The sequence below is a fragment of the Vanessa cardui genome, chromosome 15 (assembly GCF_905220365.1).
Source record: "Vanessa cardui chromosome 15, ilVanCard2.1, whole genome shotgun sequence".
Classification (NCBI taxonomy): domain Eukaryota; kingdom Metazoa; phylum Arthropoda; class Insecta; order Lepidoptera; family Nymphalidae; genus Vanessa; species Vanessa cardui.
Genome location: NC_061137.1, coordinates 2,447,379 through 2,591,557, shown reverse-complemented (window position 1 = coordinate 2,591,557; position 144,179 = coordinate 2,447,379). Strand labels below are relative to the sequence as shown.

Below are 144,179 nucleotides of genomic sequence, written 5' to 3'. Positions count from 1 at the left end.
GGACTTCCACTGTACGAAGATCTTTGTCCAATATCAGCTACTTTATCATTCGATATTGTATCTCGTAAATAAATGTACTCTTTGGCTCAGAGTTTTGATTGTTTGTGTCGAATGTAGTTTAAACGTTCGTTCTTGACCATAGGGAACATGTAACAATGAATTGTAAAACAGTTGACGACACTTCAGAATATGGTTAGATTGATTATCTTTAATCATTCTACGACACGCAAAAAAAATCCATACAACTAACTCTTCGATGTCACAGAGCCTGTCGTGAGAATATTTTCATACAGTCGGAGATGATATCCATCTTCTGCTTGCATAAACATAATTGGATAATCGTAATAATTGTCATAAGATTGATGTGTTTCAGCGACACCTTGATTGTTTTTGTGTCGCTTAGTGATAACAATACCTCGTTTTGTAATTTCTGTACGAACAACTACAGCTGTGACTTCAGGAGCTACGGCAGCATTAAAACAACTTTCGTGTTCTGCATTCAATGGCATTCTATCTGCATTGATAATGACTTTGAATCATTTGTCACAATCACCTTCTAAAGCAGTTTTAAAATCTTTAACTAAACATTTATTTTCATAAAGCATAATCCTAAATTTAGCGATGATTTCTCGATTAGTTGTGGTACTGATCATGCATCGAAGATCAATCTTTTTCTACGTTGTCCATGGAATAAATGTCCAGAAACTGGAGATTTTATTTAGATACTGGAAGAAGTGAACCAATCATATGATACACTTTAAACTTAGACGCGAAATTATTGTAATGCACAGTATTTGTTGCTCCAAATGATGTTATTTCAAAGCAAGAATTGTAATTTCTAATATTCAGAAGGAAAAATTTAGACTCCTCAGTAGTTCCCGTAACGTAGATAAGAAGAAGTTCTGGTGGTTCAACCAGTTGTGGTAAATACATTTTGCCAGTGGAGTAGCACTAAGCAGTTTATTTTAAACATCATAGCGTCACAATATGGGCATACTATATTCATTGAACCAATGATCACATCGGGATTTATTGAGATTGGTTCTAGTTTTTGACTTAGTCTATTTTAATCGTTGATCATCCAGTCGTTGGGCTCGCTCGTCAGGTTTTTCAGTATCTCTTAAGGAAGATGCTTTTTCGAAGATCTGAACTTGATCATTACGTTGACTAACTGTTTTGGCAACTCTCAAAGTAGAAATTCGGATTCTATTTTTTTATAAACGTATTTCTTGTTGGTGTGTTGTTTCCGTAGCTCTTTTAAATGACGCTGCGCATATATTGTGGTTGTTCCGATATTTTGTTTCTTCAATGGCATGGTGGTTTCTATTTATATAAATTATTTGATTCAATGATGATCAATGATTTGCATTTTTTGTTTCATATTTTATCAACCGACTTCAAAAAGGAGGAGGTTATCAATTCGTCTGTATTTTTTTTTTTTTTTTTTTTTTTATGTTTGTTACCTCATAACTTTTTACTGGGTGGACCGATTTTGATAATTTTTTTTTTGTTTGAAAGGTAGTGCTTCCCGTGGGGTCCCATTTTTTTTAATTTTTTTTCCGATGATGGTATCCGTATGAAAACGACATAAGTCTTAAATTTGCATTATGTATATGCGCGACAAATAGGTGAATAACTGAAAATCACGTTAACCAATTTGGATAATTCTTTTTTTATTATAAAATATATACTTCAACGGTAATTTGGTGAAAGTTTGGTAAGGTTCTGAGCACAGGATCCATGACAAAGTAGCGGAACGGAAGGGAGCGGAACAATTCTGAGGAGCGCGTTAGCGATATTCAGTCGAATCTTTTATTTATAGGTTATTTGGATATTTGAGTCACCTTCCGTAATGTGGTTATGTTTATGTAATTATCATAGTCGAATATTATAATCAACTAGCTACCCACCCCGGCTTCGCATGGGTGCAATACTGATACTAAATATACTACAGAATTTGTTTATTTACGACATCACATCGCAAACTTCTAAAATTATCAGTGTTTCTTTACTATATTGTTCATGTATTATATACACAAACATTCCTCTTGAATCACACTATCTTTCAAAAAAAATCGTATCAAAATCCGTTGCATAGATTTAAAGATAAAGGGACAGAGAAAGCGACTTTGTTTTATACTATGTAGTGATGGAACTCCTATAAGGCTCACAGTTAGGGTGCGATATGGTGCAGAATTTCTCACTATCTTTAATCAATTTTGTATATGTGATGTGATGTCATATGATGTACGAAATATAGTTGGTCTTTTTCAAAGTTTTTTTGCTGAGTTCGATTACAGCTCTTTCGAGGGATCCTTGTGGTTTACGCCGCATGACGTATTAAATCCGCATTTTCGAAAGTCTATTTTTGCTTTATTCGCAAGTTTCCTTTGAAATTGTCCTCGAAGTAATTTCTGACTCATATAAACGAAACGCTTAATCTATCCATATTAAAAAAAAATAGTTAGTCAACATCAGTTTCACTTAAAATCAAAAAATAAATAAAATTTTAACAAAAAGAAAAACCGACTTCAAACAAAACACTATATTAAAACAAATAAAAATGCACTAAAAAATAATAAAAATAATTGCATATTTTACATATTTTTTAGAGTCCTCCTAGGTAAAATGAAATGAAAAATATTAGACCACTTAAAAGTCGATTTACGATTATATAATGTAGTTATAATTATTGTTATATTTGGAGTCGGTGTCAGCCAATAAAACCCTACAGTATATCTATCAAAGACAATACGAGAATACTTTAACAAATATGTTTTTTACAAATTACCTTTTACACAATAATATACTGGATCAATCAAGGGGCTCGTATCGCTTCTTTCTTTTGATTGTTGGGGCAAGGGCACCGTAGCTGACACCGGCTCCAAATATACCAATAATTATAACTACATTATATAATCGTAAATCGACTTTTAAGTAGTCTAATATTTTTCATTTCATTTTACCTAGGAGGACTCTAAAAAATATGTAAAATATGCAATTATTTTTATTATTTTTTAGTGCATTTTTATTTGTTTTAATATAGTGTTTTGTTTGAAGTCGGTTTTTCTTTTTGTTAAAATTTTATTTATATTTTATACTTATCGGTTGATCGGCATAGAAATGCAACGTGATACTCGTAAGGGCCATCTGTTGGTTATTTTTAATGATACGGATGAAATAATCACTTTCTCCGTGAAAAATTACACGCGAAATAATAATGGTTGAACGGTGCAGATATATTTATATCTCAGCGCTACCTGGTGGCGAGTTACATCAATGGGGATAGCATAATATCTTTATCCATTTAATCTTAATGATCGATCAAATAGTTTCGATGACACACATACAAAAACATTCACTTTTATATATAGATATCCTATCATTTGCGCAAGCACATGTTTTTCCTGTATACCAATTTTTATAAAGATCGGTGCATCTGTTCTCGAGTTATAGCAGAACATACGTCTGTATGTTGACAGACAAAAATGTCAAAAATGGTAAAAATTATGTCAGTCAATCAAAAAAGAATACTTATGACGAATTACGACAAATATAAGTGTACAGACAGGTGTTTCTGTACCGATTTCTATACTTCTTTATTATGGAATAGTTAATACTGTAAACTTTTTAAATTTGGGATGATTGACAGTGTTATAAACACAGGAATAGACAAATATAATCAGAAAGCTTCGAACTACTAAGCTATTGTGAGTGACACGTGTTATTGTGAGTCAACCATAAAAGATAGACAAAGGCTGCCATGGGATATTTTTTACTTAATTTTAAGGAGTACATTTCCGTAATACACAATTTCTATGTAGCTTTAACCATTAAGGTTTTACACGCGACGAAAGCTTAAAATATGGAGTAACTTCTCCATTTCCCTTCACTGCTCTGCTCCTATTGACTGTAGCGTGATGAAAAGTATTCTATAACCAGCTCAGGAGTATGAAAAATAATTGTACCAAGTTTCGTTAAAATCCGTCGAGTAGTTTTTGTTTCAATAACGGTTATACGGACAGACAGACAGACAGACAAAAATTTTACTGATTGCATTTTTGCCATCAGTATCGACCCCTTTTCAACCTCTGATAGTTATTTTGGAAAAATATTTAATGTACAGAATTGACCTCCCTACAGATTTATTATAAGTATAGATTAGTCATACTAGTAAATGGTAAATACAGGAATGGTAAATATTTAATGGTGAAAAAAAATGAATTAATTTTAAATGAAATAATATACAGACATTAAGATTATTTATCGATAAATTATTCGCACGATATCCCTCAAAATATTAACATGCTATTTAATATTGAAAATGAATTAATAATATTGATGATACATACAATCTTTTGAAAAGCGCACATATACGACTAAAATAAATGGTAATATAAAAATGTTTTTAGCGATTTAAAGTAAAAAAACAGAAATATTTATTAAGATGTAAGAAAAAAATATTAAAGGAATATGAATGATTTCGTTGACCCAAATCGGTAACTAGGTGAGTGACTGGCGGTCATATAAGTCATTAATCACATTTTTACCCCTTCGTTTCCCACAAATCCTTAAAAAGCCTTTACTACAGATGACACTTGAAATCTTGGAATAACATTTAATTTTCCTATTTATTTCCATTCCTTATTTTTTTACCCGACCGATAAATATACTCCATTATTTATACGCAACGTTAACAGATTTTTTATCATAACATGATACAAAGCACTATGTTCCTGAATTTTAAATCTGTAATATCTTAGAAAATATTGATTGAAATTACCTACAATGCACAATGTATTTAAGGTACTTAACTGGATAAGGATTAATGTATTATGCGATTTTATGCAATTCGCTTTGTAAATATATTTATCGTAAAACTAAGGGATAAAAACGGTTATTGTTGGTTATCCCTAAGAGAAAGACATACATATACCATCAATATATTCTTGAAGACATTTTTAAGGTGTAAAATACTGTAGTATATTGCTCTGATCTATCTCGTAGGATTCAGATAGCGTTTCCATATATACATACCATATACATGTAATCCATACAAAACCTTTTTTTTCAATCACTCTATCTATTAAAAAAAGTATCAACATCCATTGCGTAGTTTCAAAAGATCTATACATACAAAGGGACAGACAAAAAGCGGATGATAGATGAAAGAAATAAATACAAAAACCCGTAATATTATTCCAATTATATTTGTGTGTGTAAAATAATAACGTTGAAATCACGAACACAATGTAAAAGGTGTGATAAAAAATAAATTGAAATGTATTAAGTTTCTGCAACACATGATTTTACGATTTTGTGATTTGTTAAACTTATATTGAGCGTGTTTTATCCAGTGAGATTGAAAAATATATCTGCCTATTGTAGAATCAAAGAAGTTTAAGTAATATTAGGTTTAAACTAATAGCTATTATTATTGAAATGTGATGCGCAATAGAACATTTTAAAATATAAGTAATAATAGTACATAAATAACAGTATATAAATTTCCTACTCATGGGCTCTCCCTTTGATAGAAAGGTTAGGAGCATGTTCCTCAAAGCTGCTTCAATGCTGGTTAGTGGATCCATTTGTGATAGAATTTCGGTTAAATCAGACACACACAGGTTTTCTCACGCGTTGTAACCATTGAGCTATCATGGCTTCAAAAAAAGTAGCTGTTCTATATTGAACAAAGATTTTTGAATTTGCATTTTGTATGTTTTATAAGAAAAAAAAACAAAATCAAAATAATTTAATTAATATAATTTAATTTATTTAATTATGTGAAGCTACCAGCGGTTCGGAAAGTAGATTATACCGAGAAAAACCAGCGATAACATTTAAAAAATACAAAGTCGTGTTAGTTAAATATAATTATTTAAATTAATATATCCTGCTTGGAAGTCAACAGGTACTAACTCTACGCTTTTTATCATCTATAAAATCTTGTATCGAATAATATGCTTTTTCTACCAATGTATTTTTTCCAAATGATTTCAATTTACAAAACGGCAAAGTTAAAAATGTCTGCGGAATTTTATTATAGAAATGTAAATAATGCAATAATACTTAACTTAGCTATGAATAAAACTATAATAATTACTTTATTCTTAAAACGTTTGTATCAGTTAATCTGTAGTCACAAACATCCATAGTTCATTTGAATGGACATTGCTCATTGAAACAGAACTGAGATCCCTTATATTTTTAGAAAAAAGTGACCCTATAAATATACCATAGTGGAAGACATCACAGATTGAAATTGTATCGAAAATATTATACAACCGGCAAGATAAAAAAAAGGAGGCAACATTACAAATATATATTTTCAATAATATTCTTGAAGATATATATACATTTTCTATTGATAGTATTCTATTTGCCATATGTATTGATCGGTTTATTAATCACTACCATTAAAAAATTAAGATTAAATCAATAAATAAATCTATATCTATCTAAATAAAGGAATATATTACAAATTTGTGTGCTACTCCTGCGGTCGTGATCAATCAATATTGTAGTCAAAAACGCTGGAAACATCCGGCATTCCTGAATAGAGTATTGGCGCAACAACAACGGATTTACGTGCTGTCTGAGGGTCGGATATCTGACATAATATAATAATAAGCATTTATTGACATACAGATATGGATCCATCCATAAGAGATTGACATACAATGAGAAAAGCAGAAATTGAACGCACTCACGGAATCCACAGCCTAGATCTAAATATAGAAACGTATAGTACGACACAACTTAGTTGTAGCATCGGTAAACACAATAAAACCGATTACTGCCGAAAAAAAGCTCCTTATCGCGCCATTTGACGCGATTTGTCGCTATAGATTCTCAGATCAACTAAAAATAAATCTTGTGCATTTTTCGGCGTAAAGTGGTAGCTATGCTACCGCGTTTATTCCGGTAAATGAGAGTTCCGGAATATTGTAAAATTACCCCAGGAGAGTACCATCAGCAACAGCGGTGGGGAATCCCTGTCTGGGCATCCATGCTCAGGACGTACACCACCTGATGGGGGGGTCAATTTTGGCTCGCCATTGTTCGAGGCAAGAGGAGCAGGCATCATAAGGCAACTCCTACCACCCACATATTACAAGTTATTACGTTTGTGTAAAGATTGTTTTCACTTAAAAAAATAATATTGATAATAATTTTGGGATAGCGTACTTAATTTGGATGTGATTGGTTTTACGAATTTTGCCGTAGCTAAATTTGAGTTGTGTCGTACTATACATAGAAACGATAATCATTCTTTTATTCACAGTACAACAAGGTAACATAATTTTATGTACATCATCACGTGATGTAAAGATGAACCAAGTGAGGACTAAATCAGAGTAATGACAAGTCAGGAAATTGGGGAAATAAGATCCAAGGAACGCGATTACGGGCACCTCGATCCGTGTTTCAGAATTCCATTCCGTAATTCTAAATCGAATAAGATATTGAGACGGCGTTTTGTCCTGATTTTGTTATCGCACATTTTCGTCACATGCGTGTACTCGGATGTGATGAAGTATATAAAAAAGGTATGTATGACTAGATTTTATCAATCCCCAATTTCTTTATATGTTTTCTACTTGGAATCTTATAAATAGTGTCGAATTTCTTAGATTCTTTAAATATAATAAAATATGAACGTTTATTTCTGATTAATATTGTATTGTCGTCATTTAAAAAACTTTTCACTTGATTTAACATTAAAATCTATTGTTAGGAGTCAATTTTAGGTAAAATATTAGTTCACTCAGGAGTTCTTGATCACCTATTACGACTGTGTAAAATTGAGAATGCGACATATCAACGGTGCTTTTCTGTTGCTCCTGCGATTATTATTATAAATACCACAATTTGCCAAATATGGTGTTCCCATGATTGACGGCAATTATTCTTAATCAAGACAAGACATTGTTTTTGCCCTCACCCTTGTAATCCGGAAAAAAAGAGATGTAAAATAATCAAGTGCTCTTATAAATACAGCTATACAATATCTTAGCATAATATTTTTAAACAAAAGCTTTGATAATCGCAATCTATAAACTAGCTACTAGACTAACGATGCAATTACCAAAAACATAGCAAGCTTAATAAAGGGAAATTAAACTTGAATGAAACCATGACCAACATCATGTAACATTAAGCTACCAAAAATTCAAACTGATGTGAATCAGTGGACATAACATATAGTCACCGTACTTAACCCACGCGGTCCGATCCGCAGTTTTATTAAAACGTTCAACACAGAGTTCAGTATCGATAGAAAAGCAAAGAATTTAATTTAGCTGCTTAGTTTTTTTTTGTCGTGTGATATCTTGATCTCGTTTTTCATGATTCAAATGAAATTTCAAGGTCAAATTTGAAGGCAACGTTGTTATGTAACGTTTGATTGTAATGCTATCAATACAAATATGCTTAACCTCTACTACAACTTATGAGTTACACGTGTATTATTTATTGAGTGCATATAGTAATAACGTAAGATTTATATCCAGTTACATGATGTATTGATAAATTATTGAATATCGTTAAAAATAGATACTGAAAACGTTACAAATGGCTGAGAAAAGTATGATGATGGTATAATGAAAAGTATTAATTTAATATTTACCGTTAATTTTTTGTTCTATTCTAAATATTCTTAAATCTTCGCACTATAGTAATCTGTGGGGACTTTAATATGAATGACAGTTTTCACTAGCCGCGTCCACGCTTGTCCTCTTTTGTTTCGCGTATTTGTGGGGATTTAATGCTTTGTAACAGTGCTTTGCTTATATAAAATAAAAATTGGATTTAGAATATAAATTGATAATGTTTTGTCATCGCAACCTGTTACTACAAATTTGATTTTATATGTTTCTAAAGCAATAATTGCTTGAATATTAAAAACGTAGACATACATAAGTATTTAGAAATATTATAAAGAAACATTTACTTTGGTTTCTAATTTTTCAATAATTTTATTTATTGCATGCAACGTGAAATTAAACATACGTAAATCATTTAAATAATTTATTTCGAATGAGAAGATTTTAGTATATAAAATGTCTGATATTTTTTTATATGTTTTATTTAACGTATTTTCCTTTCTACGACAAGAAATTTCGAATATTTATTTTTACTAAACGACAAAAGGTTTGTGTGATATTTAAATGGAAAAAAGAGAGTTAATCTTCGTTTCCTCAAGCTCACTACGGTTGTTGGATTTGTTTCAAAGAGTAAATAATAGATAGGTCAGTTGTCGCTGTTTGTTTCTGCTTAATATGCATTCAACTATTTTTTATTTTATTATTTTATACTGAACACATTTAATTTAGCTAATTTAGCATAATAATTTAGGTGGTGTTTTGTTTTGAAATAAAAATTACGATACAAAATAATACAATATTGTTTGGAATTGGCTAATATACTTGGTGGTAGAGCTTTGTGCAAGCCCGTCTGGGTAGGTATCACACACTCATCAGTTATTCTACCGCCAAACAACAGTGTGGGTACTATTGTTGTATTCCGGTTTGAATGGTGAATGAGCCAGTGTAACTACAGGCACAAGGAACATAATATCTTAGTTACCAAGGTTAGTGGCGCATTGACGATTTAAGGAATAGTTAATATTACGTACAGCGTCATTGTCTATGGGTAATAGTGACCACTTACCATCAGGTGGCCCATATGCTCGTCCGTCAACCTATACAATAAAAAAACAAATCGCAATGCAACACATTTAAGTGTATGATGTAGAGTATAGTAACAATGTTGTACAATGCACTCGCTCGAAGCGGGTGAATAGACCGGTTGGCGAATATTTACATGTTATTGGTTCAATAAAATCTTTGGACAAAATCCTTATTTTACTCGTTGTAATGGTCAGCTAGTCTTATAAAAAGATAGAAGTTTTAGCGTAGTTTAACTTACTATATCGTTCTATTGATTGGGGTATATATATGTATATTTATTATTAAATTAATGAAATTTTATTTGTTCACGATATTGCTTCATTAATGAGAAAAATAAGGTAAAATTATTTAACTAAAAAATAAAAACCGATGATTGTGAATTCTAGCCTTTACAAATCTAATGTATCATAAAGTGAATTTGTGTATTATTTTCTTTTTGTTTTCATCATTAAAAAACACATCTTAAGAAAAATAAAGGTGAAATTTCAAACCGTTTCTTTAACAATAAAGGTTCTTAAGTCTGGTATATACAGACAACTAGTAGATGTCCGCGGCTTCGCTCGTGTTTTAGGGTGTTGATTGTTTTGTGTCAGGCAAAAAAAGCCTATGTCCTTTCATGGAGTTTAAGTTTGCTACATACCAAATTTCATCAAATTTGATTTAACGGTTTGGTCGTGAAAGAGCGACATACATACAGACAGACAGAGTTACTTCCACATTTTTAATATTAATACAGATTACTTCACTTTATTTAACGTTACAACTAGTACAGGATAATTTTATACTGACGATATCTCTATTGCAATTTATATAGGACAAAAAGTAAGCGAACTCGTCACTGGGTCGTCAGTATTTTTCACAGTTTTAAGCAATTGACCTCTTTGCCCAAACCAACAAGACACTCGGGCTAGGCAAGATATTTTAAACATAAAACTTCACGTTCCCGCAAATGGAAAACAAATGCATTATACGTCTCCCGAGGAGTTCACACAAATTGTTTAGAGGCGGTGTTTGTAGATCTCTAGACGTTCTTCAGACGTGCTGAGTGCCTACACTTTGAGCTAGAATTTTATAGTATAGTTTTTAAGAATCTGAACAATGCTTATTCAAAAGTAAAACGTGTTGGTCGCTCGGGAATGTTTTTATTAAATCGTGTTAAGTGGAAACGGGAGAATTTATTTATTTTGTTTATTCAGAACGTGACTTCATTATTTACGTATTACGTATACCTTCTCTTAAATTGGATATTTCATAATTATAAAAATCTGATTTTTTGACAGCTTACTTAAACTAAAAAAAATATTTCTGAATATATTAATAAATAAATGAAAGATAAAATATTTCTAAGATTAAAAAAAATAGCAAAAAAAGATTTTTTAAATAAAAAAGGAACGTTCATTGTGATCCAATTTTTACTCGATGTTATCTTTGTTTTGTTATTCGAGGTACAAGAATTCTTGGAGCACTTGACTGTAAGAATTTCCTTTATATTGGTATCTGAAAATGTAACAGGTAGATGTCGGTAGCTTGAACCTTTTGAAGATTACAGCACGTATGTGAATTGCTCGCCACATCAAATGTAGCAAATACAAGGAAATGTAAAATGAAAACATGAAATACAATACTTGCTACCCAAAGTGCAATTGGTTGGGACTCGAATTGAGTATGAGGTTATTTAAGAGCATTATGTCTCATAAATCAATTTGCTGACACGTGGCTTATTACGTCATAAACCCTTGGAGTGTTCAGTATATCTTGCCATGCTTTTTTATGGTATAGGTAGCAACGATTATTAGACAATGACGCTGAAAGAAATCTTGATATTTAAGGAAATAGCCCATTGTAAACTGTAAACTAAACTGTAAACTAAACGGTAAACTGGGAACTAAGATTGGATCTGTAGTTTGGGCTTACTCACCGTTCAAACCGGAACACAACAATACTGCTGTGTGTATCAGATTAGTGGGGTCAAAGCCTTACCACCAAGAAAACTTACCATAAGAAATCATTAATGTCCCTCTAACTTCATTCATTAAAAAAGTTTGTCAGATACCATTAATATTCTTTTATATGTAATGCACAACGTGGCTCTTATCTAGTTTGTGTTTTTGTCTTACGTTTAATGACCGTAAAATATATAAATAAAATTTTAACAAAAAGAAAAACCGACTTCAAACAAAACAGTATTTTAAAACAAATTAAAATGCACTAAAAAATAATAAAAATAATTGCATATTTAACATATTTTTGAGAGTCCTCCTAGGTAAAATGAAATGAAAAATATTAGACTACTTAAAAGTCGATTTACGATTATATAATGTAGTTATAATTATTGCTATATTTGGAGCCGGTGTCAGCCAAAGGCACACACTTCAACAATCAAAAGAAAGAAGCGATACGAGCCTCTTGATTGACCCAGTATAATATCGTATAAAAGGTAATTTGTAAGAAACATTTCTTAAAGTATTCTCGTATTGTTTTTTGATAGGTATAGTATAGGGTTGGCTGACACCGACTCCAAATATAGCAATAATTATAACTACATTATATAATCGTAAATCGACTTTTAAGTAGTCTAATATTTTTCATTTCATTTTACCTAGGAGGACTCTCAAAAATATGTTAAATATGCAATTATTTTTATTATTTTTTAGTGCATTTTAATTTGTTTTAAAATACTGTTTTGTTTGAAGTCGGTTTTTCTTTTTGTTAAAATTTTATTTATTTTTTAATTTTAAGTGAAGCTGATGTAGACTAACATTTTTTCTTAATATGGATAGATTAAACGTGCCGTTTATATGAATCAGAAACTACTTCAGGGACAATTTCAAAAGAAACTTTCGAATAAAGCAAAAATAGACTTTCGAAAATGCGGCTTTAATACGTCATGCGGCATAAACTACAAGGTACCACCCTCGAATGAGCTGTAATCGACCTCAGTAAAAAAACTTTGCAAAAGAGCTATTCGTATGCTATGTCGTACATCATATGACATCACATCATATACACAAAATTTGATTAAAGACAGAAAGAAATTCTGCCCCAAATCGCATCCTAACTGTAAGCCGTTTAGGAGTTCCGTCAATACATAGTATAAAACAAAGTCGCTTTTTCTGTCCCTATATCTTTAAAACTACGCAACGGATTTTGATGCGGTTCTTTTTAATAGATAGTGTGATTCAAGGGGAAGGTTTGTGTACATAATAAATGAATAATATAGTAAAGAAACACTGACAATTTTAGAAGTTTGCAATGTGATGTCGTAAATAAACAAATTCTTTAGTATATTTAGTATCAGTATTGCACCCGTGAGAAGTCGGGGCGGGTCGCTAGTTGATTATAATATTCGATTATGACAATTACATGAACATAACCACGTTCCGGAAGGTGATTCAAATATCCAAGTAACCCATAAATAAAAGAATCGACCGAGTATTGCTAACGTGCTCCTCAGAATTGTTCCGTTCCCTCCCGTTCCCTTAATTTGTCATGGATCCTGTGCTCAGAACCTTACCAAACTTTCACCAAACTACCCTTAAAGTATATCCTTTATAATAAAAAAAGAATCATCAAAATTGGTTAACGTGATTTTGAGTTATTCACCTATTTGTCGCGCATATACATAATGCAAATTTAAGACTTATGTCGTTTTCATACGGATACCATCATCGGAAAAAAATTAAAAAAAATGGGACCCCACGGGAAGCACTACCTTTCAAACAAAAAAAAAATTATCAAAATCGGTCCACACAGTAAAAAGTTATGAGGTAACAAACATAAAAAAAAAAAAAAAAAAAAAAAAAAAAAAAAACAGACGAATTGATAACCTCCTCCTTTTGGAAGTCGGTCGGTTGTTACCTCATAACTTTTCACTGGGTTGACCGATTTTGATAATTTTTTTTTGTTTGAAAGGTAGTGCTTCCCGTGGGGTCCCATTTTTTTTATTTTTTTTTCCGATGATGGTATCCATGTGAAAACGACATAAGTCTTAAATTTGCGTTATGTATATGCGCGACAAATAGGTGAATAACTGAAATTCACGTTAACCAATTTTGATAATTCTTTTTTTATTATAAAATATATACTTCAAGGGTAATTTGGTGAAAGTTTGGTAAGGTTCTGAGCACAGGATCCATGACAAAGTAACGGAACGGAAGGGAACGGAACAATTCTGAGGAGCACGTTAGCGATACTCGGTCGAATCTTTTATTTATAGGTTATTTGGATATTTGAGTCACCTTCCGTAATGTGGTTATGTTTATGTAATTATCATAGTCGAATATTATAATCAACTAGCTACCCACCCCGGCTTCGCACGGGTGCACTACTGATACTAAATATACTACAGAATTTGTTTATATACGACATCACATCGCAAACTTCTTAAATTATCAGTGTTTCTTTACTATATTGTTCATGTATTATATATACACAAACCTTCCCCATGAATCACACTATCTTTTAAAAAAAACCGCATCAAAATCCGTTGCGCAGATTTAAAGATATAGGGACAGAGAAAGCGACTTTGTTTTATTATACTATGTAGTGATGGAACTCCTATACGGCTCGCAGTAAGGGTGCGATATGGGGCAGAATTTCTTACTATCTTTAATCAAATTTTGTGTATGTGATGTGATGTCATATGATGTACGAAATATAGTTGGTCTTTTTCAAAGTTTTTTTGCTGAGTTCGATTACAGCTCTTTCGAGGGATCCTTGTAGTTTACGCCGCGTGACGTATTAAATCCGCATTTTCGAAAGTCTATTTTTGCTTTATTCGCAAGTTTCCTTTGAAATTGTCCTCGAAGTAGTTTCTGACTCATATAAACGGAATGCTTAATCTATCCATATTAAAAAAAATTAGTTAGTCAACATCAGCTTCACTTAAAATCAAAAAATAAATAAAATTTTAACAAAAAGAAAAACCGACTTCAAACAAAACACTATTTTAAAACAAATGAATATGCACGAAAAAGTAATAAAAATAATTGCGTATTCAACATATTTTTTAGAGTCTTCCTAAGTTAAATGAAATGAAAAAAATTAGACTACTTAAAAGTCGATTAACGATTATATCATGTAGTTATAATTATTGTTATATTTGGAGTCGGTGTCAGCCAATAAAACCCTACAGTATATCTATCAAAAAACAATACGAGAATACTTTAACAAATATGTTTTTTACAAATTACCTTTTACACAATAATATACTGGATCAATCAAGGGGCTCGTATCGCTTCTTTCTTTTGATTGTTGGGGCAAGGGCACCGTGGCTGACACCGGCTCCAAATATACCACTAACTATAACTACATGATATAATCGTTAATCGACTTTTAAGTAGTCTAATATTTTTCATTTCATTTAACTTAGGAAGACTCTAAAAAATATGTTGAATACGCAATTATTTTTATTACTTTTTCGTGCATATTCATTTGTTTTAAAATAGTGTTTTGTTTGAAGTCGGTTTTTCTTTTTGTTAAAATTTTATTTATTAGAGTCTTCCTAAGTTAAATGAAATGAAAAATATTAGACTACTTAAAAGTCGATTTACGATAATATCATGTAGTTATAATTATTGTTATATTTGGAGTCGGTGTCAGCCAATAAAACCCTACAGTATATCTATCAAAAAACAATACGAGAATACTTTAACAAATATGTTTTTTACAAATTACCTTTTACACAATAATAATCTTTTGATTGTTGGGACAAGGGCACCGTGGCTGACACCGGCTCCAAATATAACAATAATTATAACTACATGATATAATCGTAAATCGACTTTTAAGTAGTCTAATATTTTTCATTTCATTTAACTTAGGAAGACTCTAAAAAATATGTTGAATGCGCAATTATTTTTATTACTTTTTCGTGCATATTCATTTGTTTTAAAATAGTGTTTTGTTTGAAGTCAGTTTTTCTTTTTGTTAAAATTTTTATTTATAACAACAGCTTTTAAATAAAAAGTAAAATTATATTGGTTAATTATGTTGCCGAATAATGTATGTTGTTCTTAAAGATAAAATAATTTGTATTTTCAACGAAATAAGGTAGGGTAAAATATTTGTATAGTATAATATTTTTTGTTGACAGTACTGTAGAGAAAATTGTGTACCGTTTAAGAGCTTAAGAATTGAGCGTTCCCGCCGGAAGCAGCCTCGGAAAATGCTAGTTACATTTTTTTATTATAGTAAAAACTTTTTGAAATTAGCTGAGAGCTGAACTGAGGCTGAATGCTCAGAAACGTGCATTTTAAAAGATGATTGCGGGTTCAAACCCAGGCAAGGATCACTGAATTTTCATGTGGTCATCTTGGCGATGATGGAAACCATTGTCAGGCAACCTGCATCTTACTAATTCCAATTATATTTTGCCACATGTGAGTCCAACCCCAAATTGGAGCAGCGTGATGGAGGAGCGTGGTAGCACATTGATGATGTAAGCAATGGTAACTATTCGTTACAACGATTTTGACTATGGTTATTTATTAACCACTTATGATAGATAACACATAAGTTGGTCAATTTTTTTGATTTCAACCTATATAATAAGAAAAAGTGCACTGTTATGACTAGACATATAAATACATGATAATAATTAAATACCTACATCATGCTTAATTCTGTTATATCAAAGTCAATAAAATTATTTATTTTAGCTAGATTTGTTTTTATTAATCTATATTTTTTACATTAAGATAAATCAGAAATATTAAAGTTTGTTTTTAATAAACGAATTATGGTAAGCTTGTCGAAAATAATATTTTAATTACGTAAAAAACATTGGGATAAAATCTGTACATATAATAAAATTCCAGTATCTGTTTATAAAATTAAATAAACCGGTTCTTAAGAAGTGCATAATATGCAATCTGTATCTCTGTTTGTTCCATCCAAGCTCTAGAATGGCTGGACACATTTTGACGGACTTTCACTCGCAGATAGTTGATGTAATAAGGAATTCATAAGGCTATTAACAATCACTTTTTTATTAAATTCAAACACTCCCGAAGTCGCGGGCTTAGCGGGCTATAATAATATTATTTGAATTCAAATAAAAACTGTGTGATTAAATTGGAATGCAATAACTTAATCTAATTTAAATAAAAACCTTTTGTCTAAGTTTTTTTATGGCACAAGTTGTCGGACGAGCATATGGGCCACCTGATGGTAAGTGGTCACCATCACTCATAGACAATAAAGCTGTAAGAAATATTAACTATTCTTTACATGGTCAATGTGCCACCAACCTTCGGAACTAAGATGTTGTGTCCCTCGTGCCTGTAGTAACACTGGGTCACTCACCCTTCAAACCGGAACACAACAATACTGAGTACTGTTATTTGGCGGAAAATAACTGATGAGTAGGTGATACCTACCCAGACGGGCTTGCACAAAGCCCTACCAAAAAATAAATTACAACTAACATTATTTTAAAATATTGCAATAATTTTAATAAAATATATTCCGTCTTATACTACTTATTTGGTGGTAAGGCTTAGGACAGTGACTCATTATATATTCTACAGCTAAACAATAATAGTTACCTATATTATATTCCGGTTTGAGTGAGTGAGACAGTGTGACATTTTGGTTAACAAGGTTGGCCAAGCATGGGCGATTTAAGAATTAGTTAAAATTTCTTGTACTTTCGTGAGCTGTGATGGCCCAGTGGTTAGAAAGCCTACATCTTAACCTATGATTGCCGGTTCAAACCAATGCGAGTTCCACTGAATTTTCATGTGTTTGCAGGAAAATATCCTTAGGAAACCATTTGTCTTATTACAACTAAATTCTGCAAAATGTCAATCCACCAACCCGCATTGGAGCAGCGTGGTGGGATATACTCTTAGCCTTCTCTGCAATGGCAGAGGCGGCCTTGGAATTTATAGGTTGCACATGTTAACTTTATTGCAATGACGCGGTCGACATAATTATGACCATATCGAATCGGATGACTCTTGCTTATAAAAATTATTAAATTTGTTCCTGTTTACTAATATTGGCTATTTTTCGTTGAGACTGATAAGAATACATTAAAATGACTTAAAATAACAGTCTTAAAAAAGTAATACATGAGATTTATATGCCTTCTAAAAATCTGTCTTAAAATTCTTTTAGAATTAAACACAAAATAAAACAGATTTCGTCCACATGTCGTACGAAGATTACAATTATATAGACTATACAACTTAAATTGGTCTTGTGTGCTAGCAAATAATTGGATACGATTCTCGGTAACTCTATTACTCTCTTACCTATTTAGCATATCCTGAAGATAAAGAAATGTAATCAAAGTATAAATCAACTGGTTAACTTCTGCTTATTAGTAGCATATAAAGACAATGAAATATTTTAAATTTTAGTATGAAATGCTTAGTATTAATAAAATTGTTTTCTATAAATCGAACATCGATATTGTACATACAGCTAAAATGACCTAAGTTGGAATAGAGCTCGGATTTCGTATCTAAATTTCAACCGTAATAAACGTAACTATATGTTTGACCTTTCAAAGGATTTCGATTTCAATCCTTTAAGGTAAAACAACGGACCAGTCTAACAAGATCTCTATTCAACAAACTAATTTGCAATACAGTAGAGAAATACAAGGGAACAGAAGTTACCATGTGCCAATATACATTGGTCCATTATCGGTACATCGGTAACACCTGCCACACTATTTACTTTACGATATATCAATTTTTTGTGCGATTCAGTAGTGCTTGGCAGTTATATGTGTTACCATCGATCAAAAGAATGTATGTATATTGATGGATGACATATGATAAATCGCTAAAATAGTATTGCTCCTACTGGAAATGACAGGAATTATTGAAATGATAAAATTTCTGACATAAAAAGAAACATAGAAACTTACTGTATTTTATATGTCCAAGGACTTCGTTTATTCAAGTTATAGGATTTCGTACATTCGATGAATTAGAAACTATATAGGGTCCCCCTTCTCTGTCAGCCTGTTACAGACTATTTTGTCAAATAAGATATTGTATAAGCAGGTTGTGCACATAATGTTTGTTTGATAATGAGACTATAATTATTCTATTAAAATATAATTATAGAATAAAACACTCTTTATGAAAAATCAACTTTACTAATATTATACTGAAGGTGTAGTTTTGTTTGATTGTTAAACAAAATATTTTATGAATACGGGTGTGTTGTGACGTCATTCTGACCGATTTGGTCACGGCGGTCAATCTTATAAGAGTTCAGCCAACAATGCTGGACATGTTACAGTACACAACTGTTTGCGCAGAGAAACGTGCTCTCTCTTTTCATCAAACGTAAAATCCAATATAACCGACAAGGATGTCAATTCAACTTACTAAGGAGTATAAATTTCCAACAGCTAGACTTGCTGTTACTGTTTATCGGTCTTACCTTGGGTTTGAACCCAGGATTTTAGTATGTCTTGCCTTATAGCTGCTGGACGAGTTGTATTGATTTTTAGAAGGAAAAGGGCGACGGTATCAAGTGATTCAAAGCCTTTACCTCATTGTTTAAAAAAAATTTAAGACCTATTTATATATTACCTATTTGTTCTTTACAAAGTAAGTGTATCTAGGTTTTAAACATGTTATAATCTTAGCTGCGAAGTTACCAGTCAAATCCAACGCTTCTTTGCAACTATCAAGACTCTTAGAACTATAATAACGCTTAACTAAAAGCTATTTTCACATTGATTATCCATTCATACTTATTATATAAAACCTTCCGCTGAAATTCTTGCCAGTATTATTTGATTTTTATTCCACTGAATATAAAATAAACAAAGTTACATACGAAACGTATTTGCTTTGCACGTGTTTATTTTCATTGTAAGTTTTAGTTAGTATTTACTCTTCTGACAGCTCGCGGTTATATCTGTTTGTTTATGTCGGCTATAGGAAAGAGTTACGTCGTTTTGTCGTTTGCAAAATAATTTAAGGTAATAATATTAATATTGTATGGTATTAAACACCACAGTTATCTAATAATATCAGTTATTTCTTGAGCTCTCTTGCGTCACCAGCCGTGGGTAGTAAAGAATAGGGACATATCGTTTATATTTCTAGTTATACTCACTGACTTACCCTATTAAATAGAATACAAAGTCAATACTTTGCACATAGCAATCTATGTAGCGGTAGGTTATATAATGTATAGTACCCAATCAGAGAGACTTGCACAAAGCTCAACTACAAATTAAAAACTATGCTATTAAAAAAAATCTATTTTTTTTTGTCCGGGTATTGGCCTGTATGTCTGATCTGGCTTAACTTAAAAAATTAGATAGATCAATTTTGACGGGACTTTCACTATGGATTGCTGACGTTTCGAGAAGTAATTTAGATAACTTTTAGTTTTGGAAATTTCGATCCATAAGTGGAAACACTGACACGATACAAAGTAATATAGTTGAGAGTATTAAGATATATGAGCTTAGTTACTATACGCCCGGAACAATATCTGGTTTATTGAATGACGAACCGAAACATTTCAACGATGCCATCACAAATATGCTCTGCTTATAAAGGGTATGGAATATCCATAACCCTTACACGACTTGAATGTCCGCTATAAATACACAAAATACTTTATGTTCAAATTAGTTTCTTAGTCATATAGAGTTAAATGATAATTTACACGCTTACAGCGTTGTTAAACAAATTATGATTTTTGATACCGGGTAAAAGTAAGTATCAAACAAAGCATCATCACTACAAAGTATAAAACAAAAAGTCGCTTTCTCTGTCCCTCTCTCCCTACGTATGCTTAAATCTTTAAATGTACGCAACGGATTTTGATGCGGGTTTTTTTAATAGATAGAATGATTCGAGAGGAAAGTTTTTGTATATAGTACATGGACAATACAGTAAAGAAACATTGATGATTTTAGAAGTTTCTAATGTGATGTCGTAAATAAAGAATTCTGAATTCTGTAGTATATTTAGTATCAGTATTCCACTCGTGCGAAGCCGGGGCGGGACGCTGGTATACATTTAATGGAATAGTTCGTTATAAAATATATAGATCAGTTATTTTTAGATATCCTTCTTGATCGCTGAAATCATAGAAATCGCTGAAATTCTGTGCGGAAATGCACTTACGGAACGCTATCCACTCGAGTCCGACTGGCATTTTACTGGCTTAGTATATATGTATACTTTATACATGTATATTCTGTAAAATACGTGCATACTTAGATGGGAACATCGTATTTAACCATGGCCATTGTGAAAACGAGAAACTGTTAATTTTCTTTACAAAAAAGCCTCTTTTGAGGAAGATCTGCAATTCTGAAACGGTGTATAATATAAATTTAATATTAAATTCGAACAAGTTTACTTATTCTATAAATATATTACAATAATGCTATAATTATAAATTTTGAAAGAGCTTACAATAAATCACATTGTAATTATAATTTTTGTTCCACGACAACTAAATCTTATTACTGAGTAATAGAGTTCATAATTTAACATATTATCCAAAATCATAGCGTGTGTAATATTAACAACTTTGTTGCTTTAACCCACGAAAGCATAGGGAAAACTTTATATTATATTCTATCACAAAGTTTGTACGACACGGTTCTACAATAACTGTATACGTAGACACACGTTGTATGGAAGATTCGTTTGTTTAAGTAAAATTCTCACATTCCGAGGCTTTTAGGTGATGAGATTAGAGGACGCCTGTGTTAATATAAGAGACAGAATTAGATGTGTCTAAATGTTAAACACGACGCCATTTTGTTTATTTTGTAGATACGACGTTTCTAACATTGCCATTTCAGGTGTAATTGAATTAGATAGGGATCTATATTGCGTATATGCCAATACGTTATACTGTACCAAGATAATAATTAACATTTTGCTATTATAGATTATAATCTACAACGTACTTTGTATCAATTTTTAGATTAGATCAGCCGTTCTGGTGTGATTGAGTAGCAAGCATCTCCATAGAAACTTTAGCATTTATAATTTTCGTAAGATGATAACACCAGCGACCTGCGACCCACGGCGTTTAAAACATATATGTAGTTATATTTCAGGTTAAAATAAACGTATACAGTTTGGTGTTGATATATTTTACAGGTTCGATATCTTTGAATGAGAGTGAGATTCGAAAATATGAAACCTTAATTGCTAAAATATAATATAATATATTTTAAAAATGCATTCAGTATTAAAATAACATCTAGTTATAAAATAATATTTTATTTCTGACTACGAAATGTGGTCACACGTCTGGAAATTCCCTAGACGATTATGAATTAAAATTATGTATTACATAAAAATGTAACTTTTGTTAATGTTACGTTGGAAAGTAATCCGAGCGAAATGGTCGTGATTTCCCGTGAATGAGTGCGGTGAAACTGCTTATTTCGTGAGCCGAGGTGAAATGCGTGGTAGTTTGAACTCATAATTTTTAGGACTAGTGACTTTAAATTAAATTATTAAGCCTGTGTACGATTTACAATCTTCAATTCAATTATTTTGAAAAGGTTTTCATTGTGCTATTTATATAATATATGCTAATTTATTGAATGAAAGCGTAAAAATATTCTTATGTAAATCAAAATATATCAGTATTATTCTATATAAATACAATTTCAATATATTCGGAAATAGCTTATTTCTTCTTCATGAGCTTTGAAGGTCGTGCTTGTACTGTAATGCTTACAACGATGTGTCAACTAGCTTCTCCCACACCTGTCGTCGACTCGTCTCAAGCCAGTCGGAATATTGAGTCCCGTTTTATTTTAGTCTGGTCGAACCACTTCTAAACTTATTTTAAACAATTTTATATACAGACAAATTTCTTTACGAAGCAAAATTAAACCTGACGTCTTAGGAAGTTTCTGCAACTATTCCGCCGTTATCCCTATTATGATATGAAGGAAGGGATGTAGGCTGAAACTGTAATTTTCGAGGAGAAAATAAAGCCAACTAATTAAAACGGTGTTAAAGTTCGACCCTTGGGAGCCGTAAAAACTTCGCAGAGTTAGCTTCAGGAAATGTTTCAACTTAACTAAGATGCGAGTGACGGCGAACTGAATCGATTTAATATGTAAATTGAACATTTTAAACTTCGTTCGAATTAGTAGTGAAAGAATACCCGAAAAGTTTAGCAATGTTCGAAGCAATTGAATGTAACGACTGAAGAACTCTATAAATATATCTGATCAATTGGAAAGATGAGCACGATCATCATTTTTAGTGTATAATTGTTGACGTAAATCGAATAGAAGGGAAGAACATATTTATTAATCTCACAGATATGGATTGTAGTTCACCAAAGTTTAACAAACAATTCATAAGGATTTTATGGATGTTCGGAAACTAACTCTACTAAGTTTTCCTTATTAACGATCTCTTTGAAATAAATTCTGCTACATTAAACAAGTAAAAAATATGGTTAAAAATTGGCTACTAAGCTAAATATTAAATTTTTTAAAGTTTGATATTATTTATCTGAATTGAAGCAGTAATGCGATTAATTAATTCTATTGATTATGTGAAATTGAATTCGATCATTTTCTATAGAAATTTCAGTAACGAGTTTCAGTAATGTCAGACATGAGGCCATCCTTGCAAAATACAGTATAATTTGAGTTAATTGCATGATTAATAGTAAAAGGCTTAGAAGGGCACGCTGACAAGATACGTTACTTAAGGAGTTTTTTATGTATTCTGTTGGACAAATTTATTATTATAAATTGGACAACCTTTTATGTCCTTTAGGTACTAATAAATTCATTTATTGTTACTATTTTTAACTGATTTTAATTCAAATATGTATTTAATAGACACAATGTAGTGTTTTTTTTTTTATAAAATGTAAACTGTAATATAGCTACAAATAAACATCAAATTTTAATCGTATAATTTTTTTTAATTTACGTTTATTATATTAAACTGAGTATCTCATTTTTATTATTACATTTATGAATACAGAAAAAACATTGAGTACATGTATAAGATTTTTATTTTCGAATTTCTAGATTTTGTAGGATATTAAACTGTCTACTAATTTGAACGCAGAATTGACAGGTTATTCGTTGCTACAAAGATTGATTGCTTTTGACCTCAATAAGGCTTTGTTGGACGAGTAAAAATTGGATGAGAATAATAGTTCAATCAAGAGTTAAAGATTTTAAGCTGTAAATCTTAAAGTTACTGCAAAATAGCCAATACTGAGTTTCTTGTCAGTTTTTTTGGTTGAATCTGCTTTCGAAACCAGTGGTAGTTTTATATCTTATTCAGTACATGACGATTCTGAAGTGCTATTATAAGTTTATTTGATTACGTATTAAAACTAATAATTAAGGTTATATAGAAAAAAGTGATGAGCAAGAGCATAGAAGGAGGGAGGGGAGGAGGATGACTTAAATATACAGGGATCGAGTGTGTGAGAAGATATATAAGAGAGATAGAAGTGAATGATTATAAGAGGAATAAAAAGAAGAATAGACGGCGAAGACATACTACGTTGAAACGAAATAGATTGGGACATGGGCAGAGAAAAGATTAAAGGTTCTGTAGAATTGAGTATTGGAATTTTACATTATATAAAAAAATTTAGGTTTCAAATTAATATACTAATAACTGTAGAAATATTTTATCATATGTTTAACGAAGATACTCGTATACTAGAAGATACTAGAAGGCGCAAAGCGTTTCGTAAATAAATTAATACCTGTTCAGTTAAATTTAAATTGAGACAATTGCCGAGAAATGTGAGTATCATGTTCTTATTTAAATATATAAAGCGACCTCAATCAAGTGTGGAAATACCTCAATGAATAAAAATAAATATTCATTGCGGCGAATTGCATTCTTTTACGTTCCAAGCCACAGTTCATCGCTGTTCAACTTAATAACTCAATTCATAAAATTGACACGTGATAGAACTTATTTTTCAGTCTTGGAACCTCTGAACAAAAACTACTTTCAGATAATATCTCTCTACTGTACAGCATTTGTATTAAAATTGGAATTGTACCCTTTAAGGTCGTACCCCTTATTATCATTACAAACTAAGTTTTACCCCTTAATTTAGTCCCCTTAATTTTCTCTATATAGTTAGTAGGGTGTGGGAATATGGGTCGCTTTGAATAAATATCCTTTAACTTACGAGCTTCATGCATGAATATTATGTGCTAAATCTGTATTCTTGTTAATGTAGCATCCATAATAAATGCTTAATATACGTATAACTTATTAAATTATACAAAATATCGTAAGGTTCCGACCATTATAAGTAGTATAGTTACATAGTTAAATTGCTTCTTATAAAGAAACTACTAGTTAAGCATCGCATATTCTATTTTCAATCAATAGTGTTTAAGCAAATGATCAAGTGTAACAGGCACAAGGAACACAATAAATTAGTCCCCAAGGTTGGTGTCACATTGGAGATATAGAAATGATTAAAAATTCTTAGGCTACCAATGACAATAGACGGTGTTGACCACTTACCATCAGGTGGTCCATTTGCTCGTCCGCATACGTATTACGAAGAGCCGAGATGGAACAGTGGTTAGAAGGCGTGCATATTAACTGATTATTATTATTCCTATTAGTCTAAATTCAATTAATGGAAATAGAACTGAGAAGCACACCCACTTATTCTTAACTACCTCCTTCAAAAAGCGCTATATCTTCTATTATATAAGTTTTACGTACTTATGTCGGTTCACTGTTTTTTTTTCGAATAGGTGTTCAACAAACAACAACAAACGCCTCCCTTTTTTACGTATAAATTGAGTTATATGTTCGTTCACAGATAAAAGGAAAACAGCTTAAATAGAAAAAATCAGGTCTATTTATGGTAATATAAATACACACTTTAATCACAACATCTTAAGCAACATTTTCATAATGTGGATTTATTTTTATACTTTTATAAAATTCTATGTAATTTTGTCTGTATACCTATCAAGGTAAATTCACTGAACCAATTTTAATTAAATGTTCACATCACATAAGTAAGTAAGTAAGTGTGAATCCTAAGAAAAGTCATAGGTTTTAAACCTAACACCTTACAAACAACCTCTAAAACTTGAACGAATATGCGGGCGATTAACTAGTTGACCATAAGTATGACAATCAAGTACATACGTAACAAATTTCACAATAACTTCCATGTATAGCATTCACTAATATAATGTTTAATAGAAATTCAAATCGTTGATGTATTTGACACCGATGCATAATCCATACTTTTAGCGTTCCAAGCGCATTTCAGGACTGCATTACACGATGTCAATTTGATAATAGCGCTGGCATCAGTAATATGAATTTCCGAAGTTATGTAATATAGTTTCATGAGATGATATTTATAATTTAAAACGAATTGGCATTGATAAAATTATTTTGTTACTAGAACAAAATATTGGGTTCACAAAAAACTAAATCTGATATTTTAAGATAACATTAAGACTAAATTTTACTGATTCATTATTAAAGGAACTTATAGAAATAAGAAAAAAAAAATGCCGTAGAGTATATTCAAGCTAGTAATCCCACGCATTAGGCTTAGTCCCAAATTCCTTGAAGACTGATTTGGTGTAGTCTATGCCTAAAAAAAGAATACCGCTCTGACCCTTCCAATTATAGGTCTATAGCCATAACCTCCTTGTTTCCAAAGGTAAAAGCGTCCATTATTAACTGTCTGAGGAGAGCACCTAGAGGAACCTAAGCTGACTAGAGTCGCCAATACTCAGTTAGTGATCTCGTGAATGAAATGAGTTTTTGCAAATCAGGAACATTCACTGCTACGCATGTCTAATATTTCTCAGGATAACGAGGAAAACCGAAACAATCTTTTGTCTGAAATTAAGTTCATTAAACAACGATTCAGACCAAGGCCTAACAGGCCTCGGTCTAGTCTAGTCAATTCAACACTAAAAAGACAGAAGTTTGTGGGTTAACTGCTAAACATCCATTGCTCTTCTCGATTTTAAAAAGTGTTGAATACTTGGCTTAAATGTTTATTTCTCGTTCCATTCCGCTGATAATTGGAAGGTACTGCTTAATTGACATCGAAAAGGCTTGGAGTTTTCAGCAAGGCAAGATGATACTTCACGTCATCTCTTCGCCTAAAAGTATCACCTCTGGTTGGGTGCTTTTCAGTATCACTCTGTGCCATTTGACATATTGAGTATTTAATGCAGAATTACTCATATCATAAAAAAAAACCGACGTTTCAACAAGGAAATCGTATATACAATATAAAAGCAATAATATATTCCAAGTAGATTATTTTAAAATTAAGCTTTATTTAAAAGTAAAATTCACAAAAGAGTAAAATCCTATCGCTTTTATTATTAAAAGGTTTTATTTGTACGACAAACCCGTTTGACATTCGCTGAGCCCAAATGTTTCACTTAGCAAAATAAACAAAAGCAAAAAGAACATGGTTATATGTTATATGTTTGTCGTATCCGTTATTTTTATTAATTTGAATATGCTAATCTGATTATTACTTTATGTGTCATATAATTTCGATTTTATTGAGTAAATTGTAATTAGTCGGTGGCAGCCGATTATCAATTAAGATAGGCGATAAAGGTTCCTAATTTAGTCAGATTAGTAAATCATGATCAACTGAATGTACTGGTTTGCTTCTAAGGTCTCCCTCTCTCCCTCTCGCAATAAACTGACTACTGCCACTTTCTTCATCAACAGCCCATGTTTGTCCACTGCTGGACATAGGCCTCTCTAAATGCACGCCACTGTTGTCTTTGTTTGGCTACTCGCATCCAGCTCCTGTTAACACTTTTTTCATAACCTCATATTACTTATTACATCGTACTAATACGTCTACATCCATAATAATCTATAATAGAGCTGAGATGGCCCAATAGTTAGAACGCGTGAATCTCAACCGTTGATTGCGGGTTCAAACCCAGGCAAGCACCAATATAGATATGTGCTTAAATTGTGTTTATTATTCATCTCGTGCTCGGCGGTGAAGGAAAATATCCTGAGGAAACCTGCATGTGTCTAATTTCATCACAATTCTTCCACGTGCGCATTCCCCGCATTGGAACAGCGTGGTGGTATATGTTCTAAACCCTCTCCTTGATGGAAGAGGAGGCCTTATCCTAGCAGTGGGAAATTTACAGGCTGTTACTTTACTTTACTTTACGTCTACATCCAGAAGATAGTGTATGTTTACCACCAAAAACAAAAACTTATTAGTGCGCAAATATTTCATATTTTCAATCTTAAATATTTCATTTATTACTTTTTGTATTCAGGATGAACTCTTTGAAATCTCATCATAATTTCATAAGGTATAAAAAACGTTTTCTCATCATCATCACCCTCCCTCCCTTATACATTTTACATGGGCAGTTGGCACAGCATATCATCTTCCATACTTCTCTTTCAGATGTCATCTCACAAGTAACATTCTTTCCAGCCATATCGTCTTTCTCACAATCTATCCCTCGATTCTTTGCTCCTTCTTCTATATCCATCCACGTCCAAGCTCAAGACCTTCTTCAAAGCGTGATCCTCATTCCTCCAAATAACACGTCCATACTATAACGACCGCTTTAACATAACTTCTCGGCTATCGGTACCACTTTTATTATTTTTGTATTCCATTCGATAAATTTTATTTTCCATTGCAATATTTCTAATTTCAATCTTTGATGAAATTTATATCGTTTTATTTTATATTGCAATAGTACGAAGCCCTCTTCAAGCGAGTTCGTTTCGTATTAATCGGTTTTTGTTTTTAATTAAAACTAATGAATAACTTGCAATACTAAAAGATTATCTAAAAACCAATATTCTCAATATTTAGTTTCAGTATTTTTTTATATTACTTTAAGTTTTAACACGTTTTGGAGTTTCGAAGTGTTTCGTGCTTTGAGAAGTGAAGTGAAACTGCGGTAAATCTGTAAGTACTCCTATAAAATATGATATCTATCAATCCAGAGTGACGTCATTTGGTTTCAGCTTAAATGATATTTATTAATGAGAATAGAGGCTGTGTCTTAATTGAATGATGTAACTGATTTATTATTTTGTAATTATTATATACGGATCATCACATGTCTACGACATAAGCATTGTTAATTAATAACAAAGATACAGAACACAATATATATGAAAATAACTGACAAAGGAATCTCACCTAATACTTAATGTTGGCCCTTGTTTAAATTAAAATAATATGCGTAGTTAGCTAGCGTCGGTTTAGAAAGGCCTTGACCGAAATCCCTGAAGGATATTGACAATATTTTATAATTATGCGAAGGACAAGTTGGTGGATACTATAAAATAGATTCTAGGCTAATTTTATTATAGAGGTCTATTATGTAATAACACGGGGCAAAACTTCCCGATCCCGACTCTAAACTGGGTTTACCTATTCGTATGGATGATATGCTTTTTTTTTATTTGATAATTAGAGAAAATATTTAGTCAATTACCAGTTTTTCTCGAAGTAGTTTCCCTGTTCTTTTGGAAGAACATAGGCCATATATTATGCGTGGTACCTGACAAGCAAGCCCTAAAACTTGATCGAAGCTACTCGTAGTTGCTCACTCGTAGTAGAGAATATTTTGGATTTGATTTAAAATCTCTCATCGTGTAGTAAGTTTTTGAGTAATCCTTTGTATTAAAAATTAGTAATGATGTTCGTGTACAGGACAATAAAAAAAGATACTCCTATATTATTTTATTATGATGTAAACAAATATTTCAAATCAATAACTATCTATGTAAAATCACATCAACTTATATTTAAATACAATATTTACAAAATTTAATTTACAACAATAAACACAATATTTACATACTAATAATAAAGATATAGCAACGTGAATTATAGAGATTAAAATTTTGAAGACGTTTTTTTAATCAACATATAAATTAAACTTGTACTTTATAATAATTTTACTTACATTTATATCACATTTCTTTACAAAATCCTTATTTATATTTACAATACTTACATATATTGTGATTGAATAATTAATTATTGTTAACAAATTATACGAAATATCAATATATTAGCATGCGTAATAATATTTATGAAACATTTAACTATTATTTGGTTTAACGAAATTAATCTTTACAACTATTAATAAAATTTAATCTATCCGATTACATAAAATATCCATACTGGTTTTAAAGTTTTACCAAAACCTTGCCTTATCTAAATATATTAATATGTTAAAAATTAAAATGGATTATTATTTAATATATCAAATGATTATACAAAACCAGTCCAGATTTTTTGTAGACGAAAATACAGTAAAACTTGAAGTGAAGCGTTTTTATATATATGATTTAAAGAAGTCAAAACAATATAACTTTAGCATTCGTAAAATAAATGATTACAATGATCTATATAGACAATTTATAATGAAGTAAATTAAATGAAGGAAATAAATATTTAATCAAACAAAAGAAATATTGTTAGTAAAAGTATTGTAATTTTTTTATCAACAGATGGAATTGATGATGATTGTATCAAATTCCTATAATCCTTGGCTTCGTTTTGTGATGGATACGTGTATGTTCTATCCGTAACGCTTTTGACTTCAGCGGGGCAGGGCAGTAATTCAACGGGTATTTGTAACAGTGTCCTTTCGTTGTCTGCTCTTATTTTTTTTGGTTCGTCGATATAAATATCATCAGCCTCATCACCAATATCTTCTGGGGCATCCAAATCATTTCTTATCTTTTCAGTTTCATCTAAATTATTATTAACACCAATTCTTTCGTAATAAGTTAGATGCGAACTCAAAGCTGGATCAGCGTTAAACTTGCAAATGAAATTCTCTAAGGACATCCGCACTTTGATACTTTTAGCTTCGTGCCGGAGTTTGTGCATCCACGCCAGATGGCAGTCGCAGTCAAAATCGTTCCCTGCAACAATCGGTGCCTTAATTAATCTTTAATTGAACTAATGAAGTATTTTATCGTCTAACAGGCCTAATTGACTTTTGTATTTAAATTAAGAACGTCTCGAAAACTCTGTTAAGCAGTATACTTTTACTTAATATATTTTGTTTACAGGGGAGAAAATATTTCAAAGTAATTATATAATATCTTAGAGAATATTCACGCTTAATTTTTGTTTTAATTATTAAAATATTAATGAGACGGGATCGCCCTTATTAACTAAGAAAATGAGAAAGCGAGTTTTACGTACCTTCTAAATAAATGAAACTCTTTTGCATCTTCAAGTTGTCGTAGATTGGCCGTAAATTATCTATCGTGAATCTTTTTAATTTATTATGCCTTAAGTCTAAGGCAGATAATCCCCTGACTCCTTCAAAAAGTCCATCTGTTAATGTGACCAATTTGTTGTGACTTAAGCTCAATTTTTTCAACTGTGATAATCCGTCGAAAGTTCTTTGAGCTAATATATAAATCTCATTATAATCTAACAATAGCTCTTGCAGATTCCAGAGTTCAATGAATGTAAATGAATTAAGTACAGCTATTTTGTTTCTTCTTAAATCTAAGCGTTTTAAATTAGCGAGTCCATCGAAGCATTCCTTTTTTAAATCACTTATATTATTCCTATCAAGCTCAAGCTCCAATAAATTTACAAGATGTCGGAACGCTCCATCTTCTATGACGCTTATGTTGTTACTTGTCAGAAACAGTTTTTGCAATGCCGGCAATTCATAAAACGTATCAGTTTCAAGTTTCTTCACCCGATTCTCGTCTAACGTGAGAACAGTCAGGTTGGGTAAATTGTAAAAAGCGTGCTTACTTAGAACAACAATCTGATTTTTAGTTAATATCATTTCTTGTACTGATGTTAAATTGACGAAAGCATAGCTTTCTATTTTTAAAATGGAACTGTATTTGATGCTGAAATGTTTAAGTTTTCGCAAATATCTAAGCACCTTAGTTGGCACAAAACTCAACCCTCCATCCGCTCTAACGTTAAATGCTAACGTTTCTATATTTGACTGTGAAGTAAAGCTTGGCCATAAAGGATCTGTCTTGTCTATACCGCCGTTGAATACCCAGCATTCTGTTTTAATTGCCTCGTTTATATCCTGGCTGTTTTCGCAGTAGCAATGTACTTTGGAGTCTCGGTCGCTTATATCGCAGATGTTTGTGGTTGTTTGGACGATTTTCTCCTTTTGTTTTCTCCTGTTGGCATGTAAGGAGTCTATTGCAAATAGCAACAGTAGCAAGGCAGCGGGTACCTTTTGAGCCCGCATACCTCCTACCTGAAACAAAAGCAAAAATAAAAAGTTAAGCAAAATTATTTTAGTGACCTTCTTCGAAAATAATTACAAATGATTTTAATTGACGCCGTTATAAAATAAAATTAATGTAGTAGTGTCAAAATTTTAATTATAAATTACGTGACAAAGATCAGGAGCCAATCGAGAAATAAAATTGAAGCGAAGTAATGAAATTGAAATTGAATAATAAAATTGTAAATTCATTCTACCAAAAGTTTCGCATAATTTATTTCAATTCGTAACAAAAATATGCAAACCGAATCGTGACCAGGCCTAAAGGCCTATCACGTCCGGAATATTCAATAAGAACTTAACAGAAATTAAACAGGGCTAATGGAAGATTTTAACGAGATCTCATTAAAGCTTTTAATTGAAATACTTGACAAATTACAAAAAAAATATATTTATTCGGTGGTTTTTTTGTAACTAATTACAAGTTTGAGACTCTTTTAAGTCTAGTTTGTTTGACGACAAAGTAAATAATTAGTTCGTAATGGCGTTGATATAATAATAAGCTTAATATAAAGATGTCAGTAGACGTTCAGATTGAAAATCAAACTTAACATTATAATTATATCTCATTAATATATTACATAAGTTAAAACTTTTTAAAATATTTCAATGTCTTTTAGTGCTAGATTTGCACAGTATATTTGTCCTCAGCGTTAAAGAAATAAATAATGACAGAAATAATCAGTCAACCTGTAATATAGAGGCGTTGTGGATAAGCTACGTAACTCTTTTGTAAACTCTGCTAATGAGACTTGTGCCGCTACAATTTACAAATGGATAAAGTTGTGTACTAAGTTTTGGCACCTCGTTTTTGTCCATTTTTATCCATGATAAGTTACCGAAACTTTTTTACAAAGACCGATTGCCTGACTAGTAACTATAACAACAAGAACTTTTGACCGAAAGTTTTTTTACCTTCATGTATTTTAATAAATCAATGTTTATAACAAGAAACGATGATGTCAAAACAAATGTACAGTTACAGTAAGACCACCTTCGTCAGTTTTCGAATACATTCCTTTATCAAGTCTTAAACTCTTAGTACCTTTTGAATCTAAACATCAAATCATTGCGATATGTCATTCTCGATCGGTAACATCGCTCATACTGAGCACACGAAAATATATCTTAAGGAGAGAAACCTTGCTATACCAACAGTTAATACGCAAAACGATCTTAATCATAATTTATCAAATGTACCAACTCCATATCATGAATCGCTAAAGCAAAACACAGAACAATATGATAATTTATTGATGTCATTGGTCCTATCTGTGGACCGCATTCGCAAACCCTTGTTTTCAAAGAGAATCTCTGATAATGTCAACTTGTTAGATACAGTTTAAGTTTATCAACGGCGAAGGGTACGAATTCGTAGTGAAATACTCGTATGATGATTTATGATATTTATTGGTAAATATTTTTATATGTTTAAAATCAAATATGTAATACAGACCCTTAAATACAATACAATCGAATAAAAGTAATGTGTTGTAATTTCTTTACGAAGGAAATTAATCATTTTCTTACATATAACATAAATAAAGACATGTAGACAAAATATATATAATAAACCATAGATTACAATTTCCAATATATTATATATAAATTGATTATTATTATGGTTATAGAAATTAAAAAAACAAATGACTTACGTCTTTAAAATAATGTTTTTTTTTTCAACGAAAAAGGTATTTTTATGGACGTTATAAATTGTACATTTCTTTGAATACATAATCATGTAACGTTATTTAAACATAGAATTTCATTGTTTTAATTAATTTGTTTCGCCAATATCATTTTAGAGAACAAAAGTGATCTAAATTTAACGTGAACTTTGAGCCGAAACCCCACGTCAATCTCAAACGAAGATTGCAGAGTCAGACCCAAGCAATCAATACTCAGTTTCATGTACTTAATTTGTGCGATACAATCAAAATCAAAACCAAGATATACAAATACTTTAGAAATGTCAATATAATAATATTACAGAAAGCAGTCATTCTAAATACATGACAAATTTCCGCACAATCCTTTTGTGCGGAAATTTTTATCAAGTGATTAGGTAGTCCGTTTTTGTTTAGATAAAATCCCGCAAAAACGGAGAATAAAACCTCGTTAAAACGAGAGCATGAAAAAAACTAAATAATAATATTCTTTATTCAAGTTACCAGTGACTCATAATGTATGTACACAATATATCTTACAGACTATGTTAGTTATATTTACATTTTTTTTTTCAAATAAATATTATTATACACAAGAATCACCGCTGCACCGTCCCGTTTGCAACGGAAGAGCAACGATTCATGTATAATACTTTAATTAATTATTTTATATAACATTTATTATGTAATTTTATATATATTTATATCATTTTATTATCTTAAGTATGTATTAGTGTATACAACAAACAACAACAGCCTGTAAATTCCCACTGCTGGGCTAAAGGCCTCCTCTCCCTTTGAGGAGAAGGTTTGGAACATATTCCACCACGCTGTTCCAATGCGGGTTGGTGGAATACACATGTGGCAGAATTTCTATGAAATTTGTCACATGCAGGTTTCCTCACGATGTTTTCATTCACCGCTGAGCACAAGATGAATTATAAAGACAAATTAAGCACATGAATCAGCGGTGCTTGCCTGGGCTTGAACCCGCAATCATCGGTTAAGATGCACGCGTTCTAACCACTGGGCCATCTCGACTCGACTCGTATTAGTGTATGATAGAGATATATATTATTTATACATAATATATATGTATAAATAATATATATCTCTCTAGTATAAGTATTAGTGTGTAACTATTTGTATGTAAGTTTATGACTGCACCGCCTACGCCGATGGTTTTGGATTCTCCCTTTGATTGGGTTGTCTGGAAGAGATGGCTAAAAAGCCATAAATCCGCCCATTGTACAACACTTTTAATGTACTTCTTTTGTTTTGTTTTGTTTTTTTTTTAATTCTTGTTTTTTGTATTTTATAATTTTATGTTACTTTCTTTTTTGTTTCTGTTTGTGGTGTGCAATAAAGAATTATAAATAAAATAAAAAAAAAAGATACATTATTCTAGATATAATAACAAAATATGTAAGGAAATTACAGGGTGTTCATGAGTCTTGCTCAATTGCGACACGTATCAATCGTAAAAAGGGCTTTTTATATGTACCTATCTACTAAACGTCTAACATAACAAAGAGGGATATTTGAAGTACTATGGAACCTCTATAATTTTCGAAGTTATACTGTCATCTCGATTTATCAAGTATCAAAATTCACAATCTACTTTCTATTTTATTGATATTATTAAGAATCAAGCTTGCACTATACGAAATTTAATAAATTTCATAATTTTTTTATGACATTAGTATGATAAACCAATTAGATTTCTAAACGCTTTAGCATTCAAATTAATATTAATCTTCAGAGTATGTGATCGTCGAAGTAGCTAGAAATTAGCTAATACGCAAAGTTTCAAGTCGGACTAACGACACAGTTTTGTCCAACTCAATTCATTATACAGAATCGAGTCAATTTGCACATCAACCAACTATTTAACTTGAAAATGGCCCGTTAATTAACTCTGAAACTACCCCAGTTAAGCGAACAATCAAAAGAGAGGTTATAAGGGAACTGCCAATCAGCAGTTTGTGGTTGAAGGACAATTTCGTACCTTACAAACTTGTTATTTACTAAAAATATTTATGACATTTTGGTCGATAACTTCATCTCTCATAGCTTGCAGCATGTTAGTAATTAGTATATCATAACCAAGTTATATTCTTTTGTAAGGTTCATTTTGTATGCAGATTAAGGTATTATGATTATCAATTAGAAAGGTCTTTTTTCATTTTCTCATTTCTTACTGAGAGTTAAGATGGATCAATCGACCTTCGACTTTCTCAATTGCTTACTTAATCTTGTCTCTGCTATTCATCTGGTACTTAGCGGTAGAATACCTTTGGGTTTTTTTCAAATTTTATTATAAAACCTTTTCCGTTTCACATTGAATTTTTGTTGAAAGTTATCAAAGAATTATATAAAAAATGCAGATTACATTACAATATTTAAGTTAAATATTTTATTATTAGTTTCTCGAAGTTATGTTCGCCTATATAGAGAAACGTGATTACATACAAATGCTTTAGCTTCGTTAAAGAAAATGTACTCATAGAGAAACTACATTTCAATAACTTTCCGTCAAAGAATTTGTTGCGAATGGCGAATATTCAATATGGAGTTTTATTTGTATTTCATTTATTTTACTGCTTGGTGATATTAAATATGAGCTCTTGATATTATATATTTATCTGTTGGACAAACAGTCTTGCCTTCTATTACAAGATAATGATATCAAATACCATACCTTATCACCTCAATTCTTATCCAGTGATTTGTACAACAATAACAACAGCCTGTAAATTCCCACTGCTGGGCTCAAGGCCTCCTCTCCCTTTTGAGGAGAAGGTTTGGAACATATCCCACCACGCTGTTCCAATGCGGGTTGGTGGAACACACATGTGGCAGAATTTCTATGAAATTTGTCACATGCAGGTTTCCTCACGATGTTTTCCTTAACCGCTGAGCACGAGATGAATTATAGAGAGAAATTAAGCACATGAATCAGCGATGCTTGCCTGGGTTTGAACCCGCAATCATCGGTTAAGATGCACGCGTTCCAACCACTGGGCCAACTCGAGTCACATTTGACTCACTCGATTTGTACATATAACAGAAATGTTTTTGACAAGTGAATCTTAACAAAAGTGGGTTCAAATGTAAGTACCATTCAGGTTTTATGTACTCATTTTGCTTCAATGATTCATCTCACGGTCCGACGGTCACGGCACGTGTTGGACGTAATTCTGCTATACGTGTATCTATTAATCCACATGGAACAAAGTATACATTTTCTCCTCAACTGAAAGGTTTACTTTTTGATGAGACACATATATCTTTAGTAGACTACCTCGTATACCGTGACGGTAAACGGCTTGACACTTTCTTATGCTGTCACTCCCTCCCTCCATTTAACTCTTTGTGAGTGCGTAGCACGTATGTATATTTAATTAACTTCCTTGCGCTCACCACTAGAATACAAAGTAATATCACTCCAAATAAATATCTGTTTTCAGTAATTATAAATTGTATCAACAACCATAAATTTTGACGAGCTTCGTGGTCGAGTAAAGAGTACAGCGATTTTCATGGGTACGCCTCTCCGAGGTTCCGGTTTGATTCCCGGCCGAATCAACGAAGAAAAACTTCATCAGATTTCTATATTGTCTTGGGTCTTGGTTTTTGTGGTACCGTCGTTGCTTCTAATTTTCCATAACGCAAATGCTTTAACTACTTACTTTTGGATCAGAGTACATTACTCTGATCCAAAAGTAAGTAGTGTGATGTTGTCCGATTTTTTTTCTTATTATTATTATTATTTATAAAATTCATTCGTTTTATTTACTTTATTGACTCCATACTTGTTATTATTTGCTGAGAATCAGTAAATTGTTGCGACGTATTAAAAATAAATAATCTCTGACCCAATTTCAAGCATTCATGTTCTGTATACCGGATATTATTAGCAATTGATGGTAGTTAATCTAAAGGCAACATGATGCTGGGATTCAAGTATATTGTTCTAGTTTCAGTACACATTTAATTAGAAGCAACAACGTATCCGTAGCCTCGGAATATATCCTTAAATTTATATCATGAAACCTATCAATACGTCGTCATAGGAATCCTCTGCAATTAATCAGATTGTCACTTTATACGCGTCTATTGCATAATACGTCCATATTACGGGCAGGTTGTGCCTCGGTCGTAAAATTGTATGGTATTAAACCGGCCTAAACCCGTGCGTTCATACAAAATGCAGGGCAATAGACGCATTGCGACGCCACGCTCCTGCTCATCCGTATTAGTACGGAAGACCAGTTTGATGTTTGGGTATTTTGTACGGTTTGTTATATATCGTGGGTTAAGCCGGCGTTTGATCTCTTCGCTCGGTAAGACGTTAGGATTTTTTACACTTAAATTGTTCGTAAGAAAGATACAAATAGTACTTAGTACGTAAAAAGTCGACATGAAACGTGGAATTTTCTGTATATATGGAGCTGTTGTAATTATGTTCATGTAACGGAGATAAAATATGCCCGAATTTGCTACGTGATGTCTGTATACATTATTTTGTAATTATTAATAATAGTAATATAATGAGTGGCGCCATATCTAATTTCTATATTGTTAAAGATTAAAACAAAAAAAAAAACTTATTGTTTTATGGAGTTTTTAAAAAACAAAACTTGTCCTAATAAATAACATTTCTAGTCATTTGGTAGGTCTTATTATGCCAAGCAACAAGAACTACTAAGATTTATTGTGTTCCGGTTTGGGTGAGTGAGCCAATGTAAAGCGATACATTGGCTTAAAGGTACAAGGGATGTAACGCCTTAGTGCTCACGATCGGTAGCTCATTGGCGATGTTAATAAATAGTTAATATTTCTCACAGCGATTCTCAATGGGTGATGGTGGCCAATTACCAATAACTATATTATAAAAATATATAATAGATACAAGAAATATATTAATTCGATGATCTCCGTGGTCGAGTAGTGTGTACATCTGCTTTGGCATCGGATTCTCGGCCGAATCGATGTAGAAATATTCATTAGTTTTCTGTTGTTGTCTTGGGTCTGAGGGTTTGTGGTACCATTACTTCTGACTTCCCATAACACAAGTGCTTTAGCTACTAACAATGGGATCAAAGTAATGTATGTGATGTTGTCCAATATTTATTTATTATTTAATAAAGCCGAGATGGCCCAGTTGTTAGAACAAGTGCATCTTAACCGATGATTTCGGGTTCAAACCCAGGCAAGCACCACTATATATCACATATATATATATATATATATATATATATATATATATATATATATATATATATATATATATATATATATATATATATATGTGATTAATTTGTGTTTATAATTCATCTCGCGCTCGGCGGTGAAGGAAAACATCGTGAAGAAACTTGCATGTGTCTAATTTCTTTGAAATTCTGCCACATGTGCATTCCACCAACCCGCATTGGAACAGCATGGTGGAATATGTTCCAAGCCCTCTCCTTAATGGGAGAGGATGCCATTAGCCCAGCAATGGGAAATTTACTTTTATTTACTAATTTCAATTCACGCAAATCGCCGGTATCGTGTGTCATGAAATTACATCTAACCATCATGTACAAGTAAACATCACAATAAAAATTATCTCGAATGTTTCTAATTAAAAAATAATGAATAAACTCATACGTGAACGGAAACCAATAGCACAAAGCAATATTGAATCGTGCTGTTCAATTAAGCAGAAATAATATGTCACTCATATTTCAATTAGGCTTCGTTGCTTACGTTGAAACAATTTAACTTTATTATAAAATATATTTTGTCAGAAAAATTGCACGTCAGCGAACAAAAACTTCGATATATATATTTTAAGCTAAATTAATAACGTGAATTGTAAACCGGAAAAAAATCACAGTATAAATATTTGTGTATAAATTTAATATGTTTAAATACAAAAAAAAAAGTTCTTTATAAACAACAAAAAAAAAACACCCCTGTTATATATATTAAGAGTTATAACAAGAATTTCCCAGAAATTTTTAATAACAAATATCTAATATAAACTTCTTTATAAGATCACTCTATATATCACTCGTGAAATGTCGTAACTCCTGCTTACGGCGACACGCTATTTAGATACCTACATCCTTTAAATGTTATTGTTATTATAGTCGATATCGCATGAAATTTCTGACATTAACTCACGGCCGTTCTGCGGTAAGTTTCGAGTTTGTTGAAATTCGAGTAAATCAAATTAATTGCATGAAATTCAACGTACGCTTCATTAATATATTCAATAAATTAATACACAACGATGATAACTATAAATATTATAATTACCTTAGTGTAAGAACTGAGGCTGAATTGTTTAAATACGTGAATCTTAACGGATAGTGACGGGATGCCCGAGAAAAGTGCCTTTCACTTGTTCTTTAATTAAAACCTTTCAAAATTAATATCGCGTTTGGATACTTGCATGTGTTGGATGAAATTGTATCATGTGTGTCACAGTCAAAGTCAAAAATCTTTATTCAATAGTCGCCCGCGTTTTAGGGTGGTTATCATGGGTCAGGCAAAAAAACCTATGTCCTTTCTTAGGGTTTAAGTTTGCTTTACGTCAAATTGCATCAAATTCGCTTCAGCGGTATGATCGTGAAAGAGCGACAGGTAGACAGACAGAGATTTAATTTCACATTTATAATATTAATATAGATGGAAGTGAACACTTGTTTGTTGACAGTTAAAAATCTACAACCGGTACGGAAATTAATAACTTGGACCTGAGAAGGACCGGTGAAGGAAACTCAGCAGGATTTTTCTTTTAATTTCATTTTCACCTGTATTAATTTCATTGAGAGGAACAGTCAATATTTTATTTTTTTTTTAATTTATATATTAATGATACTTTTAGGCCCAGGTTATAGATAGGCACGAAGAGTCCCCTGCAATACTGTAGTATGCTGGAATAAACTACAAATATTATCTTCGAAAAGAATAGAAATCTAAGCAGTAGGATACCTTTCTTACATTACATGGTAGAACTTTTAAATTCTGCCTGAATAAGTACCCATCCATCTCCTAAACTACCCTTAATTAGCAAAATTTTGTTTTGATCTTTACTGATATAAAGGATATCTACACAAGTATTACAAATACAATATAATTAAAATAAAAAATTGTCGTATGAAAATAAATTTTGTAGAATTTTTTTAGAACCATTATTTTTATTTGTAACACGATACGTTTTTATTTTTGATGCTTAGCGTATAATGCCGCATCCGCCATATTGGATTCTAAATGACGTCACATAGATAATGAAAGACGGAAAGACTCTGAGACGAAGCTAACGACACCTCATTTGTAAAATATAACTTATCCCAAGGACTTCTCGGCAACCGAGTATCATACTTACTTTTATATTCTTTGTAGCCTCACTGTGATTGGATAATAAGTATATCAATAATATTTAACTTACTAAAGACTCTTGGAATTGATAATATGCAATTTTCTTTAATTTTACTTGAATATGTTGAAGAACAAGAAAATATTGTACTTTGTTATTTCATTAAGACGTTTCACATAAAACCGAACATAATTGAGTTAATCAAATGAAAAAATAAAGCAAATAAGTCACTTGATAATAAGTATTCAATATTTAAAACATATAAAAATTTTCACATCTTATTAATATTTGTAAATCAAATATGCAAAATAACACATTTAAGCTTTATCATCTTTGTCAGGCACTCTCATATTAAGCGCATGACAATATGGGTTCATGTGTGTGCAAACACCGTTGGTCTAATCACTTGTTTTTATAATCCAATCGAACTATATTGTAATATAACCGGGCTGAGTTCAGGCCCACAATTAACATTGTAAAACGTACACTTTAAGGCTATGTAATGAAAGTATTACTTGCCGAATACCAAACTCAGAAATTATTGTCATAAAAAATAAAAAAAAAAATCTGTTTTTAGGGCACAGAATGAATCAAGGTGAAGATCATAAATAAGCAAACCACTAGACCAATTGTTAGAGGAAATATTTGCCAATGATATTGGCATTAATAGCCGTAAGTTAAAAATAAGTTGAAGCGTCATTAAAAACTTCCTTACAATGTAACATTTTCAATTTTCCCTCACAGATGCACGACGTAATTTACCTCTTTCAGTTCGGTTTTATGGCATATAAAATTGAAACCACTAGGTCGTGCAAACAATAAAACCGGTTAGGTATATCCATTCTACGTAAGAAATTTAAAAAATATTGTAATTCAATATATAACTCAGATCAAATTCGATTTAAATTGTTAAAGTTTTCAAACTAAACCAATATAATATGTATTGTCAAATAAATTGTAAGTTCTGTCATAGACCTAGTCTAAATGGTTTCTGTTATGAGGATAGTTTGATTCGAAATATGAAAATGTGTGGTAACATTGTTTATCTAAATTTGTATTTGGTAAAGCAATACAATATAGAGATATTAAATAATGAAATATGTCTAAGTTGTGAGCACTTTAGACATCATTACTTACCATATATATGTTTTATATACTCAAAAGTGAAATTAATTTGTGACAAAAAATCTTATAATTAAAATATTTCCGAACGAGTCAACAAAAGGCATGAATATAATGTTACCTTTCCGGTGGTTGGGTGTAAAGAAACAATATTAGGTTATAACATTTTTAATGCCCAGTAACATAGTATTATAAACAACCAATTACTTAATTTACTACTTACTTATGTTACTTCTTATAATAACTATTATATAAAATTATGCCAGCTAGACTCAGCGTGGGTCACTTGGGATAAAAGGCAAGCTTGAAAATTCAATGGTAACTAATCCAAAATTTAAGATTGAAAATTAAGCGCCACTGACGAATAAATTAGTTGATGTGGTTTGAAAGAATACACCGTTCGCCAGACCGGTGTAAACGAAATTTATAATATAATTGAAAGGGGGTACATCACCAAAGTTTCCAGCTACACGTGGTTACCGACAACGGTTCAGGGAACAGGCCTGCCGTCCTTGGAGTTGCACCAGCTGCTATCTGGGCACACTCAACCAGGAACCTGGAGCTGTTCACTCTTAATATTTCCATTCAAGAAGTCCACGTGGTGGGTAAATCCGATTAAAAAAAAACCTCCTGTAATACGAAATATACAGGTTCAATAAGTTAAGCAAATAAGCAAACGATAAATACCTTTAACGAGAGATGTAAGCCGAATTTACCTTCTGGAGGTTCAAAGTCCTGCTTACACAAATTGACGATCTCAACTCCGGAGAACCATTTCAAAGGGTCACTGGAAACCACAATTACACATGACTACGACTTTTCGAATTGTATACCAATGCATTTAATCAAAAACAAGAATTAAAGACTTACAATTTCTTACGAGTCGGTAGACATGATATAAAGTTCTGTCAAACTTCAAAACTTCATTGTTAATATAAATTCTGAAAAGATAACTGCTATTAAAGCACTGAATACTAAACAATCATAAATTAAGAAACTCAATTATTAACACAACTCACCGATATATTCAGTATATCGAATTAGAAGTTTGGATTCGGTGTGAATCCGATAGTTCCAAAATTCAAAAAGAACGAAATCGAAAGTTCACGAACCTTTGAAAGGTTAGCGAGTGTGACCAGTATCACTACCAAAATACCCTTAATGATAAAGGAATTATATCCATAATTAAATCAAGGAAATAATTATGGAATAATTATTAAAATTAAGAAAAGTCAAAAATGAGGCAAAGTGAATTTATCATAACTAGACTCCGACACCTACATCGAAGAACTAACCTTCAAACTGGAAGACAGCTATTAAATTAATCTGAAACGATGTGAAATGACCTCTAATCAAATTCAGCAAACGAATTAGATGATTAAAATCTTATTTTAATAATTGTTTTAATGTGCCTTTAAAATAAATGTAATTTATTTTATTAATTAAAATTTTAGAAAATGCCAAGTTGAAGCGTTTTACTAGCAACACCGACATAAATTAAGTGGGAAATGGGTCAATGGCACGGAATTTAGCGAATTGACACTTTTTTGACGTTTTATATAATTATAAAAAAAAAGTTAAAATTGTGTAAATAATTTTTAATGTAACAATAAGAAAAACTTTAATTAAATATTTATATTTCATTTTGTTTCCTATTTTATCGTTAATGTTGTTTTTTTAATAAGTAAAAATTAATAACGAAATGCAAGTAGGTACTTGTGTTCTTGTAAAACAAATTGTAAATTTGACACTGCTTGGCAAATCTCCTGTCCTCTTAAAGAGATTCGGTCTTATACCACAACAATAACAGGCCACTAAGGCCTCTTCTCCCTTTGCGGAGAAGGTTTGGAGCATATACCACCACGCTGCTCCAATATGGGGTATGCTGGTTTCCTCACGATCACGTCGAACTCGAGATTAATTATAAACTCAAATTAAGCACATGAAAATCAGTGGTGCTTGCCTGGGTTTGACCTCGCATTCATCGGTTAAGGCGCATTCTAACCACTGGGCCATCTCGGCTATTCAAATACTGTACGGATGTATTAGCCGTTAAACATGAGACTAGAATTATATCAAAAAATGAATGAACACATTAAAATTCAGTGTCATTCGCTTGTTTAAGGAACTTGACCCGATTCTTGTATGTACTTCTAACATTTTATGCCTTATACGCGTATATATTATTTTCGAATTTAGTATTAAAAGTTTCTATGTGATTTGATTCCCACAAGGTTTCCCGTAAATAATTTATATTCGTATTTTATTGCGGGGAGGTCAGTAAAGTCGTATTCTTTCGTAGTTAAGGGGCAATAGCATTTTATTACAGTTTTATTTGATGCGCAGTAAACATAACGCATCTGATCCAATTCTATTAGTTTACTCTTGAGTTCATTTAAAAACGTCTTCATGTATACATAAACTACTATTTAAATATCAAACAATACGGTGAGAGCTGAAATGGCCCAGTGTTTAAACCGCGTGCGTCTTAACCGATGATTTCGGCTTCAAACACAGGAAAACACTAGTATGTATGTGCCTAATTTGTGTTTATAATTCATCTCGTGCTCGGCAGTGCAGGAAAACATTGTGAGGAAACCTGCATGTGTCAAATTTAATTGAAATTCTGCCACATGTGCAATCCACCAATCCGCATTAGAACAGCGTGGTGGAATATGTTTCAAACCATCTCCTTAATGGGGGTGGAGGCCTTAGTCAGTCAGTTAGTTTGTTAATATTATAAATGTGAAAATAACTCTGTCTGTCCGTCTAACGCTCTTTCACGACCAAACCGCTGAACTTTGATGAAATTTGGTATGAAGCAAACTTTAACATCAAGAAAGGACATAGGTTTCCTTGCGTAACACATGACAATAAAAACGCTGAAAAGTCAGTGAAGCCGCGAGCTACTATTAGTACTGTATAATATCAAGTATAATTTCAATCAATCTATATTTTTATCAGTAGTCATAGTTAATAGTGAGTGAAACTACGAGGTAAAGCGAATTCATTTTACTTTAGGCATGAAATTATTCACCGCTTACGAAAGCAAATTATTAATAAACAGTATTATTTTTTAAAGACAGCGTTTATCTCTCACAGATAACAAACTGTCAGAACATTAACCAAAAATCATTCCATTACAGATGAACGCTCTGAACGCTCATTGGCCGCTTATCACGTCATCGATTTTCACCGACCAATGGTAATTCAGATTAAGGTCAAATTAGATAATCTGACTGCGACAAACGTTTTCGAAAATGAATGATTAACTTGAAATTTTAAAAAGACTTCTTATTCTAATGTAAAGGAATACTGATAATGGGCTTTTGCAAAATTTAAGGAAAGTGACGTCACATCGAAAAAATATTACAATCGAATATATTATGTAATAGTTAGATGTAGCTGATGTATTTTTCTTGTCGAGGAAACTGTTACGCGTAGATTAGTATTATATATTTATTTTAAACAATACATTACGGATACACATATTTAATAGTAAATAAAATAAACATTAACTGTATTTAGGTTAAACATGAGATGGGCCAGTAGTTAGAACGCGTGCATCTTAACCGATGATTGTGGGTTCAAACCCAGGCAAGCACCACTATATATATGTGTGCTTAATTTGTGTTTATAATTCATATCGTGCTCGGCGGTGAAGGAAAGCATCATGGGGAAACCTGTATGTGTCTTATTTCATCGCAATTTTGCCACTTATGCATTCCAACAACCCGCATTGGAACAGCGTGGTGGAATATGTTCCAAACCCTCTCCTTAATGGAAAAGGAGGTCTTATCTCAGCAGCGGGAAATTTACAGGCTGTTACTTTACTTTACTTTTTTTTAGGTACAACAAAACTCAAATACCTATTAACATGTAAACTAATTTAAAATAAAAACGAAAATCAAATTACTTATATTAATAAATATTTTATAAAGCTGGTTTAATTATGCATGCATTTTGGAATTTATTCAAAATATGTATACCAAAAAGTGATATATTATCTAAAGTCACAACAAATATGAAATAATATTATCAACATCAAAATAATTACAAATGTAACATCTTAAATAACGACCCGATCATCGAAGTTTATGTAATATATATTTTTTCTAATGTCAAATATGTTATAGCGAGTTTATGATAAATTTCGTTTAGCTAAAGCAATAACTCCGCGATCAAGCGAGATACCTCAAATATATTGACATTCTTGGGTCGTTCTACAGGCTTGAGTCAGCCACGCTGCCCATTGTGATGATATATAAATCATTAATAAATATTATAAAATCCATACAATATAAATTCCAGTTCTAGTTCAAGAAAAAGAGAAAAGAATCTCAGAAATTTACGCTTTGTCAACATTGTGCCTTCAGAATCGGTCCCTTTGTCGGATTTAATTTTATTTTAAATAACGAACAATCTATGATTCTAAATGGAATGTCTACGGTTATAGAATAATTTAATTTTAATTGATATTTTTGTTAAGAAAAATTAAAACTTGAAATTCCAATGTAGGACCTACCGGGTACCAATCTAAGCCGTCGATCCAAACCAAGTCTACATACAAAAATTTTTTGTTTCATTATTTGTATCTACCAGTACTGGTCGAAAAAATATTTTATTTTAGATTATTTATTGAGATAACCTTAAGACTGTGACGTCACATGTGGATTTACATGGATTTGCGATTAAGAAAAAACGTTGGACAATCCTGTTACTAAATTGTAGTACAATGTTATACACAATTATAATTTATATGAATTGTATTTATTATTATTAATTATTACAAGAGAGTCGAGATAGCCCAGTGGTTAGAACGCGCGCATTTTAACCGATGATTGCGGGTTCAAACCCAGGCAAGCACCGCTGATTCATATGCTTAATTTGTCTTTATAATTCATTTCGTGCTCAGCGGTGAAGGAAAACATCGCGAGGAAACCTGCATGTGACAAATTTCATAGAAAATCTACCACATGTGTATTCCACCAACCTGCATCGAAACAACGTAGTGGGTATATGTTCCAAACCTTCTCCTCAAAGGGAGAGGAGGCCTTTAGCCCAGCAGTGGGAATTTACAGGCTGTTGTTGTTGTTGCATTACATTATCTATACTTCCATATATATTAAATATGAAAGTAACTCTGTCTGTCTGTCGCTCTTTCACGACCGAACCGTTGAATCAAATTTGTTGAAAATTAAAAAGGAATTTACTTAGTGATAGGGCTTTGTGCAAGCCCGCCTGGGTAGGTACCAGCCACTCATCAGATATTCTACCGCTAAATAACAGTACGCAGTATTGTTGTATTCCGGTTTGAAGGGTGATTGAGCCAGTGTAACTACAGGCTTGTGCCTGTAGTTACACTGGCTCAAAGTCCCTTGTGGGACATAGCATCTTAGTTCTTAAGGTTGGTGGCGCATTGACGATGTAAGGAATACTTAATATTTCTTACAACGTCATTGTCTATGGGTGATGGTGACCACTTACCATCTGGTGGTCCATATGCTCGTCCGCCAAGCTATTCCAAAACGGGCATATGCTACTTTTTGCCAAACACATGACAACCGACAAACAAAATTATAAATATAAATATGAGACAACATCACATACATTACTCTGATACCAATTTAAGTAGCTAAAGCACTTGTGTTATGGAAAATCAGAAGTAACGACGGTACCACAAACACCCAGACCCAAGACAACATAGAAAACAAATGATAATCTACATTGACTCGGCTGGGAATCGAACCCAGGACCTCAGAGTGGCGTACCCATGAAAACCGGTGTACACACCACTCGACCACGGAGGTCGTCAAATGTAAGCGAAGGTCACTAGTTGAAAATATATTTTAAAAAACATCTAGGATACGGTAGAATGTAAACTAGCGTATAAAAAATGATATTCGGTGTAAAAATTGTATTTACATTAACGATGAAATGAACAGGATATTATGTTACAAATTATTTATATTAAAAGTTTTCTTAACAAAATATTATTAAGTGCGTAAAATCTTTTCAACAATATCAGCTCATAAATGAGATAAGTAATTAAAATTGTCTGATACCCAATTTATTTAAGCAATATTAATTTCACACGAATTTAATTTCATATTAATTAAGAAAATTCTTATAGAAACGATATATATTAATATACCAGCTGTGCCCGCGACCTTGTACGTGTTTGACAATAATTGTAAAAAAAAATATTTTGGTATATGTACCGTGTATACATACATATGCATTGAGAAAAAAAGAGCTATTTTAATATCACAAACAGACATTCCAATTTTGTTATATGTATAGATAAATAAATTGCTGTTAGGTATCGGCTGAGTGGAGTTGAACCCAGCTTAATCTGTTGGTAGATAAACTGAAGAACTCTGAAGAGCAGCGAACTATTGAGATTGCTTCGGGCAGGCGACTCTATAAGTCTTTCATATGTATTGCTTTTAGTCCATATGGTACGTAGACGTTTCTTTTGTCTTTGTTTCTTTGTCCGAATAATAATAATATCTTCCAGAGAGATTCGATTTCGATAACACGGGATATAAAGTCTAATGTTGAATTAAATTGTAAAATTTTGATTATTGGACGAGGGTGACTTAAGCTTGCTTGGATGGCTAATATTGCTAACGCAACGAATGCCGGCCGGTAAAAGCAATGTATGTCACGCAAACGGATCGCCAACGTCTATAATTGTATTCCCAGTGAATTATTTGATTTAACTATTGAAAATAATTTTACGAACGCATGTAAAGCATTACAACATTGTAATCTAACGATACCAACTTTTATTTCTGGAATTAACAACAACATTCCCACGCCCTCCTGATGATTGATACAAATCCTATATTAAGAGACAAAGATGATAATGGCGCTCCAGTGCCGTTATATCAAATCAAAATAAATTTTATTCAAGTAGGCTTTTACAAGCACTTTTGAATTGTCATTTTACAATTAAATGACGCTACCACCGATTCGGAAAGTAGAAGTAGAAGAACCGGCAAAAAACTCTGTAGTTACTCTTTTTTAACATTTAAAAAATACAAAGTCATGTTAGTTAAATGCAATTATTTAAATTGATATATCTTGCTTGGAAGTCAACAGGTATTAAATCCACACCTTTTTTATCATCTATAAAATCTTATATCGAATAATATGCTTCTTCTACCAATGTATTTTTTACATAGATAAATGTAAACACAGATACACTGTGTATTCCTTCACCCACAGTAACTGGAATCTCATCATTGATAGAACAGTCATTGGAAATTCGTGGATTCTCTGATATAATTTTATCTAATGAGATAATATTGTATCAGAGTCGTATATAACTTTATAATCCATTTTACGTACGCACGGATATCTATCGTATGTAATTGATCAATTATTGTTAATATTAAGCACCACTTAATGCTCATAATGTTTCCTAATCTGAATTCCAGTTCAAAACCCTACACAATAACATATAATGTATTATATGTAATATCGTGAGTTCACTACAAAGCTCTTATATACGAAAATCGCTATTAAAGTACATATAGGATAATGTGAATTTCAATCGGAACATATAATATGTAGAAGTGGCTTCTAAAATTTTTATTTTGGAAATTGTAGAAGGTAAGTGTAAATTACTTTTTACGAATTTGTGAAAATGTCTCATTCAGTGTACACTGTTCAAACAAAAAAAACCGGGCAAGCGCGCGTTGAACTCGCGTATAGAGGGTTCCATTCCACCAGACCAACTGTCACTGATATAACAACTAATTTAGAGATTTGCAGCTGAGATGGCCCAGTAGTTAGAACGCGTGCATCTTAACGGACGATTTCGGGTTCAAACTCAGGCAAGCACCACTATATATATGTGCTTAATTTGAGTTTATAATTCATCTCGGTGGTGCAGGAAAACATCGTGAGGAAACCTGCATGTGTCTAATTTCATCGAAATTCAGCCACATGTGCATTCCACCATCCCGCATTGGAATAGCGTGGTGAAATATTTTCCCAACCCTCTCCTTAATGGGAGAGGAGGCCTTAGCCCAGCAGTGGGAAATTTACCAGGCCGTTACTTTACTACTTTACTTACAGATTTCGGATTTTCTATAGTTGTGCTACAGGATATTCCTCTTTGCCAAGTTTGGAGAAAATCGATCTTGACGGACAATGGACAACGAAGTGATATTATTAGGGTTTTTTCTTTAGTGGTACGGAGCCTTAAAACCCATGTGACTTTGATAACATGATTAAAATTAAAATCTTATAATAAGTATCAAAGAAAGATCAACATAAATATCAGTATCAGTTTTCTCGCAAGCATTTTTACATTTGTCTTGTTTTGACTAGAACATTATTTAAGTCTAATAAAATTTTAAATAAACGATTTTTAGAGTAAATTGTATTTTTAAAAGTAAATGGAGGCGTACTTGTCGAGAAGCAGTTTCAGTGGTTATTTCATATTTAAGCGGAATAAGTTTCGTTAAAATGCAATTGTTAACAAGTAAATCTTAACGATGCTTAGTAGAGATATCCTACTAACTACTAATCCTTCTCTTTTTATGCATCTCAACTGTATAATATCGAAATAAGTGAAATGATCTTTAGAAAGAATAATTGTGATGAATAATAGTTATTATTATCTTATCAATAACGAGAATGATGATGATGATGAAGAATGATTCAGAAGTATTTATCGATAAATACGAAATAACTTCAATCAAGTACATTTTTTTAGAATGTTTGTGTCCATATAGTTAAATTTAAGTCATATTTTCATCGACTTTTTTCCACTTCCATGGGTTATATATGGAGGATATATAAGGAATATTTAAGATTCATCATTCATTCGGAACATGTTGTTCAAACCAGACAGCGCCTTTTAGATCAACAATTGATGAATCGGCGGGTTTTATTCTCTCGGGTATGAATCTTTTACTAAATTTGGATGGAGCTGTACCATCATGATATAACAGGACCTTTCCAATTTTCCTTGGTTGTAGGGACTTTTTCAAACCCATTTGGTTAGTTACCACTATATTCCAATGCCAAACAGCTTTACTTTGTATTGATTTGTTTCGGTTTGAAGGATGAATGAATGAGTGTACCAAATACATAATATTTGGTTCCATAGCTGGGTGGGGCAAAAAGATGGAATGATTAAAATTTCTTAAAGTGCCAATGTCTTAATGAGAAATGGAATCATTTACACATTTGGCCATCCGCCTATCTTACTCATAAAAGAATAATAATCAAACAAATAAGTCACAATCAGCAAAGATACAATAATATAGATTCAAAAAGATGTGGCTTATTTTAGAATATTCCTATTTCGAAGTCAGTTAAAAAATTGGCAAATTCTCTAAAATAATAGTGTTTTAGTGAAACAGACGCACTGATGTAAATCCACACATGTCACTTCTAGGCTTCCTCTATTCTTAAGTTTCAATGGAGCAAGCAAGGACTACTTTAAAACGTTTCTCGTGAACGGAATTTTTATTCTAAGCACGTAGTCAATGTTGAGAGAGACATTAGTTAAATCGCTGGTGAAATTACAGACTAAAAATATATGATGCAAATGATAAAATCACGTGTGTTGTTATCCACGCTTTATCTTATTTAATAAATCCTCCATTTCATTAACATAAGAATTAATAACATTAAATGCTGATACATATAAATCTTGACCGCGTGGAATGATGGCAAGATTGCTAGCAGAATTTCCCCGTTGAATAGCAACTTCAAGTCTCTGGACAAGAAAAGACCAGCCTGCTTGTCATCAGTGCATGCAATAAGTCAGTGTTATACTTTTGGTGAAGCTTTTTGCATCACTACTTCTTAGTTATTTTCATTATTCATTAATAAATATAATGCTTAAGAATTTTGTGTTCTGCGTTTATTGGGCATGATTTTGAGTTGTATAACGTCATGATACAATCCCAAGGGAATGACAATAAACGTCAAACAATGTGATAGAATTTATAAAGCAGTCAAATTAAAGTCAATTTTGACGCTGAATTCGTAAAATAAAGCGGAGGTTATACAAAGAAATTATTTACCGTAAAAGTAAGATTCGTTACACTTCATATAACTGTTATTAAACCAGTACCAAAACGTGTGAGGAATGCCGCTCTTTCACTGTGCTTCAATAGTTTCGAAACATTTCATAAAGAATCCCTATCGAATGCAATTACAAAGTCAGGTCCTTACGCAATCAAATACGAGGCACCCCTTTTAGATTGAAGCATGAAAATTCTTCGATTTCAATTAACAATATATACGAGTTGGAATAGTAAAATATATTAAGAGTACAAAATTTGTAAGAATTTTTGAGATATATTCTGTAAAAACTTTACATGGAAAACGGTCGTTAAATGCCCGAAGTTGATACGCGATAATAGCTAAATAACTATGTCATTTAATGAAAACACGCATCAAAATAGTGTATCAACATCTATGGACTTATATATATATATTTCAATATTGAATTACGAAGTGAGATCTTACAGAATAGGCACTGTAGATCTTTACTAATGCTATATAGCTGAAGAGTTTATTCGTTTGAACGATAGTATCGTTGACGAGTGTCCGTGTTGTTAAATAATTCTTTATGCGTTTGAAGGCCCGTTTACGGGGTATGTTATAGGCGATATAGTTTCATGTTACGGCACTAAGAAGTGGAGCAAAAGCTATAAACGTCAGACAAACTGGCGAACTAAAGGCGTGTATGTAAAGTGAGAACAATGTCAGGCGACACGGATGCGGCTTTAGGTACATAATATGAATATAACTTTGATGAAATCGTGAGGCATGTACATTGTACAATATTGGACGTAATATGGATAAATTATTCGATACATTCACACACCTCAAACTCCATACATTAAATCCTAAACGTTCCAAAAATGTCGAATATCCTCATCATTATTATAACTATTTCGAATATCTTCCACTTAAAGAGCCGTTGTATAGACCAGCCAGTTTGTAAGAAATACAAATATATTATAAACGACATTTTAATATTACACCTTATTATTTCACTAGTAAAGTCTAAAATGCAATATAAGTGCCTCGATTGTACCGCACGGAGCATGTTTAACATGTGGCGAATAGGGTACCCTCGAGAGCCTTCAGAATACGTATGAACTTTGTTGCATTTTCGCCTCTATAGTTTACACAATAAGAATTACAATCTTATACTCATTCACGAGCCCCCACATACGAGTGCCTTTACATTTGAGGAAAGCGAATTCCTCGGAGAATGTAGGGAGTATTATAATTTCAAGGTGCTCGCTATTTACGTTAATGACTTGCGAAAAAGTTTTTAATGACATGTTAGCGATGTTGAAGTCACGTGCTGCTAAGGTTTGTGACGGAATATTGTGTTGCATTTCGTAAAATAATTACTTAGCACTTGTAGTGAACTTGATAAAGAATAATAATCGAAGAGGAATTAAGAAGTTATTTCATGCATGTTTAAGTTGTTTTGGAAGCCTTGTACTTTGTACAAGCCCGTCTGGTACCACAAAGTCATGAGATTTTCCACCTCTAAAGAGCAGTACTCAGTATTAATGCGTTCTGGTATGAAGAGTGAGTGAACCAGTGTCACTACAGATACAAGGGGCATAGCTTAGTTCCCAAGGTTGGTGCCACATTGGTTGTGTATGGAATATTTAATATTTCTTACAGTGAAATTGTCTATGGACGGTGGCTACCACTCACCGTCCGATGACCCATTTGCTCGTCCGCCTACCTCTATCATGAAATATATATTTCATGATGTAGGTATCAATATAATACAGGTTTCTGATTCGGTCTATCTCACCATTGAGTTTACAATTAATGTTAATTTAGTGTTTACTATTTATCACTTGGTGGTCCGTCTGGGTAGGTTCCACCCACTCATCAGTTATTCTACCGCCAAATAACAGTACTCAGTATTGTTGTGTTCCGGTCTGAAGGGTGAGTGAGCCAGTGCAACTACAGGCACAAGTGTAAGAAATTTATATGTACCCACAAATTTTTACTAAAATATTGTTATGTTCAGTGTATAAAAAGAGCTGTAAAATCATTGTTAGGCAGTCGGTCGTTATGCTGCTGGTCGTAAGGTTCGATCCGTAAGAACCGTACATGTAAAAACGCGCATATAAAGTTATTAAAATTGGTAGTTGTGAAGTGTAAGAGTGAAAACTATGTTCAATTTGTGAATTGTGTAAAACTACGTATTGTGAAATATTGTGTATTGTGAAAGTTTATTGTATTCAGTGAGTGATAATTTATTGAGAATGATTAAAAAGTGTTAAAGTGCAGTTGGTGTTTTTATTATAACCGCTACCCTTCTGAGATTATTTTACAAATCTCAGAAGTGGGATAAAACGCGGAAAAGTACTGACCGTTGTTTCACCTACGCCTAGAGAGATGGAAAGTCGGCAATCCAAGCGTTCACTACATAAACGCCGCAAGAGAAGGCGAGAAGTTGAGTATACTAGCACGTCATCGAGTTCGAGTGATCCAGTTATAGAACGACACCATCGTTCTGGACAGAGACATACTAAAGACGGATCTCGTAATGCTGGCCGCAGTCGTGGCCGCAGTCGTGGCCGCAGTCGTGGCCGCAGTCGTGGCCGCAGCCGAGACCGCAGTCACCGCCACAGTAGTAGTCGCAGCCAAGGAACCAGTCGTGGGCGCAAGCAGGGCAGCAGCCAAACGCCGCATCGTACTGATGTTCAAGGTACAGATTCTACTAATATTATTTCACGCGATAGTAATAACAGTACACAATCAGATTTAGATAAATTTATTAATACCTTAACATCGGCTATAACCGGAACTAATAATACAGATAAGTTCCAAAATACGGTAAATACAATACCAGAATTTGATCCATCATTAAAGAACCAAACGATGTCTATGTGGTTGAATAAAATAAATGAGTGTGCTTCCATTTTTGGTTGGTCCGAAAGACAAACTATTCATTTCGCTTTATCTAGACTTAGTGGTTTAGCAAAGATGTGGTACGAAAGTCTACCCTCACTTCTTTATTCTTGGTCCGACTGGCAAAATAAGTTATTAGATGCATTTCCTTGCCATGAAAACTATGGTCAACTTTTAAATGATATGCTTTTAAGGAGGGCTAGATTCGGCGATTCATTAGAGGAATATTTTTACGAAAAAAGTGTTCTTTTAAATCGATGTGGTATTAGTGGTAGAAAAGCTGTTGACTGTATTATTTTTGGTATCGATGATCGAACAATTAGAATGGGTGCAGAAGCTGCACAATATGAAGATCCCAATAAGTTATTAACGTTTTTGAAAAGTGTTAAGGTTACAAAAAGAGTAGATAAAACAATTGTTAATTATTCTAATCAAAGTACCCAAAATGTTAATAATATTAAGCGAACATTCCCTGAAAGACGATCTAACGTACATTGTTACAACTGTGGTCAAACTGGCCATTATAGCTCCAAATGTCTTCAACCTATTAAACGTTGCATTAAATGCCGTCTCATTGGTCATTTAGCTAGTGAATGCACAAAAGAAAACGCATCTAGTGAATATAAATAGTTCGAATGATGATGAAAAATACTACAAGAAAGCTTTCGTTAATGGTGTTATGGTAGAGTTGTTTGTTGATTTAGGTAGTAGAAAAACATTATTACGCGAGACCGAAGCCCGAAAAATATTGAGTACGTGGAATAAAAGTAATACTAACACTTTAGTAGGGTTCGGTAATTCGAACGTCACCCCAATAGGTAGTAGTGATGCGCAAGTCATTGTTGACGGTGTTTCTGGTATAACAGAGATTCTTATTGTACCTAATATATTTTTGCCAAAATATCCAATGTTAATTGGTCATTCGTATACTGAACAAAGTCATATTGTCATAATTAAAACTAGTGATACTTTGAAAATCATTACTAATATAAATGAAACGCACATTGAAAAATTCGATATTAAATTAAAATCTAATGTTGTTATTAATGGATTGACAATAGTTGATGTTTATTGTGAGCCAAATTATAAAGGTGAATGGTATATAGCAGGAGGTCTAAGATTAGAACCGCGTAAAGAATATTTTGTGTTAAAGGGGTTATATCCGTTTGATAGTGATAATAGTAAAATACTTATTAAATCTAAACCAAATTCAAATGTTACGTTATTACAAGGAGATACAATAGCAAGAGCATTTAAAATAAAACAAAAACCAGAGCTAAGTGAAAACGTGTTGCGTATCGAAGAAGAAAATTTATGTGAATTTGATAATACTAAAAATAATATAGAAGATAAAGATATAATTATAGACAATAGTATAGAAAAACAATATCGTGATATGTTAATAACACTGTTAAATAATTATAGAAACTGTTTCGCTTTTAATTTAAGAGAATTAGGTTGTACTAAAGATGGAGAGCTCAATATTAAATTAACCGATGATCGACCAATTGTGTATAGACCTTATCGTTTGTCGTTTGATGAAAAAAAAGTAGTTAGGAATATGATTGACGAGATGATGACAGCTGGTATAATACGTGAATCAAATTCTCAATTTGCTAGTCCAATAATTATCGTTAAAAAGAAAACTGGCGATCGGAGATTGTGTGTTGATTTTAGGGCGCTTAACCGGAAAACCGTTAAAGAACACTATCCCCTACCTCGAATCGAAGACCAGCTGGACAATTTGTCAGGTTACAAATACTTTACTACTTTAGACCATGCCTCTGGTTATTATCAGGTACCAATTTGTGAACAAAGCAAACATATAACTGCATTCGTTACGCCAGAAGGGCAATACGAGTTTAACCGGATGCCCTTTGGCCTGGCAAATGCTCCAGCTGTCTTCCAAAGGATTATAAACAAAGTCTTAAGCAAAACGAACTCGGATGTAGCCATGGCATACATGGATGATATTATTATTCCTTCAAAAACGGTTGAGGAAGGATTACATAAATTAAAAACTATTTTAGAACTATTAAAATCATCAGGCCTAACACTTAAATTATCGAAATGTAACTTTTTCATGACCACTGTAGACTTTCTAGGTTTTGAACTTTCCGAAAGCGGTATAAAGCCCGGTTCATAGAAAACCGATGCAGTAAAAAATTTTCCTCGCCCCACCTCACAACAAAATATTCGTCAGTTTTTAGGATTAGCTAACTTTTTTAGAAGATTCATTAAAAATTTTTCCATTATAGCCAGACCATTAACTCAATTGCTTAAAAAGGATAGTAAATTTATATGGACCGATGATCAAGAAAACGCTTTTGTTCAACTGAAATCTAAACTAAGTGAAAGACCAACTATGGCTTTATATGATCAGCATGCGGAAACAGAATTACATACGGATGCGTGTAAAATAGGTATTGGTGCTATCTTACTCCAACGATCTGGTTCGGGACCGTTCCGTGCCGTATCTTACTTTAGTCGTCAAACTTCCCATGATGAACAACGGTTTACGTCCTACGATCTAGAAACGCTCGCGGTTATTTGCGCTTTACAACGTTTTAGGGTTTATTTACTTGGTCTAGAGTTTAAAATTGTAACGGACTGTAATTCATTGCGAGCTACTTTTGAGAAACGTGACCTTATTCCCCGTGTCGCGAGATGGTGGAGCCAACTTCAAGAATTTAATTGTCACATTGAGTATAGAGCCGGTAACAAAATGAGTCATGCAGATGCTTTGAGTCGTAATCCCGTTAATAAAAGTAAAGATAATAATATAACGTTAGAAGATTCTGTCTTTACTATTAATTGTAATGACTGGTTAGCTACTGTTCAAAACACTGATCCAAAATTAAAACGTATTATTGATATCCTCACAGACAAACAAACTGACGAAGTAACTGACATAAAAAATAATTACCGTTATATAAATGAACATTTATATAGGAAAACCGATTCAGGGTTAAAATGGGTAGTTCCCAAAGCATCTAGATGGCGAATCGTTAAGCAGTGTCATGATGATATAGGTCATGTGGGAATAGATAAGGCCCTGGCAAAGATCTCTAGCGACTATTGGTTTCCAAAAATGAGGCCATTTGTTCAAAAATATGTGCGTTCGTGTCTAGACTGTGCCTACCATAAAGCTCCTGCGGGTAAACCAGAGGGGTTTCTAAACCCGATACCAAAAATTCCAAGCCCATTTCATACAATCCATTTGGATCATTTAGGTCCTTTCGTACGAAGCCGAAACAGAAATACCTATTTACTTGTTGTAATTGATGCATTTTCAAAATTTATATTGATAAAACCAGTTCGCGGCACTGATACAAAATATGTAATATCAGTATTAAAAGATATATTTTATACTTTTAGTGTTCCAAACAGACTAATATCAGATAGGGGTAGTAGTTTTACGAGTCTTGCATTTAAAAAATTCATGAATGAGTTAAATATTAAACATATTATGAATGCTGTGTCGACCCCCCGAGCTAACGGGCAGGTTGAGAGATACAACCGCACTATAACAGAATCATTAGCAGTTGAAAATAACAATTGTCCTGAAAATCGTTGGGATGATCATGTAGCTAAAATTCAGTGGTCTTTAAATAATACATTCAACAAAGGAATTGGACGTACACCGGCTTAAGTACTGTTTGGTTTTAAAATGGTTAGCATGTCAGATAGTCGTATTAACGGTACAATCAATGATGATCTAGAGCGCGTAGTAGAAAGCAGAGATTCTATCCGCAACGAAGTAATAAATCACATATCTAAAAACCAAAAATATCAAAAAGAACAATTTGATAAACACAGAAAGCCACCACGTACATATCAAATTGGCGATCTCGTTCGTATTTCACGTAATCAACCTTCGACGGGTCAAAGTAAAAAGCTCCTACCTAAATTTCAGGGCCCATATAAAATAACAAAAATATTTGACAACGATAGGTATGAAATCGAAAATACACCGATAACAAAAAAAAGTAAAGGTAACTATAAAGCGGTTGTTGCTGTTGATAAAATTCAGCCTTGGGTAATGTTCGATCGTCTTTCAGAGGATAGCGATAGCAATGAAAATGATAAGTCAAACGAGTCTAATAGTTCAAGTGACTCTAAATCTGATTGTGATGTTAATGATGATGTGTAAATGTTTATGTAAAAATATAATTAAGGAATTGTATGAAAATTAATGTAAGATAAGGTTAAGAACTGAATTATATATAAATAATAATTAACTTGTTTATGGTTATGAATTATAAAAAAAAGCGAATGTGTAATTTATAATTGATTAAGGATTTAAGATTAAATTGAGTCATGTTTATTTAATCAGTAAGTAGATTCGGTGGGCAGATTGCCCAAGTAGGCGGGCAGATTGCCCTAGTAGACGGGCAGATTGCCCTAGTAGACGGGCAGATTGCCCTAGTAGCCGGGCAGATTGCCCTAGTAGACGGGCAGATTGCCCTAGTAGCCGGGCAGATTGCCCTAGTAGCCGGGCAGATTGCCCTAGTAGCCGGGCGGATTGCCCTAGTAGCCGGGCAGATTGCCCTAGAAGCCGGGCAGATTGCCCTAGTAGCCGGGCAGATTGCCCTAGTAGCCGGGCAGATTGCCCTATATGTATAATAGTTGTAGTAATTATATATTAATAATTTTAGTTACGTTTGTTATGTCTTGCTGTTATTTATTTATTTATTTTTCTTCTTCTTTTCTTTCTTTTTGGAAACACGAGGTCGCGTTTCGGTGCAGGACGGCCGAACTGTAAGAAATTTATATGTACCCACAAATTTTTACTAAAATATTGTTATGTTCAGTGTATAAAAAGAGCTGTAAAATCATTGTTAGGCAGTCGGTCGTTATGCTGCTGGTCGTAAGGTTCGATCCGTGAGAACCGTACATGTAAAAACGCGCATATAAAGTTATTAAAATTGGTAGTTGTGAAGTGTAAGAGTGAAAACTATGTTCAATTTGTGAATTGTGTAAAACTACGTATTGTGAAATATTGTGTATTGTGGAAGTTTATTGTATTCAGTGAGTGATAATTTATTGAGAATGATTAAAAAGTGTTAAAGTGCAGTTGGTGTTTTTATTATAACCGCTACCCTTCTGAGATTATTTTACACAAGGGACATAACATCTTAGTTACCAAGTTTGGTGGCACATTGACGATGTAAGGAATAGTTAAAATTTCTTACAGCGTCATTGTCAATGGGTGATGGTGACCACTTACCATCAAGTGCCTCATATGCTCGTCCGCCAACCTATACCATAAAAAAAATCTTATATTTAGTGTTGTAAAAAATCGATTAAACCCTCATGTGTCTATGAAATTCTGACAAAGCGGGTAACAGAAGATGAAAATGTTTTCCTTGTAAGGAAGGGAAGGACAGTTACAGGAAGATCAGTGACGTGATGTTTTCTATGATATCGTTTACCAAGTAGCTGTTTTGCTGAAGACTCACTTATTTTTTATTACCTTACAAATACGTCTGAAGTACATAGTATTGGGACAAAACTTGAATTCATCTGAATCAATGTACATAATATGAAATATAATAAGTTATTGACTTACGACTTGTACCAGAAATGAAAGTAAAAGCAAAGTTCTTTTTGATTTCAAATAGCAAAACCATTTTATGAAATAAAAGTATGTTGTGACATATCTTTGAAGCGATATGCATAACATTCTATTTTTAACATAATATCAGAATACCCACGCGAAATTTATAAGACATAACCAATTAGCAAACTAATGAACGGCTTACTCGTGAAAGGAAAACAGACAGAATTACTTTTGTATTTATGTAAAGAAACAGTATAGTACGACACAAATTAGATGTAGCATCGGAAAATACAATGCAATAAAACCGATTACTGCCGATTTACACAACCAATAGAAATAGCTCCCTATAGCGCCTTTCGACGCTATTCGTCGCTATAGATTCACGCGTCAGAGAAAGCAAGTGCATGTAAATCGACGCGTCAAATTGACGAATATATTAGGTCATGTGATATTACAAGTTATTACGTTTGTGCAAAGATCATATTCGCAAGAGAGATTAAAAATGATAATTTGGGATCGCGTACTCAATTCGGATGTGATCGGTTTTCCGAATTTTGCCGATGCGACATCTAAGTTGTGTCGTACTATATTTTTGTTTAATTTGAATTCCGCACATCAACTGTCATCGAACGCATCATGACAACTAAATTTTGTAAGCTATGAAAAATATTAACATAGAAGCAATCTTAGAAAATTAAAGAGTCTGGTAATTTAGGAGAAGACATTGTTAATAAAAACATTAAATGTCGTTTCTCTTACAGGTTTGTAAATATTATTTTTTGAAAAGCAATACAATCTTATTTTTCTTTTTTTTTTGTTTTATAATGGTAATGTATGTAAAACTAACAAATAAATCTTTTCTTACAGAGTAACTCAATTTTGTTTCATTAACCGTGTCATCCTAATAAAGAAGAAAGATCCTAAGAAAAATAATCTTATATTTATAATATAAGTATAGATTTAATGTAACAAGATTTGTGTCACTTTTAAATCTAAACAAGGTCTATTAGTAATTCTATCTTCGTATATTTTTATAAAACGATTCAAATCAAAATGGATCACTGGTTCAATAAAATCCGATTATATTATGTTTTGATAAAACAGTGACAGCCCCAATATAAGAATAAAATACTATACGTTCAAAAACAATTTAAACTTTTCTGAACCAGAACAGTTTTATACATAAATAACAAAATGTAAAGAAATATTGTACGTGTACCGGCCATAGAGAATGCGAATTCTAGGACCCATTATTCTCAAAATACAGTCTCACATTTACCGGTCGAATATGCTCCGAATGTTCTACTACTGTTATAAAAGCCGTAACAATAGATGAATGGAATAGAACCGAAAAAAAAGCAAAACGGTAAGGCTTGAAGCATTGAGTAAAAGTCGTGAAATGGCTTAATCACATGTGTGAAAACATTTCATACCACATTTTTACCACTGGCTAGCAATTAAAAATATTAAAGTAGGATTATAAAAAAGGTTAAATGTAAAAAGTTTATACTTTAACTCATATTTGTATAAGCTTTATTAAAATTGTAAAATTAAATATTCTAAATGTTATTAATGAAGTTAATAATACAAAAACGGTTTTGTCGACTGAACTAAAAGGTTGGGTGAATAAATTATTTAGTTAATATTTATATATTGTATTTTGTGCTGTATTTTAATTTATCAGTATCAAACATAGAGAAAATATTAGTTTGACTTTTTTGTTTAGACGTTTTATAGAGTTAATTCATACTTTTAAAATAAATAAATGAAACTAAAATAATTTTAATATCTTTCGAATTTCGATTCGACATAAAATAATATTCAATATCATTTAAGCTGATTTTACGATGTCTCAATATTAAAAATGATTTTACGAATGAAATACATTTATTACTATTTTAACTTGAAATTCTGAAAACTCTTTTGATTCGGGATATTTAAAACCCTGTCGCTTTGATGCGGACGTCAATAAAACAATTGAAATCAAAGTATTGAAATTTATACGATTAAATAATGTGTATGGGTAGAAGCAGTTACAAATATTGCATAAGCAGGTGAAGCTCAACTCACAATTATTCAAGTAGGCTTTTACAAGCTTTTTCTACCACCCACACATCAGTTATACTACCGCCAAATAACAGTACTCAGTATTGTTGTGTTCCGATCTGAAGGGTGAGTGAGCCAGCGCAACTACAGGCACAAGGGACATAACATCTTAGTTACCAAGGTTGGTGGCACATTGACAATGTAAGGAATAGTTAATATTTCTTACAGCGTCATCGTCTATGGGTGATGGTGACCACTTACCATCAGGTGGTTCATATGCTCGTCCGCCAATCTATACCATAAAAAAGCACTTTTAAATCGTTATTTTACAATAAAGTTAAGCTACCACCGTTTCGGAAAGTAGATTTTACCGGAAAGAACCGACAAGAAACTCAGTAGTTACTCTTTTTCAACATTTCATTTTTGTCTCCATAAAGTCATCCTTCTTTGGTCAATGTAAATTTCTATGTTTATTTTTATTACACAACTAAAGAAGTTATTGTTCAGTACGCAGATTTTATTATAACATATTAATGCTGTATTGGGCAGCTTTTGAAGACAATTTAAAAAACAAGCGAACCCGCGGACGACAATTAGTCTTTAATAAAGCATTAGTCAGTTGATCAAATATTTTATAATTACAAGATGTATAGACTAAGGACTATAGTTGGGCTTTAGGTAAGATTTAAAGAAGGGCTTTTAGGCAAGCCTTAAGGTAGTGCTTTGTATTCGACTTAATCGCCTTATTCTATCGACGAACATCTAAATTATATAATACAAGGTTGCTATAATATTGTGGTATGATGTCATAAGTCAGTGATTACAGATACAAAGGATAATCATACCGTTTCAGTTACCACGATCGTTTATAGACAAGTGTCACCATCTATCGGCTAAAAAAATTAAGTATTGTCATCATTTCAAACTGTATCAAAATTCTTTATTTAAAAAGACTCAATTTAAAACTACTTCTATCTAATTTCGTAACGTTGATTCTAATAAATGCCCAGATAAGAAACTCAGTAGTTATAAGTTATGCTCTTCGTATATAGGTATTTAAATGAATATAACGCCATTTTTTGTTGTGTATCCTTGTTTTGTAGCTATGTATTAATCTATGTGTTATTTATTAAATATTTTTAACGTTTAGTAAGTAAACATAAACCCATATCATTGATATAAGTATAAATTAATTTTTCTTTAATTATCCGATTTGGTTCAAACGTTGTAAAGTTTTAGTCGATTCATACATCTAGCATTGTACTATCAACGTATAATTATTTGTATACCATGTTAAAAAGAATTATACCGAGCATATTTATAAATAGAAATGCAAAATTGTATAACTTGTTCCGTATACTAAAATGCTGTTAAATATTTAAAGCGATCGTTCTAAAAGGACGTGGAAGTTTTATAAGAAGTTTTTCGTTTACGTTAAGAGCAACGCGTAACATTAGTAGCAACGGTCGTTGTGAGGCTCTCGACGCGGCAAATAGCTTCAGCGCAAGGGTAGGCTAGAAGTGAATAACCTCTTTGTAGGATGTTTAAAACGCGCTTATTATTTTGGGAAAATATAACAGAGTAAAGACTCGCAAAATTTTCGTTGAAACACATTTATATAAAAAAAGGAATGTCTGTTATTTCAGTATCGTGTTTGTTTTTGGAAATGTTTTTTTTCGAAATTCGATAACTTGGACGTAAAACTTATGTTTTCTTTTTTTCAGTATCGTGTCGGAAAATTTTATATTTTTCTAACATGTACGACGTGATACTTTTGTTAGGTTATGGAAGTACTAGATTTTCATTGTATGATTCGGAGACGGTCATTAACAACCTCTAAATTGAATCGTGATATAAAATCCAAGTGTTATTGCATTAATACGAAGCCTAGTTGATGCCAGGCAAGATATATGTATAGAATTATTACCAGTACTAGCAATGAATAAAATAATATTCAGTGTTTCAATATTGAGGCAATACAACGGCGAATGTAAAATGATTTCAGTGAATTTAATAAAATATAGCTAACGTGATTGTGATGACTGTAATTAACTTTTCTTTTCTCTACTCGATTACCCAAAATATATTCAATTACGGCAACAATAATACGTTCCATCAGAAACATGTATTTAAAAAAATATATCACGACTTTTTGCTTTTGAGCATACCGAAATTAAAGTCATTATCTTACGTGACTCGTACATGCATAACTTTGTACAGTCTCGTACTAAATATTTATTTTATTAATCTCACTAGAATAAAGCAAGCTAGGTCTTAGTTCCTCTAATTGCCATATAAAATCATTCAAACTATAGTAGTATAGTAAAGTACAAGCCGTTAAATTTCCCAGTGTTGGGCTAAGGCCTCTTCTTTTGAGGAGAAGTTAGGAGCATATCCCACCACACTGCTCTAGTTCGGCTTGGTGCATTCAAATGGTTTGAAGCCGCACGCATTGATGAAGATGTACGCGCTTTAACGACTGGGCCATTTCGGCTCAGTAAATCATTGAAAATGCGAACAAATTGTAATCTAATGACGTATATGGCAGCAGATAAGATTAGTACGAATATGTCGCTGGTTATTTTGACGAGACCTGAACTTCCTTGGTTATGAGTAGCAAAACATTTTATAAGTTAATGTATCGATATTTTTTATAACATTCACACACCTATCAATGTCAAAACATTTTTCATATATTTCCAGTTAAGAGTGAGAACATAAATCCTGCATGAGATATGAGTTTATGTCGCACGATATCAACGTGATATTTGAAGAGGTACCCACGCACGTTCATATTTTTTTATCCTCGTACACAAAGACATCAATCCCAAAGGTTTTACCGCTTGGTAAACAGTTTAACTTATATTTTTGAAGTTCGAACTTCTTTTGGCCCTGTGGGAGGAAATATCAAGGTCATACGTGAGTGCGCCATAAAAATTAGTAAAATTTCTTCCACCACATTTTTTGTATGTAATTTCATTTTTGTATTTAATGTAATGTTTATGTTCAAGAAATAAGACAATGTTTAAAAATTATGAGTAACAAATATTATAAATGAGTTTCTTGCCAGTTTTTCTCGGTAGAATCTACTTTCCGAACCGGTGGTAGCTTCACTTAATTGTAAAATGAGGATTCAATTATAGTGCTGATAAAAGCCTACTGAAATAAAGTTTATTTTGAAAAAAAATAAATAAATTGGACAACATCACATACATTATTCTAATCCCAATGTAAGTAGCTAAAGCACTTAGGCTATGGAAAACCAGAAGTAAGGACGGTACCAAAACCCCACCCAAGACAACATAAAAAACTAATGAACTTTTTCTTCATCGACTCGACCGGGAATCAAACCCGGGCGTACTCAACCGTGGTGTAACCATGGAAACCGGTGTACAAACTATTCGACCAAGGAGGTCGTCTTCTCGTTGTTGTCAAAATCTTCTATTTAAAACTAAGGATAACATCATCAGAGCTCATTTATTATGTAATATACCTCAAAATGGAAAAAGAAAGAGTAAGCAAGCGCGTGGTTAGTATACGGACGTTATAAGAAATAATACTCTCCTTAGCTGTTTAGTATTTACTCAAATGCTTCATTAATATAATGCTAACAAGTTTCTGCTGTGATGATCCAGTCACGTGATCGAATTGAAACAGATGATGTGTATGAAGAAACGGTGTAAGAATACATTATACGGCATTCGTCGTCGTCACAAATATGACACGCGTGTATATATCAACCGTTCTCTCGTCTATGAAAAAGAGAGCCTTTCGTCCAACACATTCACGGGTATTTCACACATTCACATAATATTTATTCATAAACGCGTTTTGGATTTACCGTAATTGCAAGCAGTCTTATCATTAATTTAACTCTGATCAGTATTAATAGTATATTATTAGTATTAATAGTATATGGCGATGCTGTTACATCGGGTTGTTATGCTATAACATGGAATTAGCCACAGCTTTTTCTTTAATTCCTTTTAACAAATTTAAACCAAAGATTATCGATTAACATTGACTTGCCCTAAACATTTCATACATAAAAGTAGAGTATAAATGAGAAAGAAACTCTGCGTGTCTGTTTGTCTGTCTGTCGCTCTTTCACGACCAAACTGCTGACCCAAATTTAATGAATAATTTAATAAATCCTTCTTAGAGCAAGATATCCGTTTCTATCATAAAGTTCCGCAGACATTTTTAACTTTGCCCTTTCGTAAACTCAAATCGTTTGTAAAAAATACATTGGCAGAAAAAGGGCATTAAAATAGCACGATAAAAAAGCGTAGGGTTAATACCTGTTGACTTCGAAGTAGGATATATATAAATCTTAAATAAGAGTATGTACTGAGTTTTTTGCCGGTTCTTCTCGGTAGAATCGAATCTCGGTGGAAAATGATGATTCAAAAGTGCTTGTAAAAGCCTACTTGAATAAAGTTTATTTTGATTTGATTTGAATGAAATTTGGTACGAAGCCAACTTAAACTCCAAGATATAAGCTACTTATTTACCTAACACATGACAACCAATACCCTTCAACGCGAGCCAAACCACAGGGGACTCTAGTTTCATCATCATACTCGTTCGGACATATGAACAATTCGATATGCTGTTTTCTGTAATCATTGTAAGTTATATGAAATAGGAACAATTAATTCTTAGTCAAGGAGCATATTCGCAATGTCATCGACGAAATTAATCTGTTTATACACTAATATATACGATTATTAATCATCGTTTCCGCGTTAACTGTGTGGCATATCTCTTGTTGTGTTACTCGCAATCGGAACAATTCACTATAATTATAGTCGCGTTATAAACCTAGTACGTTTATTTGAATGACTTATTGCTTTAGTAGTTAGCTTATAAGAACTCGAGATTTAGATTCAAAGCTTGGGTCGGACAAATAAATATTTAATGTGTTTTTAATCGACATTGAGCCGAGATGGCCCAGTGGTTAGGACGCGTGCATTTGAACCGATGATTTCGGGTTCAAACCCAGGCAAGCACCACTACATATATGTGCTTAATTTGTGTTTATAATTCATCTCGTCCTCAGCGGTGAAGGAAAATATCTTGAGGAAACCTGCATGTGTCTAATTTCATCGAAATTCTGCCACAGGTGCATTCCACCAACCCGCATTGGAACAGGGTGGTGGAATATGTTCCAAACTCTCTCCTTAATAGGAGAGGAGGCCTTAGTCCAGCAGTGGGTAATTTACAGGCTATATAATATTATAATACACATGTGTATGTATTATTTTGGCTTAGAGAGAACGTAGAACATAAAAATAATTATTATTTTATTATTACTAAAAAAAAGATTTTTGTATTTGTTATTTTAATCCCAATTGTATACTCATAGTCCATTAAATTGATTACGTGTATGCAATTAAGACTATTTTTAAGTCGGCCGTGAAGTGTAAAATCTCACGAAGTGCATGCTTATTTTTGTGTGAAGTATTTTTAACATTATTATCGAAAACGTTGTGTCCAGCGACGTCCAATTACTCTGCAAATACTATTATTTTAACGACTCCAATTAATAATTCAATTTGTGATAGCTATTTGATAATAGAAGTAATCGTACACAATGAAAATATATTCTTAAAATGTATCTTCTTAGGAAATATAAGGGCATTAAGTAATTAATGTATAGTATATTTTAACAGATTATACCAGAGATATTAATAATAATATTCTCTAAATCATTCTGATTTCATTGAAATTAATTAACAAAAGAATAATTTCGTGAAATATCTAAACACTAGCAGCCTTTGTTTTATTGATCATAGCATTTTCGGTACTGTGTTTATATAATACAATAAGCTTTGTGTAAATAAGTCTAGTGTCACAGGGCCAAAAATAGTTTAAGTAAACTCTCACCTGTATCGATGTTTAGGCGTTATAGTATTGATACTTTAAAAATAATATTGCTTTTATTCTTTAAGGAAAATATCGCAGGTCGAATTCTGATTTATTATCGTATTTATAAAGAAAATATAATTGTATAATGTATTGTTATATTCAAAGTTGTAGTAGTAGTGTAATATGTAGTATAGTAGTGTACACGCATAGTAAATTGTAGAATAATTTAAGTGTGACTCTGTAAGTTTGGAGCAATTTGATACAACGTAAACTCTGTTAAGGCAAATTTAACAACGCTTAGAATGCAGTTAGTAAACGCGAGTGCTGGTCTTGTTTTATGTTAATTATATTATGAAATGAAGTCGCAGTAGTCTTGTGGATCAAACACGTAGGTCTTAACTGAGGATCACAAATTCGAATGGATGTTTTTTTATACATTCGATCTGCTTGATGTTTATCTACCCACATTGGATTATCGTGATGGAATAAGCTCGTAATCTTCTCATCTAGGGGCGAGGCAATTTCACCCAGTTTTATGACGATAACAGGTTGTTACTAATAATAATCCTTCCAAATAAACTTCTAATTTTAGACTTCAATACAAACGGATTTAATTATAATTAAATTTCTATTTAAAAATATATTTCGTATAAGAAAATTCTTTGAGCGTGTTATTTATACATCTTTGATTTAGGTTTCGTTTTAAATAAATCTAACTTCAATTCCACAAAAGACGTTAAATTATTTCTGCCCTAGTCATTTCCTTAAGGTTCTTAAAGGAAATTCAATGAACCATACCAAAAGGCATTCGAAATGTGACGATTGTCACATTTAAAGGCGAATCGTGTATTATTTGGTATTGAGAAGGATATGTGACATGGGTTTTGAATAATGGGAGATTGGGTCTTTGAAATTTCGTGCCCATGCGCGATTAATGAGGGTACCTTAATAGTCAATGTAATGATAAACGTTGAGGTATAAGTTTAGGCAATACCATCTGAATGAATGGACATACTCGTGAATTTGGGGATATTATTAGTTTGGCTTAATTGAAACAATCAACTTTATGTTATTACGCTTCTCCAATTAAGATAGGATGCTCGTGTGCTTAAATATAACCGAAATACACTAATGATGTTTTCTGAGATCAATTTTGATAAAACATCAACCACTAAACATAATATTTAATTCTGAGTGATCATTGGTCGATAACATTCGATGACGTGAAGTGGCAACTTGTCATTGGTCAATTTGTAAAAATAATGACTCTGATTAGTGATTCAGAAGTTGGATGTGGATGATAATTTAATATCGAAAGGGCTTATTTTATATGTAGAGATGTTATTTCCTGCGTCATTTATTAATTTATTTTTTTGTTCATTAACACTAACCAATATAAATAGATATTTAGAACAGATTATTTTTTATTATATTGTTACGTATTATACGACTATAAAATATATATGATACATATTCGTAATATTTTGTAATAAACTTTTAGCAAAACATTACAATAAACTCTACTGAATTTTACTTAGCGCTTACTAGAACTGATGAACGATTACTGCTTTCAAAATATCTATAGATTTGACATGTCAAAAGATTGTAATTGTAATAAAAAAAGCTTTAATCATTACATAACATAATATGTCTCCTGACACTAACTTCCGGTATTACAGTGGGGAAATTAATTCGTTAACGAATATAAAATATTATATTGACTTCTTTGAATACAATTGATTAATTCACAGAAAAAACAAATTAAATGCATTTTTTGTAAAAACAATCTATATAATGCTATAGACCAATTATTTAATTAAAATATTTTAAACAAAATCTGCGTTATTAATTATATTTAAAAGATATTAATAAAATATGAAACGAGAACGAAAATAGTAAAGGATTCCTCTAATCCATGGCTTATACATTCGTATAAGCTGTTTTTCATTTATAAATAAAACAATAGACGGTGGACGGCAAAGAAATGAAAATGTCTGGAAAGAAACAGCTTAAATGCTTGAAAACACTGAGCTCAGTAATCAGGATTAGTTACAATATTTCCTTCAAAAGAATATCGGCAAAAATGTTAAAACAACATTATACAACGTTTCTTAGAGGTCCGTAGCAATAGCGTTGTTTACGAGACCAAGATAATAAATTCTAATAATGTCGGTCAAGCAGAGCGTACGTAATGTACGAATAATATCATATTATATCTTTCATCAATTGTTGGGAGATATGTATTATGTAATTGATAAAAACTTGATTGTATAGGAAAATATTGTATAATTATTATTTAGATGTTGTATTTTTTCGGCGGTTCTCATATAAATTATATTCAATCCACATTATATAAATTTCAATGAAATTATTACATATTATACATTTATAGTACACAATAAACGTAAGTAACAATCACTACATAGTATAAAACAAAGTCGCTTTCTCTGTCTCTTTGTAGGTATTTTTAAATCGTTAAAACTACGCAACGGATGTTGATGCGGTTTTTTTTTCATAGATAGACTGATTCGAGAGGAAGGTTTTTGTATAAAATACGTGGACGATATAGTACAGAAACACTGATAATTTTAGAAGTTTGTAACGTGATGTCGTAAACAAACAAATTCTGTAGAATATTTAGTAGTACCCGTGCGAAGCCGGGGCGGGTCGCTAGTTCTTTTATAAAACAAATCAATAAAACTGTCCTCTTTATAATATGATTGAGATTTTGAAGTCCAAAATTAATAAAAACATAGCATCATTTCATCTATGTATATTCACTGACCCATATTAGAGCAGTGTTTTGTTTAAAAGATATTGATGAGAGATGAGAGAGAGTGAGACCTTCTTATTTAAAAGAGATGGCACAGGCAAGTTATAAAACCTTACAGAATGTACATGATCTTAAGAGATTACGGAGATTTTAGATTACACCGGATTAATTATGACAACACGAAATATAATAATAATTTAAAAACAAAACTAAGTTGTTATTGGAATAAGTGAATATAGTTTTTATTGCATTGACAATATCATCAAGCTAATCATTAGAAAGGGATAGCGATAGACGATAATATCATCAGCGATATTTCCCTCTGGTAGTGCTTTTAATAAATAATAATACAGCACATTGTTGTGGCTTATGTGAAACACTTATGGAATATTTATCATAAGAGTCTTTCAGCAAATAAATATCAGCGAGAATAATCGTTCTCTGCGTTACAAACACACTCGTTCCAAATAGTTATTCTAAGGGATATTTTTCGGTTCATTGTGTTCATTGGAAAAGTAGTTTATAAAGAAAATAGATCTTCGTTTTCATATTAGTTGAAGCTAATCATTCTTTATGTTCAATTTGTATTATTAAGTCTTACTATCAACATAAATACAAACATACATAATAAGTTGTAGACATAATGTACTAAAACTTATTTATATATAACTTATCTTAAAAAACATAAATAAAATATACATAATGAAAATAGGCTTAAATCACAGCAAAGTACAAAACAAAGTCGCTTTCTATGTTCCTATATTCATGTTTGCTTAAATCTTTCAAACTACGCAACGGATTTTGATGCGATTTTTTTAATAGTGTTTCGAGAGAAAGGTTTTAGTAAAAAATGATAATTTTAGAAATTTCTAATGCGATGTCGTAAAAAAAATCTAGAATATTTATTATAAGATAGTAATTCATAAAACAAAATAAAAAAATTTAACGATTTTGGTGTGTCCCAAATAAGTTTGGACGGCTGACCCAGATTTTCAAAAGGTAATACGTACACAACGTATGTTGAAATCAATAAATGTCTTAAGGGCTTAAACGAATAATTAAAAGTAAACAGTATTAAGCAGTATTAAAAATACAAATTAACGTTCAAACGAGGAGTAAAAACACCGACTGAAATTGATTTTATAGGAAAAAATGTACTTCAGGGGAAAAATATTTATAAATTTTATCTAGATCTTTTGATGTTATTCGCAAATATTTTTATGGAGTATAAATTCATAGAAATTTATTTATAAAAATGTATGTTGTTTTAATATTACAAAAAGTAACCTTAATCTTTATCGATTTTCGGTATAATCTGCTTATTAAAATGACTATAGTTTTGTTATTAAAATAACAATATACAAGTTTTTTTTTATAAATCGTTCATATGTGTAAAACGTAAGACTAGTCTTGTCTATCGCCTAGCTTATACGGATACAGATCCGGAGCTTATCCTGAGCTTGAATCCGGGCCAGTAAATTTTTTTTATATGTAGGCAGCCTGCAAAGTCACTTGAATGTAAATGATCATCATAGATATTGGCAGTGTTAGAATTATTAACATGCTTACATGTTCACGTACAAAACGTTACCAACCTTGGGAACTAAGATATTGTATCTCTTATGTTCGTAGTTACCTGCTCATTCCGAAACATAAGGTAAGTAAAATATAAATGAATCAATTATTTATTTGACTACACTAAAGACTTGTACTTACACTTGACTTGTATTATACAATGAAAAAGTTATGATAAAAAAAATGGAATTTAATAAATGTGTACATAAAAATATATTTCTCATCCGTCGAATGATATATAATTTAAAAATTTAATAAAAACAAAAATGTTTCCATGCTTTTGATTGGTCCATTTCTGATATAATTAATAAGTTTCAAAGTAAAAACTCCTCGCATCACTTTTAAAAGGAATATTAAAAACCTTTCAATTAACGCCTACAAAAAAATTTCGTTACTGAAATATATTATATTACATATTGTACAGTGATTTAACTTTGTATATTTTTTATACTACGACCAATAAAATAAACGTAATCTATTTTTATTATATTATACTTTTGTTAGTTATTTGTAAAAATAACAGGTTATTGTGATTTTTTATTTTTATTTAATATGAAAAAACGTCAAAAAACTATCAAAAGAGTTAAGTGTGAGACTAAGTAAATTATATATATATATATTTTTTTCAATTTCACATTAAGAGTCTTTATGTTCACATTAACAATCGTATTTATGGTTAGTTGTAGAGATAATAATGAAATGAAAGAGCCGAGAGTGCCCAATGGTTGGACAGCGTGCATTTTAACCGACGATCGCGGGTTCAAACCCAAACATCAACAACATCGCGATGAAAACCTGCATGTGTCTAATTTAATAGAAATTTAGCCACGTGTGTGTTCAACCCGCATTGGTACAGCGTGGTGGAATACGTTCCAAACCTTCTCCTCAAACGGAGAGGAAGCCTTAACCCAGCAGTGGGAAATTTACAGGCTGTTGTTGTTTGTTGTTGTAGAGATAATGAGTTGCTTGTAACAATCGACTACTATGCCCGAAGCAGTACCGCGAGCTTATTTTTAATATAATTGGATATATTAATTACATCATTTATAACGAAGCGATCGCTTCCAGTATTTTTGATTTTAAATATAAAATTTTACAAAAAAAATATTCTTGAGTCCATTTTCTAATTGCTAAATACATATTTATTCATTAGTATTATTTATTAGTATGAAAGATCTTGACTGTTAATTACTAAAATGAAGTAAATCTATATGAAACGTGTTCATAAAGGTTTTTTGTTATACATTCCATGACAATACATAATCAAGATTCAATGTCTCATCAGCAAAAATAAAAATTTGTAGGAAGAAATCCTCGCGATCGAACGACTTTCTAAGGCGTAAGCGAAATTTAGTAGAATCGTTAGTGATATTGTCAAATGGTCGGTAAACTGCGGAATTACATAAGAGTGTGACTCTACGGAAAAAAGGTGTTTCCATATAACAAAAGTATTTTAAAAATATTGTTCAATACTCATACACGTCACGCGACGACAGCTATCGAGTTTTATTAAAACACATTGTCATCGTGATATATGTTGATAGTTTGAACATATATGAATCACATGACAAATGTTCGTATCTTTTATTATAGTTATTTAATTTATATAGCTGTGGAATATTATGTAGAGTATCATTGTGAATTATTTGACTTGTGATTTCAATAGTCATTTAAACCAATTTGGTTGTAAACTCAAAGGGGATTTATTTGCTTGTGTAAGGGTATGTATAGATGAGTATATGCTTAATAAAAGTAACTTAAAAACATGTTACGAAGCAATATATATCAAATTAAATTACACCAAACATGACCTTGAAATTACATGAAAGATTGTCATTTTTTAACCGACTTCAAAAAAAGGAGGAGGTTCTCAATTCGTCGGGGCCTTTTTTTTTTTTTTTTTTTTTATTTTTTATGTATGTTACCGAATTACTCGAAGATGGCTGGGCCGATTTTGACAATTCTTTTTTTGTTTGAAAGGGCATGTTTTACAGGTGGTCCCATTGTCAGGAGATCAGGATCTGATGATGGGATCCTGGAGAAATCGAGGGAACTCCTCAAATTTTATAGGCACACCTATAGTGATTTCGGTTTTATTCAAAGTGCCTTGGTCATATGCTCACGAAAAGTGACATTTGATAAAGTGGAACTGATGATGAAGACCACAACTAGTAATCAGAACCTATTAGTAAGTAACTATTTTACGGGCTTAGTTCTATTTCTTTAAGATAGTCGTCAAGCAATTGATGTTAGTAAACATGCCTATGATGAAGTCTAGCTGATGGTGGACTACCAGGAGAACTCCTCAATGATTAACGGCATTAAAGTGAATGACAAACACAACCAATTGTAATTATAAATAACAAAACAACACTGAAAAGCAGTAAATAAATTTTTATAAATAAAAAAAAACCGCCTTCAAAAATGAACTAAAAAGAAAAAAATAATCAGTTACATCCATATCCAATTTACGATTTTTTAATCACCTTTTGAAGGCGGTGCCAACAAAGTAAATAAATTCCTATATTGAAATCATTTAATTTGTATCGATAGTAAGGTTTGTCTAATGGTGTCATCTATACAATAAATAGATTTAGTTTTTGTATGTATGTATTATGTACCTATATGCATATATAGCAATGTTGGCACCGACTTTGAGAGGTGATTAAAAAATCGTAAATTAGATATGGATGTAACTGATTATTTTTTTCTTTTTAGTTCATTTTTGAAGGCGGTTTTTTTTAATTTATAAAAATTTATATTAAATGAGCAGCTATTAATGTTATAAAATGAAAACTTTTCAGGTTCTAAGATTTAATTAAGAAAAAGGTCATATTTTTTTATCAGTATACTCAATAACGAAACCAGTAAAAATACCACTCCTTTATATGGTCTCTGGTTTTGGATAGCTATTCACGTAAATGTAAAATGGGAGAAATATATATAACACTCATTAATAAGGCTTCGTAATCATATACATACATAGGCAGTTAAACAAATCGTCTGCATGATGACAAATTACCACTGCTCATAAACATTGGTGCTATAAGAAATATTAACAATTCCTTAAATTTACTACTAACCTTGGAAATTGAGTTGTTAAAATTGCCATTATGTCTGTTACACTGGCTAACCACTAAGTACCTACCCGTGAACTGTAGTATTATTACATATTAATACAAAATGTTTATACTCAATTTTGTGACATAATGAGTTCAGTTGATCAAAGTACCAGCCTTAAATTTCCCACTGCTGGGCTAAGGCTTCCTCCTCCCTTTGAGGAGAAGGTTGGGAGTATATTCTACCACGCTGCTCCAATACGGGTCGGTGTATTCACAAATGGCAGGATTTTGTTGAAATTAGATACATGCAGATTTCCTCAAAATGTTTTTCTTCAACACCGAACTCAAGATGAACTATAAACAAAAATTAAGGACATCAAAATTCTGCAGTGCTTGGCTGGGTTTGAACCCACAATCATCGCTTAAGATGAACGTTTCCAACCACTGACCCATCTCGGCTCTCAAGTTAAAGTTAGTTTGGTATTTAATAATTAATCATTTACTAAGATTTAGTCCAAATTGATTTCAGCATTCAATGCTTAAATTTGTCACTGTTAAATGTAGCATGAGTATAGGTTCAAGAAGCGATGCGGGCTTCGAATTTTTATCACGAAAGCAAAGCGACAAATCTACTGCCTGCATCTTTTAAGCAAGTTCGAATTGATTAAAAATGTACATAAGCTCTTTTAAAAAATTTGAATAATATATGAATTTATCGTTTAATCACTTTATTTTTGATAATTGATAAGAGAAGTACATATAATGTTTTAATATTATAAATGTGAAAGTAAGTTTAGTCAAATCCAAATCACTGAACTGAATTTGATGAAATTTGTTATTAAGCAAACTTTCACTTCAAGGAAAAAGCTCTTTTTTCTAATAAGCCCCTAAAATGTAAGGGTATACACGAACACGGTAATGAATGTAAGTTGTGAATTTTTATGTTATAGGTAGCAAACGAGCAGAATGCTCACTTGATGGAAAGTGACTACCTACGCCCTTGAAATCTGAAACTTCAGGTGTCTTGTAAGTGCGGTACCGGCCTTCAAGAAATGAGCATGCTATTTTCTTAATTGTTCCCAATTCGTATCACTTCGGAAACATACGAACATACTGGGAAGCCTAAATGGATCATCATACTCAGATATAATAAAATTCTTCTTTTTAGAAGTCGGTTAAAAACTATTAATTCATACCATCACCAATAGACAATGACGCTGTAAGAAATATTAACTATCCCTTACATCGTCAATGCGCCACCAACCTTAGCAACTAAGATGCTATGTCTCTTGTGCCTATAGTTACACTGGCGAACTCACCCTTCAAACCGGAACACAACAATACTAAGTACTGTTGTTTAGCGGTGGAATATCTGATGAGTGGGTTGTGCCTACCCAGGCGGGCTTGCACAAAGCCCTACCACCTAGAAATAAAAGATATTTTACAGTATTGTACAGAAAATATTTATGTATTTCAACCTCTTTGTTTGTTATGCTATGCTCTGAAACATGAACTATGACACATATATGTTACTTCAGGTGCGAGAAATACGAGTGCTATAGGTAATAGATATAACTGAATTGATGATATATGTATCTAATGCTATATTGTAAAACTTGTTACAATCCTGTTTACCCGACTGTCTCAGGAGGGTAATATTTTTACTAGTTTTAGTTTATCTCTAGTCGCTTTCCGCCGTTTGTACGGTTAGTTCTTTTAAGTTACACAATGGATTTTAATGCGGTTTTCATCAATACAAACAACAATGTATATTACACTAGAGAAGCCGAGAATTCAAATTTTCCTAGTTCCTGATTTTGTTTTCAATTTATAAATTTATACATTTACACATTACAAAATGATTTTTACTCGTTTGACGTAAAAATAGCTTATAGTATTAATATAATATAATTAGAAGAATATTTCATCAAAAGTATAACACCTCGCCTCATTGCCTCCACTGGTGACAGGAGGGCTGGTTCGTTTTTTGCCCAGAGGATCGGAATTGCGATTCAACGGGGAAATGCTGCTAGCATTCTTGCCACCATTCCACGCGGTCAAGATTTATACAGTAACTAGTTTTAGTTCATATTTGTATATATATATATATATATATATATATATATATATATATATATATATTTAAGCATTTAATGTTGTTAATTCTAATTTAAATAAACTTGTTAAATATCCAATAAGAAAAAAAAATTAGAAGAAATAGAATAAGAAAAAGAAATGAACAAAATAATAATATTTTACTACACTGGATTAATAACTTGTATCAGAATAATTATTCTATCGTGTAACTTTTGGATGTATGATTGAAGATTGAAGGTACTGCAACACTGCCCACAGTTATAGCATTTTTATAAACGACTCTTTATATTTGACGACCTCCGTGGTCGAGTGGTGTGTACACCAGTTTTCATGGGTACGCCACTCCGAGGTTCCGGGTTCGATTCCCGGCCGAGATGTAGGTTACCATGTGGTACCGTCATTACTTCTGATTTACCATAACACAAGTGCTTTAACTACTTACATTGGGATCAGATACAATGTATGTGACGTTGTCTCATATTTATTTATTTGTTATTTATTTATATAGTTAATGCGCCGTCAACCACGACAATAAGTCATAAATGTTATTTTCCTTCAAAGCAAAATATACCTTAACAAATCGTTTTTATTCATGATATCTACTAATTTTCTACTTACTGTAATAGACTTATATCTATACCACTAAGGAAAAACGTCCCAAGCGACGATATATCATTATCACGTTATAAGAATACGTTTATTTTGCACGGCTACACACTAATGTATGTGTTAGTATGAATAATGTGTAAGTGTGGGTTTACTGTAGTAGATACTAATAAAAGTTTTATATATCTTTTTTTTATTTCATTTTAATAACGGAACAAAGAAATAAAACTGTTGTTGCATGCGATGGAATATGTAAAGTTTTATAGCTGAAGATGAAACAAACAATTTGTAGGAGCACAAATAGGGTTATAAAAAGACCAACATTACACGTTGAAGAGGCAATAGTGAACCACTGTTATTAGTAGTATCGTTCTTACTACTATCGTACTAACGTAATGCGGAGATATGTTTGTTTTATTTATTTCTGTATCTTGACATAGTAAAGTAAAGTAAAATAACAGCCTGTAAATTATCCACTGTTGGGCTAAGGCCTCCTCTTCCATTAAGCAGAGGGTTTGGAACACATTCCACCACGCTGTTTCAATATGGGTTGGTGGAATGCAGTGAATGGGTGGGCAGAATTTCGATAAAATTAGACACATTAATCACATGTATATAATGATGCTTGCCTGGGTTTGAACCCGCAATCGTCGGTTGAGATGCACGCGTTCTAACCGCTGGGCCATCTCAGCTCTTATCTTATCTTGACATAGTTATCATAAATGTTTGAGGCCCAACAAAGGACTGATTAAGACCAATAATTTTGAATACATCAGTAAATCTGGTTATTTAAAAGAGAAAATTTATGTGAATTATTCATGGTTATTAATTTAAGATTTGAAATATTATCGATTCAATTATTTATAGATGAATCGATTAAATATTCAACGATTATAAAGACGAACGTGGTCGAGTTGTGTACACACCTGGTGTATACACTCATACACCAGTTTTCAAGGGTACGCCGCTCCGAGGTCCAGGGTTCGATTCACAAGTGCTTTAGCTACTTACATTGGGATCGGGGTGATGTATTTGACGTATTAGTCTAATATTTATTTATTTATTATATAATTTTTGTGTGTGTATAATGACTGACTTTTTCAACCTCGATGTCATGCAAATGTGTTGTCATATACAAGGATTTTCTACTTCGCACAACCACTCTGTGGAACTAGTAGTAACTAAGAGCTCCCGGGCGGCTTTTTCGAGCTGATACATCAAAACAGGGCCGACTCATATCTGAAATGGATGCAAAGCCTTCAGGCGTTGCAGATGTCTATGTGTGGTAGTAGTAACTTTCCACTAGGTGAGCTTTACCAGAAAAATGGACCTTTAATATTTTGCGAGTGAGGGATAAAGTCAACTTTCACAGTACAGCACAGGTGACACGGAGCAAACATTGATGGTACATAGTTAAATGAAACATTAGTCTGTATAAGCCTCTATTTTTTTTAAATACAATCTTTATAACTATTCATTAAATGCCGTATAACTTCTAGCTATTGAGTTATAAGCTATTGAGTTATATTCACAGAATTATATAAATTTAATGGATACTTTTTGGTTTGACATTTTTATAAATAAAAGTAGAAACTTATAAATAAAAGTATAATTCTGTGAATATAACTCAATAGCCTATAACCATTATTTTTCTAAATAATATTATTGAATTTGACATGGGAATTGTTATTCTGAGTTTAATTACGGGAGATAATGGGAGATTGTAAGAAAAACTGTAAAAATAGATATTGCAAACTATATTAAATATTCTTAAGTTTTTGTTGTGCCTGTTTACTTGAAGATATGTCTTCACTTCAACAAACAACAACAACAACAGCTTGTAAATTCACACTGCTGGGCTAAAGGCCTCCTCTCCCTTTGAGCAAAAGGTTTGGAACATATTCCACCACGCTGTTTAAATGTGGGTTGGTGGAATACACATGTGGCAGAATTTATATGGAATTTGTCACATGCATTTTACCTCACGATATTTTCCTTCACCGCTGAGCATGAGATGAATTATAAAGGCTAATTAAGTACATGAATCAGCGGTGCTTGCCTGGGTTTGAACTCGCAATCATCGGTTAAGATGCACGCGTTCTAACCACTGGGCCATCTCGACTCATTCTTCACTTGTGCGATATTAAAACGAACTGCAATGGGCAACAATACTTATTGTATGAATAACTGCACACCTATACAACTGAGGGAAGCGGCACCCAATCATCTCGGTCCATATGCGTCATGTTATATTTGCAGTGTCATTCTACATGATATCACAATTGTACTGATTATAAGTTAAAGCGATACAAAAACATCTTTTGTCTGATGTATTGTCGATCTCTTTTTTTATGATTGTCTCGTATTGTTTATATACGTTAATTATTGGCGTAGGCATGATCGAGAAAGTATTTATTTATACAGTACTAAAGGATTTAATAAAACAAAATAACAGTATGTATAAGTATGTGAGTTGAGCAAAGATGGCCCAGTGGTTAGAACGCGTGCATCTTAATCGATGATTGCGTGTTCAAATCCAGCTAAGTACCACTATATATATGTGCTTAATTTGTGTTCATAATTCATCTCGTGCTCGGCGGTGTTTTCCTAAACAGTGTTGAGGAAACCTTCATGTGTCTAATTTCATCGAAATTTTGCCACATGTGCATTACACCAACCCGCATTAGAAAAGCGTGGTGGAATATGTTCCAAACCCTCTTCTTAATGGAAGAGGAGGTCTTAACCCAGCAGTCGGAAATTTACAGGCTGTTACTTACCATTAAAAATAATAATAATTTTATTTGCTCACCAAATTATGCTGTTAGCTTATTCTTTGAACGGACAATACACTTCTGTATTGTCAATTCGAATCTGCAACTTAATTACATCGCTAGACGCCCCGAAACTATTATTTTAAAGACAACATTTAAACCAATGAATGATGATTATGAATTTGCTCTAAAAATGAAACTACTCACGTTCTCCAATTAAAATTTCACTTATACATATTACAACGAATTTTTTATTAAAATTAATTTAAAAAGTATAAATCTTGTTAAGAAGACTGTTTGTAGGTAACCTGAAATAGATGATTTTCAACCGACTTCCAAAAGGAGGAGGTTATCAATTCGTCTGTATTTTTTTTTTTTTTTTTATGTTTGTTACCTCATAACTTTTCACTGAGTGGACCGATTTTGATAATTTTTTTTTGTTTGAAAGGTAGTGCTTCCCGTGGGGTCCCATTTTTCGTTAATCGACTTTTAAGTAGTCTAATATTTTTCATTTCATTTAACTTAGGAAGACTCTAAAAAATATGTTGAATACGCAATTATTTTTATTACTTTTTCGTGCATATTCATTTGTTTTAAAATAGTGTTTTGTTTGAAGTCGGTTTTTCTTTTTGTTAAAATTTTTATAAATATATTACTTTCATTTCTCGTCAATGCGTTCGATGTCATAGTTCCCTATTGTTTTCAGCTTGAAGTCGCATCCGGTAAATTCTTACTAGTTAAGCATCGATTGTGTTGCTTTTGTTTTGACATGGTAGTGTAACAATGTTATCAGATTTAAGTACAGTTTTTTTTTCAAGTGATGTGCTCTTATTGTTTATTATAACAGTAAATATATGCAATAATATTTAATATATATAATTATTTTACTTGGTGGTAGGGCTTTGTGCAAGCCCGTCTGGGTAGTGCCACCCACTCATCAGTTATTCTACCGCCAAATAACGATACTCAGTATTGTTGTATTCCGGTTTGAAGGGTGAGTGAGCCAGTGTAAATACAGGCACAAGGGATATAACATCTTAGATCCCAAGGTTGGTGACACTTTGACGATGTAAGGAATAGTTAATATTTCTTACAGCGTCATTGTCTATGGGTGATGGTGACCACCAAAAAGTGGCCTTTATGCTCGTCCGCCAACCTATACCATAAAAAAATGATTTCACTGTGGTTTCTGTAGATATTATTACTAGGCGAATTTTGATCAAGCTTGTCTGAGTTTTAACTACTCTATTTATTCTACTGTCAAATATAAATACTATGTAACTATTGCCATGTTTCAGGAAATAAGAACAACGCAATAATAGACACGTGACGAATGTATTTTGTCTTGTGGGTACCGAAGTATTCGCATTATACATATTTCTTGTAATGCAATATGCATTACAAGAAATAAAATAAGTAAAGTAAAATAAAATAACGGCCTGTAAATTTCCCACTGCTGGGCTAATGGCTTCCTCTACCATTAAGGAAAGGGCTTGGAATATATTCCACCACGCTGTTCCAATGCGAGTTGGTGGAATGCACATGTAGCAAAATTTCAATAAAATTAGATACATGCAGATTTACTCACTATGTTTCCTTCACCGTCGAGCACGAGATGAATATGAACACAAATTAAGCACTTATACATGTAGTGGTGTTTGCCTGGGTTTGAACCTGAAATCATCGGTTAAGATGCATGTGCTCTGGGCCACTTTAGCTCGCATGCATATTATTCTCAAACTCAAATATAAATTTTACTAACGTTAATATTTTGAGAGTTACAAAGGCGTTCCATTTTTAAAAATTACGAGAATTTCCCACGTTCTTCTTCAAGAACAAAGTGGATTTAAGTGGAGTAGAGTCCTATAAATAAAAACATTTTGTACACCGACAGTCCCTTGATATTCGAATAAGTATTTTTGTAAAATGTACACTTTATCATTTCACCGTATATATCTTCCATTTCCAACGCTTTATTCCTGTCAACTTCAGTTTAGGCAAATGTAATTTAACGTCACCTTTTAAAATTATTACTTATTTGTATTATGAGAGAACGCTTTTAGAATTTTTTTTTTCTAACGCGATATTTATGTAACAATAATGTGACATTTGATATTTTCATGAAATACACTTTTCTTTATCTATATTTACTTTTCAAATAATCTCGTAAAACATTACGATTCTATTGTATTAGTAGTACTGTAGTCAAAGTATTTTCTAAATATTTTACGTGTAAAATAATACGCGATTATGTACCCGGGGAGTATGTAACAATCTGGGGCAATGACGTGCCCCAGATTGTTTTTTTTTTACTATTAATCATTAAATAATGTTTTTAGACTCTTGCAGTTTTGAATAGCTATTGCTTGTGTTCTTAAGTTTTTCTTAGTGTGTGTGGTAGACGCCAATCCTTCATGATAAAGTATTAGTACAACTGGGGCACGCCTGCTCTCCAGCATAGAAGAAACATAACTGCACATATGACAGAGCTTGAAAATATAATGTATATTGTATTGATATTTGCCCAGTGGTTAGAACGCGTGCATCTTAGCCGATGATTGCGAGTACAAACCCAGGCAGGACCTCTGAATGAATGAATTATAAACACAAACTAAGCACATGATTATTCATCATGAGCTTAATTTGTGTTTATAATTCATCTCTTGCTCGGTGGTGAAGGAAAACATCGTGAGAAAACATGCATGTTTCTAATGTCATAGGCATTCAGCCCCATGTGTATTCTATCAACCCGCATTGAAATAGCGTGGTGGAGTATGTTCCAAAACCTTCTCCTTAAAGGGAGGGGAGGCTTTAGCCCAGCAGTGGCAAATTAACAGGCTATTATTGTTGTTGTGGTAATGTACATTACATATCAATTCTATTTTATAAAAAAATAAACATGTTAGTTTACGCATTTAAAATACTATAGCTAGTATTAGATAAACCTTTGGATTGTTAAATTAAATACTATACCAGACACTCTCCCAGCGGGAATTTGAATAATGTGCTAATTAATATATTATTAGTAATTATAACAATTTCTGGACAATTAACATGAAAAATCATCGCCACTAAAGCGGTTTTTGCGTTGTGAATTCAAGATTCATAATAATATTGGTAGACATCCGCAGCGCTTTGTAATCATAAAACGCTGATTGCTTCAGTTAACTTAGCTTCAGCAACAAACTACGAGAATACCTACCATCATGATTGATCCGTTACACAACTTTTCTTATTAATATTTTATTATCTGAGACTTCGCTACAAATTGATCTGCTTGTCCAATTAAGAAAAACTGAAGATTATTTACTATGTTCTTAATTGAATTACTTTTAATTGGAGCTAGATTTATAAGCAACTACCCTTTACTTTGCACGGGTTTAATTAAAGTTTATTCTTATTAAAATACAACGTTATAAACAAAGTTTATAACATAAATTAATACAGTCTAGTTTTTACAATTACCGTAGCGTATTCGTAGGCCGGTTGCTACGAGTACGCTACAACATATCAACTCTCTACAGAAACCGTCACCAATTACATACAGATTCTGTGTATTTATGTCTTAACGTGGGTAATGTTTATTTTTGTCTGAAATGTGAACGAATTTATTACGTAAAAATGTCTATTTGGTTGTTAGTTTTTGGTAGGAACGGTCCCTCTGACAGAATATGGCTACGTTAGACAATATAATAGAGTAGCCAACTGCGCATCTCTAATGTGGGTTGAGGGATACATAATTATGTAGCAGATTTTCATCCACACTTTTCATACTGATTTCAAAATGTAATCCTTCTGAACACGAGATGAATTATAAAAACAAATGAAGCACGTGAAATTCAGCGGCTTTTGACTGGGTTTGAACTAACAGTCGTCGGTTAAATACCACAAATTTACGTGTACAAATTTAATATCTAAATACATACGCTCAAACTTGATATTGACAGTAGGTACATAGAAACTTGAAGAGGATTGTACTGAATTATGTTTCGAAAGATAATTACATCGTAAAGGTCAAGTAACTGTCAGAAACAAGGAGGCTATTATAATGCTGGAATGAACTTTGCTTCTGTTTCGTTTGGTTATAGTTTAATAATATTAAGGGTATTGAAATTCCAGGGAAATTCTGTAGGCGTTGTCGACATCATTATTTGATCGTCAAATAAATCTGATAATAAAGTAGCAGCTTTTAAATTAGTATCGCTATTATTAGATGATACATTAATCGTTTTAATAAATCGAAGATTACGAAAATAATTAGTGCTCAATATTTATCACTATAAATTTTTAATGTCGTTGAAAGTATTTACGTCTGTTTATTTGTAGTAACTAGTATAAATTCATTCATGAATTATTTTTTTATTCCTTTCCCTACTTTAAAAAAGTCCTTGATATTCCATACTTATTTCATTAAAGGGGAGGAGAATTTAAAACATAGAGTTTACATGTATTCTTACACATATAAAAAAAACCTAGCATAGCTTTTTCATTCTTAAATGACCTTTATAATAAACATTTATTACACTGAGAAGAAATAATTTACTCTGTAACACGTGTTTGGTACAATACAAATAGGTCAACCGTTTTTAGTTTTTTGTTTAACAATCCCTTATATAAATAATGTTTCGTGGTACATAAAGAGGTCTATAACTCACGTCCTGTCTTCTGATTAAATTCTCTAGCCGCGGAACAATTGTAATAGTCCCCTGGTACCTGGGGTTAATTACACGGTGACATGAACATTGATAACAATTATGGTTCCGGCGAAAACTTGCTCTCTGATGTTGTTGTTTATTAAACTACGTTGAAGTCAGCGGATAATGTACTTATCGTGTTTGTGTATTCTCGCCTAGAGTCTAAACAACTCAATTAGTACGTTTGAAGTAAATAATAATAAACATTATTATGCAAATTATCTTCCTTGTATTTGATTAATGTTTAAGGTTAGGTACCTCTAAGAATAAAGGAATCTCTATTACATAGCTTTGTTGAAAAGACCTGAAATTAATATTAAATACTGAGGTATGTGGTCCCTAGGATCTGTGAAATATGTTGAACCTCTAAATAATAAAAGTTATGACAATTTATGATAAATTTACCGTAAATCCTTTTTGTATTTACGATATTTCCCGTTCACCTACAATCACAAAATGTTACTATAAGCAATATACTGAAACATAATTGTAGGAAAACATCCAAAAGCTGTTAAATCTTTCAGTATTGTGTGATAGTACGGAGCTGTATAAGAATTCGAATCGTTTCTATATATTTCAGAATTTAAATCATATTCGAACTATGTAACATATAGGATAAATATATATTATTTTTACAATAAAAAATATATTACTAAACAGAAACGTGCAATTTTTATTTTCCATATTTTTCAAAAGAAATTTATTTATAAGTTAGTTTTTATTACTTAACGAGGCCATTTGCATATTTGCACGGAATTCGGTGATCGTTCTATTGGACCATCATGACAGGAAGTACATTAGTTGTATTCCGTCGAATTTAAAATTTGAAATATTTATTTATATTAGACCATTACATCAGACCATTTTTTTTTTAGCTGAGATGGCCCAGTGGTGGTGTTCAAATCCAGGCAAACACCGTTGAATATTAATGTGCTTAATTTGTGTTTATAAGTCATCATGAGGAAAATATCGTGAGGAAAAGTGCGTTTATCTAATTTCATAGAAATTCTGTCACATGTGTATGCAACCAACCTGCATTGGAACAGTGGTTTCCACCACTTTTCTTTACGTTCCAAAACCTTCTCCTCAAACGAAAAGGAGGGCTTAGCCCAACTGTGGGAAATTTACAGGCTGTTACTAATTTATTATTTATCATACACATAGTAAGTACATAATGGCCTATTAGACCTTAGATTTATGTATTCCATTTAATATATTCATAGTTGAGCTCTACAAGTATATTTTAATTAAATATATATTTATATATCTATAACTATAAATGTTTATTTATTGCACTTAATAATATTACTTCCATATTTCTGAACAGCTTTGCCGATATAAAAAGCGTTCTTTATTTGGTAAGTACATAATGAATATCATAGATTATTCAAGCTCTCTATTCGATGTCAAATGTTGTCTATTTGCCTTTTGTGCTCTTGTGGACGGAATAAGCAATAGGTATGTTGCGATGATGACAATAACAAATGAGATTGGATTTCATCTCTATAACAAAAGCTATGCGACATCAGTAAATTTTTATAGTGAAGTAGGTATACAATTTAGTTTAGTTTAGTAGAACATTTACATCAGCATTGTAGGAAATAGTAACATATTCCAAAAAGTTATATATTTTTAAAGACTAAATGTAAACTGATAATGTACGGCTTTGTAAAGAACAGCATCATTAATTCGATTTATATTCCACACTCACCCTTCAAACCAAAAAATGACCATTTGTAAATTGTAAATGGTGACGGCTTAGCAATAATTAATTCATATATTATATAACATCCAATATAATGGATGTTATAACATCATACATACAATACTGAGTACTGTTATTTGACGGTAGAATAACTGATGAGTGGTACCTAATCAGACGGGCTTGCACGAAGCCCTACCACCAAGTATTTTTTTCGGTAACAAGTTATTTTTTTATTAATATTAAGTTATAATAGCCAGAACTTTAATATTATATTACTAAATTAAAGGAGACAGGATTTTTCCTCGTTCTAATTTGAAATTCAAATATTTTTTTAAAAGAATCATTGTTGTAAGATTCTGAGAATATGTAAGCCAACCCCCTATATAACAATATATGATAGTATTTCAAGCAATTCATCTTTACTCGCAGCACAAAACATTTTAAACATAAATCATCATGAAAAATTGATCTTCCCAGTTAAATTTAAAGCCAAGATCTTCGTGTATGAAGCTCAGGATATCCAACGTATTATTAATATTTAACGATCACTTAAGGAATATTACTTTCATATTTAACAAAAAAAAACCTTTTTTATTGCCAGTATTTTAAATTAATTTCAAAGTATACTTGCAATGAGATTTAAGTTGAATATAATACTGCTCAAAAGAGCCTTTTTTGTTTAACATATACCGGCAGTTCCGTCCTCTTAAACTCAACAATAATGTGTATTATTTTTTTGCGGTAGAATTTGTGATGTACTCACACAGACATGGACACAGCTTAACACCAGGTATAGAGCTTAATACCGAGTATGGATACAGAATTATAAAGAAAAAGTAGTTAGTTGCGGCTTCGTGTTTTAGGGTAAGTAGTCACGTGTTCGGCAAAAAAGTAGCCTACATATGTCCTTACTTGCAGTTTAAGTTTTTTAAATAACAATTTTCTTCAAGTTCGTTACATTAGTTTGGCAGTGAAACAGTGACTGACAGTGATAAGACATAGTTGCTTTCTATACTAAAATATGAATATAAAATTTCACTTAAGACAGTAAAAAATATTAAATAAAAGAAGTAGGTATATAGTTCAAAGTTCAAGCTAATTGAAATATATTTCCGGGCTTGTATTGACGTACGACGTACGACATCCTATAGGCGGGATATTTAAGTACAATGGAGCATCTGCCCATAAGTGCTTATATAATCACAAATACTCTTGTTAAGCTATTCTAACACGTACTAATTAAAAGAGATAGCAAGATTAAATTACCTTCAGCGTCAAATTAACTAAGCTTAATTACTGTCAGCTTAGATTAGCCGCAGAGAAAAATGTGTTTAAAATAGGTCAGTACAAGCATGCGACCTAGGTAAGTCGATCGCTGTACGGTTTTTTTTTTTTAATTATTATAATATAAATTTATAATTGTTGCTCGCGCCTTCGTTCGCGTTTAAGGGGCTGGTCGTTTTCATTGAATTCAAATATTTTAATTATAATAATCGTTAATAACGTCTACATTTTTTCATCGTTGCACTAAAGTAATAAGCAAGGCATTCTCTTACTCCCTTAGGGAGTAAATTTTTGTAGAATCCCTTCTTAAGAAAATCCAACGCTCAATAATAAATCTATCTGTTTTATGATTACCAGCCCACTTACACAGTAATGTATGTGTCATAAATGGTACTCATTATACATTAATATGTTTACAGATTGCCTCTAGATTTCCAACTTTCTTTATCAATATAAATTCATCACATTTGGTTAAGTGGTTTGAGAAAGAGCAACAGGCACACAGACAGAGTTACATTCGCTTTTATAATATTTATCAGTATAGGTTGTATATTATATGCATATAAATAAATTAAGATAGAATTTTTAGTACCATAAACATTAAGAGCTGTGTTATTTGGAATTGGAACCTAACAAGATAACTAAATAAAGTCAGTATTTTTATAAACGTATATTTATACACAATATATGTACGAAAACGTTTGTATTTTTAGGTACGCTTCAAATATTTTTACACTATTATCCTAAACTCAAGTGTGGACCAATATTTGTATACACTTAACATATTATGAAAAATATGGAACTGAATCTTTTTTTCCTTGCCGTATTCAAATAAAGTATGGTATGACTTTTTACATCTGATCTTTTATACAATTCAACTCGAAAGTTATTATGCAGATTCTTTTAAAGTTTTCACTACGAAGATGAGTTTTCACTTTTGTATGTAGCAAGGGAAAATATTCTAGTTTATTATAAACTGTATAAAGGGTCGGATATTTCGACGAGGAATTTCGTTATTTGAGATAAAAGAGACCCGAAATTTTTGAGATTCGTTCAAAGGTATTTTGATATTTTATGATATTCTTTTCTTAGTGAAATATGCTATATTTTGATAGCTTACGAAATTCAACCTAAATATACATTAAGACCTGGTTATATGAGAATTTTAAGAATTTATTTATATAAAAAGTATATTTGTATGTTAAGATCTTAATTATGAACAAGTAAAAATTAAAAATTGTTACTTAACTAATCATGACCTTCTGGAATAGTAGCAGCATTTCCCATTTGTATTTCAATTTTGGATTCTTGGATAAAAAGTATCCCTTTTGATACCAGGTATTAATATACAGTTTTGCAATGAGACACTTTACTGGTCTCAGACCGGAACAGTCTAGAAGAAAACCGAGCTCATATACTAGTCAAGGAATAGAAAGGGATGACCCTTAAAGTAATTTAATAGAATCGGTTTGGTTTTGTCATATTTATACATGTATACCTACAGATAATTGTTCAGATCTTTTCTTCTTCTTTTAATGATTTTATATTTGTGTAAAGTGGACGAAGTTCGTATAAGGAATCATGAATCGTTCGTAGTAACTCTATTGGTGACTGTAATTGTAAATTTACCTCAAATTAAATACCATTCTGTAATTTTATAAAATCTACACATGAATTTGTGCTACAATCAAAGTTTCTAGAATGAAAGTATTTAGTATAATGTTCTGATTTGATTTAAATATTATAAAATTTCCTGCATTTGTCACATACAATTTTGAGAATAGGGAGATTGGCATACGGTCCACATAATTTTTAGTCATCCACCAACACTGTCCATTGCATTGTCCATTCAGCTTGTCCATCAAATATGGTAACTAAGATGGTTTATTATTTGTGCCTATATGGTAGTTGCAATATTACTAAATATTAATTTTACGCGGTAGATTACATAATACCTACTCCGATTAAATACCAAAACCCCTACCACTAGGTAAACCCGATGTAAAATGAAAAGCTTACCGACTGTTACTAGTCACTAATATTTGGATGCTTATGATAATTTTAAATATAGACTTAGAACTTAAACTACAGATAAACTATGATTAAAGTATGTGTATTTTTTCATAATATTGATTAATTATTTACTTTTGACACTTAAGAAGATGCTTTGAGAAGATTATAATTAATTTTAAAATATTTGGCTTAGATTTCATTTAACAAAAATCTAACTCCATTTCCACAATGAAGACGTTAAATTATTCTTGGCTTAGTCATTTTTTTTTGTTTAAATTTTTACATAATAAATAATTCATGATTTCTAATGCTTCTTCCGTAACAAGTGAGGCTATTTAAATGTCTGTGAAATAAATAGAAATCTATTTGAATTTTATTTTCAGAATTACTATTTTTACTTTCTTTTGTCTTCGCACTAACAATGCACAATAATTGAAAGATTCTATGAGACCACATATGTGGCGTTCTTTTATTGTGTCGCCATTTACTCCCTAATGATCACAATTGTTCATCTTGAATAGAAAATTTGAAAAAAAAAACCTAATGATAATAATTCCAGCTTCCATCTCAAACAAAGGTGGTACGTGATATTGACGTAGTATATTGTTCGGACTATCGCCCGGATTACTGTGAACAGAATGGAATTTTATTTTTAATTTCTCACAGATTGCTTCAGGAAAAATATATAAGTTATCCCGTTGGTAGCGATTTCTTTCATTTTATTTAGAACAAATATAAGTCGTCTAGTCTAGATTAAAAATGAAACTGTTTACAAATAATCTTTTGTTTTATCTGTATACGAATACAATTAAGTATGTTAACTAGATTACGTTTAAAAGTAAAGTAAAGTAACTACCAGTAAATTACTCACTGCTGGGCTAAGGCCTCTTCTTCCATTAAGGAGAGGGTTTGGAACATATTCCTTAGAACGGAATCAGTCAATAACAGTCCAATGCTAATCATATTTAGCATTAGGTATAATAAAAGCTTGCGTAAATAAAGTACTAATTTTTGTTAATGGGTGGTAAGTAGCTACTACCACCCATCGTCTTCGGCAATGTAATATTAATTATCCTTTACATTACAATGCGCGACTACTTACGACTTTATTCTTCACAAAACAGACAAAGTACGTCACCCATATTTAAAACGGACAATATCATTATGTGCATACTTTATTCATACTAAAACCTTAGGCCATGAATGTAGAATAATCTTTCATATATATTTAAAACAGCTCATAGCATCAGTATGCACTGTGCCTAAGAATAATTCATTATAGCGAAAGAAACAAAGAGGTTTTTAATAATATTGCAAGCACGAAATAAGAACGTAGTACGTATGTTACGAACAATGTTTTCGTGTATTTGTGAATTCCTATTGTTTTCAGTTATGTGCATGTGTGTGGGTGTGTTTTTGTGTAAATTTATATTACGACAGTTACCGAGCATACTTGTAATGGTAACGTTATTCATGTTTATATTTCAATATCAAATATTTGTTTACTACAATTATTTCAGAGTTCGTCAATACTGTCTATCTAGTAGGTTATCTGAGATGGCCCAGTGGTTAGAACGCGTGCATCTTAACCGATGATTGCGCGTTCAAACCTATACAAGCATCACTATATATACGTGCTTAATTTGTGTCTTATCATCCATCTCGTGCTCGGCGATGAAGGAAAACATCGTGAAAAAACCTGCGTGTGTCTAATTTCATTAAAATTCTGCTACATGTGCATTCCACCAACCCCAATTGGAACAGCGCTGTGGAATATGTTCCAAACTCTCTCCTTAATGGAAGAGGAGGCCTTATCTCAGCAGTGGGAAATGTACAGGCGGTTTCTTTCCTTTTTTTACATTAGTAGGTTATTTACTTATGTCTCCTTATAGTACGAAAATTTATCTAAGCGTCCGGGGACTTAGCAAACCATGAATGTGTGTGATGAGGAATAGATGAGACATGAATGTGGACGATTACATGACGAATAAAAGAGGAGAGCGGAAGGAATACTGCGCCGACCCTAAATGGATTTGGACACGTGCAGGGAAAAGAGGAGCATATGAAAAGTTATCCAAGACATTATATTATTGGAACTATCAGATACCAAAGCAAACTGTAGAACTGGGTATACAGCGACTTTATCGAATTTAGAATAATAAAACATAATTGAATTTGAAAACATTTATGTGACCAATTAAACTTTGTTGACATTCAGTAGTGTGTAGTCTGTTTATTAGTTTAAAAATCTATTGTATCGATATAAAAGAATATCAAATCTTGTTCAGTTCAGCTGTTTTCCTCAACAACTGTTATTGGTTAACAATTGTTGGAAACATTATAGGGGTATTTTTAATAGAATTTTTGTTTTCTCTTCACCTTTGAGATTGATTAAATTAAAATAATGCTATTGTAAACATCTGATCTATCAACAATTATATAAATGAAAATACAATATATTTTTTTACAAATAACCAATTTTTTATACTCGTAAAGACTACAATAGTTAAACGATACATCCTTGGTTTCTTGGATGGATGTTACCAATGATATCGCCCCACGTAGTTTGCGGAAAGAAGTGTTACAGGTCTGTTTAACACTTGCTATCTTAATATATTTTTTAGTAACAGAGTAGTTACTAGTCATTTTTCTCGTGTTAGAAATTATATCGTTGAAAAAATATTCTGCAATAACATCCAAAATATTCTCTTACTTGGCGTAATTTTTTATTCTTATTAAGTCAAAAAAACTATGATCAAGAGAGGAAGGATCAAGGTAGTATACAAATTCATTTTTAAATTTCCAATATTTCATATTTCGATGTAAGAGAAAAAGGTTCTAATGCACCTCAAATGAGTCCATTTCTTGTATTTAAGAGAAGCAAAGATTGATGCCATTAAATATAATGACAATATTAAAAAATATAACGCCTCGCCTCATTGCCTCCACTGGTGACAGGAGGGCTAGTTCCTTTTTTGCCCAGATGATCGGAATTGCGATTCAACGGGGAAACGCTGCTAGCATTCTTGTCACCATTCCACGCGGTCAAGATTTATACAGCAACTAGTTTTAGTTCTTGAGTCGAGATGGTCCAGTGGTTAGAATGCGTGCATCTTAACCGATGATTGCGGGTTCAAATCCAGGCAAGCACCACTGATTTATGTGCTTAATTTGTCTTTATAATTCATCTCGTGCTCAGCGGTGAAAGAAAACATCGTTAGGATACCTGCATGTGACAAATTTCATAGAAATTCTGCCACATGTGTATTCTACCAATCCGCATTGGAACAGCGTGGTGAAATATGTTCCAAACCTTCTCCTCAAAGGGAGAGGAGGCCTTTAGCCCAGCAGTGGGAATTGACAGGCTGTTGTTGTTGTAGTTTTAGTTAATATTTGTATATATCTAAGCATTTAATGTTGTTAATTCTTATGTTAATAAATTGAAATGACAATAATCATCAGTAACCGAGCATCGATACGTTAAGAGTGGCGTATCTGGACTTGAATCTATCGTCTGCAAACAATATAGATGGCTCTTAGCGTTCTATTGCGAATGCTATTGTAGGCATAAATCGCCTTGGGCAAGACTGCTATGGGACGTCAATTGGTCGTTTGCTACAGATACATTTTGATATAAATTGTAAGGCAAATCGTTACAATTACCGCTTATGTCTTAATCTTTAGCTATTATCGATACTATCATTATAAATGTGAAAGTGACTCTTTCTATTTGTTTGTGTCTCTCTGCCAAAATAATGTTGATGGAATTTTTAAAGGGTAAATTAAAGTAGAAAGTAACAGTCCGTAAATTTTCCACTGCTTGATTAAGGCCTTTTCCATTAAGGAGAGGGTTTGGAACACATTACACCACGCTGTTACAATGCGGATGGTCGGAATGCACATGTGGCAGAATTTCGATGAAATTAGACCTATGCAGGTTTCCTCGCGATGTTTTCCTTCAACGCCGAGCACGGGATGAATTATAAACACAAATTAAGCACATATATATAGTGGTACTTGCCTGGGTTTGAACTCGCAATCATCGGTTAAGATACACGCGTTCTAACCACTGGGCCATCTCAGCTCCACTTAGATGGAATTTGGTAAAGAGCAAACGTAGACGTCCTTGAATGGACGTAGGATACTTTTTATGTCTAACGCCTCTTGATAACCTCTAAAGCTCGAACGAAAACCACGGGGTTATGAATAGGTTCACATATTATAAATAAACATAAAATAAACTCTTTACTGTCTGATTTTGTGTATAAGAAATCATGGAATCTTCTTTACGTTTCACTTATTTACTAAAATTGTAATAAAATTACGTTATATATAAACATATATACTATTGGGCTATTTGCTTGAAAATGTCGTACCTTCTATAATATGCATTGGTATTCTAGGAATTATAAACCGCTTCTAATGCGGTATTGGAAACCATTGCAATATCCTTTAATAATCTTTTCATCTAAAGATATTGGTTCAATTCCAAAGAGTGACGTTTGCATTTCAAGAAAATGTAATATGATCATTAACAAAAATAGAAAGATTTTGAATTTAATGCAATAAATTTAATAAACCCTAATTAATGTCCATACTAATATTATAAATGCAATTGTACGCTCTGCACGTCCATCAGTTTGTTGACCTTTCACTGCGAAACCATTGAATCAAATTCGATTAAACTGGGTATGAAGCAAGCTTGAACGCTAAGGAAGGTCTTATGTAGCATATTTATGCCTGGCGACAATCCTCTATCTCGCAAGTAAACCCGTGGGCCATAATTAGTTACATATACTATTGTCAATATATTCCAATTGCATTATTATATTAAAATCGAGTCTTTATAGTTGAGACGAGCTTTATAAAGATTGTTTATATTTCCTTAAATCAAAATGTATTATATAAAGACCATTGATTTTGTAGGAAAGGAGAAAACTACAAACATAGTATTATTACTTGAAGCTTGCATTGTTTGTTTATTACGTTAATGGATTGTTTAAATTTATTTTTATCACAACTAAATACAATAATTTAAACTTTAATTTGTTATGGAACAGTAACAAGCTGTAAATCGCCTCTGGGCTAAAGTCTCCACTTTTGAGGATATAGTTTGGAACTCAATATGTTGCGGTAGTTCGTGTTGGTTCATCATCATAGGGCACATATGTATCTAACACAAACACGTGTTTTCACAATGATCGTCTTTATGGCATAACACGACATGAAAATTATATAAATAAAAAAAATCAAAGTCAAAGTCAAAAATCTTTATTCAAAATGGAATTGTTTACACTTTCTCATTGACCGTCGGTTCGGAATATAATACCTCAGACCTGAGAAAAATCGGCAAAAGATACTCAGCGGGATCTATATTTTTTTTTATAATATCAATTTACAATATACAATAATAATAATATTTTTGTTATTTGAAACAGGTGTTTGTGTGTGCAGTCAACTAGAAAGTCATTAGTATTGTTATATCCTTTAGTAGTTTAATATACTTAAATACAATTTGAGTAGATTAAACTTTCTTGATTTTTTTGGAAACACATAGACATACACAGTTAAACGAGGAATAAATCAATAGGAGTAAAAAAGTTTACGAAGGTCCATGATTATCCTTATCCAAAATCTCTTTCAACTTACATAGATGGTATTTTCACGTTAGATTCTAAAGTCTTTCGGTTCAAATAAATAATACCTACTAACCACTTGCCCATATCAACTCATCATCATCATCTCAGCCGGTAAACGTCCTCTATACTCGCATCTCAACTAGTTCAACATAATAATATTGAACAATTTATATCGATAATGTACTCGTCACATCAAATGTAGGTAGTTGCAAATCTAGACTGATTTACAATGTAGTTTGTAGTCTAGATGCAATCTAAATATATTAATATTTATTACTAAATCGAATCATAAAACAGATAGTTTCCTTGTAGAGTGTTGGTTTTTTAATGGAGTTCATTCTTCAAAATTCACCCCCTAAAGGAGTATAATAAGAGTTTTGTTAAATGATTAAAATACGATAATATTATGTTATTTGTAATATTTATTATTAAATAATATCAAGTCTCATCTTATATACATATAGTGGTCGGTGGTACAGTAAAATATCGTAAGGAAATCTACACTAATTGTCGGACGACCTTGTTTCAAGCAGCCGCATTGGAGCAGCGTTGCATTTATTTATCGAGGAATGCACGACATGTTCATTAAATCACATCGACTGAACCGTCTAAGCCGACATTTGGACGCGCTCACTCCATGATGATGGAAGCCGTATCCTTTACCAAAAATGTCGAACATTTGTCGAAAACAAAGTAAGTGAAATCGTTTTATAAGAATAATATAACATAACGTTTCGACTTATTTTGTAATAAGATAACAATTACCAATAAAATAAAATGAACACGTGTTAAAATAATTGCCTTTATTAATAAGAGACTTCAGCCAGTCAAAACTGTAATAGTCTGTATAACCAGACAATAAAAGTACTCTGAAGAGTACATACTCATGCTAAATTAAATTATAATAAAATAATTTAAAAATATAATCACCTCCGTGTTGAAACTGGTTTTAATAATATACAGAGCTTGTAGGAAGCATCCTTTTTTAATTTGCTAGTGTTTTATTTTACTACCTTAATAGCCGAGCTCAATTACAGGGAAATATTTTCTTGTTCTATTTTTAATGGCCATAATTAGCTCGAGATGTTAGTCTAAAGAATTATTAAGTTTATAAATATTATAGAAAATTTGTGTTTTTTGTGTAGTCTCTATTAAATCAGTGTATAATTATCTTCATTATATTTAACTTGTGTTCGCGCGCAGCTTTGCTCGCTTTTTAATGGATGCTCTTTGTAAGGCATTAATCACAGTTTTTTTCTTATAAATTATAGCCTACTAGCGGAACCGGCGTACTTTGTTCCGCCTTAAACGCAATAAATAAGCAGATTTTGTAACTTATTAGGATAACAAATTTGATTAAAAAATATCAAGCATTTTAATGATTCTTTTTTGTCTAGGTATTTTGTTTGCACTCTTCACAAGCACCTCGTGACAGACATATTTTTTTCTTTTATTAGCAGGAACAAATCTTCCTTGTGTCACAGTCGCAAATAATCGGCCTGGAATGAATATGGATTTTCTAGATTCAGACAATGATAATCTAGATGTTAGTGGTCATGACGAATGCAAGGCAGAACGCAAATTGAAATCAATTAAAATCAAATGGCATATCGGTTGATATTATCAGGATCTTCAAAATGACTATTACATTGTTCTTCAATTTACTTACCATTAAACGCGTTCCTTTCACATTTTTATTTGGTTTATATTTCAGCCTCATCACTACGAAACGTTATACTATTATTCTGTTATTCAATTGGATAGTTAGTGGATTCATTTTCATTTGTTTCTCCGTCACTAGATTTAGATGAATGCAGCGTACCGATGATCTCATTCTGAATTATGTAATTTGAGTCATCTACATAAGAAGAGCGTGCGCAAGAAATTTTGGCATTCATTATTTTTATGGTTGTATGTTTGGGAATCCTTTGTTGATGAGTTTGTCTTTCAAAGATGAAGACGGAAATTCTGAGCAAATTGAATCAATTCGCTGGATTCGTTGACAGGTACTCGACCATTACCGATAGTTGGCAATTGCTCAGAGAATCTTCAGCTGATGTTTCATTCAGCAAGGCAGCTATTAGTTTATTGTCAGATGAATTTATTTACATAGCACTAAAGACTCGGAAGCATTTATTTTATTGACGGAAGTTGATCTTGGAATAACTGTAAAATCATTGCGACCCCAAATCATCTCGAGTCATTGCGTACATCTTTCAATATTCTGTTTAATGCTAATGATAATTAACTCCTAATGCTGATGTCCTTTACCATTTATTCATTAATACCTACTAATCTGATAAAAGTATGATTTTTTTTTTATAAAGTCTATATTTTTCATTGTTTACCACCTTTCTATAAGCAAACTGGTAAAATAAGTTTATACTTTAACTAAGAGATGTCCAGTTCTTTTTTCCTTTTAATTAAATGTATTCGGCCACATGTTAAACATTATATTATAGCCTTAAATTAATAAGACTAAGAAATTGTTTACTTAGGACCCAGATAAAGACAGAAAAAAAATAGAAACGATTGTACAAAAAGGATTTAATTTGGTACGAGAGAAACAAATAAAAGAAAAGTAATATGTAAAAATAACTAAAAAAACCGAATAAAGACTAAAATACAATGATAAAATCTTAAACATTATGTGAAGACTGCAACTGAGCCCTAAACAAACCATGATGAATATTCGTATGGATACGCTGATTTACACTGGTATCTTAAAGACAGGTTGTGACGGAATGTTACTATTGCTGCACAGTAATCAATATACAATAAATATACAGGAAGAGAAGCGTTACTGCGATCGAGTTTTGGTTATATCAATATGCTTAAAAATAAAAACAGTATACAAAGGAAAAACGATAAATATGCGAAGATATTAGTGGATTTGGACTAATGTTATGTGATTTACGAAATATGTAAAGTAAAAGTAAAGTAACCGCCTGTAAATTACCCTGCTGGGCTAAGGCCTCCTCTTCCGTTAAGGAAATGGTTTGAAACATGTTCCACTACGCTGTTCCAATGTGGGTTGGTGGAATGCACATGTGGCAGTATTTTGATGTATTAAGACACATGCAGGTGTCCTCACGATGTTTTCCTTCACCGCCGAGCACGAGATGAATTATAAACATAAATTAAGCACATATTTCGTTCGAAATATGTATTTACCACGAAATAAATGAACAACGATAAACAAGGACAGCTTCAAAACATGATTTAGTGAGAAGTGCTAAAAATATCCAATTTTAATTCTTACTTCAAATCAGTTTTATACAAAATAAAAATTACTGTTATTCAAAAATGTACGAGTAAGCCATCTATCGACTAGTAGCAAAACTTAATAGATGTAAATCAAACTCTTGCGCATATATGCAATAGAGGGCACAAGTGGTCCGTTCGAAATCCCAGTAAAATATTACAAAATGTAAAAGACAATTTATCAAAATACAAGAAAATGAACAGAATATTAAAGAATCACTAAACAAACGCAGTAACGAAATATGCAGCAGGATCGAAACCAAGTCTTAAAATTAAGGCCAAAAAATCTTACAAATAAAAAAACACATTGACAGACAGACGGCTTAGAAGAAAGAATATAATATTTTTTGGGGGTTGAAAAAAAGAAAAAGTGTATGAAAGTCTGCACAATATAGTCTTATATAAAAAATTACAAAAGTAAATTCCATTATAGAGGTGGGAACTTGAAATTGTTAATACGATGGGGAAACCGATAATTGTCACAATATCAACAACCACATAAAAAATTAATATACTTAAAAATAAAAAATCGCTTAATATTCTATTCGAAAAAAGATTTTTTTTCTATTCGAAAAAAGATTTTTTTTCGAATAGAATATATAGAAGATATTCTATTCGAAAGAAGAAGAAGAACAAAGAGACTTAAAGTAAATCTTAAAACAAGAGCGAGGGTTAGGAAAAAGAGTCGTTCCTATGACAAAATTGTAACGCCGATAAGACATATTCCTAGTATACCCACAGAATACAAACAAAAGATTTATGTCCATTTCACCTGAGGATGCAGAGAGAGAGAGACAAAAAGAAAAGGGCTAAGATAGGATGAAACAGTCACAAAAAATTAGGCTAAACGTTTGTTACCAAGGAAAATAAGAGGAAAAGAAAAAAGCTGGAGAGATATTTCTACTTAGAGATGCGGATCTCATTGGGCGCAAAACACTAAGCTTTCGTAGAGACCTGCGCCCTTAAGGCGATTGCTAAAGAAATTTATTGACGTTTATTCATAAACAAACAATCTAAAATATGATATATATATAACTTTACTAAACATTATTATAACCTCGATAAAGTACTAATGTAAAATTTAATTATAGTAGAAATGACGGCTATTTTTATTGTATTATATTTATAGAATTATAAAATGGTAATTATAAATAATTATAAAGAAGTTTTTTATAGAAACTGACTAAAAAGCACTAAACCAATATACATAGAACCACTATAGCAGATGCAGCGCGTTTTGAATGTTTTAGTATAACATTATTACAAGCGCTTTATGCTTTAAAATTAGACTTTTGACAAGTTTTAACTTAATGTTCATATTATGGATAACGTTGTTGACACTTTTGCCTGTTTGATTAGTTGATTGTCACGTTATGCTAAGACATTTACTCCTAGAGGGTGTCATGAGAAATTTTATTATTAGTTATTCGAAACAAATGAAAACGCGTACTTTCTTATTTCAAATTTTAACTTTGACTTAGCATCAATTAAATGTATAATTTTGCTGAGAAACTAATTTATTAAATTTGTTTGTTAGTTTAACGTGTTGTTGTTGTCTTATACTTGATTCTTGTTTTATTTTTCATACCCCCTTAGGGGTCTTTTCGTAATTACTCCCATTCGAAACTGAAGCTTTATCAAGAATGTTTAATGACTAACTTAGGCATTTCAAGAACAAGGGTAACAAACTTTGTTGATAAAATATTGAAGTTACTTTTGTTGACTGTAATATTTTAATTATTGAGTATTAAAATTACTTGTAAATACTTCAGACATATTACTTCAGTCACTATTATCTATAATGAATATATTTCATTTATCAAGCAATATTACTTTATTTAAGCTTGAAATAGTCAATGCAAAATAACGCAAACTTATTTAATGTAAATTTTACTACGTATTTTATTTTCTTTCTTAAAGAATTGCAATGGACGCGTTCAACTTGTCCATTAATAGCGGTACCTTTTGTAATAAAAGACACGCTTTCAACCATTAATAACTTCCTCACTAAATTATTATTTTTCTTATAAATATTAACATCTAATTAAAAACATTTCCTTTGGTGGTAAGGCTTAATAAAAATGACTGAATTGCCAAACAAAAATATTGAGTATTGTTAATATAAATGAACCAGTCTTCATTCAGGCACAAGGGACAAAATATATTTGTAACCTAAGTTAGTGGAACAATGGCAATGTAATAATATAGCCTATGGTTATTTAGCAGGTGGTATTTACGTGTTTGTTAAATTAAATATTATGTTAAAAAAATATATTATTTCAAAGCATTACTAAATTCATAAGCCCCCAACAAAAGAATTAAAGATAAATATAGAACAAATGAAACAATTGCTAATTTTAAATTTGAAACTCAAGAAAATTTATCAAATCCAGTTAAACAATGAACAAAATCCAAAGTCAATTCGGTGTACTCTTGAACATTATAACAACAGATAGGCCATTTACAAAAGTCGATTCAACGACTAACAACAATTACTGTTCATCTGATAATAAGAAGGAGAACAATACAGGAACGCCGTGATCACGAGTCTGCGACGAAATGATTACCAAGATAATTAAATCTTAGAATAACTTCAGTTAAACTAACGTTTGATATTTCGTTCAAAGGTAATTCATATTACGTGGATTTTATTCGTTGATTGGGTTTGTTTACATGTGATTTTCTTTCCTCATTTGTCTGGGTACCCAGTCATTAGATATTCTCCCGCCGAACGGCTTATATGTCTCGGTTTGAAGGGGAGAGTGCCAATGTAAGTATTAAGTACACAGGGATAACATAACATCTTAGTTTCTAAGGTCGCAAATTGGCGATGTGAGGAATGATTAAACACCACTGATATCTATAATATATAGACAATTTTGACCACTTATGATCAGGTAGCATTCTGACGTATGTATATGTACGAAAACATGACAGTAGATGTTATAGAAACTTTAATTATGTGCGTTTGTAATTAAATAATATATATATTTTTACGTAATACTTTGAATACTTAATAATGTAAGTAACGATAATAACGTTATTAAGTATTCAAAGTATTTTTTTTTTAAATAAATAAAAAATAAATCTTTATAAATATATATACTATTTATTAAATCAGGTCAATAAAGTTGATTTCACTGAAATAAACTATATTATGAGCATATATAAGTTTCCTCTTTTGAAATTCGAACAAATGTAACTATAAATCAGATTCACAATTGGAGTAGTCATCCTATTTTTTTATACATATTATTAGAAATAAACATACTTTAGAGTGTGTTCCTTCAATCCAAGAGAGACCTTAAAGATGTCACATCAACACAACAATCAATATTGATTACTAGCTGTCCCCGCGAGTTTATGCGCATTTAAATTTAACAATAAACTTATTGTTCCAGTCACAGTTATATTTTTTATAATCGCTCTAAATGTTGTTTGTCAGAATATAAAAAGTGGAATACAAAAATTATTATATGTTACAAACGAATACACAGAATATAAGCAAGATATATGGTTTACAAAAGTCATCCTTATCACTACGAGATCGATACTTGCATGTTCAATTACCAACATTGTAATCCATTATATTTTATTCATAAAACCATTTATTATGAAAGCATCTTCCACATAAATAAATCGCTATAACTGTGATTCATACAATATTCTTACTTTATATAACAAAATCTTAGAATATTCAATTTTAACAATACGTATTTACTTTACCAACTCCTAATTGTTAAATATTACAATCGTGTTTACAATTAATTTTGGATCTTATTTATGAAGGCTTAAGGATTAAATTCGTAAACAATTCGTAATAATTTAATTAAATTTTAAGTGGCAATTATATATACTTGTTATAACTTTAGCCACTAAGCTTCATTCATTTGGTAACAGACTATAAAGTCGTACCACATTTGAATGCAGTCATTTTAAAGGCGTCAAAATATATTTTAGCCAGCATTTCATACATTAATATTACTATTTGACTTAACTAAGTATCTATGTATATATAGACTTATCATATAAGAAGCAACGCTTCGCAATTTCTTAAGACTTCAATTAGGACCAAATGCCGTGACAAGTGTGTATTTCATGTGTATATAAAATGCAATTTTCTGATCGGCTTATTGAACGTGCAACTAAGGATACTGCTTAGACTATATATTTTCATAATACAAATTGTTAACCAAACACAATATTTATTCTCTTAGAATAAATGCAGAACATTTATTAATAAAATACTAGTTCGTCTAATGTTTCATTACACTATTGAGCATCGTATCACAAAAAAAAAATTATGAAATATGCAAGAGTACCTACTATAGTAATGTTGAGATACGTGAAGAAAAATAAAGACTCACTCTTACAGTCCGTTGTAATTAATATGCAATTTGACAAGACTGACAAAAGTAGGATATATTTTTTTGTGCCAGTGAAGACCTCGAAGAGCATCCTTGTAAAATTTAGACAGTAGACGAAGAGACAGCGAACTCATTTTCTCCCTTTCATATTCTCATGGGATAAACATTGACAAATAGAGTACGACAGACGCAAGACGGCTTATCACGACAACTGATAGTCGATCAAAAGAGACTGGTTATAAGTGATCCTTTTGTCCAAAACCATTAGCTTACTAGCACCATCAATACGTTCTCATTTTGATTGCCTAGTCATACTAGTATAAACTATCAAATTTTTCGCGAAATCGCGGTTCAATTCTTAGTTCAGACCGAAGAAATAATTGTGCTTTTCTGAAATTTGGAAGTATTCGTGCATTAGAAGGCACGTAAAGTCTTAAGCCTGAAGTTTTTCCAGTCACACACACACCGCAACTGCCAAACACAGGTATACGAACCAACTGTTAGTCTCTCTTGAGATTGGACCGCCCTGATCGAAATAGGTCAGGACGACATGCCCTTCTACAGGTATAGGCATAGATATATATTAAACTGGCTTACTATTCAAACCAGAACAAATACCTATAAAGTATTATAATAACTAATTAATGTGATTAATTTAGTTTTTACTTGGTGGTAGGGCTTTGTACAAGTCCGTCTGGGTAAGTACCACCCATTCATCAGTTATTCTATATTGTTGTGTTCCGGTTTGAACACTATATTTTTTTTTGACGATGCAAGGAATAATTAATATTTCTTACAGTGTTATTGTCTATGGGTGATGGTGGCCACTCACCATCAGGTGGCCCATATGCTCGTCCGCCAATCTATACTAAAAAAAAAAAATTCCCAGTGATTATAAGGCGATAGTTGCACAAAAAAACGATTATGGTCTCATTTCAAAAAGCTCCAGTCGTAGATGGGTAGAAGATTAAAAAGGATTTTTAATTGTATGTATCGTTAACTAAAGCAAAATATTATCGACAAACTTCAATTCTAAATAAAGCAATGTATAACATATTTGACATTAAAAAAAAAATTAATAACATTTCATAATTTTGACACCAAATGTAGACACATTTTTTAAAAAAGCATAACAGTAAAAAGGTAGAAATATATTACTACGTAGTAATGCTATCCAGCATCAGACCATTTTATATCCTGCCAAGAAAGGAGTACACGTGCCTCCTTAAAGCCTACGTCGATCGTACGAGTTGAGAATACTAAGCAATAAGTAAAGTAAAGTTAGAGTATTTGGCTGCAGATAAATTTAAAAGGAAGTGATTTCCGTCGCTTATGGACCTTTTTACTTAATGTTTAATGAGTAAGTTCGTTTGATCATTTACGTTGAACCTTTTAGCCTAAAATTTAAGAAAAACTTAATGTAGCAATTAATGAAAATATTTTCTTAATGAAAGCCATTACAGTTTTGATAAGCGGATAATTTTCAAAATTGAATATTTCACATCAATTTTGGTAGGAAATAATTTCAACGAAAAACATATCAAGCTATACTTGATTTCTTTTTGCATCAGTCGTGAAATATTGAATTTCGGTGATACGCCATTTTGATACGAGTAACCTTAATGTTATGTCTTCTGTGGTGAGTTTGAAGTGAGTTTCGAGTTTTTCTCATAGAATACGTCTTATGTTTTATCAAACAGAAATAATGTATGTGTTCTTATTGAGCACACTTGTAAAAATTATTTATTAATTACGATCGAAAAGTACTATATTTATTCGTTTTCTACAATTTGTTTTAATATGTGAGTAATTGAAACTTGTATTTATAATCTATTTTGGTTTAATTTGGATGTTAAGTTATTACTTAATTTTATTCTGTATAATTTCGATGAAAATGTTTCATTATGTACTTTCTGTATTTTTTTTTATTAAGTTAAGGTATTTTTATATTGTTACATTAAAAATTATTTTCATAATTTTCACTTTTTTTATAATTATATAAAACGTCAAAATAGTGTCAATTCGCTAGATTCCGTGCCATTGACCCATTTCCCACTTAATTTATATCGGTGTTGCTAGTATAACGCTTCGACTTGGCATTTTCTAAAATTTTAATTAATAAAATAAATTACATTTATTTTAAAGGTGCATTAAAACAATTATTAAAATAAGATTTTAATCATCCAATTCGTTTGTTGAATTTTATTAGAGGTCATTTCACATCGTTTCAGATTAATTTAATAGCTGTCTTCCAGTTTAAAGGTTAGTTCTTCGATGTAGGTGTCGGAGTCTAGTTATGATGAATTTACTTTGCCTCATTTTTGACTTTTCTTAATTTTAATAATTATTCCAAAATTATTTCCCTGATTTAATTATGGATATAATTCCTTTTTCATTAAGGGTATTTTGGTAGTGATACTGGTCACACTCGCTAACCTTTCAAAGGTTCGTGAACTTTCGATTTCGTTCTTTTTGAATTTTGGAACTATCGGCTTCACACCGAATCCAAACTTCTAATTCGATATACTGAATATATCGGTGAGCTGTCTTAATAATTGCATTTCTTAATTTGTGGTTGTTTAGTATTCAGTGCTTTAATAGCAGTTATCTTTTCAGAATTTATATTAACAATGAAGTTTTGAAGTTTGACAGAACTTTATATCATGTTTACCGACTCGTAAAAAATTGTAAGTCTTTAATTCTTGTTTTTGATTAAATGCATTGGTTTGCAATTCGAAAAGTCGTAGTCATGTGTAAATTGTGGTTTTCAGTGACCCTTTGAAATGGTTTTCCGGAGTTGAGATCGTCAATTTGTGTAAGCAGGACTTTGAACCTCCAGAAGGTAAATTCGTGCTTACATCTCTCGTTAAAGGTATTTATCATTTGCTTATTTGCTTAACTTATTGAACCTGTATATTTCGTATTACAGGAGGTTTTTTTTTAATCGGATTCACCCACCACGTGGACTTCTTGAACGGTAATATTAAAAGTGAACGGCTCCAGATTCCTGGTTGAGTGTGCCCAGATAGCGGCTGGTGCAACTCCAAGGACGGCAGGCCTGTTCCCTAAGCCGTTGTCGGTATCCACGCGTAGCTGGAAACTTTGGTGATATAACCCTTTCAATTATATTATAAATTTCGTTTACACCGGTCTGGCGAACGGTGTATTCTTTCAAACCACATCAACTAATTTATTCGTCAGTGGCGCCTAATTTTCAACCTTAAATTTTGGATTAGTAAACATTGAATTTTCAAGCTTGCCTTTTATCCCAAGTGACCCACGCTGAGTCTAGCTGGCATAATTTTATATAATAGTCATTATAAGAAGTAACAAGTAACTTAAGTAACTAGCTAAGCGAAAATTGTTTGTATATACGAAGTTACTGTGCATTAAAAATTTTATAACCTAATATTGTTTCTTTACACCCAACCACCCGGAAAGGTAACAATATATATTTTATAGTTATAAAAAATCGGCAGAACAAGGCCAAATGGCTTACCTATAAGTGGTCACCACTATGTATAGACATTGAAGCAAAAGATAATTTACAAATTACTCCTATCAAACTTTTGAGCTAAGTTGGTAAAGAACTTGTGCCTGTACATTAGCTCACTCAACTTTACACTGGAATAAAACAGCTACAAAGTAGCTTGACGATATACTATATTATAATGATTGGGAAGCTACCCAGTCTTGCAAAAAGCCTCTAATTAGAGATCGCGATTTCACATTTGCTTAATTCTAAGTTGTAATAAATTGACTGTACAACAACGGCCAGTATATTTCCCACTGCTGGGCTAAGGCCTCCTTTCCCTTTGAGGAGAAGGTTTGGAACATATTCCACCATGCTGTTAAATTAAACACATGCAGGTGTCCTCACGATGTTTCATTTAAAGCCGAGTACGAGATGCAATATAAACACAAATTAAGCACATGGATTCAGTGGTGCTTGCCTGGGTTTGAATCATCAATCATAGGTTAAGATGCACGCGTTCTAACCACTTGGTCCACCTCGGTTCACAACATAAAAAGCGTATATTTATTAAATAAAACATGCCTAACTTTATTTATCTTTAAAAACGATCTCATGCCGAATATTTGCGAATAACAGCGAACACACGGCTCCCCAACACATATTGTCTAGGATTGCGGCAACGAGCAATTGCTTGCTTCAATTCCAGTAAACAATTTGCTAACTTTTCACAGCTGGACGCGTCTGGCTTCGTAATTTAGTATCTGCCATAAGTTTCAAACAAAATATTTTTAAACTGAAACAGTTGCTGTTCTTGTTTTGATTGTTGCTGAAATACGGCCAATGTGAAAAATGTATGTACTTAGCTTTATGTTTATGAAATAAATCACATTATTTTGAAGACAAAACGCTTAGTACAGTTAAAGGTGAAATATAATATTTATGCCAAGTTTTTCATACTAGCAGAAAGAGGTAATAAATGCTTACGATGTGAAATCAATTTTTTGTAATATATTTGGTGAGTTCAAAGAAATTTCTAGAAATTAAATTGAACATATTTATTATTTTTTTAACATAAATCTAAATTTTCAATATTGAATTCTGATAGAAAGTGATTTATTGCTCGTACCGTATGTAGTAAGTATGCTTTTGGTAATGTTATTTTTTTCGTAAATATTCATTATATTAGGCAGCTAGATTAAAATTTTAATGAAAGTTTTAGTGGCAAATTTAAAGTAACATTGCCTTTTTTGCTTATGTTAGTTATCTCTAAATATCTCTTAATATGTAATATAATTTCCTTTTCTTATTTATTTGCATGTGTTAAACAACAGTTTAAGCTAAAGCAACCATCATGTTGTCATCTCTTTCTATCATTTACATCACATGTCATAACACCAACTCCCTAAAGAACAACTTAGCTGTTACCAATGTGAATCCTTCGGGAGACACGTCGAATAATTTTCCCTCATATACATATTATTATTATATATTACTGCTATGTATTAATTCTAATAGCCATCACGATGTCTCTCTCGTAATTATTCGGCCTTTACGTAGCCTATCTCATTCGTCGGACAGTAAATTATCTCAACACAAATTATAATGTCTCCTACTTTAATACTTATTAACACACACACAAAACACACACATATAAGTAATTATACACACACACTTTCGCATGTATTATATGAGAATGTTTTATAGTAAAAATGTTACTTATTTTGATAACGTTACGGCTTAAAATAATCAAGATTTTTGATTTCTTAATTAAGATTATTTCGTAAGGATTGCGTGACAGCAAGACAGACTCTTCCTCTTAAGAAGATCGTTCTGCTTATGACGTTGTTCAATACGTTGATGGCTGGCCGGTCTATACCGGACAGCTCTTTTTTGCAGTTTTTATTATAAATAGTTATAATCTTGGATTTGGAGACTCCCTTCAGTACGTTACACACTGTGAATATGTACTCACGGTTGCATGACAATATGTTTTCAAAAATATCATGCATATTCACAATAGTGATAGATCTTTTCCAAAGAAACGCTACGAAGTAGATACGACCTTCCCATTCACGGTATTTATTTCTATTATCAGATTCAACAGTTATTTTTAAGTTGACCTATTAATTGACTCACTCAGAATTAAGATATTGGAAAAGAGTAACTAGTTTCATGCCGGTTCTTCTCGGCAGAATCCATTCTCTGAACCGGTTGTAGTATAACATTTAATTCAACGAAATTCGATGAAATTGGACATATGCTGGTTTCATCACAATGTTTTCGGCACGGCATAAATTATAAACACAAATTAAGCATATATCACCACCACTATATACATATATATATATATATATATATAGTGGTGCATGCCTGGGTTTGAACCCGCAATCATCGGCTAAGACGCACGCGTTCTAACCACTGGGACATCTCAGCTCCTTGATTTCTTATATACTTACCCATAATTTTAAGATCCTGTTTGAATAAATAATATGAATTTTGATCTTACACGTGTGTAACCTAACCTAACCTAACCACTGGGCCATCTCGGCTCCGTGTTCCCTTATATACTTACCCATCATTTTAAGAGCCTGATTGAATAAATAATATTAATTTTGATCTTATACGTGTGGCAAAATGTAATATATTCGTTTACAAAGTATATATTATACATGAACTATGAAAATGAAAAGTCGGCGGTACTTGGTCGGTATTGAAACCGCAATATTTAGTTAAGATTCATGATCATGACTAGTCAATGGCTATCTCGGCATACGAAAATGCTATTCATAATTTATTTTTAAAAGTAATATGATGTTGCAAATGTTTCTGTAGGCGGTTTTGCAGATATATAAATCTTCCTTATAAAGTTTTGACACATCTGATATAGCTTTCTATTCACTATCCAACTTGAGATATATATATTTAGAAATGTGAGTGAACATGTAGATAAACAGATGGTTTTTAATGTCTGGTAATATAAAATGTACAACATTCAAACATCCAATGTGAAATCAACCTTATTTATTTGTTTTATGTCATCATTGCACTTACTATTAAGACCAAGGAAAAGTTTTATTCAGATATATTTTTAAAAGTATCAATTATTTCTTAAAATTAAGTCGTTACAGGGAAATATAAATAAAAATAGTTTCTGTGTGAATACACAAAAGAGAGCCGAGATGGCCTATTGGTAAGAACGCGTGCACCTATCTGACGATTGTGGGTTAATTATTCATGTGCTTAATGTGTTTATATTTCATTTCTTGCTCAGCGGTGAAGGAAAACATCCCGAGGACATCGTTAGATACATGAAGGTTGCATGTGTCTAAATTCATCGGAATTCTGCCTCATGTGTAATCCACTCTACGCACAAAGGGAAAGTAAATTGTAAAAAAAAACTGTATAAATCTTGATATAGTAATGTATATTTACAAATGATTGAAGCTCTGCACACACATTATTATCTCTTAATAAGACATAGTTAAACGTTTAATCCAATGCGGGAAATTGAAAATAAAATAGGATTAATTCTTTGAAATAATTAATATTATTTTGATTTCAAAGTGCATTTTCATCCATCACATCGTGAAAGCGTAATAAATATTATAACAGATGTTTCTGGGAAGCATCCTCATTCATTTTCGTATGTAATCCTTTTAACTTAAGCCAGCCAGTCGGGTATGTGACATTTTTAATTAGACATTTTACAACAGGATACATTTCATAGCGAATTTTTGTAGTTTTCGAGCTAATTATAATAATAATTATTATTATTTTATCATATATACTACCTGCATAAAACGATTTTGGTGGTAGGTCATCGTGCATGGCCCTGTCGGAAGGTAACTTAAATTATATTATATTATATTATATTTATATTATTATATTCCATTGAAAAAGAACAATCATTAGTACAATTGGATACCAATTTGAAAGCTATTTGAGCTAGTGTAACTACAGACCCAAAAAAATTTACATCTCAATTCCTTATAATGTCGTTAAGGTGTTATAACATTTAAATCTACATAATTTATTATATTTATGCAGTAGGTAGATTAACGGATAAATTATCCACCTGGTGTTCATCACTGAAATTTTAATTGGTCCTTACACCTCCAATGCGCCACCAATCTTTAGAACTAACTTATTAGGTCTTCTGTACCTCTAGTAAAAATATCTCACACACTCCTCAAACCGGAATACTACAATATAATGTATTGCTGTTTATGGGTAGAATATATCATGAATGGTACCTGCCCAGATAGTGTTATATTATCTGTTGACAAAATGCATCATTTCTTATAAAAATGTATCGATATAAACTCGTATGAAATACTCGGTTTTATCATGTTGCATTTTATATTTAGACGCAGCGAAGGGTTGCTTTGATCATACACTAATACGCGTCACAATACATAATCCATCTCCTTTGATCACAACGCCGTTTCTATTTGCATAGCACAAAAGATCATTCATACTAAACCGTATGTTTACATTTGCACAATACAAGTAATGACACAAAGAATATTCTGCATGTATTTCTAACACTAGTATATGTAGATACTGGTACGCATTCGTAAATTAAATTTATATTTGAACCAGTATTCGCTCGCGGCTTTCCTCGCGTTTTAGGATGTTGGTTGTCATGTGTTAGGCTAAAAAGTAGGCTATGTTCTTTCTTGGAGTTCAAGTTAGCTAAATTCGATTCAATGGTTTGATCGTGAAAGAGCGACATAAAAAGACGGACAGAGTTAGTTTCACATTTATAATATTACATGAGTGAAAAAATATGTATTTTTTGGAAGACATCAAATGAGAAAGTATTTTGACTTTGGCGGAGCATTGGAGTCTTTTATAACAATTTGGATTCGAGCATTATAGCAATGTGAGGAAAAGTCTTGTAATCACAGCGTCAACGATCGATTTGACAGCAGGAAATAACCAAAAAAAAAAAAAATTCTAAAATTGTAAAATTACATCCAAATGTTTGTCGGTCTCAACAACCGATTTGATAGCAGGAGAATACCCAAAATCAATTCTAAAATTGAAAAGTTATATTCAATCGAATATAATTCTTAAGTTCTTCTGTCAGTGTATTGCAATATTACAAAGAAGCGCTTAACCAAAATATATCACAGCACAGTATTTATGTTTGATAAATTAACTGATAAGCCTAGATGGATTTAGGCGAAGCCCCACCAACAATCAAAAGTTGGTTATTAGTCCAAAACAAACGCCCGTGTCGTAAAGTTATACTAGCAAAATTCGGCTACGTTGGCAGATATATTGGACCCTAAGTTCATACGAATAAAAAATAAAATAATTACTGTGTACAGTAATCATGATATCGTAATAGTGGCAAAAATGCTAGTAGAATTACAGTTGAATCGCAACTCCGATGGGCAAAAAATTATCCAAGTGGAAGCAATAAGGCGAGATGTTATACTTTTATTGAAGGTTTTTACACTGTTACTCCAAGGTCCAAGTGTTTCCACTGCAAATAGAACAATGTCGTAATTTGGTAAGGAATATTTGTATCGCTTGTCTTTAAGGCTTTTCTGTGGTGGCTCGAGCTTAACAGTGATATAATGGTATCATCATCATCATCTCCAACAGCCTGTAAACTTCCCACTGTTGGGCTAAGGCCTCTTCTCCCTTTTATTTACGGTGGTAGCTTCACTTAATTGTAAAATGACGATTCAAAAGTGCTTTTAAAAGCCTACTTGAATAAAGTTTATTTTGATTTGATTTTGAGAAGAAGCTTTGAATTCCACCACACTGCTCCAATGCGGGTTAGTGAAATTAGTCACATGCAAGTTTCCTCACGATGTTTTCCTTCCACCATCCACGAGATGAATTATGAACACAAATTAAGCACATGAAAATTCCGTGGTGTTTGAACCCGCAATCATCGGTTAAGGTACAGACGTTTTATTCCTTGGTATTTCTTTTCAATTAAGAGTATTTCAATTTCAATGATGGATTATGTACCTTTGTAGTTGGTACAACCAAATATCTCGTGGTATATTATGAGAAATATTTAGGTCTCCCTACAACGCTTTCGACCATTAACTCAATCACAAATCACGCGTACGTCTATTTGATCGTTTAATAGAAAATTTCCTTTAGTTTGTAAAACACAAGCTTGTTGAACCCTAAGCGTGATAATACAAGTACGGTGTTTTAACGATCCGGTCGCAAGCTGAAGGATATAAAATTAGAATTTTGTTCTACCTTTTATTTTTCCTGACCTATTTCTCTAATGGATGTAGAGCTTCAGATGGAATTACTTGCTAGAAAATATGGTTACTAATTTATAGGTTGAGGGTTTATTGACATTGGTTTTGCACATTAGTTGTAGTTTATTCCGTATTCATTGGTTTACATATAGGTCATAAACAAATTGCATAATATGTTGACTAAATTTTTATAAGAAAATATTTATGTATGTTGTACCGAAATTAGACACATGCAGGTTTCCTCATGATGTTTTCCTTCACCGCCAAACACGAGATAAATTATAAACACAAATTAAGCACATATATATAGTGGTGCTTGCCTGGGTTTGAACCCGCAATCATCGGTTAAGATGCAAGCGTTCTAACCACTGGGACATCTCAGCTCTTAATACACATAAGTAAAAATAAATCATTCTTTTTGTCGCAAATGCGTTAGCACCCGTGATGTTATGTGTTATTATTTCCTCTGTGTCTGTAGTCAGACTGGCTTACTTCCCTTTCAAACCGGAACACAACAATTGCTGATTGCCTTTAATGAGTGGGTGGTACCTACGCACATAGGCTTTGAAGCTTACTACCAAGTAAACGAAGTTTTATTGTAAATCGAAATAAAAGAAAATATCGTAAATCAACTTACAGTGATACGCTATTTTGATGCGTGTATCCTTTAATTATTATAAATTTTAAAGTCAATATCGCATAACTTTTAGGTGACATTTGACGATCGCGTTCTGTTGTAAGCTTCGTATTTGTATTACAATAACTCAGTTCGTAAATATGACGTGCACAGTTTTACATTATCGTGAAAATTTTATGGCAAAATCATTAAAATAACGCTTAAGTTACAATGTCTGTTTATGTTTATATTAAAGCGTACATTGTACGCGTGTGTGAGTTATTGGTGCCGCACATAAAAACTACGTATTATTCGAATGGTATCCTAAAAAGTAGTATAACATTTAAAGTTTACAAATGTATGTAAGTGTGTGGGTTTATTTATTCTGTCACAATCTATAAATGCCAGAAAAATTTAAATATAACATATATTATAATATAATTACATTATTTAGGGATAAGACAGGATATAAACCAATTCTTCGTCTTCAGTCTTCATTATTCAGACACGTTTGTGATTTTACTAGCGACCCGCGCAGGCTTCGCAAGGGTACAATACTTATACTAAATATCCTATATTGTCCATGTGTTATATACAAAAACCTTCTTCTCGAATCACTTTATCTATTAAAAAAACGCCCCAAAATCCGTTGCGTCATTTTAAAGATTGAAGCATACACAGGAACAGACAGCGGTAAGAGACTTTGTTTTTACCATGTAAGATGATTAAGCAAAAATTGTGTTTAAGGTAATAATACATAATACCAATTATGCTTCATACATATGGCACAGTAAATTCTTAATAATTTATTCACAAAGCCCTACCACAGACTTGGTGGTAGGGCTTTGTGCTAGCCCGCCTGAGTAGGTACCACCTTTTTATCAGTTAACATTACTCAGTATTGTTTTGTTCCGGTTTAAAGGGTAAGTGAGCCAGTGTAACTACAGGCACAAGGGACATAACATCTTAGTTCCCAACGTTGGTGGCACATTGACGATGTAAAGAATAGTTAACATTTCTTACAGCGTCATTGTCTGTAGGTGATGGTGACCACTTACCATCAGGTAGCCCATATGCTCGTCCGCCAATCTATACCATAAAAAAACATGACATATTTTGTATGAATTTAACAAAATCAAAAAGTTAAGTGTGCGGTTTGAAGAAATACATTTACAGAGATAAAAAAAGATTGAAATTAACTGAGCGAAACCTTCGAATTCAATTCGATTCAGCTTTGAGTTTGAAGTTGAAAGAATTCGAGAGAAATCTGTTTCAAGTTGCTTTTAGAACGAATTTTACTCTATATTACATATAAGGGGCAACGACTTTTATTCAATGTGCTAGCTTATAAAAGTGATTCCGAATCGTCACTGATAGCTAAAGTTAAATTAAAACTATATGTCTTATCATATTGAAGGGCGAGATGGCCCGGTGGTTAGAACGCGTGCATCTTAACCGATGTTCGCGGGTTCAAACCCAGGCATCAATGAATTTTCACCTACTTAATTAGTGTTTATAATTCATTTGGAAATCGGCAGTGAAGGAACCATCGTGAGGACCCTGCATGTGTCTTATTTCACAGAAATGTCCCCGGTATAATGTCCCCACAAAATATTCTTAGAAAGTGTTCTATTTTATTTCGTCAATACTAGCATTCATCTTACGTGAACTGAATGGACAGACGATTAGGCTCTGCATATTTATTATACAGATAGTATCTGTCCGTGCCCTTATAAGATATTACGGTGATCGATTGAGTAGTTATGACATGTAACATACTCATTACGTTTTTATAATATTAGTTGAGATTGTCATACAAAACTGACGTATTTTCATAGAAACAGTTGCTTTCATTATTCTTTAGTCAAGTGCGTTCATAAAAAGCACTTTTGAATCCTCGTGTTACAATGTTGAATTAAACGTAAAGCGTCCACCAGTTCGGAAAGTAAATTATACCGAAAAGAACCGGCAAGAAATTCAGTACTCTTTCCCACCATTTTAATTACAGTTTTAATCACTTGGTGGTAGGGCTTTGTGCAATCCCGTCTGGATAGGTACCACCCACTCATTAGTTATTCTACCGCCAAATAACAGTACTCAGTATTGTTGTGTTCCGGTTTGTAGAGTGAGTGAGCCAGCGTAACTAAAGGCACAAGGGACATGACATCTCAGTTCCCAAGGATGGTAGCACATTGACGATGTAAGGAATTGTAATATTTCTTACGACGTTATTGTCTATGGGTGATGGTGACCACTTACCATTAGTCCTCCAAACTATATCATCGTCATAAACTTAAATTTTTGAATAGGCCATGTTAAAAAAGAAAAACTGTGAAATCTAATATTATGGAAATCTGATAATTAAATTATCAAATGCGTATTCGTTATATCCCAGCATTATTAACAAAGCACGTTTCTCTTGAAGAATTTTTTTAAAGTACTACCTGATGGTAATTTGTCACCACTACCCAAATATATATGCGCTATAAGAAATATTAACCACACCTCACATTAGCAATGCCCCCAACATTTGGAGCTAAGATGCAGGGCCGCCGTAAGCGGGTGTGCAGAGCGTGTACTGCACGCGGGCGGCACGTCCAGAGGGCGGCAAATTGAGCAATACAATACATGTACCTAATTCAAGTCATTATTGTATTTCCCACAAATCCCTAAGTAGAATAAATTATTCAAAGCATCGAAAAATATCGCACTGAGTAAAGTTAAAAGTCCGTCTTCCGTTATCCTATGAAAACAGTACTGTCGAAGTTAGAAGAAACCCCTTTAAGCTTCCTTATCAATTGGTAGATTAGGTATCCGTTACTTGTAGTAGGGCGTTGTCGTAGGGCGGCTTGAAGGGTATCGCGCCGTAAGGTATATTGATGGCCGCTCGAAAGAGCAGAGCTATGCCCTCCGCGCCCAGTTTGACGGGTTCGCTGTTGCAGTCGCAACGTGCTCAACGCCAACTTAGAGGTACAGCTGTGGGCCGCACATCGCCAGTTGAAAAAGGAGTTAGAAAAGGCGTTAAGTAAACAAAGAGCAAATCCCTATCGTGGTTTGCGAGGGAAGCTCCGGACACACGGCGGTCCTGATACGGAATAACTACCGCCAGATCTCCTGCGACTGGTCGGGGAGGTTTTTCCGGTAAACAGGGCGGGACACTCAACCATCGATGCCCTAAAACACCCTGAAGACCCGGACATTGGAGGTGGTAGTCCAAGGGAACATAGTCCTAACGGTATCAGCGGAGGTGGCGAACGACTTCAATAGTCTTCCTTTCTTTTTTTTTTAATTTAATTTACGACATCCTCGCCCATGCCTTTTTTATATTTTACATTTATACACTTTGGCGTTTTATATTTTTACTTAACATCAGCAGATATTCGCTCGACTTCAAGCTCGTCATCGTCCTTTCGAGACCATAGGGGATGCACTTCGATATCACGAGTTGCCTTCTTATCTCAGAAAGCCGTTGGGGCATACCTCCAGGATCAGGTGATCCTTTGGGAGGGGTGATGGACGACTTGTCCGGCGTCTGAAGTTGGTTTTGACTGGCTCCTGCGGGCACCGACCTTGCCCTGGATGGGTGTGTTGTCCTACACAGACGACGCCCTCATCACGGTGACGGGGCGAACCTTTCAGATGGCGGCCCTAAGGTCGGAGTGTCACTCACAGTGGATCGAGTCGAGATGCTGGTCTTGAAGGTTTCTCTAACTAAAACGGAGGCCCTCCTAATCCACGGTCCTCGCTGAGGTCTCCTCGAGGAGCTATTTAGGATTTCATAATTGTATGTACCAATAGAGCAACTACGTAATATTTATATAATCATTTTATATACATTCTTCTCATGAAAAACATTGTGCTATAGTCGAATACAAAATAACCTATAATACTATTTACATAGTTAATACTTTCAGGAACAGTACACCAGACACAAAACGTATTAAGTAAATGAAATATCTATAGGCGTCCTTTGTCCCAGAAAGTGTTTTCTTTTGTTAAATTCATAAAATACTTATTTATTTTATTGACATGGTTCCTGTATTCCAATTGAAGATTTTAATAAAAGACAAGACTGTAATATTACCCAAGCAAAACAAAAAATCGTAGCAAATAAAATAAGTATCATAGGGTCGTATTTCCTAGAACAATATGATAGTGTCTTATGACCTTTTTATAACCGTGCGTTCATGTTTTTTCAATGAAATATGTCTATGATATTAATAATAACAAGCTTAGCAACAACATATGTAGCGATTTATATTGAAATAATAATCATTTATTAGATTCAGATGAAATAGAACGATGTTTAACAACTGACCGTCTTCGTCGAGAAGTTTATTCCCTCTGTTACTTGTTTCATTGAAACGTTCTTGTTGATTCATACTTTGACATGCAAGCAATATATGTACTATGTGTAAGTAAATAGGTGTATTATGTACAGTTGAACTTGCAACTTTACCTGTGCGTAGTTTATAAAACTGTAACGCACACTAACTGTCGCCCTATATTTAAACCCCATTGAGAGGTAAATTAAAAAAGCAGTTTTTTGTCCTTCTCCGCGACTAAAACTATCTCTACATCAAATTTCATCTGAATCGGTTGAGTGATTTCAACATGAGGAGGTAACAAACAAAAATTGTATATAATATAATATGAGTATTGATGTTTCACGTTAAAATTGTTTGTACCTTTAGTTTATTCAGAAATTTTAATAGTTTATAGTCGTTTGTATAACCTCAGGGGCAAATACTCCAACCTAATATGGATTAGTATGTTTGCTCCCTGAGGAGGGTTCAGCCTAGACTAGCGGAGTGCGTGAGGGCCCACGTCCCGTTATATCGATTAGATCACGCAGAATCTTCGACCCGTGTCGAGAACGGCCATCGGCCATCGCTTTAGTGGATAAGACTTTTAAAAAGAAGAAGAAGGGATGGCGATATTTTTCTGAAAGTGTACCACTGTGAAATCAGCCCATTCTATTATATACAATATGCACCGTTTATAATTGTATATCCTCAGCTTATCTGCTCCATAATTATGTTAATCTTATTCTAATTATAACAACCAAGAGCTTACTACGAAAATAATTCGTTGGATTATAAAATACAAATTTGATGAGAAAAATAAGTTAACTTTTAACTATGGAAATATATTTGAAAATATTAATAATAAAGTAAAGTGTAAATATTCCACTAGTACATCATCAGGCAATTTTAATGAAATTTTATTTACTTAAAAACTAAAAAAATATAGTGCAAATTATAATTTTTAAATTTTTGGCATTTGATATAGTTATCTATACAGTTTTTTATATTACAAATATAACAATAATTAAAAAATTATAGTGGATCGTGATCAAATTTTAAAACCTCTGATAGGTTTTAATTTAATTGTAAGCTGAAAACATCTGTTTGAAGTTTTACATTACGTAACAATTAATGCAATCAAGAATTATCTTTAATTTTCTGTACATCTAAGGCTGAACTCTTCTTAAATAAGACCATAACCAGCCTTTTATGTGCAGCTATCGTCCCACAATCACTGGGATAGGAATCATCTTACGTTATTAATATATAAGATATTTTGTCAAAGATTTTGTTTTAAGCTTTGTGTCTTAGTTAATTGTCAAAATGACTTTTAAGATTTATTTAATAGCGACGAAATTTATTCCTATCTATTATACTGTATATTTTACATAATATTTTTTTTATTACAATGACATGACTCTCAAGTCTTTAGATCGTTATAGAATGATTAATATTTGAAATTGTGTTTTATTTTCCTTCCGTTTCAGGTATACTTAATACTCAGCGAAGCGGACGAATAACAGCGAGCAATAAAAATACTAAAAAATGTTTTTTTGGTCCATGTAGTTCCCTTAAAATGAACATTTTATTTAACAGAAATTAAAAGAATCCATCTTGCATTCATAAAAGACATGAATATATTAAAATGAATACACTTTTATACGGAGTAAATGTAAAGCAAGATGCCCAGGAATGTGGTTCACATATTACGTATTCCAAAGGCTCGTACTAGACTAAGCTTTTAAACGCTGAAGAGGATGAAATGTCTTTTATTTACAATGATTCTTCTATGCCACTGAATATAAGTGCTCTTTAAGAGATAATTTAAAAAAGATTTCTACAAGTATTTTTTATTTAAGACAAGTTTACAACTTCTAAACGTACGTAGTGTTGGTTGCCTTTTTTATTATTTAAGACACTTTAAACATGTAAGTTATCGTCTTTTTTCTTCCCTCTAAAGGTTACCTAGAAAACCGCTGTCGCAGAAAGGCCGACTCTTACACATTTTCTTTCTTGTCTTTATTTCGTGCAGAGTTTTATGTTTATAATTAAGAGTATCTGAACTGTAGACCCTATCTACGATCTATATAACAGCAAATGTTAGTAAAACTGATGTATATTTGCCGCGAGTTAGAAAAATCGTTTTCATATTTGAGTTAATCGAGTATTTTTAAGTGATTTAATAATGATGTTACATAAAAAATCTGAAAAATTTTTCAGATAATAATATAGGGTGTTTTAGTTGCCTTACGCAATAATATAACGCCGGAATAGACCAATTATTTGTCGACGATGAAAACGAAATGTTAATATAATCTTATGTGACGAGATTTCTATTCAAATAAGTTATCGGGTTTTTATGTATTTCTCGGTAGCTGTCTGAAGTTTCGGAATCGAGAGTATTATATATCTAAGGCCAATAAAAAGAGCCTCATAAAATTGTAAGAGCAAGAGAGATGTAGTCTTCATCCTGAACCATGGATCTCTAGGTTTATCAGATTTCCGCTAGTTTAGAGTATCCGATGGAGGCAATAGAGTTTTTATGTGATTTGGTTGATCTGGCCAATAACTGCAACAAGGTTGGGGATATTTTTATCTCTGTATCACTAAAAAGTATAAATAAACTATATCCCTATATATGCTTGAATCTTCAAAACTACGCAATAGATTTTGATGCGGTTTTTTTAATAGACAAAGTGATTCGAGAAAAATATTTTTTTTTTTTACATGGACGTTATAAGTTTCAACTGTGATGTCATATCATAGCATCTGTGCGAAGGCGGGGCGGGTCGCTAGTAATAAATCATATATAAAAAATATTTATCCCATTTGATATCATGCATTTGACAGTGCACCTTTAATAATCTCGACTTAGTACACTTTTATTTAAAAATTACATTAACTGAATAAATAATACCGGAAAATTGTAAAAGTTATCTATATACAACATAAAAACAAGATACTCGGAAATTGAATGTGTGTGAAATGAATTATAACCCAAAATATATACAAGTGCAGACCAGTCAGATATAATATTCATTATTTATAGTCAAACAAATTTCGCATTGAAAAACACCGAGAACAGCCTTTGATTCAAATTACACTAAAACTAAAATATTTAACTCACCAGCCAAAATTAAAACTTTATTTAATTTAGTATTAAACTTGTTTGCTAACTGAGCGGAACCGATATATTTAACTAAGTGGAAAATAGGGTTTATAACATTACAGGAGAGAGGGGGAGGGGTCTGTTTGGATGTCAGTGTATAATTATACAAATATCATTAATTCGCTGAGGAATCCACCCATTCGAATTTCCGCATCATTACATATTTTAAAACAAAGTCGTTTATCGATGTCTTTCTCTATGAATTCTTAGATCTTTAAAATTACGTCACAATTTTTGATACACCAAAAGGTGTGGAGGATACGGCTTTTTCATCGATAGTGTGATTCAAGAGGAAGGTTTTTGTATATAATACATATACAATATAGTAAAGTAACAAGAAAAAATCTGGGGTAAATTTATTACCAGCATTGCACACGTGCGAAGAAGTGCGAAGTGTAAGATGATGGTAATGACTACCAAAATATCTCGAATAGTTACAATTAATAAAATATATAGCCCTACAGATTCTACAGATACAGGTGGGCCTGAGATGCTTAGAACCGTGCCTTTACATGTCCATGAAAAGATGGTTTGAAGTTTATTACACAATGTTACACCAATGTCGGTTAATAAACACACATAAGACAGATTTTCATTAAAAATAGACACATTCAGGTTGTCTCATGATTTCCTTTACCGCTGAGCACGAGGTTAAATATAAGCGCAAATTAAGCATAAAGTAATACAGTGCTTGATTGGGTTTGAACCCACAATCCTTGGTCAAATACGTGCAGTATTACATCCACCGGGCCACTTTGGTTCATGTTAAGATACGGATTTAATTCAAATCAAACGACAATTATTATAACATGAAAATATTTTTAGTGCATTTCAAAGTGTACCCAAACCAAGATGAAAAACATTAGCGCTACCTTAAAACAAGTTGCAACCTATGGGTAATTACTTAATACCGCATATTAAGTAAGCCAGCGTAAATTGAAACGTTAGTGCTTAAACTGGAATGCTAATTAGGTACTTTTCAGTTAATTACTACGGAGAATAACCAATTGGCTTCTACTCAGTGATTAGTAGATTTAACAGAACTGCATTTGAATAACTTGAACGATGCACTGATACTATATCAAATGAATGAATGAACGAATGAATGGTGGAAATGAAATTCAGTTCATTCTTATCATCTTACCTATTGAGACTCAATATTGAGCGTCTTTAGTTATTTAATACATTAAAACTGTGATACATTAAACTTAGTTATGTTGCTTGTGTCTAATTTCAATGACATTCAGCTACGTGTATCCACCATTTGCATTGGAGTGAAGTGAGCTCCAATCCTTTTCCTCAAAGGAGAGGCCTTAGGTCATACAAGATGTTACTTTGAAACCTATTCAATTATAATGTGCTTATATTGTGTGAATGTATGTGTATGTGTTTGTATGAAACAGTATGAGTATTCATTTTATTGATTATGATGTTGTAATTGTGAAACGTGACGAATGCAAAGATGTTTGAAAGCAATTTAAAAGCGCCATCAGTATAGGAGTCTTGTTCAATTTTCTTGTATATATTATCTATTCATGTTTCTAGTTTTCTGATTCTGATAACTTCAAATGTGTTTAATCTACATATTTATTTTTTCTCGAATTAATATCGACGTCAAAGGACAGTGAAAGGTAGAAAATTCCATTATGTGTTTATTAAATTCTACAAAACTATCTTTATAATCTTGATCTTTGATCTTATATTCAAACTGAAACAGAACAATAGTGTTACTGTTTGGTGGTAAAAGTACTGATGAGAAATTAAAAATAGTAATTTAAATTATGGTGGAGGTTACCTACCCAAACGACTTATACTAAGCCCTACCATGCAGTAAAATTTATTAATATGACGTAATAATACATATTAAACGCAACTTAATTATATTATATAAGATTTCTATAAATGTAAATTGACATTATCTTTTCTACCAAAATATAACAGTTATTATGAAATCGTAATGAACATTATCAAAGCCTTAATATTCTCTCAAAAGCATTAAAGGGAACTTCTAAAACCAGAGAGAAACATGAAATTATTACTTTATTTACGTCGAATTATGTTATTATAAGAGATAATTACGTACTTATGACGTAATTTGTGATACATTAATAGATTAATCGGTTTTGTTTTATAGTTATATACATTTGGGACTAATAGTAGAGAATGTACCCAAATCTCTTGTTATTCAGTTCATTGACTTTTTTCTATGAAAAACAATTACACAAGAAAAATAGCCTCATAGGCAGTCACTGAATATCAGCGTTGAATTTTGGGGTCATTGTCTTCTCCTGTATTTTAACATAGGAAGTGACCTTTCTATTTATATTGGTACATATTTTCTTTAGTAAAAGAATGTGTCATAAATAAAATAGTTTAATTCAATTTAAATATAATAATTATAAAAGATGGTTATGGTTTATTAGGCTAGCGGGCCTTGATAGTGTTTATTAAAAATGCCAATATGGATTGAGGCAACCACAGACGCTAAGTCTTCATAAGTCAGTCGAAATCGAGAAAATCACGAACGATAATATCGTCCTTATTATTTCTGACTCACGTATGATCTACTTATGCTTTCTCATTAACTTATTAACATTTTCATTTTAAGACCTTTCCTTTGACTACAGAATTAAGACATATTATATCACAGACTAGTGCCCGTGACGTTATTTCGTCCTCCTGATGTAATTTTTTTTTCACACCAAATGACTGAAAAACTTATTTGTAATATCAATGGAATAGTTTACTGCTTTTATCTTCATGTGGAACTCAAAAAATAATCCGGTCAGTAGTTTCGCATTACATACAGAAGGACAAAAAATACTACAATTGTTTTCGTCGTTTTGTTACTATTGCATTGCTCACTATTCTAGCTCCTAGCGCTTTATTATATATATAGATAGGACTTGCTTTGTACGTCCATTTATGTTACGTTGGTAATCATTTGCTCTATTAAGCTATAGTCGTCTCTTACTCAAGGAATTCGGTCGTTCCTGACCCAATGAACTAAGGCTAGCTTTCGATATAATGCTATCAATTTTCTGCTATTCGATTTTAGAATTAATTTTAAAAACAGTTAGAGAATCGAGTAAATTTTTATTGCCAACTATTTAATCTTATATAAGCTATTTATGGGATAATTAGGGTATTAGAAAGAGTCCAAGAAATCTGGACTTAAGTTTGATATCTTTTAGATGGAAAACCTATTAACTGCGCAATAGATATCTCCACAGGGAAAACCCTCTTTTCCTTTTAAGAAGAAAAGTTGAAGCTTGTTATAAGTAGCTTCTTCTGCGTGCGTTGATGGATATCCATCTTAAATTATTACCTACTAAAAATAGACGGTACCTCATATGGTTATTCTTTTGGTATACCTACTTAAAGACAAAACGTATGATTCTAATATACTTCGAAGTGTAATACAATAAATATTTTTATACCAAAAAATATTTTATTAAAGTCATAGAATCTCAAAGTTTCAATTTCGTATATTATTCATAATAAGTTGATTTGGTTGGCATCCATACATATGTATCTTTTAAGGGCAAAAGACAAATTGCAGGTGGACCAACGATTCGAAAAAGATAGCGGGTCGTGACTAGATGTGGAATTTGGAGAACCGTAGATGTCCAGCAATGAAAAGCGATTACCTGTAGATAATATGAAATCGAGTGTATTATCCTTTATACCTAAAAGTGTAAAATTATAGGTATGCTTTAATTAGCTTCGCGTGCTATGAGCATTTGACTTTAGAGTGGACATTTTATTTATGTCATTGAATAATGAACCTTATTCACACTAAGATAAAGTATTTTATTATAACACGCTCATGTGATCGTAATTCAACTAGCATGACTTCACAGTCTCTGATGTGTAATACTACTTGAATTATTGGGATTCTAAGACGCTTTAATGGGTTTCTAGCTTAAGTATGCTTTATTCGATCGGAATTGCTCTGTATATATCACTTTTAGTCTAGATTTCTAGATTAAATTCTTTAAAAACTTTAAAATATTGACATTACATTTTATTTTGTTCATAAAATATATAAATAGATAGATTTTTGGCTTCACATCCGGAAGTTATAAGTACAAATGATAGGAAGGGAGTTTGTTTGTTACTGTATGGAAATCATATATAAATATATGTAAAGTAACGTGTCCTGACTGACCAATTCATCATTGCCGAGTATAAACTATTAAAGTTAGGGTTATGAAATTTGGTGAGTAGCATCGTTTTATTGAGTAGACACACTAAAGAAGGGTTTTTGGAAATTCCACTTTTAAGGGGATAAAATGCTCACCCTGGTGATAAAGACCATAGCCACGGGTGGTAGCTATTCTGAATGTTTGATATTTATTAAAATTTTCCATATTTCAAGGACCTTGAAATATTCGTGTTTAGCATTGGAAGCCGATTTAGTTAGTCAATAGGCCAACAAGAAAACGGATCCGGCGGTCCAGTGAATTGTTGTCGAGTAGTTTGTCAAGAAACTCTCAATAGCAGTTTGGAGTTAGAGAGGCGATACTCGAAAATCACGTAAAGTCATTGGGCCTGTGGGCGTTCTTTCCGATCATATCAGCATCACGTTGTATGTGACTATGAGATATGGAGGATTGAGTGTGTGTTGAGAATCTGTGTTTTGTATGACATTTATAATTATAACTAGTTGTCCCCCAATGCTTCGCTTGCGTTTTTGGTGTTTGGTTGTCGTGATATAGGAAAAAAGTAGCCTATGTCCTTCCTTAGAGTTTTTAGTAGTTCAATCTTGTTTGACAAATTTCATCAAATTCGGTTCATTGATTTAGTTGTGAAAGAACGACAGACAGACAAAGCTACTTTCACATTTATAATATTAGAATAGATGGATCCAAAACCAAAGCTGATGTTATCTAAATGAATCGTTTATTTTTCAGAAATGTAGTAAATTACGAGATCCTTTCTATGTTTTCCAGCAAACTGAGAAATTACCGGAAAAATTCTATTTGCAAAAGCTATGCATAGTGCCGTAAAAACAGTAGGTATACTTCCATACTCTAGACTCCTGGAGTAATAAGGCTGAGTTCAGATAGCTAGAATATATTACAGAGCACACTCTAAAGTATTATTGAAACAAAACTTATATAACTTATGTGTTTTAGCAATTCAAGACTTAAGATCTGGCTTCGTTGCTTCCTATTGCGAATTTGATTATACTTTTATGTTATAAGATAAATGGATTTGTTGGTAGGTTTAGTGTAAGTCCATCTAGCTAAACACCACTCACTCATGCAATTGACGACCCAACAATAGCAAAGACAATCCTTCTTATAGGGTCATAATATATTATCAAGTCCGATGGATTGAGTCGAGATGGCCCAGTGGTTAGAACGCGTGCATCTTAACCGATGATTGCGGGTTCAAATCCAGGCTGTTTCATGTGCTGAATTTGTCTTTATAATTCATCTCGTGCTCAGCGGTGAAGGAAAACATCGTGAGGAAACCTGCATGTGACAAATTTAATAGAAATTCTGCAACATGTGCATTCCACCCGCATTGGAACAGCGTGGTGGAATATGTTCCAAAACCTTCCCCTCAAAGGGAGGCCTTTAGCCCAGCAGTGGGAATTTACAGGCTGTTGTTGTTGTTGTTATAGTAAGTCCGATGGAAGTACCGATCGAACAGTTATAATATATCTTTCTGGCTGATTTAGTTCACTGCAGCTAACCTCAACGCAGACGTTAACAATTCAGAAGATAGTATTGGGCAGTAATATCTGCAGATGCAGGTTATTTTTATTCCCTCGCTCTAAAAGTCCGATAAGGAAAAAAAATCGGCATTTTGACGCGACCAAAGTGACTTAAGGCGGAGGACCATTGGCTCTATATACTTTCTGAAGGATTGTAAATAATGCCAAGTTTTAGACATCAGATTGCTTGAGAAAAATCCTTGAAGGGAAAACCATTTATTGGTTTGGCAGCCAATAAAAGGCTTGCAGTTATACGTTGTACTATAGTATAACATGCAGTTGGCTAATATGGGAATGAAACGATCGTCTACAGGACATTTCGAGTAAAAAGTATAATACAACCTCATTGTAAACTAAAACAATACATATAGGTAGTATCCAGAGATTCTCTGGTATGAATTATTATCTGTCGTAAATTTTTACAATGGTAATACTTCTATATTGAATAAAAATAGTAACACCGATTTAAACTGCTTTGATATATTTATTCTGTCAATTCTTTGAGACCTACGAGAAAATTAAGGTAAAATTGCGCTAAAACGTGTGAAGAAAGTTGTCCGATAATAACGAACGTGTAAACTACGTATTATATCCATGCACAACGTATTTTATTATCTTAGCATCTGCTTATTAACCACGTGTCATATTTGTATCATTCCTTTGCTATCAGTTGTGGCAGTTGTAAGCGATTATAATCCGTATGCTAACCGTCAATGCCTGCGTATGTTTTCACAATTGTATACCATGAACGTTTCGAATTTTTGACGCCCCGTATATGATCTATGATAAGTCAATATCATGGAACGGTATAGTGGGTATAGCCTCATTATACCCAATACTTTTTTTGTCTGACACCAATCTAGTACGGTCAGGCTATGAGCTAGTATATATCCAATAATATTTTATCATAGTATTTAATACGACATTTTTGAATAACATTCCAGAGTCAATTTGAAGAAAATTTTATTCATTTTGATTAAAATCTTTATAAATTCTCGTTTTTCATCCGTACGATAAAAAACTTTATAAAATTTCACGCTTTAATATTAGATGTTTCGTGTTACATATTTCATATAAAATTAACGGAAAAAATTACCCTACTAATCGTCAGTATAATGAAGAAATATATCTGAACCGTAATTTTCAAATGATACACATCATTCAACAGTTATTAAACTTTGGTCCCTAAATTATGATAATATTCATCTACATATATTCAAATATATCAGTTCTAAAAGGGGAATCGTCGATCTGTCATAATTCGCTGTCAACCATGACGTTTAAAGGCTGACGCATACCTAGCTGAGCGCAGTGCAAAGCAATTTGCAATACCTAGATATTAATTAGCAACATTGCATTCATTGAAATCGAAGCTGCAATCAATGAACTGAATGATATGAATTCGTAAGACCTCTCACAAAGTAAAGTGGACGAATTCACAATTTCAGCGCGCAAAACCACGTTTGCACGAGAGTGCTATTACGTGCAGCTACTGTGGCGCGATTAAGCGATGCAAAACATTCGTGCAGATATTTGCGCACACTCTCCTTAATTATACTAAATATGCAAAAAATTATACTAAATCACGTATTTTACAAGAAGGTTTTATGCAAAACTTTTTCATCATTTTTTATTTTTGTTTTATAATACAATAACATTTGTAGTACTGTATTGCGTCTGTCACTAATAGAGAAAATTCTCAAGCTCCTATTAGGAGTTAATGATATACATATTATTTTTAATTTTTTTAATCTTATTTTATTTTGGGACTTTTGTCCAACACAGGTACGTCAGTTCCATATGAAATAAATAATACAAATAATGAAGTAAAATATTTTAATATTTATTTCTTTAAAGGTATATGAGTTCCTTTGAGATGGTATTCTTAATTTAAAATTCATTTTCATATCAAAACTTCAAGTGTGGCTACAGCTTTATAATGTTACATTCACACGACGAGTGCTATCATTTTGTGAGGTTTTATTTAATCTGACGCACTGCGGTAGCGTTGATGTATTGCACTTTTTAGTAACACACTTACGTCGTCTTTATGAACTATTTATAAAGATTTTTAAAATTATTTTTTAGCCGTAAAAAAATCTCAGGTCGATTGATGTCAATGACCTTTTGTCTAATTAGTTATATGTATGGCGTTATTGTTGTAAAAATATCTACTACTATGTACACTAGTTACCACTCATCTTTGCTCGTGTGTGAGCGGGAAGGGGCACATGTTACCGTATGTCTTTTTATGCCCCTGAAAACGTGTATTCAAAGTAACATAATGATCTACGATGTATTTAAGGTGTAAAATGTAACAATACACTCACGTATGCGTATCAAATATTAAATTAAGTTATAGGAGTTAATAAATATTTAGAATCGATCCTAATTCAATAATTAGGATCGATTTTTTTAATTGGATGTCATTTCCATTCCAGTATTTTTCTTTTTTATGGCATAGGTGGCAAACGAGCAGGAGGCTCACCTGATGGAAAGCGACTACCACCGCCCATGGACATCTGCAACACCAGGGGGCTTGCAGGTGCGTTGCCGGCCTTTAAGAAAGGAGTACGCTCTTTTCTTGAAGGTTCCCATGTCGTATCGGTTCGGAAAAACCGCCGGCGAAAGCTGGTTCCACAAAGTAGTTGTGCGAGGCAGAAAATGTCTGAGAAATCGCGCTGTTGTGGATTTTCGGACATCAAGGTGGTGCGGGTGAAACTTAGAGTTTTGGCGAGATGTCCGAAGGTGAAATTCAGCAGCCGGGATTAATCCGAACAATTCCTCGGAACATTCCCCGTGAAAAATTCGGTAGAAGATGCAGAGTGATTCAACATCTCTACGCAAAGCCAAAGGATCAAGGAGATCGGAAAGGGCTTGATCGTCGATAACTCGGGCCGCTCTACGTTGAATGCGGTCAAATGGAAGGAGCTGGTACTGGGGAGCACCCTCCCAGAGGTGAGAGCAGTACTCCATGTGAGGACGAATTTGCGCCTTGTAAAGTTTTAGGCGATAGGCCGACGTGAAATACTGTCTCGCCTTGCTGAGCACACCCAGCTTTTTTGAAGCCAATTTGGCTTTGCCTTCCAATTGACCGCGGAACTGAACGAGGCTCGAAATATCAACGCCAAGTATTCCGATACTACCTGTAGCGGCTATCGGAATGTTCTCAAATTGTGGAGATACGACAAATGGTGTTTTTTTTAGCGGTTAACGCGCAAACTTGCGTCTTTTTGGGGTTGAAATGGACTAGATTTAGTCGGCCCCAATTCGAGACTTCGTTTAACGAAGATTCGATTTTAGACACAAGTTTGATCCGGTTCTCTTCGACGTTTTCCCGAGAAATATTAGCGCGGCCGGTGTATAAGGTGTCAACGGTACTGTCGTCTGCATAGCAATGAATGTTCCCGATTTGCAACAAATCATTGATATGCAGAAGAAACAGAGTGGGTGATAGGACGCAGCCTTGTGGAACACCAGCATTGACGAATTTTAAGTCAGAGTAGCACCGTCGACAACGACCTTGATGCTCCGATCTGCCAAAAAGCTGGTAATCCAATTGCATAATTTCCCGGGAAGCCCATAGGAAGGAAGCTTCGAAAGAAGCGCTTTGTGCCATACACGATCGAAGGCCTTCGCTATGTCCAAGCTGGCTGCTAATGCCTCCCCCTTGCTCTCAACTGCTTCAGCCCACCTGTGAGTAAGGTAAACTAGAAGATCACCGGCTGAGCGATCCCGACGGAAACCGTACTGGCGGTCACTAATCAGCTGATTCTCCTCTAGGTACCGCAGGAGCTGGCAGTTAATAAGGGACTCCATTACCTTGGAGAGCAAGGAGGTGATGGCTATAGGCCTATAATTGGACGGATCTGAGCGGTTGCCTTTTTTAGGGATCGGGTGCACCAAAGCTGTCTTCCATGAGTTCGGGACGACGCCTAATGTGTAGGATTGCCGGAAAAGACGCCTTAAGACCGGTGCCAACTCGGGAGCACATGTCCGTAGCACGATTGGAGGGATGCCATCAGGTCCACTCGACTTATGAATATCCAAGGAAAGAATTGCTTTGCGAACTGCACTTTGCCGGAATTTAACCTCCGGCATCGTGGTATCACACCGCGGAATTGTCGGTGGAGACTTTCCTTGGTCATCCAGAGTCGAGTTCGACGCGAAGAGAGAGCCTAAAAGATCAGCTTTCTCTTTCGCGGTATGGGCCAATGACTCACCGTCCCTGTGCAGAGATGGAAACGAAGGCTGACAGAAATTCCCTAAGACAGCCTTAGCGAGAGACCAGAACGCACGTGTTCCTGAAGGGAGGCGCACCAGTCTTTCGCCAATTCTGCCAATGTACTCCGTCTTCGCCCTAGCAATCACGTTTTTGAGGGACCTAGAAGCAGAGTTATATTCCTTTTTGAATGCGCTGGTATTTACATCACGAGACGCAGATGCATTAGCCCAGGTTTGATAGCGTTCCCACTTTCGGCGTGATGCCGTTTTGCAGAAGCGACCAATGAGCTTGGTTTAATATCACTCAAATCATGTAATTAAAAATTATAGTGCATTACTTGCTTATTGCATGTATGAACCTAAAAATTAAAAATATGCATTTTTTTCCATTAGGCAAACGTTTAAAAGTGCTCGACTCATTGAGAGGTCATACATAGTGTGCAACGCTGCTCGTTAAGGAAAGCAAATAGAGCTATGTTTTTATAGATCGTTTTTTTTTTTCAGATGATCTAGTATAGGAATTTTCCGAATATTTAAAAATCATATCGAAATATTTAATTGCTAACATTAAAACTTCAGAAAAGTTGTTTATCAAAGTACCAGGTGATATTGAAATGACAGTTTTAGCCTATCTGACAAAATGATATACAGACTATAAACTACGAATTCTAATTTTATAACAAAATATTTGAGTATATTTTACAAATGTTTTAATTTAAAAAAAAAAAATATATTTTAACGTTTTAATTTTAATCATTTTTTTTACGACCGAAAGTACCCTATTCGCTCAGGCGTAGGACTAACAGTTTTAGGTGCTTTCTGACACATAGTACACACTTCCAGACTTCGGGTTGTTACTCAGAATCGTTAGAAAAAACAATAAACTTTTTATCGGCCCAACTTGGGGCTCGAACCTTATATCAAGTCACTATACAAAAAAGGTATTCAGTCTTTGTAACAACAGCTTGTAATAAATAAATGACTATAAAACACTCCTTCGCCAACTGGCGGTTAACTAGTGAGGGTTTATGTAATAATTTTGCTTATGTACTTTATAAAAGTCATTTCATACAATATAATATAAAATGATGTATTCTTAAGCATTTTTGTATTCACGTTAAGTATATAATAATAATAAAATATATATGCGCTGAAAATAATATAATTTTTTTTCGAATTTATTATGAATTCGAAATTCAAAAACATTCTCTTTTCAATATTTCACTTCAAATAAATCGAGCCCTTACCGCCAAATTATCGTAAGCGACACTTTTGTCGAAAAATCGTTTTTTATTGATCCTAATATTTTAAACCGTAACGGACTGATACCTGTTGATGATTCCCTCCGAAAAAAAACCGTTACAGAGTTATAGCAAATGCCAAAATTATCGTGAATACATACGTTTTTAAAATCTTAACGTAAGCGACAATAGGCATTTTTATCTTATTTGACTAATGACCGATTTTTTTTAGCGCAAGCGACACTACTTATTATCGCAACCGACATTAGTCCTTGATCGTGAGGCGTTTACTATAAAGAAACCTGTCGTGACATACTTATTTCCGCGAAAGTTATTAGGATGCAACTAACATCTTTCCAAAGGGAACAGTGTTAGTTGCATCCTAATAATCCTAAAAATCCTTTGTGGTTAAAAAAATAGTTTCACTCATAATAATAAAAAATCAAAATCAAAATCAAAATAAACTTTATTCAAGTGGGCTTTTACAAGCACATTTAAATCGTAAAATTAACGTTTTAAATATTGTTTTTTTATTGTGTAGTATTTGAATTAATTGAGTTATAAGTGTACAAATAAGAAACTCAAACGTTATCAAATAAAAAAGCAATGTCGACTTCAGCAGCTATGGTATGTATTGTAATTTAATTTTGGTAAGTGAATGCAAGAAAAATGTAATATGCGTACAATTTATTGCCTGTATTATTGTTCTCCCATTTTAATTGTTGGTGTGTTAGATGAGTATTGGTTAAAAAAATAGTTAAGTTAGGCCATTCTCGTTGATACGAGAATCTCCTCTATTTTGCCTCTATTTTACCTGGGTTTAATTAGAGAAACAAAGAAAGGATGACAGAAAATTCCTTCACGATCTCTCTAAGAATGGTCCTTAATAGGTTAGTGAGCACACTTTTTTTTTCTACAACTTTGTCCGTCCGTTTATATGTTTTACATCATGCGATTCTTTTTAAGATATTTCTTGTTTGTTATAGCTAATATCACCACTCCCCGCAGAAAAAAGCTATCATGAAACTGCTTTTCCCGAGAACATACAGCAAGATACAGAGGCTTTAGTTCTTGATCCATTCTTGCTAACAAGCAGCAACAACGATATTAATATAGACCCTACATGAATTGCGACGACATCATCACGGTCTTTTTTTCTGAGCAAAATAACAATACACGTATAATAACTCTAAATAAACTTGTTGATTATAGTGATTCTGACACTGAAAATTTTTATACTTTAATGGATTTGGATAATCAAAATGAAATTGCACAAGTAGATATAACAAATTATGATCAAACTAATTTAGGGGATCCTATTATGCCAGATTGCATTGATCAAATCAAATCAAAATAAACTTTATTCAAGTAGGCTTTTATAAGCACTTTGAATCGTCATTTTACAATTAAGTGAAGCTACCACCGGATCGGAAAGTAGATTCTACCAAGAAGAACCGGCAAGAAACTCAGTAGCTACTCTTTTTTAACATTTAAAAAATACAAAGTCATGTTAGTTAAATACAATTATTTAAAATAATATATCCTGCTTGGAAGTCAACAGGTATTAACTCCACGCTTTTTTATCATCTATAAAATCTTGTATCGAATAATATGCTTTTTCTACCATGTATTTTTTACCAAAGATTTGAATTTACGAGACGGCAAAGTTAAAAATTTCTGCGGATTTTACTATAGTAACGGATACCTTGCCCCAAGAAGAATTTATTGACTTTGCGGAGTCGGAAACTTGGCGTTATAAGCTTATCCTTACTCCTAGTGCACATACAATGATTATCACTGATTTTATCAAAGTGATCAATGTTTCTCTGAATATACATAATATTTTTGTAATTATACTGTGACTCAACAGTGAGTATTCCTCCTTTGTTAAAAACTTCCCGAAGAGAGTCTCTTATTAATACAGCCTAGCACCAGTCAACTTTTGACCAAGAATAACTAAACTTTGGATATCTACGACAATAATAAATAAATAATAAATGAATATGCAGGCATGCATTGATAGTGAATACTCATGGAAGCCCGCCTCATCGTCCAGTGATTCGGATGGACATGAGTCACCTCAAGAGACGAGTAAAAGAGGAAATACAAGAAAATACAGGAAAATAAAACCTTTACCGGAAACTGCTGTAGGGAAATCTGTGCAACCTCATCCTTGTACGAATAAAAGATGTGGTAACTCATGTTCAAATAAATTTACAGAAGACGATTAGGCTAATATCTTTGAAAACTATTGGGGATTAGGTTGTGACAAAAGACAAAAAGATTTCCTACGGTCATGTGCTAATGAGAGACCGATTGACAGAAAAAGAGCTAGTAGTAATGTTCGTAAAATATTATACGATTATTTTATAAACTATAATGGACAGCCTATTAAAATATGCAAACAACTTTTGCTTAAGACCCGAAACATATCTCAAATGTCTTTGAGATACGCTATCGAAAATGCCAATAAATTTCTGAATACCGCTTGTGAAAGCAGTAAAGCTCTTCATAATCATAATAAATCTGGTGAAGTAGAAGTCGTACAGTTAAAATCGTTCATTGAGATGTTGCCTGCTGTTCCATCCCACTATTGTCGCAATATAAGCACAAAAGTATAATTACCTCACGAACTTCAAAACATATCGTTTTTATATACACTGTATGTTGTCACTTGAAAGAAAAGAATCTAGAATGATGATTCAATCAAGAATATTTAAGTATGCGGCATAATGAAAGCATACGTGATGCTTTAGCTGAAACGGACGAAGTATGATGCAAATAATGAGAATTATAATGCTTTACTTAATTTTATATAAGTACGTGGTTATATGTATAATCTGCTTGATCTCATTATTCCAAATGATTAACATAAATATATTTTTAATGATACAAAATTTATTTTGTTCAAGAACTATGATGGAACAGTATGTGGTGTTAAAGCGGACTAAGTAGATTTGTACCAGAAGAAATACTTTATTTTTATTTTATATAAGTATATTGGTCTCATTATTTTAAACAATTGATATGAATAAATATATTTTTCAATTACATATATGACTATTTCATTTAAAGACCTTTTAAAATGCTTATTTATTTACAGTTATAGTTTCTTAGATATAGTCATTTTAATAGACATTTTTATCGTAAACGCCAAAATCACTATCGATTATGACAGCAAAAATAATGTAAACGCCATAAATGGCATAAATACTTATAATTTCTGTTTTATTTTCAATTATATATTTAAATGTTAAAAAAATATTAAAGTAAGCGAAATTTTTATTTACTAGCACACTTCTGTATAAAAATATTTAAAAAAAATCGTCTCCTGTAAAATTTGGTTTTTGTCGGTTACGCTAAAATGGCGGTAAAGGCTCGAAATATGCTCTATTATTTTGAATACAGCCATTCTAAGAAAAACATTCAGAGGAACGCAATACTTTGTAATATAAACAAGAGGCTCAAAGGATATACATACCCTTTGTCCGTTCTTGCGTACGAAAGCTTCGGATTTTCTGTCTCTTTCATACCTTAAACCAAATTCATAAAAGTAAGATCCATGGAATTATCATATGAAACGGAGAGATTATGAAAAGGTATTAAGTTATGTTTCTTTAGTTAAATTTGAAGGGTAGATATGAGCTAATTCAACAACGCTGTTCTAGTCTGGGTTGTCGGATACACATGTGATAGAATTTCATTGTAATAAGACATATGCAGGTTATCTTACGATGTTTTCTCTCACTGCTGAGTAAGAGATGAATTATAAACACATAGTTACTTAGTTCAGTGGGCTTGGATTAGGTCCTTACCTTCAAAGGGAGAGTAGCCAGTAGGTCTTAACCCAGCTTAGTGGGACTTTTACAGGACTTTACTATTTTTTTTTACAAATATGATAAATATGTTTTTTTATTTTATTTAAATGCACTGATCTAAAGACCTATCCATCTAGGTTACTGTTTATTTATTTAAAATTTTATCAAGATATATTATGATGTCAAGTTTAATCCAGTGTACACCTGCAATTAAAACTGCAAGGAGCTATTCCGTGAGTAGCCCATAATTCACAGCGAGTATTAATGTCGAAATGTCATATGCGCCATTTACTAAAATTATTGTAACATTTACAGGATACACGTATCAAAATTGCGTATTACCGTAAGTTCCTTGTCAACATTTCACGAGGGAGATATGAAATATTACAGAATCGCAATGTTGCGAGAATAATACAAAGAATATCTAACGCTTTTTAAGGTTAGTATTACAAATATTTTAAAAACAAAAGAAATACTTTTTTTACAGACGTATGTTCAACTGTTTTTCATTAAAGATTAAACATTTAAGTTAATTTTTAATAAATTAATATGTTAAATTGTGTTATTAATATTTTATTTTTATAGATAAATAGAGTTTAATGTGATTCTACATTTTAATAAAAATAATATTTATGTTCAAAAAATCAAAATCAAAATGAACTTTATTCAAGTGGGCTTTTACAAGCACTTTTGAATCCTCAATTAATAATTAAGTGAAGCTACCGCCGATTCGGAAAGTAGATTCTACCGAGAAGGACCGGCAAGAAACTCAGTAGTTACTCTTTTTCACCATTTAAAAATTAGAAAGTCATGTTAGTTAATACAATTATTTAAATTAATGTATCATGCGTGGAAGTCAACAGGTATTAATTCCACGCTTTTTTATCATCTACAAAATCTTGTATCGAGTAAAACTCCTTTTTTACCAATGTATTTTTTATAAACGATTTGAATTTACTAAATGGCAAAGTTAAAAATGTTTGTTACTTTATCAATATATGAAACTACTGAATTAATTGATCTCCTAATTATCTCCGTTGTTTCGAGTGAACTAAATCCTTTTCTCTTTATTATTATTTGGACTTTAATTAAACATATCGCTACAGATTGGCAGAACATAAATTGGTAGCATTTCATCCACCATAATATATTTTTTATGATATGGAACATGTAATTAAATAGAAACTAAAATTGCGTAAATGAAACCTCACTAGTATCTCTGCGGCAATAGCCCCAATACTCTATACAAGTCTTCATAAATAATATAAAGACATACTTTGTTCAAGCTTCAAGGTATAAAGTATATTTGTATCATAACACTTTCTTTAGTAAAAAATTGCATTCGTACCAACCCAGTTTTGATATGTTAATAAATCAACTCATTAAAAACAACAACAACAGACTATAAATTTCCCACTGCTGGAATCCTATCCCATCGAGGAGAAGGTTTTTGGACCATATTCTACCATACTTACATGTTCTACTATACAATGTGGGTTGGTGAAATGCACATTTTTTTTATGGTATAGGTTGGCGGACGATCATATGGGCCACCTGATGGTAAGTGGTCACCATCGCCCATAGACATTAACGCTGTAAGAATTATTAACTATTCCTTACATCGTCAATGTGCCACCAACCTTGGGAACTAAGATGTTATATCCCTTGTGCCTGTAGTTACACTGGCTCACTCACCCTTCAGACTGGAACACAACAATACTGAGTACTGTTGTTTGGCGGTAGAATAACTGATGAGTGGGTGGTACCTACCCAGACGGGCTTGCACAAAGCCCTACCACCAAGTAAAATGTCATGTGACAGAATTCCTATGAAATTCGACGCATGCAAGTATCCTTACGATATTTTCCTTCACCGCCGAGCACGAGATGAATTATAAACATAAATTAAACACATGAAAATACAGTGGTGCTTGCCTAGGTTTGAACCAGCAATCATCGGTTCAGATGGACGCGTTCTAACCACGGAGTCATCTTGGATCAAAAAAATTAGATAAAATTAATTATAAATTTCGATTGTGTGAAAAGCGAAAACATTACGACTCAAATTTAAATTGCATCCAGACATGATGCCGGCAAAGCTTTGTAGTTGATACAAGTTTCGTGTCATTATTTATACATTTTATTCTAAGTCTTAAAACGTATAATTAAAGCGTGCTAGAGGAAGTCCTCTGTTTTTGACTTTACTCGCTAACCCATTCGTTCTCACTACAAAACACGCTATCCAGAAAATAACAAAAACTGTATCTTATGAGGTTTTCGAACAAGCGCACTGCGGTAGCGTTGATATACATTTTGCACTTTTTAGAAACGCATTAACGCTACTAAAATACAAGTCTACAAAATAGTAAGGAAAAACCTTTTGTGAAATGTGTAAACGCGTTTAGATAGGACAAGTTTAACTCGCAACTTTCGCTGTGTGAACGTAGAAGTAGACGATTACTTTCTAAAACGTAAAATTCTACGTTTTCTCGAAAGATTTGTTTTCTTTTGTTTTTAGGATCGAAAGTGCTTGCTTGAATTTAAACATTCATAGGTTACTGGTGTCGGTGTACTTTAAGCTTGACTGGAGAAAAATGTAGTAGTATAAGTAATTCCTTCGAAGCTGGAGTTGCAGGTTATTTTTATTTTTTTATCCCTAATTTAAATAAGCGTGTTTTCAACACAGCTGTATATTTTTAGAATTTATAATTGTAATCAACAAATTTTGTTAAATTAAGACATTTCTAACATTCAATAAGTACAATAACTTATTCGTGGATGTTTAAGAGTTTATTTACTTTATTTGTTATCAACGTAATATAGGTCAATATGTACAATTTATGTCGTTAATCCATCATTATATTTTGTCACGATATTTTTATTCGAAAATTTGGAACTGCAATACATAACTTCAATGTTATCAACATAATTAATTGATTCTTTAATACTGCTTTCACAATCCATTCAAAGTTGAATTTAAATAGAATACAAGATTCAATTTAGCATAAAAGAAATACATTATATCGTTATATTTTTGTAAGAATATATACGACAGTTATTATTCAATCGTAACGGGAGACATCAGAGTTGTCTTTATTCTAAATAACATGATTTGCTGCTGCCCAATTAAGGCCACTACGCAGTACATATTACAGTTCAAAAGAGTCTGTATTTATGTGTACTAACTATCATTATTCAATGGGACGACGATTTCGATACGATCGGAAAAGATCAGCGTAGGACTTACACTTTTACGTGCCTTCCGAAGTGGAGTGTAAACAATTCCAATTTCTGAACTCCTTGCTACTCAGAATATTTCGAGGAAAAACTCCAATTAATTTATCGGCATAACCTGAACTTTTTCCCAGCTTTTTGGAATCTGCGTCAAACAACTGAGCATAAAATCAACAAGAAAATCAAAATATTATAATAATAACGACCTCTGTGGTCGAGTAGTGTGCCACTACAAGGTTCCGGGATTAATTCCCGGCCAAAACAATGAAAAAAAAATCATTAGTTTTTCGTTACTACTGATTTTCCATAACACAAGTGCTTGGGTTACTTACATTGGGATCAGAGTAACGCTTGTGTTGTCCAATATTTATTATATCATTTATTTAAAACAATAATAAAGTAAGTCATATACAAATCGCAAACATACTATATTAATTTAAACTTTTACAGAACTGTTTGTAGTACTAGAGAATATGTGTTAGTCTTGGTAAAACATTTCCCGTTTTAATTAAAGTAGTTTCAATAATTGCTTCTTACTTTTAATTGTATAAGATGAAGCGAAATTGGAATTCGGTACTAACAAAAATTTCAACATCCAATAACAGATTACGGGAATAAAGAAGTGGAAATCGAAAAAAATAAACGCTCACGGCGCTTAATTAAAATTTTTCCACGGGAAAGATTGGTCAAACGAAAATATTAAACGGCGTTTTAAAAAAATCCATCGCAGTCTTCATTCGGAAACTTTTATTATTCATTAGTTTCGATTTCATTGCAATTCAAAAGCGGCGTTAGATTCACAATGGAGTATTAGACTTAAGTCTTATAAGAATTAAGGTACTCACCTCACTTATGAAAACACGTGCTCGAGTTCATGCGACTGTCGACTCATGCATCTGCAAATTTATAAACGTATGATTGTCTTTAAATCAACATCATAAAACAAACAGCGAACTTGTAATTTTCCACTGCTGGGCTAAAGCCTTCTCTCCTTTTGAGGGGAAAGGTTTGGAACATATAAGACAGAATTTCTATGTCATTAGTGTAATAACTATAAACACAAATTAGGCACATGCATATTTAGTGGTGCTTGCCTGGGTTTGAAACCGTAATTATCGGTTAAGATGGACGCGTTCTAACCACTGCCAGAAAGGGAGGATGTTTCACAAGTAACATCGACAAAAAAGAGTAACTACAGAGTTTCATGCCGGTTCTTCTCGGTAGAATCTCTATACAGAACCAATGGAAAATTCAATGAATATAGTTTGTTAATTTGATATTCAAAAGTGCTTGCAAAAGCCTTGAATAAAGTTTATTTTTATTTTTATTGCTTAAAACATCTTCATGGGCTTAAAGTTGTGCCTTAATTTAACTGAAAAAAAGGTCCTTTTAGATATTTAAATGTGTGTTAGTAGCAGGACGTGCAAATGAATAACGTGTCAGACAGACATAGACAGTCGATATAAACCATTGCTTACATCGCTCTGCGTGATCAACCTTGGGAACTAAAATGTTATGTCCTTTGTGCCTGCAATTATAATGGCTCTACCTCTTCCTCCCATCTAGGCGATATGCTTGCACAAAGCTCTACCACCAAGTAAAAGCGTTACCATTTTCCTTTCAAGTACAGTACACTTTAACCCTAAATATTACTACACTATTCATGAGCGGTTTAATCCACTCATGAATAGTGTAGTAATGGTTTAAACATTGTTGAGCCAAGATGGCCCAATAATTAGAACACGTGCATCTTAACCGATGATTTCGGGTTCAAACCCAGGCAAGCACTATGTGCTTAATTTGTGTTTATAATTCATCTCGTGCTCAGCGGTGAAGGAAAACATCGTGAGGAAACCTGCATATGTCTAATTTCATTAAAATTCTGTCACATATGCATTCCACCAACCCGCATTGGGACAGCGTGGTGGAATATGTTCCAAACCCTCTCCTTAATAGGAGAGGAGACCATTAGCCCAGCAGTGGGAAATTTACAGGCTATTACTTTAAAGTAAAAACTTTTAATCACTGTTTCTTTGTCAAAATAGATTAAAACATTTCTTAGTAAGTTTGTATTGCTTCTATTTTTTATTTATTGATGTCCCTCTACATTTCGATTCTTTCGTTCAAATAATTTTTAAAACACATGTACATGTTTTTGTTAAAATTAACAACATTCATTTAATCGGCTTCTCTTCTGAACCCATCGGAAACATAAATCAATACCAGGAAATCCAATCTGTCACTATTATAAAACATAGTATTTATTTTATTCATTTTAAAAATGGAATTAAATTATTTCATTTTCGGTGTAAGTACTTTTCGTTGATTAAAAAACCATTTAAAATTGGTGTTTGTAATATTTTATTGAAAATATTTTGAATTTCGAACCTCTCTATTATGTTACAGTTATGGTTATAAATAACAAAAACAAATAAAACGGTTTTATACGTCATTTTGTAGGTGATAAAACTAATCTTATGAAATAAGCTCATAAAGAGAATTTTATGACATTTTTTCCTATTATTTCTAATTTGTTCCTCAATGTCCTCTTTCTTCGGTGAGGACTCTGTGTAATGGCCTATTATGTACTCATATGCCAGCCTACAGGGTATTCTATACCATAAAATGTAACTGCTTCTAGAACGTTTACAAAATGATATTATTACAACGTCCGTTTACGAAATTTTCTCTGATTTTCTTTAAATGAAAATTTAAGGAATGGGTACTTTCAGGTAAATTTATAGGTGTCATTTAAAACGATAGGACTTATTCGTTATTCTACCGCAAATTAGCTGTTCTCTATTTGCTAAATACTCTGTATTGATATATTCAGGTTTAAATGGTTAGTGTCTTAGTTTAATTACTAGCACAAAGGACATATTATAATAATTAACTCGTAAACTGTAATTGCTGCATGGTATAAGAAGTTATATACATACATATATTTATATATATTAGTTCTTACTCATATATATAGTACTAGTTGACCGTGCAGCTTTACCCACGCGATATTTATAGAAATTTTCTACTCCCCTTTTCCCCACTAGGGGAAGATTTCTTTTTAATTCGTTCTTATTGGTTGTTTACTCCTTATAAGGAATCTACCTGTCAATATAATCAAATATGTAGGTGTTATAATTTCTGAGATTTTATAAATATCTTTATATATTTGTAGATAAAAAGGAGCAAAGCTTTAATATTAGTGGCCGTTTATAGCTGATTTTATTAACCCCCGACGCAAAAACGACGGGGTGTTATAAGTTTGACGTGTCTGTGTGTGTGTGTGTGTGTGTGTCTGTCTGTACCACTCTAGCCGCCGAACGGATGGACCGATTTTGATTTAGTTTTTGAAAAAAAAAAAATCGCGTTGGGGGACCGAGCGCTATTGTACAAAATAATATTAAGTGTTATATATAAGATGAGATACGTAAGCATGTGACACTAATTAATTAGGTGCGGTCCCCCAACGCGAAGTTTTTTTTTTTAATATTAATTCATACTTATGCATATAGGTACTTTAGGATTAATTTTCTTTTATTATTTTTTACTTTTTAAAGGTAGCTTATGTTTTTTGTGGCGGGGGTTTCTGAAATTTTTAATTTATTTTTTATTAAATGTCAGTCATTCTAAAATTTAAACACTACTATTTCTAATTTGTGTTTAATATTTTGAAGACAAAATTCTTGTGAAGCTCGTGCTTCTACAATGAGAGTCTAATTTCACGGTCAAATTTACGTACGTGGTAACGTTTA

General features: G+C 32.4%; 1 protein-coding gene across 1 annotated transcript; it reads right to left on the bottom strand.

Annotated features, from left to right (window-relative positions):
* Positions 1 to 29,771: 29,771 nt before the first annotated feature.
* Positions 29,772 to 141,335, bottom strand: LOC124535850 (connectin-like). Its single transcript, XM_047112239.1, has 3 exons — positions 141,273 to 141,335; positions 30,891 to 31,929; positions 29,772 to 30,604 (listed from the first exon to the last, which is right to left on the bottom strand). The coding sequence occupies exons 2-3, from the start codon at positions 31,918 to 31,920 to the stop codon at positions 30,129 to 30,131; spliced, it is 1,506 nt and encodes a 501-aa protein (XP_046968195.1). The 5' UTR covers positions 31,921 to 31,929; positions 141,273 to 141,335; the 3' UTR covers positions 29,772 to 30,128.
* Between the last annotated feature and the right edge of the window lie 2,844 nt (positions 141,336 to 144,179).

Coding starts and splice junctions, on each gene's coding strand:
- LOC124535850 (XM_047112239.1), bottom strand. CDS start 31,920: ATGCGGGCTCAAAAGGTACCCGCTGCCTTGCTACTGTTGCTATTTGCA. Junction 30,605..30,890: donor GAGTTTCATTTATTTAGAAG/GTACGTAAAACT, acceptor CGATTGTTGCAG/GGAACGATTTTGACTGCGAC.